At 40.5% G+C, this 144,179-nt stretch overlaps 2 protein-coding genes across 5 annotated transcripts; one reads left to right on the top strand and one right to left on the bottom strand.

The window, feature by feature from the left end:
- The first annotated feature begins 28,914 nt into the window (after positions 1-28,914).
- Positions 28,915-70,020, top strand: NXPH2 (neurexophilin 2). Of its 2 annotated transcripts, none has more exons than XR_012995713.1 (2): positions 28,915-29,111; positions 49,096-49,176. XR_012995713.1 is itself a non-coding variant. In XM_076343114.1 (2 exons), exons 1-2 carry the CDS (start codon positions 29,058-29,060, stop codon positions 67,968-67,970), a joined length of 798 nt encoding a protein of 265 aa, XP_076199229.1. In that variant the 5' UTR covers positions 28,915-29,057; the 3' UTR covers positions 67,971-70,020. The 2 variants fall into 2 exon arrangements, 1 of the variants encoding a protein (XP_076199229.1); XM_076343114.1 differs by lacking the exon at positions 49,096-49,176 and adding an exon at positions 67,227-70,020.
- On the bottom strand, positions 48,871-127,049 carry SPOPL (speckle type BTB/POZ protein like). Of its 3 annotated transcripts, none has more exons than XM_076343111.1 (11): positions 126,864-127,049; positions 109,001-109,135; positions 108,707-108,828; positions 108,286-108,437; positions 105,108-105,235; positions 100,438-100,615; positions 100,288-100,343; positions 98,511-98,633; positions 96,104-96,246; positions 95,966-96,019; positions 48,871-49,238 (listed from the first exon to the last, which is right to left on the bottom strand). In XM_076343111.1, the coding sequence occupies exons 2-11, from the start codon at positions 109,076-109,078 to the stop codon at positions 48,953-48,955; spliced, it is 1,320 nt and encodes a 439-aa protein (XP_076199226.1). In that variant the 5' UTR covers positions 109,079-109,135; positions 126,864-127,049; the 3' UTR covers positions 48,871-48,952. The 3 variants fall into 3 exon arrangements, with proteins under 3 accessions (XP_076199226.1, XP_076199227.1, XP_076199228.1); XM_076343112.1 differs by lacking the exon at positions 48,871-49,238 and adding an exon at positions 92,955-93,807 and having other exon boundaries at positions 126,864-127,047; XM_076343113.1 differs by lacking the exon at positions 48,871-49,238 and adding an exon at positions 95,699-95,732 and having other exon boundaries at positions 126,864-127,046.
- Positions 127,050-144,179: the final 17,130 nt, after the last annotated feature.

The raw sequence follows: 144,179 nt of genomic DNA, 5'->3' as shown, positions 1-144,179 counted from the left end.
TCCAAAAGTGGCCATAATGTAAATAAGAATTACCGACCTTATTTTCACTGGCAGTATTTATAGTTAGTGATCTTCTCATGGTGACTTAATTATCATCTGATTCCAAAAGACTAATAATTTCACTCCATTACTCTCCAGATCTGGTTCTCTTTCATAAGTAGTTTAACAGATGCCAAAAATAAAAAAAAAAAAAAAGAAAAAGACAGCTTAAGAGTCTAAGTAATGCAGAAGATGAAGGCTGTTAAAAGACAAGGTAAAAGGCAATTCCTGCACCAGTGATTTGGAGTTAGTTGCCCACCACCTCCATGTGCTGAAAGTTACTGTCTGTACCAGCAGAAAACAGATAAATCTTGGAGGTACCACTGTTACTGGACTGATATAATAGCTTAAACTAGATCAATAACAGCTTCAAAGGACACGTTAGACTGTTAGCTGTGGTGGTTAAAGATCCGGTTACTTTTGCCAGCTCTGCTAGCCACTTACTAACCTCTGCCACAGGAAAGGACGTACAGTTGGGACTATAGCTTCTAAAACTGTACAGTCAGGAATTGCCGGAACTTACCTGTCAATACCCAAATCCATTTGAATTTCAACAAGACTTGGGTCTTTGAAAATGAAATTGAGGTTTTATGGAAAAAATTGCCAGTATTCAGATGCTGATTAAAAATGACAATGCAAAAGACATGACATCTACATACATCCTAACACACTTCTGTGTATGTACTTCTAGACCAACCGATACCTGAACTGCACTAAAATTGACCAGCGTTGAAATGAGCAGGAACACAAGAGGCCATCTTTGTGTATTCCAAATTGAGAAAATGATCGTACTAATGCAGAATAACTTATAGGGGTGAACATCAGCTAAGAAGTGATCAACAGTGTGTATGTCCTCTACGTGGTTGCTACCAGGTTACTTCCATAAAGATACTGAGGGAGGTATGATCTGTCCCTGCTGAACAGGACAAGCCATGCAGCCAGGTCTCAGAGAGGAGGAGTCAGGAAACAAGATGCTCTGCTCAGTATTTGTTCCTTTTTACAGTCCAAAGGCATATAATTGACATACACGTTTCAGTAACTTAGCTCAAACCAGCATATTCTGCAATCTCCACCGAGAGGGTCCCTGAACAGACAACTGCTGTTCCACAACCAAATGTCAGCAGAGCAGCTGAGTGACATACAGGCCTGGAAGAAAAAGGGAGAGCTCAGTGCCGACGGGGGGACAAATAACAAAAAACCCTTCTGTGCGGCTACTTGATGACATATGGTACATGGTTTGAGCTTTCCTGTGAATCCCTGACAAGTCAATCTGCTATGCAGAATTGGAATATTACATCAGATAATGTCCAAGTCCCAATTTTTTTCAGGATTGGTACTCCATTATGCTCCCATTTTAGGCAGAAATGAAGCCTACAGAGCTCAGTTTGCCTCAACATTTAAGGATAGGTTTCAGTTTCTAATAACTCTGTGTCACCTTGGAAAATTAAAATAGTATCTCTTGTTCTGATTGTAAATGAAAGTATAGCTAAAACAAATTTCATGGCACTGATTAAGTGTCGTGTTCACTAAGCTTTAGAAATCCATTATGGATCTTTCTATATTGGTGTTTGCGTATGCTTCACGGTGAGTAAGAAAAATCAGATTTCAGGTGCTTACAAGCGTGACAAATAGGCACTGAAGTGGCCTTGAGCACTGTGATGTAGTAACGGAAAAGAAATTGAAGTATTCAATATTCTGAGGTGCCTGAGCCCTCTGCAGATGGCTCTTGGATACTTGTTAGTAATCTAGCAAAGAAAAAATGCCTCCAGTTTTGTTGGGGTTTGTTTTGTTTTTCACACTGGCAAAATAAATAATTTTAATGCATGCAATAGAATGTGAATAGTAATAATGTGGACACTAGCTTGCAGCTATTACTTTAGGTATTCATCTCTAAATGAAATTCATGCAAGATTTAGCAAGTGCCTTGTACAGTAACAAACCTCCAATTTCATGAGGTTACCATACATTTCTGTGTTAATTAGGAGCTTTGTGGAATTTAATTCGAGGCTGCTGACAGAAAGGCTTGTGATCAGGAGTATTTTAAACTTGTGACTGACAGTAACAGCAGTGCTACAGTCTATTGCCTTAGCTGGGCTGTGCATTCTGCTCATCTTCATACCCCAACATTTCATTAAATAAGTTGGTGCTTAATAACTCATTAAAAAATGTACATATATTTGTATATGTTCATCTTTGTATAAGTCTGCATTTTATAATTGGATATATAATTACAATGCAGAAATCACATTATATGCTTTTATTTTTATGCCTGTTTCCATCTGGCAGGTAGACCTGTGGAAAGAAATGCATACGCAGATGAATAGATGACCTGAAAATATTTATATATTATATAATCCATTTAGACATTCAGTGACTGAAGACAATATCAGCAGGTATCTGATAATTAGGTGCCATTAGCACGTGCAAAAAATCAATTTTAATCTGTTCTACTGCAGCGAAACTATGAAGGTTTAATATTTTTAACTTAAGAGCTTCTCTGGTTTAGATTTTCATATAGATGGAGGTGTCACAATTCTGAAATAAAGTTTCATGTTAAAAAAAGTCCCAAAAGATTAGAATAGCAATACTTCCTCTAAAGATTGTCAGCCACTTGTGAGTCATAGCAAAAAATTTTTGATTTCTTAACACAAACCTCCCTAATCTTCCAGCAAGAATAATTCTGTATCTTTGAATAAAATTAACTTAAATTAGTTGGGTTGTAGGTCCGATCAAATGTGTAGAGCACATAACAGATTAGAACAACAAATTGGCTATTTCTCAGTAACATACACAGGTGTGAGGCTGCAAAGGTCAATAGCCAAACACTTTGTTCAAGTATGGAAAGTTAAAAATAGGCTGTGCAAGTGTAGTTTATATAAACTGGTGATATACAGTAGCCTTCGAAGGCCAATAAGAGTGAAAAAGTGTATTTAATTACCTAAAATTGAATTGACCTGTACATGAGAAAAATATGAAATATGAACAACCCAGCAGTTTTATGAAAGAAATGAAGTGGTACTTTATAAGATTATTAGAATTTCTATTGATTTTGTGAATAATTGTGTCCTTGATTATTTTATCTGTCTTTCCACACATTCAGTCATCCCCTACAAATCAGATGTAATTATTGTTTAAACAGAATCCAAGCACATCCTCAAGCACAATAATATAACTAGTGATAGCACAACTATTCAGTAGCTCCCTGCAGCAGTACACAGAATCCATCCAAAATTAGATTGTGTCCCAGCGTGCTGCAAAACTACACTTTGCTGGCTCTCCTTATGCTATCAGACAAAGTGAAGTCAGCCAAGGGATGAAATCGGGTAACTATTGCTTGAATTCCTGTTTCTCCCTTAAAGCCAACACTCATGTACCTACAGTGCCTTACAAGGGCAGTGATTCCCCACGGATAGCCCGCCTGATGGCCGTCTCCTTCAGGAGCACAAAGGGAGGAAGGAGGACTGTGTTCCTCCTCACCCAGGAAGAACTGAATTAAACTGACAGAAGAAAAGTAGCACGTAGGGGATCATTGAGTCGGTAGCAACCAGGACACCCCGATATTGCAGGGTTTGTGTAATGCAGGTCACAACACTCAGTAAATGTTTCAGACTGGCTGAGGACTCAGGCAGATATCACAGCACCAGTTATGTCTGGATCTGGTCCAAAGTGGTAAAATGAACTTTTTTTCGAGCTTTATTTCATGCCTCCTTTCAGTGGAAGAAGGGTTCTTTGAAATTTAACATCAGTGTTAATACCACCAAACACCATATCCAACCATGACATTTCTGTAAAGGTTGCAGAATCACAAACAAGATCTGGACTTGGCAGCTGCCTGTCATCTATGCCAGTTGTAGAGGCCAATGTAGAAGGCTGATTTAAAATTGCATGACGTGGTATATTTAAAATGTACATCAAAAAACTGAATTTATACAGAGTGGATTCATCCCTAATTTTGTAAGTACATCTTGTCACATTTTCCATGCAGCTTAACCTTTTGAAAATACTAGCTGTTACTGGGCCAAAAACGTCTTTTAGGTTTAGAAGGTTTTTTAAATTCAAAATATACTTGGCACTTGTGTTTCAAGTAAAGATTAAAAGCTAGTAAAAAAAGAGTTTCACACTGAGCTAAAACCACCCCAGAATGGTGTTATAAATATGCAGAGGCTACAGGGAATAAAAACAAAAGAGACCATTCAGCAAAGAAAGCTGCTTCCTTTTCAGGATTGAATGTGATCTCAAGATCCAGGAGAAAAAGGTGAAAACTATCAAAAACCACACAGAATGAGAATCTGCAGCAAAATTTAGAACAGAAGTATTCTTCAGCAATATGTAAGAGAACAGGGAAATAAGCATCAGGGATGCAATAAACTGTGGTCAGGCATAAATTAAAGCTAATCTACCTGTGACTAAAAATGATATTTAGATTGTCTATTAGTTCCTGCCTCTAAATCATATAGGACAGCTATGTTCCCGGTTTAGGCTTCTAGATTGAGACACCCAAGTTAGTCTCTGTGAATACTCACCGAGAGGACTACGCTCAAGCTTTCAGTAGAGATGAGACAGCTAACTGCAATGAGGTGGAGGAACGGATGTTACTGAGTCTGAAGTAAGGGTAAAGCTTGATGTTCTCAAATTGAACAGGTCCAACAGTCACCATTAATAAAGAAAGTCTGATAGCATGATTTCTCTAATAAATCTAAGAAATTCAGGCTTGAAAAGAGAAAATACACTGTGTATGTTTTAAAAGGTTGGATGGAATAACTTGGGAACTACAAATTCATTAGTCTGTCCTCAATAGTATGTAAATCTTCAGAACACACTTTGAAGGATTTTATTTAATGCAAATAAATGGAAACAAAAGTAACAGTCCCGTACACTGACACAAATAGCTTTAGCCATGCTGGTACACTTTCTCAAGAGAGAAAATAGAAAAGAAAAAAAAAGAAAACCAGAACAAGAACTCGACACCTATTTGTAGGCAAATGAGCATATGAAGGCAAACACGGAGCCATCATGTTTTCTGTAATATTCCAGGTGCAGCTGTGAATGCTTGCGTTAATGCCAGTTAATCTGCAGAGCTATGAAGTGAGGGAAGGGAGTGTTGGCCACGGTACTGGAGTTCTCTACTACTCTTCAAACACTGTAACCGAATCCTTCACATCCTCCTGGACTCTACCAGAACTGAGCAGATGGAGCCTCACTAAGCTGCTCATTCAAACATAAATGCATAATAAAGCAATAAATGTTAAGGGTTTTACATGATACCAAAGCAGAGGAACAGGCATAGTTTTACTAAAAGTGCTTCTCACTTAAATCTTTCTGTGGTGCTTCTAGTAGAATGAAGAGTTCATGGCTTAAATCAGGACTAGCAGCATACAATTAAATCTCAGTAAGTCTGGTTTACATTAAAAAGCAATAAAATAAAACCAAAGAAAAGACCCTTTGCGACAGCACAGTCTGACTCTGCTTTTATGTGATGCATCAACTTCAAGCAGCTCTGCAGTTTTCTAAGTTTTTGCATCCTTGCAATTAAGGCAGAATTTATCCCTTACATCCTGCACTAAAAGGATGCCTTTCAGCTTGCTTTTGGGGTTTTTTTGAAAGGCCTGACACTTTTCCCTTTCATTCCTACTCCAGCTGAAATTTGGATTTTTTTTTTCCCTTTCCAGCAGTCAAAGCTTTAGAGAACAAATAAAATGAGGATGAAAACTTCTTGCTCAGCTTTTTAATTTAAAGATTTTTGTGTTCTCCTTTTCTTTTTTTTTTTTAATTCCTTGAAATCTTAGGGTCAGTAGAAAATGTGTCATTTAAGTATCTCTTTTTCCTGAAACCATAGCAGAAACCATCCATTCCTTTGGGATAAACAAGCTGAGAGAAGACTTCCCTTTGTTCTCTTTGCCATGACTGAAGCTAAATTGCTCGCACCACTGGATTATAACTTCATTTTAAAGGGGTTTTCTTAATAAATGGAAAGTAGGAGTCAGACTATATAGGAAGATAGACGGGCAGAAAAGGAGAAGAGATCTGCAAGAAGAATAAACTTCAAAAGAGTTTTCTCCTACTTTGTGGATATCATATTCTATTTCTGACATATACATCCTCCTCATAGAGTAATTCTGACTGCAAACTTTTTCATATCAGCTCTTTTGAGTTTAAGAATATTTTCACATAATTAGTGATCTTGTGCATTCCAGCCCCTTAGATGTGGCCCTATTGTTTTGTCAGGATGCATTCCTGTCTCATTTTATTAAATACCCTGCGGACAATAGTAGTTGCAACACAGGCAAGGAAGAGAATGTGAAATGGAGTCTTAATTCTGAATTCCCTGACCAATCTTGTTGTTCAAATAGAAATAAAAGAGTATGGAAGATATCCAAACAGGAGAAGGAGAACAGTTTTCTGTGCTTATTCAAAGGATAACGATGTCCTAAGGGAACCAATAAAAGAAAATGAAATTGTACAAAGGACACCTCCAGTACATCTAGTAAATCTTGTAGGAAAACACAACAACAAAAATCAATAATAAAAAACTATTCACAAGGATGCTAAATAAAGCAAGCTAGGAACAAGCCCTTTTCAAATGCTTATATTGTAAGCTGAGTTCTAAGACTTCAAAATCATTATTCATAATCCAGGTTGAAATTCAATAAAGATATTTACTCAGTGTTTACCTCTTCTTTTATGCAACCTGAGTTTATATAAATTACCAGGGAAAGAGAAAACATGGCAAACCTCTTCAGCATAGTACACACCATGTCCAGTTTTTGCTCAAAACAATTTTTGCATTTGCCCAGAAGATGTATGCACGTTTAAGGAAGGTAGTCCATGTGCTGTTTTGTTCCATTTGCATAGATGGTTACTCCTGTTAAAGCTTGTTGATTTTTATGTAAAAGGAACAGCAAAACAAAAGCATGATTTTAGAACAACAAAGTAGCATGCTGTACCACTTCACAAATATACCAACTATGCAAAGTGCAAGAGTATTCCTAAATCAGCCTGACTATTCTACATAGCAGGCATAACAGTGTATTTTTTATATTCTACTCATTTAGAAGGGATAATCAAATTGTTACCACAACTATCTGTTTTTATTGTGCTTAGTTTCAATAGAAATAGAGTCTAAATGGATAAGTCTGGAAAGAGCGAGGGGAAAGTCACTGAGAGAACTGGAATGATGCTTGATAGAATGGCAGGAATGAATCTTCAGATGTGCTATAAAATACACGTACTAAAAAAAAACCCAACGAACCAGAAAACACACATACTACTAGCCCACTACTTACGCACATAAAACAACTTATATTCATTAATGGTGACAATACACCTCTCTCTGTTTTAAGAGACAAGTTCCTACATACTTAGGCAGTGCTTTGAACTCTGCAAAGTTTTTGAATTGAATTGTTTTGAATGAGACCTGCACACTTCAGCAGTATTTATATTTTCAGGTAATCCAAAATTCATCTTAAAGTTCCAAGAGAATTCATATGTCAAGTACTGGCATTTCAAGTGGCTGACTCTTAATCTGCCAAACGACAGCAAAAGCCTGGTTTTAGTATTTTTAAGGTCTGGTCATGCATTCCAGTTTATCAATACCAATGAAGCCTAGCAAACATAGAGGCTGTGGTTGAAGTTCATATTAATATAGCACAAGGTCCCAAAGAAGACTTTCTGTCTCACTAAAAGCTTTTTTAAAGATTTAACTAGAAAAATGCTAATGATATTGTAAGATATCTCTGCACTGGACCCACATTTACCCTGGAAGAGTTTCCCGCACACTGTCACAGTTATTAAAAACAAATGCAAATACAGAATATACATCAAAAAGTCCTTTTTCAGTACTACAATAAGCATGGCATTTACATTTCAGGAACTGCTGAATGATGACAATGATAACTCTGAAATTATTTACTGCAATCAAACTTTGTGCCACTAAAATAACTCTTACTCTAAAATATGCAACACTAAAGTAAAGTACAGGAAAGGTTCAAGGAAAAAGCCCTCCGTACTTATTGTATCGTATCTTATAACTTAAAGACTAGCTGTATCCAAGTCTTAGAACGTTTAATACTTACATTTCCACCTCCTATTTTTCCCTTGAGGTGTGCTTTATTACATGGGTGCACAACTGAGTAGGGATGGTCTGACTGACCTCTCACTTCTCTTAAAAGTCCAAGATGAATTCCCACTTACTATAAATGATCAAAGTTTTATGGACTAATGACAGTTTAAAATGCTTTTTTTTCCCACTTTTACAGCAATCCTGTCATTAAGACTAACAATCTAAAGTAGCTATGAGAATGAGTAAGCAAGATGATTTACACAGATGATAGTGCAATGGTAAGAAGTGGGGAAAGAGTCTTTGAATTTTTTTGTAGCTGAACCGTTAAAAAGATTTACACCAAGGTCTTTAAGTGAAAAGAGAGCATTGCCAAAGAGGTCTGGCAAGCTCTTCTATCAATAAAATACTCTGCCCCATAAATTTAGCCAAACTCTCAGCTTAAAACCTGATTAAAAGCTAGAAGGAACTTGCTTTGTTACCAGAGATAGCCCACCAACCCAGTATCCAAAGAGACTGCCTATAAAAATCAGACAGGATAACACTTTATAAAATTATATACTATATAAAAGTAACACTTTTTATAAAATCTTCACCACCATTGCATTTCCTATACTTTTCCATGAGGCCATGTACAAAAATTGAGGAAATATTTAGCAGGAGAGAGCGCAGGTTCTAATACAGGACAAAGTTGTGTTGAAATTATTTAGGGCTGGGCGCAGCATTAAAACTTTGTATGTTTCTGTACCTGGCTGATCTGTACCTTATGGCAAGACTTACAAAAATCTTGCCATACAGAAGATTCATAAAATATGTATGTGTCCTTATAAGGTTTTGGTTTTAACTTCTTTCAGAATGTTCTTTAGTTAGAGATCGCTTTAGAGCAAGCTTGTCTCTTTTTCATATCCCACCTCCTACGATTTTTGTTCATTAGAGATAGCCTCAGGAGGCAATAATCAGGTCTGGATTCAGGTGTAGGGGAGGTTCAGAGTCAAGGCTTGATTTTATGACGGTACCAGAACATACATTTGGAATTTGAAAGCAGCAGTATCTGATACGGTTCGCAACAAAATTTCAAGACAAAACAGAAAGAAAACAGGAGGTTTTCTGTTGCTCAGTATATCAGAACATTATTATTTGTTTGGTGCTAAAAGTGGGCTTACGGTTGTAAAACACGAGTGTTTTGACAGTCCTTGCTTCAAGATCAGCTGTTCATGACATTTCCATCAACTTGGATTGCAGCCCATCCAGATCTAGAAAACAGGTGCCGTCCAATTTCACCCAAAATCAAAAGAGTAGGGATAGATACTTATATGCCCTCACCCTGAAAGTCTGAATAAAGTGATGAACTTTATACAGGGCACTCCAACAGTCCAATTCTAGTAGGAAGAAAAGCAAGGAGCCAAAGTGGTGGACAAGGAAAAGAGCCTGCTGGTTGCTTGGTCTTTTTATGCCATTAGTAGTTTGTGCATCTCTGCTGTCTGAGGGCAGCAGGTTGCCCCCATTTAGACGTCCCTGAGCCAAATTCTTTAACCTCCAAACAGAAATACATAGAAAGAAATCCACAGGGATGGTAGCCAGGTTAGTTTGCTGACTGCTGCATACGTCCTGTGCCATTTTACTCCGCCAGCTGATTCAGGACACAGCCTTGGATAACTGGTCCATCATAGTAGCCTTGAGTTTCTATGGAAATGTATAATAAGCAGCTGAGTATCATACAGGAATTGTTGTGCTCTTTTAGCCAAACAAGGATGGAAGAGAAAGACAACAAAAAGGTGAGAAACCCCCTCCCCCACCGGCTCCATAACCAACACCACCTTTTTCAGATCATTGCTGCTATTTGGCAGTCTATAGGCAGGCAGAAACGTCAGGAAATTTCAACCACTCTGGTTACACAAAGGTTACAAACACTGCTGGCAGCATTTACATACACGTCCTTGGAAAGAGGCAGATCCCAATCCTCTTTCTGCTCAACTGAACTTTGAGGTCTAGCTTCCAATTCTCAGCTTTTGCCCAGGTCTTGGACTACGTACTGGACAGTATCAACACCCAGCTGTAAATTAGTGTCACAAAATCCAGTTATCGGCATAGTAGAATAATACAAAAAATTCACAGGGAGCCAACACTGCATCAAAGGAAAGTCAGCCTACAAGTCTCATTGTCAATCTTTTATCTCATCTCCATCACAGAATAAACTCCTCTATCCAAACACAAATATTATCTATTGCTCTCTAAAATACATTCAGTGTCTCTGCTGGTATTCTGAATGAGATAGGAAAAAAACCACTGAAGATTACTCATGAAAGTGCTTGCCAATTTTTTCCTTGTTTTTTTTTGTCAGAATTCTAAGTTTTAGCAAATAAAATCACTATTTCAAATAATAAGAGAACCTGTCCCAGCATTCAAAAACATGCATTCACATGTGCCTAAGGAAAACTCTAAAGATGGATATGTCCTATAAACAAGAAACAGGACAGAATGTGAACTTCATGACGACGAAGTTTTAACTGAACACAGAGATTTTAAACTGTTTTAGGAAAACGCTTGTTTCACATTCATCAGAAAAGCCATTTATCAACCATCAACAAGGTGGACGAATCAAGCAAAGCTGGGAAATGAGAGAAGATGACTTAGGCAACAAGAGGATGAGATGTTTGGGAAGACATGATGGGAAACAAGTAGAGACACAGTTTGTACACATTCAGATAGATAAGGTCCCAGCACTGGGAACAAGGGCTCACATGAGATGCTTTGGACTGCTTATGCCATTTCGCTACTTAAGAGTCAATACTTGTTTCAAAAAGCTAAAAGACTCTAGATGTTTCTGCAGTTTGGAGAGGGATACCTTTTCTGCAAATGCAAATACATCAACTCACTAATGACAGATGGTAAACTTGGTCATAAACAGAATGATTTTACTCTCTGGTCAACATCCAGACATATGATCGAGTTGTCAGGATTTTTATATAGGTTCCTTTTTCATGGGAATGAAGGAAGAATTGCATATATTTCTTCATTCATATACAAAATACTTCGGAAAATTTAGCAGGCAACTTTCATAGAAACACGGTATCTTCACCCCCCACACACCCCCTTTTAGCGTGTTGTATAGCAGTCTGGGAAACAAAAACAGATCATGCATTGAAAAACAGTTTTCAGAACAATTAATTAAAAGCACTGAAGAATGCCTGTTGCTTACATACTCTCCCCAGATGATGTGTTGACTGCACATATACAAGCCCTCATTCCTTACAGACCTGGTCCCAAGAGATTGACTGAGAGAGTTAAAAGTGGCAAGACACATTACTCATTCAAGTATGTGAAGTTAGATAGGTTCAGAGGGGATTGCAAATGTCATTTTTGCTACTGAATCTCTTTCACGCTAAGTACTGTTTACCGCACACGTTCACACAACGTTCCCCTTTGGCTGCACAATCGTTAGCTTTCAAATTTGTAGAACTGTTTCAATCTCAAGTACCTTACTTGAGGGAAATGCTGCATATTTCTCTTGTTTTCAGCGTGTTGGGAAAGAGATGAAACTTATTTGTAAAGAAATGGCTTCTTTTCTCCCACATTTTCCCCTCTAACGTGAAATACAATTTTTACATACTGCATATTGATGACTTGCGTACTATTGTGATTTATAGCACTTGTTTCACTCATTTTCATTGCAATTTTTTGGTTCTGAACAAATTTTCTTTTTGCTCGGCTTTGTCTTTCAATTACTGGGTTGTCTTCTAGAGCATATCAATTTAAAGAAAAAGTTATGCATTAAATTTGATAGTATTTACTAGTATTTGTTCCAGAGTGCCTATTGGGCCTCTTGCCAGTAGATGGCAGCATGTTGCTGCTTAGCTCGTACTGCTCGCTGCAAAATGCCTGCAGGAGAAACAAACTTTCGACAGAAACAATTGGGTCTTTGTAAACCCACATTCCTATATATTGTCTCACAGCAAAATACTGTAGTCATGTCTCTTAGAAGTCCTTCAGGGGCTGAGTCAAAGAGTGAAGTTTTCCTTGATTATTGGTTTGGTTTTGGGGTTTGGTTGTGGGATTTTTGTTGGTTTTTTTTTTTTTTTTCAAACTAACGTTTCGCAGAAATTAAAAGATTTCTGGAAAGCAGAGATAAGCTGGACGAAGTCTCTTGGTACAGATACTCAGAAAGGTTTTTAAATTTGGAATTCCAGCCCTGTATCTGCAGTTCAGGACATCATTTCTAGCAACAAAACCTCTTCAGAATTCTTGACCACGCAAGATATTTTCCTGCTATCAAACAATATACACACATACGTAACAATTTCTCCCTTTCCTACCTGTATGAAAGGCAGCAGCAGTATATCTATGAGTATATACCTAACAAATTTAAAATAATTAATTCCAAAATTTTACTACTCTCTTAAGTGGTTTCCGTATGATAATTTTAATAGAAACAAACCCCGAGTAAGTAGCATGTACAGAATTCAGTTATTCTAAATTCCTAATTCTTTGCATTTTCAAAACCAAAATGGGCTTGAGATAATGAGCACTGCTGTTTGCACTTGCAATCTACGGATTGCTCCTATGAGTAAGCAATTATATTAAATGCTGTAGGCACATAACAGAAGTGCATTTTTCTCTCCCTTGTATGCAAGGCTTACTTCAATTCATGTGATGTGGTTCTTTCAGGTTAGGAAGTTTAGAGTGTATTTATAACAGAGTTTTCACAGTGTATAGGCAGCCTTCTCTCTCTTACCCCGATTAAAGGACTCTGGATATATCCTTTTCGCTTTCTGACAATATAGCAGCTTAACAGTATATTTGACTGGTAATTTTATAAAAGTGCAAAGAATCAACAACAAGCTCACGCATCCCCTGTGTCACGTTGATGCTACAGCCAGAATGACTTGGCCATTTCAAAATACATGTTAAGGAAGCAAGAATCTATTTTGGATTGTTAGTGGTTTTTTCCTTACCTGAAATGATCTCGTTAGCTGCCTTCTGTCCCTCAGAAGCGGCTAAAATTCCACTTTTTCCACATTGCAAATAGCAGCTGCTTCAGCACTGTAGTGGAAGAAAGCCCTTCCGTCAAACAATATAGTGCTTTTATATTACAACATATCACACACACAATTGATCGTAATAAAGCAAAGCCTCAGGAGGGCCTTCTAACATGTGAAAGCATACAGATTTTTTTAAAGCAGCAAGTCTATTTGGTTTGAGCTTGTCAGGGTAGTTTGCATGGCTCCCATGCCAGAGGTATGATAGCTGGAGTGCACAGCATTGATGGAAGCACTGGCTGTGAAGCCTATGCACCTGGTAGGCTCAAGTGTTAGAGCCACAGGGTCCTCCAACCCTCTGAGGTCTGGGCACCCAGATCAGGGCCTCTCCCTACCCAGCTCCTGCTGCCCCAGGACTCTCAGCGCCTGTCAGGAGGAGCATGTGCTCCCCCAAGCTTCTCCTTGCAGCTCCTTGGATTATTTAATCTTTAAAAGTCCATCTGTCAAGGAGCAGAAGTTGAAACCAGCTGCTCATTCATGGAGAGCATCACCAGGCAATTATTGCCAAAGACTACCTCAAAAAGTCCAAATTTCAATATGCCTTTCAAATTCAGTGTGCTTTGAGTTGAAACAGATGAACTGCAAAGAAAGATGTAAAAATCCTTTGTACTGCTAAGCAGTATTAATGGAGTAAAATGATGATGGGACTTAAAGACCCCCAAGGTAATGACAATTTGAATGGTAACAATTACTGCCGTGATGAACGGCAGTAAAAGGTCTGCATCAACCTAATACTGTAAACACAGGCTAACAAATTTTCCACTTCTCCAGCTTCTAACTCTGCCCTAATATATCCTATGTGGAACTATTGCTTCTCGGTTTCTAAGCACACCTTATATTCAGCGCAGCAACTGATGACACAATTCTTTATCTCTTTGATAAACACTCTTCTCATCCTCTGATTTCTTTTTTATGACCTCTTTTTCGTTATTACCTTACCATTAATCTCTATTTACTCCCTGACTTCTCTTTCCCAGTGTTTCCTCCCCTATTTCTTCAGGTCTTAACAAGTTTGATGTATCGTAGTATTGGGGGGAGGGAGGAATCTTCCCTGAAGTAGCATTTAACAAAGCTAAGGTTAAAAGAGGGGCAACGGGATCTAATGTCATTATATATTTAAATACTGCTAATAGTGCATGAGCAGGCATGCCAGGATTCACCAGCTGTCCCTAAAGGTACAAGCCAGCTTTCTGTCTCCTAACATTATAGCCCAGTTTAACCTCTGTTGTAACATATCTCAGCACAAAAAGATTATAATATCTGCTCCACCAGAACTGGAGCTCTAATTTATCTGCTTTCAGAAATATGTTGTTCTGTAGGGTTAGAAATGTAAAGATTACATTCAGCGTTATAGATAGCTAACATAGCAGAAGTTTGATGGTATTATAGTATTTGTTAAAGCAGAGTGGGTGAGCTTGCATAACGGGAGAAGATTCTTCACAGATATATATATAAAAGATGTACATACAGTTATATCTATCTATATAGATATATCTATATAGATATGTATATAAACATGTGTATATAATAATACTGATAATAAATAATATTTTATATATGGATGAACTATTATACTATAAAAAAAAAGCAGAATTTGGCTTAAATTTGAGCCATGCATGGGAAATAGTTCTGGACACAGAAACATGCAAGAAATTAAGCCACAATTTAGCAGAGGCAAGAAGGTAATTGCGCTGCCTCCAGCTAATAGAACAGCCATTGAGTTGCAGCTAATAATATCTGATCTAGACAGTTTCAAATGTTTAGGTTAATTGGCACCTAAATGCAGTTAGAAAACAACAGATCAAAATTTATGAGGACATTCTCACTCCCTGCCCCCACTATTAGGAAGTAAAAATAGGGTCTACAAATTAGAAAGAGAATTAATAAGTAATTAATAAGTAAGTGTGTGGATACAAAGAATCTGGATACTTCATTTTGGCTATGTTCATCTGGGGGTGCAACTTCTAGTGTTTGCCTTTGGCTCTTCCAGGCTAGCGCATGTACCATTTTTCTTGATTAATTCAGTGTCTGAAAAGGATTTAGTCTTGTCTTGGATACCGATCTGTGACAAAATGCTCTCTGGCAGCCTGCTATGCCTGTATCTCCCAGTCTTCCTTCAGACCTTCAGCAAAAGCAGTTTTACATCGTAAAAAAGTTCTCTGAAATTCTTCTCAGACAAGCTGGTATTTTGTTAGGGCTTTTTTCACCCAAGAGAGATTATGTGACTGCTCACTTATAAGCATCCTTTAGCTCCACTGTCCTTATAATTTGTCTAGGTTAATAACATATACTGGGTACCACATCTTCAGCGAGCTTCCACAGCTCTCAAATGCCATCAGTGGAAGATTATGGCAATGAAGTAGGCTTCAGTTCAGCAATCCAAACAGATTCAGTAGTGAGTTCTGTTCTGATGAAGTCTCCATTACAAACACAGAAGCCCCTGGCAACAATTAACTTTGGCAAATTTTTGGAAATCTGGTTTATGTGGCTGGCTGCTGGAGGTAGAAACATATTTCACACATTATGCAATATATAACCAACTTCACCACAGCTAAAAGTTTAGAACTGCTCCACATTAAGAAGAAAATACTTCACTCTTTCATTTAATCCTTCATAATTTAAATAAAATGTCTCAGATTGCATCCAGTCTTTCATAGTGTATTTTCTAATAGTGCCTGCATTAAGCAACCCTTGTCCTTATGTAAGTTCCTGTACCTACAAAACTATTTCACTTAACTGTTTCTAAAACAACTTTTCAGTTCTAACACTGCCAGAAAAGTTTCAGATAAAGTATCTGTCCCTCTCGTTCTTTTCTTGTATGCACCAATGCTTTGAAAATGAAGCCAGGTCTCAAAAATCAGACCTAGATTGAGAAGAGGCAGTACAGCTACAGAAGCCAGCTGTGATGCACGAGTGAAGCTCTGACTGCTGAAACTACAGCTGAAGTTCAAAAGCCTAAGCACAAAAGGTCTGAAGATTTTTTTAATAACCTGGCCTCATTCTGAAGGAGAATTAGGAATTAGAAAGGAAAAAGAAAGGTGTGGGCACACGATCAGCTGAGGATGTAAGCCGCGCTCAGCAAACCAAAGTCATGATTTGACGTGGTTTCCTCTGCAGGCAGATTCTTGGGTATGTAATGCTCCTGCTCTGGGTCACTTCAGGGAACTTCTACCATGCACAAAGAGATTCTGGAAGTAGGGTGCACACCATGTAAAAGTACAAACCAATTCATTATTGTCCAATACACAAAAAATGATTAGTAGGATTAATGAGCTACCAATCCGATGGTTGAGAAGTTCACTGCTCCAGAGAGTTTACCAACATTTGCCAGCCAGGCAAATCATGTGAGGAGGCTTTTTCTCTGTTTGTCCTTGGGACAGGCTGATCCTCAGTACTGCAGAGTTGCCATCTTCGGTCTCCTTGTTTTCTCCTTAGGATTGTATATCTTTCCATGTTTGTTTTTTTCTTTTGAATCCTTGAGCTGCCAACTATACCCTCTCACTATCCTTCTCTCTGCAGTTTCACCTTTCTTGTTTTTGCACGGCTCTATTCTATGTAGGCTTTTACAGCCCTTTCTGTCAGTTTAACAGGTTTCTCAGAAGTCTAAGCCGAGGTTACACAAGCATGCTGTGTGCAGGCCGAGTCTTGGATCATAGACAGCTGAACCGCTGGGAGGAGGGTTACAGGTATGACAGGCTATTCTGGAAAAAACTACTGACATTATCTTATGAAGAGCCATCTCTTTTATTGTCAGATCACGTTGCTGCGAGGGAGCAGAGAGCAACAACACACACTTACTAAAATAAAAGAACCTCTTTGCATCTCATCCAACTCTGACACAGCAGTGATAGCAGCAGAGGATTCATTGTTTAGGAGCACTGATCACACAAAAGCAGATAGAAGTACGTAACAGACCTCTTCATTTGTACTAAGAAGTTAAGCAACAATAAGCCTACTTATGCCTGCAGATGGTTCAGTGCCTGTAATGTTTGGCTTGGGTTTTAATGCAGAAATATCAAAAGCTGTTAGTGGCAATGCTGAATGACCTCCTGCCTACAGTCAGTGATTTTCTTTTAATACTGAACACATACTACAGAGTGACTGATCATATTTTGAGTTTCATTAGGCAGTCACAAATGGAAGGAAAAGAGGCACTAGCTAACTGTCTCTGCCCTGGCGAGCAATTGCAGGATAAACCACTGTCAGCCCTCATGGATAAGAGCCTGCACACTCTGGGAATGCATCAGCATAGGAAAGGTTGCGGTGTATAACCAGCCTCTGCAACACGTGCCAGATGTGACACTGCAGGAAAAACACAGGAAGAAACAAAAAGGCGTAACGGATATAATGGCCTTACATGTGGCACTCAGTCTCTCTTGTGAGATGAATAAAGTTCCATATCTTACCACGTAATCACATCTAACTGCATAAACCCACTGCTTTATTAAGTTGAATACCTAAATCAGTGTTTCTATCTTTTCTCAGTTGGCAGGCCCTTAAAATTGTTCCAATATTCCAATACTGAAAATGTAAACCAACTTAAAATTAGCATGTTTTCCCAGTTATTCTTCTTGATCCCTGAAAAGAAAGACATTAACCTCAGGACAACAGGTCGGAAGCCACTGAACTAGACCATTTGGCATAAGCACAGGTCTGCGCTTGGACCATTCCCAGTCACACATACACAGGGCTGCTGAAAGAAGCTTGCAGTAGAAGTAGTTAAGCATTTTCAAAGCCCCTCCAACCGCCGTGAAGAGACGGAAAAATGACAAATACAGCAGACATAAGCCACCTCACTATAACGCTTGTTCTTTTTTAATGTCCCAGCGTCCTTCCACTCCTTGCAGTAAGGTTTGTCTTGCCAAACACATTGTATTAAGCACTAATATCAATAGATTTCATCTTGAATGCTTGAATGTCTAGAAAATTAACTATGGTAAGTGTTTCTAGAAAACTGTTACAAATGCTGTAAGCTTGTGGAAATTGCAATTACTAAACAAAAATTCCTGGTAACTTGAAAGCTTTCTGAAGTAACTTTGAAGGAGTCTGTATATGTCAGATTCCACCTGCCTAAACTTACGTCCACTGTTGCTTTGAAATGACTGGAAGCATCGCTTCTGATGACAAAGCAAGGAGTATTATCTGTTTATACCAATGGTTTTGACTCCTAAAATGAATTTTGAGCTGTAGGCCTTTCAATAGTGAACACACTATTGAAGATTTCTACTTGCTACACTTAAGTATTCACAATCTGGCTACAACGAGCCTTACTTGATCTGAGAATAAGGAGGGAACTGCATGATTGCACGAAATCCCAAGCTATCTTTTATGAATTATTTAATCCTACAAAGCATACTTCCCTCGATTCATTACTTTATTGATGATATTTGCTGATTGAAAATTTACAGTAGTACTTGCCTCCACTAATCATCAGATCAAAGAAGGCTGTTAGGGTTTTAATTTCAGTAACACTTTTTAAGAATGTCTTCTGATTTGAGAAAACTAACTTTTCTCATCCACCTGGGCATTTTCTTTTCTTCCTCCCTCCTGATTCTACCCTCAAAAGAAAAGAAAAGTTAATCTGTCAAATCTTTCTTTCTCTAATTCTGAGACTTTTAAAGATGGCAGAGGCTTTCATGGGTCTTTTCAACTTAGTCTTACAACCATAAAAAATTGACAGACCTCTGCAAGCAAGAAAAAGGAGAACGTGATAGATCTGTCAAAGACTAGGTGGATAAAAATGAATGTAACAGGACATATATATGCCTTTTTCTGCTGTAAGTGAAAGAAAACCTCTTCAGTCACCAGCAGGAACACTCTGTTCCTCATCTTCCACTCACACCAGGTTTACGGCTTTGTCCCCCTGTGAGCAGAGGGATGATGTCTCCTATTCAGTCCAGCAGTATCGGACCTGATGATATTGATGATACCCGATGATGCAATTTTAGAATCCTGTAACCTCAAGGCCATTGTAGACGAATTGCTACCACACTTTCCAGAACAGGGGAATCTTAGTCTGTTCCAGATCTCTCAAAAGTAATGTAACTTTTCACTGCTGTATTTCAACTTTCATACAGGTATCTATCCCCTGAGCTGTATGGTAGAGTAAAATCTGAGGTCAACACAGAACAAACTGCAGTGTGATCTTATATAGGAAATGTTAATAGGTCACTCATAAATTATTGCTGCTCTCGTTAAATAAGCCAGCTGGTCTCAATATACCATTTTTAGACAGCTTGCCCTTATTGAGACAGGTTTTTCAGAGCAAGAGGCAAAGCTAAATAGCATTGACTGGAATATGTGGCAAACTTAATTGCAAATCCATGGCTGTGCCCCTGGGCTTCTGGTCCAACAAACAAACAATTTCTCCCAGCCAGGCTTCTTTTTCCCCACATTTGTTTGAATTTCAAGCACCTGGTCTCCAGACATCACAGATTTTTCAGAGAAAATCCCAGCAAATGAAAAACAAAAAACAATAAAATAAACTACCTTGTTACAGGAAAGACTCCTTAGGCCCTCTGATTTATTCCAGTGCTGAGCAAACCGAGCACCTTTGCAGCAGGCTTTGCCAGTTTTCCAAAATAACTGCTGGAAATTAGAGTCTGCTTTTCATACTCTCCTCATCCATAGAGGGAAGCTGTTTCTCCAGAGGGTCAAAGCATAGCTTCATCCAAAGTTCTACAGTGGTTCCGGTCTGGATTCTAAACAAAAATAAGAGGCTTGTGTTGGTTTCTCCACTCCTGAACTACCCTTCCCAAGGTACTTCCCTCCTCCCCCAGCAGCTGTGAACCCAGCTGGGCCACAATTTAAAAGTGAATGTAGCAGGCCGATGCTTGCTCCAGGGGCTACTGTGCCTGAAAAAGGAGTAGATATTTAAAACAACATGGGAAAGGAACTATGGGGAAAAATAAAAATAAAAAAAAAAAGAGGGAGGCTGTTGTCAGTGCTGAAAATAAGGTGCTGAAGTACACAATTACCTGTACAGTGAAAAATAATTTCCATTTTAGATGATAAGGACGTTAAATGGGTTTTTTTGCCTTATCATTTAAATTGCAAAATTTTATATTGAATGTCAAAGGAAACTTTTTATTTATGAAGCAGAAAAAAGGTATATTTAGAAGTTTGAACTCACAGATGAATGAGTAACTAACTACAGGCTGCAATGGTCTGCAACACCTATACCACATTTAGCAGCAGCAGAGCTTGCATTACAGGCTGTAATTCTTTGATCTCATAACCGTGGCACCGAGTATAGGAAATCAGTGGAAGGAATTGTGTTTACTCTCCACCTCAGCTGCCTAATGACAAGCTTACAGACAGGATCTGGGAAACACAAACCCTTTCATAGTGGTATGACATGAGGAAAGCTCGAAAAATTCCTGATTTCCCTGGGATATAAAAGTCTTGTGAATAATTGCCTGGCATTGTGGAAGATGATAAAGAAAACAAAGAATTTGTGCTAATTTTCAAAAACAACCGATTATGTACTTAGCCTAAGAGCTTGCATTATTTGTCAACCTGCTATAATTGTTCTGATAACATAACGCATGTTTTATCTCATGAGGTACCAAAGGCCACATGTGCTGCTGACTAGCCTGGGTAGATTTAGAATAATTAAAAAAGAGACTAATACAATCTGACAATTGCTGATAAACAATGTGAAAATAGATGCAGAGCACACTGTCTTAATCAGTGATTCAAGTCACTGTTTATGTTGGAAATGATGTAAATAAATAGATACCCATTTTGGTCAATTTGGCCAGAAAAATTATCTTTTTAAAAACCACATGTGACCTCTTTAAGGAAGAAAAAGATACGTTTTTCTCTATCTTTGAAAAAGTTCACTTGGGCATGTTATCATCTCTTTAAGCTATTTATATCCCTGACTTACTAAAACTCTAAAAAACATTAAAAATATTATATTTGTGTTGTCTTTTAGAACTAGCCAGAGTTCACCTTGATACTTAGTAATCGTGCATGTTCTATACAGATTTTTTCTTATCACTTCTCATATGAAAGTTGACAGTAGAAAAATTGCATCTTTTTATAGACGAGATTATGACTTAGAAGTGTAATAAAAGAGAAAGTGCAGTGGATTTGGAAGCATTCACTGAACATTATTTTTTTCAATAATAAATGAATGCAATAGCAAATTCTAATCTCTCGAGTCACGGTCATCATTTTAGCACGGCTCTGTGACTTTTTTTTTTCCCCATAATATTAAGTTGGAATTTTTTTAGCAGAATTACACAGCAAATATTTTTGTCATAATGCAGATTTGCTTATTTTGTCTCCTGGATCAAATATAAGCCACATGGTACAGGTGTGCTGATATGGTTTATTCGTATTCTATGGAAAAAAAATAGTTAAAAAATTAAAACTCTGAAAAAAAAAAATCTTCAGAAATAAAACAATTTTAGAACTTAGGACCTTAGAGCTAAAGTAAACAGGGTAGCCACAGCATAAATGAATCTCACACAAGGGTCCATTCTAAATGATAGAATATTCCTTTGCAAGAAATTAACTGATGAAATAACACATCCATTTATGACGAGGAAAACATATCAAAAATTCTGAAGGTGGGAAAAAAAAAACCCTGAGAGTATTAATGCAGGGACACTCTGCCCTCAAATGCTATGATTGCTCTATGTGAATATTAGTATTGCAATAACTCTAGCTAGTATGATTTCTAAAACCAATTTTATTTAATAGCTCTTTTTGCCCAGTTACGGATAACTCATTTTCCTTTGAAGCAGAATTTTCATTATTACTTTTTCTCATTATTATATCTTCCAAAATCTTTTCCATGTTCCTGTTTTGACACGTCTAGCCATAGTTTATAAACTTTGGAAGTTTAACTATTCTAGTAAATTATAATACATCTAGTAGACTTTAAAATAAAAAATGTGGATAATTTGAGCAATCTTAACTTTCTACCAAGTGTAAAGCACTATCTTAAATCAAAATTAATCTGTGCCTAGAGTATCCCCTGCACTCTGACATAAGAACATGTAAAAATATTGTGAGTGATACAGTAGATTAAATAGATAACTTGTTTCACCTGACACAGTTACTGATACGGCTCCAGTTCAAGAAAGTTTCTGTGTTGAAGATGTTTATAGGTGGCTAAAGTCAATGAAGTTGGGCAGATGCTGAAATGCTTTCTTGAAAAGGACTTCAATACAGGCTGCAGCGCTTCCCTGAATGGGAACTACTTGTCATCAAAACCCATTTGATTCACAAAACCAAATACATAAATAAATACATAATTAAAAAAAAAAAACCCACCACACAAATAACATACATTTCTTGTGACTATTACAGCTGAAATCCTGCAAATTCTTCCTCACATAATAAAATATTATTGTTAATGGGAATAGCTGTAATCAGAAAAAAAAATGCTGGAATGTTAAATTTGGTCTAGTCTCTGTAAAAGCAGGAAGATCAGTCACCAGATTGTCTTCTAGGTCCTGGTGTATCAATTCCTTTAATATTTGCTCAGGTATTTTGCCCGGCATTAGACTTTGACTAACGATTACTGATTTCCAGATTTTACTCCTTTTTATTCATTCATCCATGCTTATGAAAATGTTTAAAATGTATTGATTACCACTACTGCGTACTTCTCAGTTTTAATTGGTGACCTGTTCTCACCGATCGTCTTCTGGTATCGTCAGGATGTCTACTAAAAGCTTTGCTTTATCGAAAGGCTCCGTTTGTCCATAGAATGTGGATTTTGCTTTTGTATTTACTCACAGATCTGTGCTCATTGGTAAACTGTGTTATACTTCACTTGCTTGGATTTTTAAACTTCTTTGAATATATGTAAACTCTAGGAACTCAAAAGGAGTTAGTAAGTACTGGTGACTCATCTCTCTTTCTTTCAAATGGTTTTCAAGATCAAAAATCAAGTTAAAGGGTACAGAAGAAAAACAGCTCAATACAGTGGTCCCTCATAGCCTTCTAAAACGAAGCTTTAAATCTAAATGTGTAACCAACTCCTCTGAGGATCTGAACTAGTTTGCCAGTGCTACAGCACAGATCCATTACCTGAGTTAAAGCAGGAGTAGTAAATAGCAGTAGCAGACTATTATTCTCTATTTAGACTAGTCACTACGGAGAAACCCAGTGCACCGGCTGCACTGAGAAAAAGACTTTGTGTGTAACCCAAATTAACCGATGTGATAGAAAATTCCAGTGGAGAGGCAATCTCTGTTTCAAGCTGAGCTTACAGGTCAACTTAAAGACAACTGAGCACCTCAGATAAATGAGGGAACAATGAATAAAGAACAATGAGAAGGTAAGAGGATGGATAGCAAAGAGACAGAAAGTGCTGCTGTGAATGCAGCTGTAGAGAACAAAGTGATAAAATTAAGATTTAAAAATTATATGAAAGTCATTACATATAGCGAGAGAACAAACTAAAATATTCTGGCAGCGATGCATGGAGAACGGGAGGACCCAAGAGTACTGACGCAGAATATGTCAGCTTGCCAAGTCTCGCTTGGGGAAACAATGCTACTAATATTCCTGCATGGACTGGAGGAAAACAATTAGGTATTGGAATACAAAAAAATGGGAAGCTGAAACAGGCTTATTTGCTTAGTGTGTAGCTAGGATATTTAGAGAAACCAATCATAGAAAAATCAACTTCTAATGATTTTAAAAAACTTCACACAGTTCAAATTAAATTAATGGATAAATAAAAATAGGCTTGCAATTCAGGTTCCTAATGTCTCAGCATCAAGTGTGCTAGGCCTAACTAGATAAGAAAATAACAATATTTAAAGATAAGCACAGACCAAAAAAATGGCAAAATATTGATAATCAAAGCTAATGTGTTTATTAGAGGTCAGAAAGTGTCATAAAGTGAGAATCAAAACAATTCACGTGAAAAAGTAGCCGAGATTCTTCAGCCTCATACAAAACTGTATGGCAAGAAAAAAACCCAAGGCATTCTCTTTTTAGGATGAAGAAGGAACTAAAGATAGTCTACGTGTGCCCTCAAATGAGTCTCCTCCTTTAGTTTTCCATGTGAATGAAGACTCTGAATATTAGGGCAAAAATAGCTAATACAAATGGCAGGAGAAAATGGAAGTGGATGTTATAACATCCATGGTAAAATCGAAGTCCAACAGTTGATACGTTCAGACATCCGCGTGGATGCGGATGCGATGGCAGGCAATCTTCACTCCAGAATTCTGAAATAACCGACATGGGAAACTGCAAGTTTGTAATAAATCTATAAAATCAGGAATGGTATATATGTGGAACAGCAAATGCGATTCTTATCCATAAGAACATGGAAAGGAAGAGAAACACAGTATCAGCAAACATGAACTTTAGAAATATGCAAAGCTGCTGAAAGCAATCTGAAGGAGGAAAAAAAAGGCTTGGAAACATGGGTAAATAGAAAAGGGGATAAATTTGTTTGGTTTTTGGTTTGGTTTGGGGTTTTGGGGGTTTGGAGTTTTTTTTTCAGAAAGGGAGATTATTCTAGGATGATGAATATTCCATTACCTGCCTTTGATTAGGTTACTAATTTTCTAGAGAAATTAAATAGAGTCATCTATCAGGACTTCAATCAAAATGTGAGTGGATGTCATGTGGGAAAAAATTAGATAGGCTGGAGAAGGTGATTAGGAAAAAGCTGTGAAGAGGGTAAGGTATGGTTTAACAGGTTGTGTTCAAGGTCTGGAAGGAAATAACTAATAGGGTTCATCAAAGATTGATCTTGGGACCACTACTATTCAATAAATTAATTAGCGATTCCAGCATAAAATTTAGGACCTTGCTATTGAAACATGCTGCTGACACAGAACCGGTAGGCAGTCAGTAGCGTGAAGGATCTGGGTAACATATTGGAACAACTGGAACAAAAGAGAGAAAATATAATTGTGATGTATTCTTGAAAAGGAAAATACAGTAACACCATGTATCAGAGAATGTATTTCCAACAGAGATAGATTAGGCATTAATGGTGTTCCACAAGACTACTAACATCTAAATTTGGATGTTCACCCACATTCAAAAAAGATTAATTCCAATGGGAATAGACAAAAGAAAAGTTTTACTAGACTAACACGGGAAATGGAGTGCTATTGCCTGAGAGAGACTGCCTGGCTCACATAATTAATAAAATTTGAGAGGGAATCTGTACCTTATAAATTTTTGGGGGCTACACATTGTCAGAAGGAGGAAGAGGAGTTCATTAAGATGAATCAGTGACTGTAAAAGGACAAGTGTGTATAAAACCAGATATCAAATACAGTAAATCTGGAAACTAGAAGTTAGAAGAAGGTTTTCAAATGCCAGAGGAGCGAATTTTTGGAACAGCTTCCTAATGCAGAACAGGACTCCCCCCACTCCTAACTAGCTAATTTAAAGACGGATCTTGAAGTTTCCAAAAAGAACCTACACTTCACAGTCTGCAGCCAAGGGAGATGGACTGAATGACACAGGCAGCTCTTTCCAGTCCAGTGTTCCTAATATTTGGAAACACAGTGAGGAATCTTAGGAGTAAGAAGAGCAAAGGTTGATGGCAGCATTTTAAATTAACTCAGAGGAATGAGATTTGAGAATTGAATTGAGGTTGAATGACAGATGGGTTTGACGCTAACTACAGGTTTCACTTGTTTGTCCTTATAAACTACTTGATAAAGGAATAAAAATTGCTATTGACTTTGTGCACAAGCATTAGAGATTATGTGTTAATCAGATATTTTTCACTGTCTTGTAGCAGCCAAGATGGTTTAGTAGGACCCTGAGCTCTTAGTTTAGTTTTTCCACAGCTGGCTCATCAATCCATTTCTAGAGAGATTAGGATTACTTCCTGCAGTATACAACCGTTATTTCCTGAGATGAACCAACTATTTGTTATTGTGCCTTAAAATTAGACCAGAAAATTTTCCCTTCCCCATTTAAATGACGTTTGAAGATCGTGCTAACATGCCAAAGCAAGGGAATGCAAAGCTCAGGCCTTACATTCTGTTCTTAACCAACACTACCGTGACTCTTCTGGGAAGTAATACAAATAACAATAATACTTATCACTTACTGTGCACGGTGCTTTTCATCTTCAAAGCGCTTTACAAATATTTACTGCTAGTTAATCTGGAAAAAGTATGATTTAAGGCCAGCTTCTGATAGCTTGTGTGAAAAAGTTAATGTCATTTAAATCGAGTCTGTTTGTATTTAATAGGATAGAACTACAGTACTTTAGTTTAAACACTATTGTTCCATTAAAAGCCAATTACAGAAATTCAGCTTTCCCTGAATTCGTAGAGCACAGCTTTTCATTTTAAAAAAAGATCTATCTAAATACTTCATCCGAATTTAGTCTTTGTAATTCCAACTAATTGCATAACAGCCTTTTCACCCAGCTGCACAATGCAATTCGTCATGAGGCAAGAAAAATCCTCGCGCGGCACTTGCAGGCAGTACCGCCTGCGAGCAGTAGATAGCGCTCAAGATGTTTCCATTTATTAGAAGGACCCGCGACGGGCCCACCGCCGCCGTGGGAGCCCGGCACAGGGCCAGCTCCTACCTACCTGCCTCATCCCTGCCCAGGGTGCCCAACACGGGAGCCCTGGTCGGCTCAACGGTGCGCTTCCTTACGATTAAGCCAATAACTGGTTCATCTGCACGTGCAAAAATACAGTTTCAGTACCACAGAAAATACCATTTTCCAATACTAAACACACGCACAGCAGCATTTAACTATTTTCCATCCAGGATGCGAATACAAACTTTTGGCTTGAAATTCTAATAGGTAAATCCTAACATATTTTATGCTGATCATTCTATATTAAAAATAAAATCAAATGGTAGCACAACAGGTTGAAGACCACTAAAATAAACACTTTAAAAAGAACTGCTAAATATTGGTACAAAAAGTAACCACATGAATTACATTGACATATTGACTCACTGCTTCAGTTTTTTCCTCCGAATCTTTGAATCTGCTGCAAATGAACCCATTTTAGGGTTGTTCAGTTTGTATGTATTTTCCTTTGCTATAGATCGAGCATCTTTTCTGAACCCAAATGAGAGAAAGCAATTTGTGGCTCGATCGCGTCCACATAATACATTTTATGAGACACCTAGCAGCAGAGCTAGAAAAGGAACCACTAAGATATAACAACTAAATAACCACAGTCATTATCTGGTAAAATCATGGCTGCTCTCAAGTGCAATGGAAGGGCTTGCAAAGCTGTTTCCACTGGCAAGGATTTTAGCGGGTGAAAATACAAAGGTAGTCAAAATGTTACCTGAACACAGACCTAGTGAGAAGATGAGACAGGGCAGCTGAGAATTAAGAGGAAACTAATCCACAAACGACAGGCAGGGTTTGGAAACTGAAACCACCACCTCCACTTCAGCCCAGATGGCAGAGAGCTTGCGTATCACACCGCGTGTGAATTACCGACTAGTAAACGCTGGCACTGCCAGACTTGACGCAGGCATATCTGTTATGGGTAGCGGTGCCACCGCTCCAGTCCCAGGCCACGTGGGAGGCACGTGTGCCGAACGTGGCCGGGGTTTCCATCCGACCCCAGCCTCCCACACTCAAAACTTTATTTCCCCTTTCAAGGTTGCCGCGTTATAAGGTTGTCGCTCCTGCAGCTCGAAAGCACAGGAACAAAAGTTTCAGGTCGCTCATGCCTATCTCAAAAACAGGTCCGGAGTGTATTCATTAATTTATGTTATTAAATGGATATTACCTCAGAGTGACTTCTTTGGAGACGGATTCTCCAGCCCTCTGGGCTCCCAGCATGCTCAGGCGCCATTACCCAGGCCCCGCTTGCCCCGTGGTGCCAGCAGCACCGCCCTTCCCCGCTCCCCTGCGCAGCTCAAGCCCTACGCAAGGAGCCCACTTGAACTTGACCCTGTCCCCGCACCCACTCGAGGGTACGCGCCGTCCTCAGTTGACAGTCATATGGTGTCCCCAGGGCAGGCTGAGGGCCCTAGCCAGGCGGGCGGTTGCCAGGGCAGGCTGCAGGGCCCAACCATCCCACCATGTCTCCTCACAGCTGGGGAGAAGAAACACGTTGAGTTTCCCCAAAGGACCACGGCTGCCCACCCCTGTGTGGGTGCCAGGGGGGCAGATCCACCTGAGAGAAATGGAGCTGTGACAGTGGGTTTCCTATAAAAATGGGACCGGGGGTGAATGTTAAGTCAAACCCTTCACCTGTCTCTCCTTTTACACCAGAGTCGGAGGCCAACGGCAGGGCTGGGCAGCAGAGCCTCCCTGAGGGAAGGCAGCGCCGGGGTGGCTTCCCCCGCGGCAAAGCCAGGCTCTGGCCCCGAGGGCTGCCATTCCCCTCCGGGCAGGGCGGCGGGCGGTGGCTGGGGGCGGAGGAGGGGCCGCCGTGGCTTTAAACTTGCCGGCGGCGGCCGCCCCGCCCGAGGCACCGGGATCTCCTCAGCGTCCGGCGGGGACGCGCCGCCCGCCCTCCCCCCACCCCCCCTCCATCTCCCGCAACGGCTCTCCTCAACTTCGGCCCGGCCGGGCGGCTCCTTCGCCCCGGCAGCACTATGTCAGGCAGCGGGGCGGCGGGCTCCGGCCGCCGGCATGCCGCCGCGCCGCCGGTCCGCGGCGGGCTGTGAGGGGTCCCCCCTCCGCCCCGCGGGGGGTGCCGCGGCCGCCCGGCCCGGCAGCGCCGCCACAGCCGCCTCCCGCCTTCCCGCCTTCTTCTTCCCGCCTTCCCGCCTCCCGCCCGCGATGGCCGCCCGCGGAGCCGAGCGGCGCGGCGCGGAGCGGCGCGGCAGTGCCGGGGTCTGGTCGCTGCCTGCCAGCGCCCCGTGAGGGGGGACAAGCGGGGCGGTGTGTCCCTGCGCTCAGTCCTGCCCCCCCCCCCTCCTCCCCGGAGCGGAGATGTGCGAGACCCGCGCGAGGGGAGTCGCCTCCTAGACCGGCAGCCAGGATGGTGCACCTGCAGCCCCTGCCCCTCGTCGTGGTCCAGGGCGTCCTCCAGCTCGTAAGTCTCCTTCCCCGCGCCCCCCCACCCCCCCCACCCCGGCCCCTGCCGCAAGACTTTGGGGGAACCGGCGCCCTTCTCGTCGGGGAGGGCGGCAGGCGCGGTCTCCTCTGGAGGCAAAGGCAGGGCTGGCTCCGAGCAGCCCGCACCACACCAGCGGGCAGCCCCCCACAGCTCGACACCTATTTTTATTTCTTTTTCTTTTTCTTTTTTTTTTTTTTTTAAGCGGGTCTGTGCTTTTCCGCGCCTTTGCCGCCCGGCGGGCTTGTTTGGGATCGTGGGGCACTCGGGTGCCCGAGCGAAACAGCGGCCCCGGGAGCCGGGGATGCGCCGGGAGCCGCCGCGGAGGCGGCTACCGCGGGCCGGTGGGTGGGTGCCGAGTAACACCCGAAACTGTCCGTTCCCGAAAAGTTTTCCGCTGCCCTCAAGTGCCTCTTTCCGTGCGCACGACACAGCGGGTTGCGCAGGCAGAGTCACCTGCGCTTTGAACGCTCCCTCGTTAGTTTCGGCTTGCCGCGGCGCACGCGAGGGTTTTTGTTAGTTTTTAGTATAAACTGTCGCACATGCCTGCGTTACGCTACATATTCCTTTGCACGCAGTGAGGGAATCTGGGGACTGACGTGGCGACACGCAGGCTTCGGACCTCGGAGCTGTGTAGGGGAGGGACGCAAAGCGGGGTGCGCGGCTGGGGACGGGCGCGCGGGCAGCGCAACTTCCCCCTGCGCCCGCAGCTCGCCCTGTCCGGGGGGCGTCGGTGGCGGGAAACAAACGGTCCTCGCCTTCACGTTATTACGGCGGGAGAGGTTAAAAAGAGAAGAACTGTGTTTGCAAAAGAGTTTGGCAGTCTTCACTGTAACAAGTGTTTATCATAACGTTGAAATTATTATTTTTTTTTTTCGGGGGGGGTGTTAACTACTCCCATAATTATCCCTGATTCGTGCTGCAAAAGTTATGCCTCTCTCCCCCAGCCGCCTTGTATCTGAAAGTTTGTCGCTGTAGTCAATAGGGAGTGTGTAACAAACCTTGAAGGGATTAAACACCCTCCTTAAGAACTGGAGTCTAATATTACAGCGTGAGTTGATTGATTAGTTTTTGAGGAAGCTTATGTCAAATTCTAATCCGGTTTTGGATTGTGCTTGTCGTGTAATGTTTTTTGCTCCGGCACTTTATCATAGCAATGAAGTAGCGAGCTGCAGTCCTGCGATAAGGCACACGTTTCTTTCACACTCCTATCCTTTTGGACAAGAAAAGGCCGTTTACATTCTTCACGTTCTTGCAGCCCAGTTTCCAGCTAAACAGCGCGCAGGGGTGAGAGATGGGAAAGGAAAGCAGTAAATGGATTACAAAGTTGCTGAGCAGAAGGGAACTAAACAAAAATGCTCCTTCCTCACACCTACAACCTCTCTCACTCACTCACACCCTCCTTTTTATTTTTTTTTAAACAGATACCAAAGGGATTGATTGAAACTCGTATCAACGGGGATTGGGTTTGTTACTCGATGTTTTATGGATGATGTTGGGAAGTTGCTTGCTGTGGTCTTGCATGCCTTGAGTGAAGGCTGACTAAAGAAGCAAAGTTGCTGTCTTGAATCAAACAGAAATCACACGTAGTCAGTGCAGGTTTTCAGGTGGATGTGGCACTCGGCTCACCCAGGAGTATTCATTTTTTCTGCATTCTTTATATACAGACCAGCGAAGTTTTGGAGTCAATTAGTTTTATAGCTTACATAAATTAGTTTAAATAATAAATTAAAGCAAAATGAGAATGTGTGAGGTCTTTGAGGCATTTTAGGTATAACTATTAATGCATTTTAGGTATAACTATTAATGCTAATCTATTACTAAAAAAATTGTGTAAATACATTTTTGGCATACTGTTACCAGAACTTCTGGTTAACATCTGGTTAAAGTTACAGCTTATTATAAATTGAGTTTGGAAATATTTGATGCCGGTGGTAATGCATTGAATACAAGTCTCTGTACTATTCTTTGTTCTCTGGCCAGTATTTGGAGTGACTGGTGGCTTCCTGGAATCTAATTAGCAGGCAGGTATTGGTGGTACTAATTCTTGACTTTTTTTTTTTTAACCAAAGATCAACGTGGTTAATATTAATACAATGCTAAAGGCTCAGCATTTCAGCCAAGAAAGAAAAAATTGTGGGTTTCAGTGTTGCAATACAGCAGCATTCTAGTAACCCAGAAATGCTACCATCAAACCCTTCCTGACAAGGCAATCTTAATTTTTAATGAAAGCAGAGATGTTACAATGCAGAATATTTTGGCACTACATTTTAGTGAAGGTAGAAGTACTTTTTTTTAATTAGATTTTACTTCAAACGCTTGCTTGGCTTTCAAATACAAAAGTGTGTTATCTACTTACCTACTTTTTAAAGATGAACAAATGTAGGAAAAACCCCAGGTAAAGCTTCACAAATTTGAGGAGATGCTAAAGATTATGGCAGACAATATCACTGGATTTCTGAAAGCAGTGTTAGCCAGGTGATTGTTTTTATGTTGTACCTAATATTGTTCAATCAAAAGTTCATGTTCAGTACTTCCTTAATAGAGTACGGATGTATTTTTGTAGCATATTCTTGGATTATTATTTTGATTAATAGATGGTGTACCAGTATGCATGCAGTATGAGCACACATACATTTCTTAAACTTTAAACAGTAAGGAAGCCTGCTGTTGAGTCAGGTTAAGGTGCTAACTTGCTTCCCTATAAATGCGTTTATTTTAAAAGTCAGGTTTACCTCATATTGTCAATATAGATCAAAACAGTAATTTGCAATGCACAGTCAGTACGTGTCTGGGCTGTTATTGATAAGAAGACCAAAAATTGTTGTGTTGTATTATTAGTAGGTAGTTTTGCTTTACTATAAATTTTCAGTAAGCTTTTCCAATTGTCATCTAATTGCTGAATGCCCTGTTAGTTATCTCTTTATAAATAGTAGAGTTCTACATGTTGGAAATTGAAAAGACTGAGGTATTAGTATTATATGGTTTATAGTATGCCTGCTAGTGTTTTGTTAAGTTAGTTTTAAATGCCTTAAAGGAGGGGGACTTCTGCCACTTCCCTGGGAATATTACTTGTCATTTTAAAGAAATCTTGTCTTTTTAAAAAAAGAAAGTCAGGATTCAGTATTTTCTTTACATTTTATTTATTTGCACCTTTAAAATGTCGTGTTTCATTACATTGTTTAAAATAGCTTATATGGGGTCTTTAAAATGTATGAAATTTACCCCTTTAAGAAAGAAAGAGGAAAAAAAAAAGGGCTGTATATAGGCTTTGAATCAAGGAGTAGAGTTTGCTTTAGCTATAGATGGCTAGTATAGCCACTACTTTCCTTTTGTCATGGCAAGGTATAGTTACAGACAAACACTTAGACAGGACAGGGTAATCGGGCACCTTAACTATTTGTTTATTCCTACATCTTTGCAGTCTGAAGTTAAAGGATTACAGCAGTATTTTCTAGTGCCTATAGTTAAAGTTGCATCAGCATTCCTATCAAGAAACTGTCTTCTAACATTATCATTGGGCAGAGTTGTCACCATGTTATAAACCTAGGAATCAATTATTTTACAAACCCTTAAAAGCAGTTAATTTTTTCCCAGCGGTGTTTGTATAGATGAGAAATAATTAGTAAAAGACAAAGTATGTTGTTCTATGATTTTTTTTTTTCTCCACCAAGATTGAAGTATAGCATTTGATATGAGTGAAATTCAATGACAGATTATGTTCGTCTTGGACTTTTCAAGGGCTGAAATTTTACCTATAATGAAAAGCAATTTGTCAGACAATTAAGCCAAAATTTTTACAGTTTTTTTTAAAACAGAGTTCAACAACTTGACCTGAAAAGAACACTTATAACTTGCTATAGTACAAGACATTGCTTCATATGCAGAAATAGCTTGAAAACTGAGATAAAGCTGCATTTCCATTTAAAATACGTATACCATGTGAGGCGTAGAAACACAGAGATACGTTCCTCCTGGCTACTTTAATTTTGTCTCCGTAGCCTTGCAAACGCAGTCTGCATAACATGCCCTTGCAGTGAGAATCAGAAATAGGCACCATGCAAAACTCTCAACTCTGTTTGGGAAAGGTAAACGCTTCCCTCCAGTCACCTTGAAGCACACAGATCAAATTCCATCCTCCTTAATTTCAGGAGGATCTTTGTCATGAAATACACTGGGCCCAACATTGCATTTGGATTGTTTTGGTATTTTTCTCGATGCTGTAGGCGTTGTAAGCCTACATCTCATTCTTGTGTAATAAAGTAATAGAAGTAACCCAAGGAATGCGGGCGGTTTGAAGTTGAAGACAGCTCAACAAATGCTGGTTTCAGCAGTTTGAGAATTTATTATCCTGAATGAGGAGTTACTGTATTAAGGTGGATGGGGCTAGGTTTAGTTTACATAGGAGGTTAACATGCAACGCTAAACTCAACTTGTTCCTACGTCACATCTTTTGACCTAGTTCTGTGGAATTGGCAGCTGATATTTTTCAGTTTATTTGTAGGTTGATTGGGGCACAGAAAGGTTATAGATCCTATTTAAAATCTGTACAGCAAGTCTGTTTGACTGATGTCCGCTAGACCGCAAGATACCCCAGGCTTCCCTAGCAGAAGGCACGTAAAATCCAAGTCTCGATCTTTCCATCTGTAACATGGAAAGTATTTTTCTGCCATTGTAAAGCACTTTGAGAGCTACATGTCAGAGATGTGCTGTAAGTGCTTCTCATTACTGGTATCGCAGTGTAACCGACAGGGAAGTGAAACAAAGGTCGGTGGAGCCCAAACGCTAAACTGGGATGCGCTAATCGGTCTCACCTTTCTGTTTTGCTTCCTGAGCCTTGGTTTCTGCAAGAAGGGAACTCGGGCATGGGAGTCGAAGGGGTGCAACAACAGAAACCACTCACTGGTCTGGACTTCCAGGGCATCAAGACCCAGAGAGGTGCAGCCCCGCTCTAGGCGCACCAAATTCCTCCTACAGTGTTGAAAATTTTACCCTTCGTCAACACTTCACAAACAAAAACGGACGAGGAGAAGCGAGAGTTGCTAAGCATGGCACGGCATGGGAAATGAGCACTGGGCAGTAACCCGTCATTGGGGTGCCAGCCGTTTGTAGCCTGTGATCTGTGGGTGACATGTTAACCTGTATTTGGCTCGAGTATTGAATAAGACGTGGTAATTCTTGGGCACTTCTGGTAAATAGCTGCAATAAGGAAAGATCAGCGCTAGTCTATGCTGAATGGTTTTAAGACAAAAGCTGTAATTCCTTGCATCTTCGTCAGAAACAGAGCGAGCTGTTCTGGTGCTCAGGGAAGACTGTCGCTTTGAGTCTTTCACACGTACTTGTCAATGTATCAAAATCAAACGCAGCGAGGAAAAAGGAAGAATTTTTTGCCTTTATCACAAAATTGCTGTGATAAGTGACTATTTAAAAGCATGTGTACTTCACAGGACAGTGCATTTGCTCTGTTAATCTGTCTTCTGGCCCTGATTTTTATCCACCTCTTTAACTTACCACTTTGCTATACCCATTATAAAGCAAAAATACTGGCCTTGAACTCTTTACTAGATCAAATCTTGCAGAACTGGAAAAGAGGAAGGTGAAAGTTCCCATTCACATGACTATTATAAATTCATCCTGAAGTTGATTTCCAGACATCCTATTTTGGGGCAGCTTTGGCATTTCACTTCAGATCTTAAATATGCTTGTATATATTTCCACAAGCCCGTTCATTGTTCACACTCCATTTTCATTCTCTCAATTTCCAACCATGTTTGTAGCTGTAGTTTATTTAGTTTGTTTAGGTAGTTAAAGAATCAGTCAGAGTTAAAGAAAATAATGGGTGGACCTCCTAGGTGGGGTCTGCTTCCAGCAGAGCATCGCTACTGTTAAGTAAGTCCATGAGAGTCACCTTTCACCCTCTCAGTCCCTTTCCCCCGATTTAGCACTTTTCACACTTGCAGGTTTTCTCTGATATTCTATCTATATTCATCCCATTTATTAGTTGTTTCCTTGTGGCTCATACTTCAGAAGCTATTACTGTACCATTGTAGCGCTGAAAATGTGCTAGCATCTGTGCAGAGTCATGCAACACGGTCATGCCCGCACGTCGAGTCACGGACTTGGGATACACCCTGCATTAAATGAACCGATGGAGGAGCCTCAATATAAGGCTGCAGCCCAGGAGTCTGCACCGTGCGGCAGGACTCCTCGCAGCATGGAGCACGGGCTGGAGCACTGATGTTCACCTGCTTCCAGATTCCACATTACCAGGCACTTGGGATGCTGGAAAAGCTATGGGTCCTGTGCAGAAATATGGGTGTTTTCAGCACTCTGCCAGGTGAGCAAGAGATGGGACCAGGGGTGGATAAGTTTCTGGATGAATCTCACACAAAACCTATGAGGTCTGCAGGTCAGGACTTGGAAAACAATGTTAATTCCTTTCCTGTAGGGAATCTCCTTGTGGGCTGGTGTTCAGTGTCAGCTATAAGGTCAGTCACAGTTAACAAAGAGGTTCAAGGAAACAAATTAAGAGTGGAGAGGAAATAAAGGGCTATGAAGATGGGTCCACAGTTAAAACTAAGTAGTTTTGTCCTTGCAGCAGAGATTTCAGTGCTGGTTTGATGCTCTACTCTCCCTGGAATGGCAGCACTTACTGTAAATACAGAATTTGAACAACTTGACTGTAATTTAAGGTAGAATTAAAGAGCTTTAAGAGCTGTAGTTCTTGAGATAGGTTTTCTCTTTGTTCCAAACGATTGGCAGTAATAGAAGCTATTATTAGCAGGGAAGTGAAAATGAAAGAATAGGGAGAAATAAAAATAAAACTAAGAATCTAATGTTTCTAAAATCAGTTTTTATGTGCATTGGGACCAATTACGGTTATTGTGTCATTACAGTGCAGAGTTGAGGCTACTTCGAATGCCCTAATTCTGCTTCTCCAGATCCAGCATGTTTGGTTTATGTTTATGATCAGTTGAGAATTTTCTGGCTTTATAGTACTTGGTTTTGGTGATGACCAGGTATTTCTAATACCATGAATCACCAGTATAAACACAACCTTAATTACCCATTACCTAGGAAAATAAAACACTGTGCATAGAAGTGCTTCTATATTTGTTCTGTTATTATGTAGATATAATGGCTTTTTATAGTTTTGATGGAGAAGGAGCTGGCTGTGCTTGAGGCTGACCTGAAGAAAAAGAGTACTGGGACTTGGCTGAGGGAGTAAGAGGTGAATATGAGAGAGGAAGAAGATGGAAATAAAACAGGTCCCTGGGCAGGTGGAGTGAGCCTGAGCAGTTACTGCAGGAGGAGAGGGACAGACAGACCGACAGTAACAAGGAATATTCCCACGGTAACACCAAGTTCTGCATGTGAGAGGCCACGGTGAGTCCTTTCTGCTGTTATTCTTACCACTGGAGAGAATTTGAAAGTGGGATTTTTCCAACCAGCTCCTCAGTAGGGGAAAGCAAAGAAGGAAGATTGAGCTCTCTGACTTAGTCCCATCTCTTTGATTGTACAAGTGCAAGAGTATGGTGATTGGCATGAGCAGTTCTGGGTACTGTTGCTGTTTTCATCCCATGAAAAGGCGTGGGGAACCATGAAACTTAGCACCCCAGGAGGGTAAAATACGGGACCTTGAAGTTTTTTTCCGCTGAGGCTGCCTGGCTCTTTTCCTTGCAAACACCTGCTGATTGCTTCTGTTGTTCATTGCGTGTGTTTGGAAAGTTGGAACTGCTGTTCCCCATGGGGCTTAGAGGCTCATGGCCTGTGATTTGTTCTCAAGCCTTCAGCTGTAGCTATTACTAGTGAGTGTGTTCCTTCACCATTGGCAGTCTTAACCATACAAAGTATTCCCAAGTTGAATTTTCTTCTTACTCCAAGCAGTTGGGTGGTTCTTAGAAGAAGAAACTAGCTTTATAGTACTCTGTAGCTGGACCTCATGGTACCTTATAGTCAAGATATGCTACACGTGTGCCATCATTATTCTGGGAAGCTGAGGGAACAAAGGCTGGCTCAGCATAACAAAATAGAGCCCCAGAGTATGTTTCTCAGCTTTACCTCCAGTGGACCAGAAGGATATTCTGCGTAGCAGAATAGACCCTCTCCTTCACTGGCCCTCTCGATGCAAAGACAGAGGCAAGGATGAACTTTGTCAGAGGAGAAGCTGACTTCTGTGATGTGTTTGCATCCGTGGTGAGTGACCATATATTGATTAATGTGACTTATTGCTTAGGATTTTTAACCCATTATTATTAAAGTGACACTGCACGTATTTTTCCAAGTTGGATTTTAGTGCTGTACCACATGCTTTCCTCAGATAAAATTCTAATATAGCTACATTTTTAATAAAATAACACAATAGTTTGGGTTTTTGCCTCCAAAAGACAAGAAAATGTATAACTATGAGTATGTATTTAAAGTACAATAAACGGTATGTTGGTTATAGTCATCTCAGAGCCATGTATCTGGAAACTGAGCAAATTCGGGGTTCGTACTAAAGAGAATATGTGAATGACATAAAGAAATAGCTTTATCCCTACCCTAACTGACAATTTGAGGAGAAAAACATAAAACATAGAAAAACCTCCTGAATATCTTTACAATATAGTTTAATATGATTTCAGGGCAAGGTATAATTGTAATATATTTATTTCATATACTATGGGGCAGAGGTTGCATTAAGAGGTCGTGGTCTACGTGAGTACATGGAAATTCCCCTGTACTCCCTTGGTTCATGGGGTTCAACCCAATTCCAGTCTGGAAGTCAAAGGTGGGAGTACAAGTCAGTGCTTGTAAAGTAAATCTTGCTGAGAGACCAGAGCGGCAAGGTTTAAACCTAAATATGTCTAAGCAACCTCCAGATATAAATGCAGATTTAAATACAGGAGAAACAACTGTATGACTGCTGGTTGTAGGCCACGTAGACATGTGTTCCCATGTGTCAGGAAGGTTAGTATTGCATGTGAGAAACTAAACTCCTTATTTCACAGATTTTTAATGTTTAATTTGGGGATAATTACAAAATCCTCCTCTTGTACTTTTATTCTGTTATGTATTCTTAAAATACGCTTTTAGTTTGGAGCCTCTTTGGTTTAAAAGCCAATAAAAATCTCTAAGATATTCAGAAACAATAAAAAAGAAAAAGTTGGGAAGCACTATCTTAAATAAGTTGAAGATGAAACTTCAACCTTCAAACTTTTTTTTTTGTTTTAAGATTAAAGCACTGTAGCAGCTGAAAAGAGCTACTGAATCTGATCTTAATTGGCCAGCGACAGGGACAGTTTCGGAGTGACATGTGGAACAAGGGAGGAGCAAAGCCCAGTCTTTCAGTTTCTTGAGCAAACAGCGTGCCAGGGAGAAAGCTAAAGCCTGTGTTGTTTTCCACTCATTAAACTAACAAAATGCTAATCAGCTTTGTGGAAAGATTCGTAGTAGATAATGCTACCTCTGTCACTGTGGCACCAGTGAAGAGTTATCGGGTGTGTTAGCCTGGGCCACTTTAAATAAGATGATTGAAACACTTTTATATGACAATCACTAACTAAATTGCACCTTGGTTTCTTTTAAAACAGATTAAATTTTGTCCATTGGCTAATTTCAATTCTGTGGCCATTCAAGGCAAGGAAAAGGCTGATGTTATACTCCTTATCGTGTTGGGACAAATCCTGTGATACAGCTGCAGTTGTATGCCAGACTCTGCTTCATCCCGCTGCTGAGTCGCTGTGTAGTTTACAGTCATCGAATTAATCCTCCAGTACTGAAAACATCCATTTTTGAGTTACTTTTGAATCAAACTGCATGGTCTTCTGTGCTGAATGACAAAAAACATCAGTCTTCTCTGTGTTCCCCTGGCTTGGGTCTGCTCTTTGCTGTGAGGAAGTCTCTGGCCCTCCGGGGAGCTTTTGCAAGCTGTACTCTGCTGTGAGCTGCCTGCTTGCTACCTCTTTGTCTCCCTCCCTCCCCGTTCCATCCTCCTGAAGTTTCTTCCAAGTGGAGAATGCTCAATTCCTCTGGGAGAAGCAGCGGCTTCCTCACTTTCCTCCTCTTCCTGGAGATGCGTGCGTGATCCAAAGTATGGTAGCCAGGACCAGGTAGAAAGACTATCTTCCTTTCTACTGCTCGGTAGAAAAAGTACTTCAACTTTGTTTTTTAAAGTAAAACATACTTCATTTGTACAGTACATTTCCAGAATCGATGAGCAGTCATTGGTTCACCCCTTGCTGACAGCTGTCTGTCCAAACTCTCTGGTAGCAGATCAATCCAAAGGCTTTATCGGCTTTGAGTCCTAGGTGGTATAATGTAGTTCTAGAGTGTTTCCATTTAAAATGGTCCATTTTTTAACTCAGTTGTTACAAGGCAAAAAACTGAGTGGATAGCCACTATTAAAGCAAAAGACTGGAACATGCTGTGGGAGCTGTCATACTTCTTTTTTTTGAGAAGCAAGTTTTACAGAACTGCAGATGCTATAGATACTGCACTATTTCCCTAAAAAGCGTATTTTTCCCTTATGACACCCTCTCCCTACCAAGGTCTTGCTGTGGCAGTGAGCTCTGGTGTGTAAAATTGAGATCAAGACCAAGCGATACAACAAACTGCATTTCTACCACGTTAGTACTGTGGGGGCACAGAAGGGTTTTGTTTCTTTATGCTTTCTCTCCTGCCCTTTAGAACCCAAAATCCCAGATTTTTTTTTTTTCTACAGCAGTTCTGGTGAAATCCCAGCTGATGTTTTTCCTTAAAGTTTTTAAAAAAATAGGAGAGCCATTCTCATCTGTCTCACTCTTCGAGCCTCTTCTTATTTTTCTTCTCGCTAAAACTCAGTATCCAGTTCCTGGCACCTAACTGAGGCTAGCTTAGAATAATACCAAGGTAGTTGAGTTTCTGACAGGAGAATAAATTCATTGTTGAGTTAGGACCTAGTTGATTTAAGATAAATGAAACTTCTCTAAATGTAAGAATGAAAAAACACTGCATACCTCATATTCAGATCCATTTTATGGTATTCACCCCATAATCCCTTTATTCAGATATGCATGACCTATGCATTATCAGCAGTGGACAGCCTAACACTGCTGTGACTAGGGAATTTAAACTCCACATTTTGTTTAACAAAACCTTTTTGTGGATATTGGATGGGATCTGTTACTCTGCTTGCTTAGACTGAAGGTTCAGTGTTGCTGTTTTTAATACATAATGTTGAACAATGGGTGAAGGAATGAATTTAAAATAGCTAACTTTGTATTTATGATGACTAGGAATACCATTCTGCAGAAATTTGCCTTCTGGTGAGTTTGCAATATTCTTTCAATGGACAGCACAGTTGTATTTCTGGTGGAATAACAAGATTAATATGGTGAAAAATACAAATATAATAGGTATTGTATCTTCCTTGGGTTTTGATGGATTGGATTGTCTTGTCCAGTTCAGATTAACTACTAGATTTACTTTTAATTGATGTCAATAAAGCTGGTAACTGTAAAGGAGATTCAACTTTATGTTCTAGTTAGATACTAAAACTGTAGTCCTGATAAGTCACTACTGGTTTGTGTTAACTGACTTGTCCTGTACCAGTGATATTAATATCCTTCTGTGCATTCAGGGCATATTGAGATAAACTGGTCTGTGAGCGGGTATTAGTAAAGCCTGCTCTACTGTGAATGTGTCCTATGTCCCGATTTCTGTCTTAGTACGATTATTTAATAGAAATCTAATTATCCTTGAGACCACCAGCTGTGTCAGATCCGATTGAAGTGCACAGAATGGTTGAACAGTTACTTGAGTGGGACTGACATACAGCTGATGGGCAACAGCATCATAGGAAGCTTGATTTTCTTAGGAAATGGGCTAAAATAATATTTGAAACAGAAATGAGTCTGAAAGCCAAAACACACCTGCATCCCAATCAGAAGTTCACTGGGATTTCCTGGGGTGGCCATATCTCAGGGTTTTGGTTGTTATTATACAGACATGTAAAGGCTACAAAAGACACGTTAATCTTTCCTTGGCTGTAATGAAAACGTGGGCTACTGTATAATTCATTTGGTTCAGGCTCCCTTCAAAATACTCAACTGGAAAAGTAGTAATCAATTTTAGTGGGGCAACAAAACCTATACAAATAAAGGGGTGTTTTTTTCCTCATTTCTCCAGTTTGAGAATAACATCTTAACTAAATGTGGTCAGGAATTTTATTACATTTCTGGAAAATTCAAAGTCATTAAAAAGGTAGTACAGAAGTTATCTCTGTCACAGCTTTGAATTAAACACCTGCAGTTTGCACATGGTGCCTGAGAATGGGATTCCGCAAGCTCCCCACACAGAAGGAAGGGAGATACCTAGCAAGGTCCTGAGAAGAAAGGAGCAGTAGCTTAAAATGTATCCCTCTTAGAAACTTCAGAGCCTTCCTCTGGGTTGCAAGGATGCCTTCTTTCACTTAGACTAGCAGGCTTTTTAAGGGAAGCTGGTTAGCCTAAGGTAAAACAGCTTTTAATGACTAATTAATAAATAGGTGATAGTATATCCATTCTCTTTGTGCAGATAAGTCAGTGCTTATCCCCTAATTAGGGTAGCAGAAGGGAAAGTGAGCCTGTGTCTCTCAAGACAGTATCATATTTATCAAGGTAGACAGTATTCTACAGGACAGTGCTCAGTCTCTGCCCTCAAAGGGGCTGAGAGCTGCTTGGATCTACCTTTTGGAGGAAGAGAGAGAATGAGTACAAATTTGTTCATTTTTTTGGAGGTGGGATATGTATGTTCAAATTCAGTGAGAGTAGGAAAGTGGCTTTCCTCTCACAGCTACCAGAAGATGTACTTGCTCCTGCAAGGAGACATTGGATTAAAAAAAACTAAAAAATAAAATAAAAAGTGTTGGAGGCATCATTGCAAGCATTTTTTCCCTCTTTCTTTGACCTTAGTCAAAGATGTGTTAAAAAAAAAAAAAAGAAAAAAACAAAAAACCCCCACATCCTGGATTGGATCCTTCATCAGAAATAGATGAAGGAATGCCTAGATTTGTATCCCGAGAGAGCCCATAAATGGATTAGGAGCTCAGGTGCTCAGCAAAGCATGCTCCAAAACAAACTAAAGAGAATTTGCTTTCTTAAAGCATAAGGACTACTTGGGTCACGTGCCTTAGAGCGTGGTTTTCCAGGTTATAGATTTAGGACCTAGGCATCCATTATGAACCTGTGGAAAAACTGTACTTGCTGTCTCTCAAGCTCTCCCTGCTCTTTTGTTGTTTACTTTAGCAGATGAATACCAGGACAAGCTATCCAATATCTTCCTGTGATGTAGGATTGCTCATACTGAACACTTCCTAGTATTCTTCCTTAGTTTTTTTCAGAAGGTCCCATGATAATCCTTAGGACGTTTCACAGCTGACGGTATCAGATTGTTTAGTAAGTTTTTCCTAATACTATACACAAAGTTTTCCTAATTCCTTCCTGTTATGCTTAGCTATCTTCTTTTCTATCACTCTTGAGATACTTTGCTTTAGGCTGCATTATTTGCCTGTTCCTGGGGACCTCTTCCTAAAAGAACTACAATGTTAGCATCGTGAGTCACAGCAAGTTTTGCCTCTTTATTGATCTTCTCGACTGATCATGCATGTTTGGAGTGACTTCTGTCTTTTTTTTCTTCCCTCTTTCCTGTTGGTTTTCACCGAAGATCTTAATGGAAAGATATCCGCAGTGCTGATCCAACTTGTCAGGGTTAAAAGATACCATCTAAGCATATAGGACTCTTGCAGACTTTGGCAATTTTGCAGATGAAGAAAATGGGCTAGGTTCAGGAGGAAGGCCTTGTATTCTGAAAAATTCTCTTGGAATATTTTTTTCCTACTCCAAACTGCAATGCGTTCACTACCAGATTTTTTTATCCATCTCTGGGCACACTATCTAGGCAGTTTGGTTTTTTTCCGGACATCAGCAGTCGGCCCATGAGGATGGGACACTATGCGTGCTATGTGTACATTCTGAAGATGTGAACTATGTGACTACATAAGCACTATGCACAAGTTAAGCACAACACCAAAAGGTAGGATGAGTACAGTTACGCGGTTTTGATCAGCTCAGAGCTCGGGGTAACATTCTTTTATCTAGCCAGAGACATTACCAATCTCCCCAACGTATTACTTCTATTGCAAGCTCTTCAGGGGTGCCTTCTGCTTTGTGTACAGGGCTGATGTCCTGGTTTCGGCAGGGATAGAGTTAATTTCTTTTCTAGTAGCTGGTACAGTGTTTTGGATTTAGGATGAGAACAAAGTTGATAACGCCCGGATGTTTTAGTTGTTGCTAGGTAATGCTTACAATAGCCAAGGACTTCTCAGCTTCCCATGCTCTACCGACTGAGAAGGCTGGAGGTGCACAAGAAGCTGGGAGGGGGCACAGCCAAACTGGCCAAAGGGACATTCCATACCATGGGACGTCATGCTCAGTACATAAACTGGGGAAAGCTGGCCGGGGGGGCAGCTGCTCGGGGACTGTCTGGGCATCGGTCGGTGGGTGGTGGGCAATTGTACTGTGCATCACTTGCTTTGTGTATTATTATTATTATTATCATTATCATTTTATTTCAATTATTAAACTGTTTTTATCTCAACCCACGAGTTTTTCTAACTTGTGCTCTTCCAATTCTCTCCCCCATCCCACCGGGTGGGGGGGAGTGAGCGAGCGGCTGCGTGGTGCTTAGTTGCCGACTGAAATTAAACCGCGACAGCTGAGCACACATCAGTGCTCTGAGTAAATACAGTAGTGGCTGAAAAGAAAAATAACAGCAGGAATAACACATAAACAGATTGTATACCTGAATATTTTGCGCAGTCTCTAATTTCTGATTAAAGAAATAGCCCATGAATTCTCGAGGGATGCACTTCTTTGCAAGCAGTGACAACCTTTGTAACTGTCAATGCATAAGAAAAATTTCTGTTGAAAGGTGCTGTAAAAAAGCATCAGATGTTCTGTTGCTATAAACCTTATATTGCTTCAGATTTCCTGTTCCTGCAAGAGAGACTACTCCAAACGTATTTAAAATAGTCTTCTTACCTGGAACCACCACCTGTTTCTCACACAAGTCATCATCTTTAATAGATAAACTTTCTGTTAAGAGCTAGACAAGGTGCTAGATTTTCTTGCAGGAGTCAGAAATAAGAACAATAAATGTGTGAGAGAAATTAATCAATTTGGTTAGGAACATCAAGGTGCATGCCTATCTGAAATATAGACTGTATGGAAACACAAATAGGTTCAGAGAAGGCTCCAAGTATAGAATTATTGACCCTGGATGATAAGACGCAGAATAACCTTCCTAGGCCGTACTTTGTCAATTTTAAGTAGTATTTGCAAGGTGAGTAGTTTAACAGTTTCATCCCCCTCAGCAAAGATTTAGTAGTAGATGCATCAAAGTTTTTCCTAATTTTTTTTCCTTTTATAAATTACACTACTATAAAAGTATATTAATGTTCTATGCATTTACTAATGTTCTGTAAGACAGTATAAATAAATACAACTGATTGATGTAACTCACAAAAGTACATAAATGTCTCTGTTTTTCCAATGTGGTTGCTCATTTTCTGATTGCGGTCTCAATTCTGGGACCAAGTGGTTGAGCTCTCTCTATGGTGTGTCACAATCCTGGAAGCGATGGGGTCTACAATACCAGATCCCTGTGTAGGATGAAAGATTAAGTGAGTAGATCACAATGAATCTTTTTTTTATCTTTGTAAAATACAAATACAATTATCAAAAGATAACTTTTAATTCTTCTTTCACATGGTGCTAATCGTGTGTCTGCACTGGGGTATTTTTAAGTCCATCAGGCAAAATAAATTTCTGTTTTCTTCAAAATGTTTTTGAGCATTCACCCTAGCCATCTATTCAAGAACTGTACTGTCTTCCAGACAACTCAAATATGAAGCAGTCCGTGTCTAGCTATATTACCAAGCAAGGAAGAACATCTCATCCTATGACACATTCAGTGTGTGTATATATATACGTAGTGTCCTGGGAAATTAGCAGACGAAAGCTGTCCTTTAAGTCTGCCACACAACAGAAATATGACTTCTGTTTCCAGGAATGTGTACATTTGAAACAAGGAAGAAAAATTGCTAAATTCATTTACATGCTGCCATTCAAAGCCTATGTTGAGTTGAGATAATCAACTCTGAGTCATCGTGTTTAAAAAATAAAGCTGCTAGGAATTTTTTTTTTGAATATCCAGCATTTTGGCACAAGCATTTCTCTGATGAAGGAAAGACAGTGTACTGGAAGAGTGGGAGGAAGGCAGCGGCAGTGCCTTTTCTGGTAGCCGTGCTTGCTTAACCTGGTGAAGGAAGTCCACCCTCACAGTGGTGGTATAAATATGCTGGTATAAATAAGGGCCTTGAGGGGTAAAAGCATACTACTGATACTGAGAGGAAGAAGCTAACTTAAATACTCAGCACCCATCAGTGTCTGTTGAATTGAAAGTTACATTTTCACTAATATGGAAATTCTGCATGTTTAATAACACCCCTCCTTCAGATTCTTCAAACCCAATAGCAACAACTTTCAACGATATATTTTGAAAATAACTTTATAATGAAATTTGAAGCAAACAAGATTGTTTAAATCTTCTTTGGGTAGATTAGTTTTCAGGGGGTTTATTTGTTTATACTGTGTTTTCCAGCAAACTACATCAAAACTTTTCAGTAATGATAGTGATTATGAAAATTTAAGCCTGCAACATCCCTCTGTGAATTCAGTCTATAGTCTTACAGAAGAATGGGACTCCATTTGTTACTGACCTCCAATTAGAGTACGACTCATTAACCACTACCTCCTGAGCCTGAGTCAGGCTGCTTTTTCACTCAAACAATAGTCCACTCGTCAAGGCAGTAACATCCCAACTTGGAGACAGAGATGCTTGGGAGACTCTGTCAAAAACCTTGATAAAGTAGATTACATTGCTCTCTCCTCATCTACAGATCTAGTCTTTTGATAAATATTTCATAAATATTAGTTTAGTCAAGCATGGTAAATTTAGTAAATCCATGCTAAATCTTTGCTGGCTATTCCCAGTCATCATCTTCCCCTTCATGTGCCCAGATATGAATTTAGAAAGGATTTGCTCCATGATTTCCCCAGGGGATGAAGTGAGTCTGAACAGCTGGTAATCTCCTGGATTGTTTTTAGCCTTTTTTGAAAACGGTCACTACATTTGGGTTTTTCCTGGTCATCAGGGACCGCCCCCAATCTCCAAAACCTTTCAAACTTGATAGTGAACAGCCTCATAATAACATCACCCAGCTCTTTCAGCACACTTGAGTGATACCCATCCATTGCCTGTGGACTATGTATGGGTTTAGATTGCTCAGGGGATCCCTGACTCAATTCTCTTCTGCGACTGATAGTAAGTATTGTGTAGGGAATAGAATCAAAACTTCAGAGGACTTGAATTAATTGCACTTAGTAGTGCAAGAGTTAAAAGCATCCCTTGGAGTTCAATACTGTATCACTGAGATAGGCACCACTGTTTTTGTTTAGTGATGGATGCTAAATGATCATTAAGCCAAAAGTTAAATAATCATCTGCAAAGGAATAGTTGTCATTCACAATTTTTTCTCTAAATTAACTAGAAGGACATGATGGTTCCCTTCAAGTCTCTTTAGGAGATCTAAGCTTTACTTACAAGGATAGGTCTTGAGTTTGGTCTTCCAATATTGCAACAGGGAATGGCCTTGTAGAGGCAGAAGGAAATGTGCTTCTGGGGCACTGGAAATGTTCCTTGTGGACGAGGATGCTCTGGGGGGGAGCAGCGTATGTGCACTCTCTTGGTGACTCTGGAGCACCAGTCTTGTACGAACTGCTTCATTCTCCTGTCTTTCTCTATCCCTGTATAGTTTGGACATGGTATACTTTTCCCTGAAGTCTTCATCAGCAGTGTATAAGATCCAGCAAAAATTTCAAGAACAGCATTAGTGTGGGTTAGCCCATTTTTAGAGTAAAAACTCAAGACCAGCTTGCTTAAAATACTGGTTATTATATTCTTTTCTGTGTTACATTTTAGCAATACCCACAGATACAGAAATAATATATGCTTAAGGCAGACAGAGGAAGATGATTTGTAATTCTTTGTAAATCTCATCTTTCTGAATTCAGCCAGTGTTTTATGGATAGCAAGCGCAGAGGTAAAACTGCCAGCCTATGCTTCAAGTCAGACTAACAACTTTTGCTCCTGCAAAAACAATTTGCATTTTTAATCATCTGTTGGTTTGTGTCCTACATATTAAGGGTTTGTAGGTAGATTATTGAATTGAGAAAATCTAGATAGGCAAATGAACCTCAAAGCAATTATAACACCTCAAAATTTATCAAGTGTAGTGATATTTTTCAGCTGTGGAAAGAAATTATCGTTAACCATTATCAAGCACTTGCAGTTTTCTACCGTATGGGAACTTCCTCCTCCCCTCAGTTTGTTAGCTGATGTAGTGACAAGCTGTGGAGAAATGACAGATTTAGCTAAGGATTTGGAGTCTGAACACCTGTGCAGTGTCATGCATTTAAAAATAGAATGTGACAGCAAAACACATCAACCCTCTAATGTCCAAATGGAAACCACAGGGGTTTTTCCTTCAACTTTTATCCAGAGAAATAGCTGTCCAAGTAAAAATACAAAGCAAAAGCTGTTTTGTTGAGGTCCAAAATAAACAGGAACAAATCAAAGTGGTAGGCACAGGTGCACCAAAAATATTCAGTAATTACCATTTCTTTCTTCTCAATGATGTTCTGATGGCCTGCATCTTTGAGCGGTGCAGATTATTAATGTTCTGTAGCAATTTCTTCAGGAATCACTTGCTGGCGGGTTAGAAGAGGACTGTCGACTGAAGCTACTTTGCTTACCTTGACTTCTGTATGACTCATTCAACCCCCCCAGTGAAGCTAACAAAAAACAACCAAAACAGGTTTTCTTTTGTATAATCTTCTCTATGGGAGAAAAAAGCATAAACCAAGGGCAGAAAGATAAAAACAATCTTGCTTGATTACGGGGTTAGATTTGAGCATTATGCTCTCCTCTGAAGGAGCCGATGTCATTGACAGTATTTGAAGGGAACATCTCTACTTCCCATCTCCCTTAATCGTATCCTTGAAACGTTAATCAAAACTAAAGCACGTAATCTTTTTTTTTTTTTACAGAGGGGACAAGGTTTCCCAGTCTGTCTGAGATGCTAAGCCTGCTGCAGTCCCCGCTGGCTGCCAGCGTGCTCTGCTTTCCTCCAGGGCTGAGCACAATTACTGGGCAGCACCGTGGGCTGGCAATGAACCCGGTCCATCCTCCTTTTCCCATTAGAGAGTGCTAACCTTCCAGCACGTGCTCTTTCTTCAGCAAAACCTTTGTTTTCAAAGGTCATATGTTTTTTCTTCATATTGGGTGCGATAATTTTGAGAGGGGGTTTTGGCCTCTTTTCTATTGCAATCCTATTAATTGTGTTAAAAAGGATGTTTATTCAGTGTTTTGGGACAACAGTTTTATGTGATTGTGTGATGGGGAATTAAGGAAGGTCCATATTTAGCTCTTCTGCGCTCTCATTTATGTATGAGAAAGACAGAAATCTACTTTAAGCTCAGAGAAGAATTAGCATAAGAATTAGCATTTTGGATGATAAAAGCTATCACACATGAATGGGTTGCTTCTTAAAATCAATGAAATAAATTAGACTCCCTGTTTAGGAGCATCTGGCACCCTTAGAACCTAGTTCATATAATGATATCTCTGTTTATTAAAAAGAATTATGTAACAATACGGTTGATTTATTTCAAGATGATTGGCTTAGCAACTTAATTGGACTATGCAGTATACCAGAGCAAAAAAAATAATTTAATTAGCTCATTCATTTGTGGATAACTGGAAGCACTGTGCATCACGCTCGGCTTTAAAGGTGTGCAGCCGTTAGATCCTGCACGGAACCAAACCTTTTCAACTTCCACAGAGACCGTCTTCGCACCTACAGGACCATCAGCACCACGCTGATGTTCAGGCATTGGGCCCCAGTCAAAGCTCACAGAAACCAGCAAGATGTTTCCTTTGAATCCAAAGAGCACCCGATGACTCCTTGCAGATGAAGGAACCTTCCTGGAGAAACAGCAAGACAAAAATGTGCCTTGAAGAATAAAGCTCGTTTTCCCCCACTGTGGTCTCTCTTTTTCCTTGAGCTGAAACTCCCACCTTCCAACACCTAAACAGTATTAACATACCAGAAAATTAGCATGCTGTATCCAAGTTTTGTATTCATCCTGGTGCAAAGTTTTATTTCCTCTATTTCCAGGGTGACTACTTATACATGAAAAACACGCTCTTGCAACCCCATTTGACTGCTTTACGAAGTTACCACCTCTCAGCTGAGACAGAACAGTATTTTTTTTAATTATTATTATCAGTGAACCTCTTAGTAACACAAAAATAACAGGGTTATTTATTGAAATGTGTTCAAATTACTTAATATCCAAATAGTATTTTCAGAATAGCATTTGACAGGGGTTCAGATAACTTTTAAGATCTCTCCACTTTATTTCAGTTCCAAATGCAGCTTGTTGTGTCAGCCAAGAGACTGCTGTCTTGGGGGCAAATTCCACTTAAGTGGAGTTAATCACATCAGCATAAGTTGTTTCTATACTCTAGTTTTACACCAATTTAAAGAAAATTAGAGGTTTGGATGTTGATTTCTCCTGTGTTGTTAACTTAAGATACTCTGAGTCCCAGATGATTTCTTTTTCCATTTCTATAATTGAACGCCAAACTCCTCAATTCTCTCCCCCCCCCCCCCAAGCACACAGAAAACAAGACAACAACCTAAATTAAAATCAGAGTAAGGATTTGACTTAAAACATAAAACAGAAATATGGATGAAATTCCATACTTATCGTGCCCTGTTGTACCTAGATACTGCTGCACATCTGGTACGTGAGATAATGCACCGTTTAGAGACCATGGTACGAACACAGAAAATTGGAAATGAGTTTCAAGTCTTAACGCTACATTTCTTTACTACTGGGAGCAAGTAAGGCCCTGTTTTTCACTCTTTTGTAGGTTGTGTGATTTGATTCCCTCTGTTTGTTTGCTCTGTAAATAATGTAGGCATGAAGGAAATCAGAAAAGGAATGGTTCTGTAAGAAATATTTTATGCGGCACAGCTGAGGTTTTTTTTATAAATTCCCAGATTGTATACCAAGGTTTAATTATAATATTAGCCACAGCAAAAAATAAGAGATGCTCAGCTGAACCACGGGTGGAGCAATAAAAAACACATGTATCATGTTAATTCATTTATCACGTCATATAAATAATTAAAACCAAAGGCAGTGGTTAGCCATTCTTGACCTGCAACAGAGTATATTCTCTCAGGACTACCTAGTGTTATAGTTCGCTTTTGTCACGATCACATGTATCAGTTATTTGCATGAGTCTAGCCTGTAGCTGTCAGACAGAAGTTAAATCTGCAGCCAACGTGCTTTCCAGCTACTTCTTACTGAAACTCGTGATGGCTGCATGGGTCTGACTTCTGGTAGGGAATGTTTTCCTCATACGTTCATGCAAAATGCAAGACTTTTATTACAAAAAAATGACCCAGGTGTAGTACATTTAGCTTTGGGCTTAACGTACAGGAAATCAAGTACATCTCTAAATGTAGAATATCAGACTTTATCTGACCTTTTAGTGCTCACATTCTTCCAAATTAAATGCTTTCTCTCAGTTTTGTGCGTGCATGCCTGAATGCCCGTTCACCGATAGTGGGGAATGAGAGGGTTTCCATGACAAGCCAAGACACAGAAGAAGAGACTGGCTGTCTTTAATGCAAAGCCTGGTATTAGTGACGTCCTCCCAGCGTACAGCACCAGGCGGGATGGCACTGGGCAGGAATACCACCAGCAGGGAAGCTGCTGGCGCATGGCCGACCCCCCGTTCCTGAATCCAGACCTGAGCGGGAGCAGCTCTCGTACCTTGAGAAGAGAGGAGCAGTGGTGGGAACATCATGGTCTGGCTACGAAGCCAGGAAAGCAGCATCCTAAACCAGAGAGAGGAGCAAACCAGCAGCATAGCGACCTCTCCTCCTCCCTCCAATCTGTGCTACGTTTATCCTGTGTATTGACCATGAAGACCAGGGGAGAAAAAGCAGCAAAAAGTGAAGCATGCTGTTGGCCCCCCGGAGAAAACATCTCCTCCTGAGTATTGAGCAGCAATGAAGTGCACATCAAAATTGTTTAGACATTTTGATCCATATTCAGCTATCAGAATTTTGGCTGAAATTCAGCTAAGCCCTAAGCAAAGTCAAACAGGAGCCACATGCATCTTAGCTACACCAATGAGGTGTTGTCCTTTGCTGACTGGAAGGAGATCGGCCAAGATTTTCTTTTCTGGAGCATGATTTGGAAATACCAATTCTCTGTTCAGTGAAATAATGTATTCAAGCTTCTTGTTCTCTGAATGTAGGTGATAATAGTCCTTGTTTCTCACTGCTCTCCTCTGCGCATGGCTTGTGGATGGCAAGAAGCTGCTACACCTCAAACAGAAGCTGGAAGATTCCTTGCTTCAACCCCAGCCAAGATGAACAGGGAAGCCAGATTATTTACAAATTTCTGAACCAAAATCTGTAGCACACTAGCATGCCTATACTCTGGCTAATTTGGTGGTCATGCCTGGTCCAGACTAAGTTTGTACTGGTGGGTGATCCAGGCACACGGGGAGCTGGCACGGGGCTGTGCTCCCTTCATCCTTATCCCTGCAGCATTGCAGGCGGGTAGGACAGACAAACAAGCCCTTCCTGAAATGGCTCATCACAAGCAGCTGGCACTTTGATAGGTATCAGAAGTTGTAATGTTATTTGATGTAGCACAGTTTATTGGCCTGATCATGGAGACTCGGAGTGTATAAAATCACATTTTTATTACTGATTCAGTCATGCACATACATATTTATGGACTAAAGAAAATCTTTGTAATTGACCACATAGGGCAGCACATTCAATTTTAATACAAAGGATTACTGGCTGTCCCTGTAGAACCACCTTTTGTATCCACAGGAGGCAGTTTAAAACATTTACAACAGGGTTGCTTTTTTGTCCGTTGTATGCTTATTACCAGCTTTGGTCTGGGCAGCAGCTACATTTGGATTTGTTTCCTTCTTTGATCGCCACAATCTGTATAAAAACATGCATTAGAAACAAGGAGGAATGTGTGACTTTTTAAGCCTGACTTCACTTACACTTCACCAGTTCTTGTACCTTCTGCTTACCCGCTCGCATCTCATCTCTCTTGCTTTAAAAACCTGCTCTTCCTAACCCCAAATTGTTTGGGTTTTGAGATTACTCATGCCACTTGTTAGTATTCAGTCCCAAACCCATTCATAAATTGTGGTTAGTTTTTTTATACAAGCTCAGAATTTGGCTACTTAATTAGAAAGACCTTATTTCGTATTAAACCCTTTCAGACACAGACAGTGCGTGAATTAAGCAGTGACCGGTAAGTCTTATTTGCAATTATGGATTCTTCAGAACTGGCTCGTTCTGCTTTTTAAAAAGCGGTGAAAACTGATTACTGCAGAGTGGCTATTTTCAGAGTAAATCTTAAATTATCAAACTCCATTTTGGAAGCAAATTCATTACCTGCCAGAGAGCTCAAGACTATGGTCAACTGAAAAAGAAAAATCCCAAAAGAAATTTGAACATTGAGGTGCAGAAGGAACACTTTGGTTTTGTTATTGTGCATGGTCAAGGCCAGGAGCAGGGAAGAGAGTCAAAGGGGTTGTTAACAGAGCAATGTGGATAATGTAGGCATTATCTGAAGTTTTTGGGGAAAAAAGTCTGCTGTGAGTGAAGCCAACAGAGCCGAGATTTCTCACTGAATGCTTATCCAAACTGACCTCATATTTAGGCCTTCAGAGGTTTTGCAGTCAAAGGTTTGGGATACCATTTGCTGTTCCAACACATGGATCCACTGAAATTTGCATTCCAATTTGCATTATTCATGGTAACACAGGGAAGACTTTTTAAGGTTATGCTTTTATATAGCCTTTCCTCTAAAACACCTTTTTTAGTATGCATCCGAAGAGAGCGCTTCCCGCTGTCGTGTTTCTAGGATCGTACATTATCGAGGGTGTATGTTTTAGACGTGTGTGCCTTGAAAGCAATGTACTAAAGTCCCATTTCCCCCGCCCACAGTCCTCCAACGGGTGATTTATCTGCCTTTAGTGCTTGTTTCACCAACTGCAAGCACCCTGCTAGTACAGTTCTTTCATACAACCTGAAAATGTTATTCTTTATATGCCAATTGAAATACATCAAATGCATCGTGGGATGAGACCAAATTAATACTTGGGGTTATGTGCATAGTAATTCACAATAAAAGAAGGATTGAAAGATGTAAAGATGTGTTGAATGTATTCCCTTTTTGTTTGATACAGATACAGCATATGTGGAGTAAATAGGTTTGAAATTATATTTTTATATGCAAATGACAGCAATTTGTATTAACTCCTATTGTGCTAGAACATAACATTTTCATCTGATGTAAGCCTTTCTTTCTTCAGATCCTATTTCTTTTCTTCCAGTGCATGTACAAAGATCCTAGATATTAAACATCTCTGTGAATTACTGAAAGGGAACAAGCCAGGCACGTGTTGTGACATTATTCCAGTCGAACTGGATATCAAACTCATCTCTTCTCCCTTTTTTAAACCCAAGTCATGGATTTATTATATGAGGGCAGATGACTAACCAACTTCTAATTAAACCCTGTTAAAACTTACACGGTGACTGGACTTCAAACTTGGACCTCATAATTTTTTAAGTGTCTCAAACCTATCATTTAATTTTGGAATTAACATTTCATGTACCTAGCACTAGTCTTGAATGGGACTAATTATGGTTTGTTTGTTTGTTTGCTTTAAAAAATTAATGAAAAAAGCCGAGTTTTTAAATGGGTAAGTAGCTAAAAAAAGGTTAAGGAAAATGTTTCCTTTTTGGGAAGCTTTTAATTTAGAAAGGATTTGACCAACTGATTTCAAACTGTTCCCCAAATCCTCGAAGCACAAACAAATTCAGGCTGAAAGGAATTCTGTTTTTCCTTTTCTGGAGGACATAAAAGATGGCTGAATAAATGAAAAAGGATTAAAATTGGATTTCAATAGGACCTTACAGTATGAAGTCACTGTTACCATACCATTACGCAGCGCACAATGGCTTCAGGCGTGGCTGGCTGCTACTAGGCAAAGGCTAATATTGTTTCACCTTAAAACTTAATAATAAGGCAGCTTCAGTCAATGATTTTCTCTTCTTTAAGAAAGTAATTCATTTAGGAAAGCAGCATGCATGCATGTGTGTAGGCAGCAATAAAATATCTGAAAGTGCCCCAATGCGCTACCTCATGCTAAGTGGTTTGAAAAGGAAAAAGATTTTAATTTAATTTAGAAAACTACCGTGGTCTTTCACACAAGCTGTGAGGAGGAGAGAAGCTGTGAGCCAGCACACCACTGCTCCCCCGGCAGGCGTGAGGACAGGCAGCTCCCAGCCCAACCCCAGCTTCCACACCTGGCTGCATGGAGGGGAGGAAGGCAAACCTCGGCCCTGCCTTCATCCCGAATCAGTGCGACGGAGTCATCTCTGCCAGAGCAGGCAGGGAAAGGCAGCGAGAAGGGGCTGCTCGGTACCCCCCAGCAAGGGACTGGTGTTCGGCGCAGTCCTGGGAAGGCTACACCCCTGTGCTAGCCAGGCTTTTCCCAAAGGGCCTCCACTTTATTGAAAAGACGTAAGTGGAGGAGCTTCTCCCCGACGCGCGACCCTCATATCTGCCTACCGCGCTTCTGAAGCAGCCTCGGCCCCGGCGTTTGTACCCCTTCCCTCCCCAGGCAGCCTAACTCGCAACACACAGCATGTCTTGTTGAGCGGTAGGTCATCTTTTTCCTCCGTATTGGTAGCAATCCAGCGTACTCTTGTTAATTCCCACGTGTTTCTATCATAAAGCTTTTAAGCAGAAATATTTTTCTTAGGGACATGCCAAGAATGTATGGAGTAGCGCCCACAGCTAGCAGTGGCTTGGGTCTGACTGCCCCCCTCCCTGTGCATTAACAAAAGCGCACAGGGGAAGCAGGATTTCCAGGAAGGTACATCATGCTTGAAGTAAACAAAGAAATGTGTTTTCTGGAAGAAAGCTTTGAACTTGAGTTTACTAGTCATTCCCCCCCATCCCTGCCCAGCTGATGGACTCTTGTACATCCGCGCATTCTTCAAATAGCAGGAGGATTCAGGAGGAATCACCAAGAGTCACTGAATAACCCCAGTTAACAGGTTCTTTAGCAGAGGGGTATCGCCCAGGGACTTGGGGTGGCCACAGCTTTCCCAAGATGTCGGAGCAGAAAGCACTTGTGGCAGCTCTTTTCAACTCCCAGCTTTGCACGCTGAGCTCTGTGGTGTCCCTAAGCTGTGCTTAAACCGCGGTGTGAAAGTGATGCGAGTTGCGCTCGGCCAGGGACGCGGCAGCTCTCCGCGGGTACCACCTCGAGCCAGCTTGGCACCGCACGGCACTGCAGCCACGCAGCGTGTCCTACCATCCCTCCCGCAGGACCCTGTCTGAGCCAGGAGTGGTGCCAGGAAAATATCTGCATTTTTTTATTCTTTAAACTGAGCATTTCCTCCCTAACCCGACAGAGAGTTGTGCACCCTCTGACAACATGCGCTTAATGAAAGCGGAGATAAAGTTCAGAAACTTGGAATTTGTTTCAGCTCGCTCTCCCCTCGCTACAGTCGTCTCCCATTACAGGCAGCAGAGTTTGCAAGCGCACGGTATCTTCCAGGAGTGGGTTCTTTATCTCTATCACGTCAGTGACAGGTTGTTAGGAAATGCAGCCTGCAGTGAAGCAACGCAGAAATCTTATGCCTTATTTAAATAATGGTGTTCATTGCCTATTAAAATGTAACTTCTTGCTTTAAAATAGGATTAATTAAAATGTACAAGAATGCAATTCAGTTACATTTTATGCTTCAGCCCAGTGCATACTTTTCATAACTCATTCCCAGAAGTAATATTCAGGGCAGCACGGCAGTCTCAGTTCTGCCATTAAAAGCACAAATGACTATAAAACCTCTTCTTTTCAAAAACTTGGCTCAAGTATTGCCATTGTTAGATTTTTCATAACATATTACTTTGGTCATTACTGTTTTGCAAGATAATTGTATCGGTGATCTAACTTTTGACAGTATCCAAAGTGGCTGAAAATAGTTTGCTGCAGCACCTTTGTCTTTTAAAGGCCATTTGGGGCTTGTTATTTTAATCTTTGTGCAGCCTGATTTATCACTTCAAACATCTGTCAGCTGTGCTTTGTCTTGAAATTGATAGTGATAGTGTTACTGATTTTTCAACAGCAGCTGTTAGAGGTTCATTAGTTAGACTCTCAAAGGGAGTAGATAACTGTAATATTTTTCTTTGTTAATCATCTCTTACACGTTGTAATAATACAGAGCTTGAAATCTGCTAGAAATGCCCAGCTTCTCTCTGTTTCTAACTTGTCAGAAGCATCCTTTTATTCATTTAATCTGGCTCAATTATTAAAACTTTCTTCCTCATAATGCGGTAAAAAATTGAATAATGGCACGTGAGTAGTGAGATAGAAAATCAGCCTTTGCTGCATCGTACTTAGCCTGGAGGGAGGTCACTCAGGGTCTCAGAGTTCGCATCCAAATATGAATCAACTCCGAAGATGAAATTAAGGGCTGCTCCGTAACTGATTTTTAATTTAAAATTTACAAGGCATACAAAACCTCGGTGACAATGTCAGTAAAATCAGGTTCATTTCTAACAGATACAGCAGTTTTCTGTTAATGCATTTTCCCTACCACATAAAATAGTCTTAATGGTTAACTATGATTCTTAAAACATTTCCCCAAAAAAAATCCTTGCCTCTAGCTGAGTGCCACAGTGACTCCTGCTAGGAGCTTCGAGGGAGCCGAGCATCTGTGAACGCTCCTGCAGCTAAGAGCGTATCAGTGCTACCGCTGGTTCAATCGACAGTGCTCACCAACAGATAATTACAGTTTGAAATTAGTATTTTAATGAACTGATCTCAGCAAATGTAAAGCAAAATCTCCCAGGCATTAAAGAAATAAGCAGGAGGGAAAATTATTAACTGTAAAGTTCGACAGACGGATGGTCAGCAGGTGCTGTCTTGGCAGAGGAGTTGAGCGTTCCCCTTCCAATTTGCGGTAAGAGGAGGCTTGTTCAGGTTTTGGTCCTGCAAGCTGCAGAGCAGTGTCTGCAAGTGGCACGGTGACTTCAGGGGAGATTGAAAACATCTGGGGCACCTCTCAAGCTTTCCAGGTGAATAGAAATGTCTTCTAAAAATAACTAAATCCCAAATCTTCATCCTAAAAGCACAAGTCTCAGTCCCGTAAGACAATACATGTGTCCACAGCACCAGTGAAGCTCACTGCAAAATAGATTGCAAGAGTGCAGCCTGAACTTCAAGGAAATGTACGCAGTGACTCAAAAAGCACCTGAAAATCAGTTCCTTTTTATATGTTGTCAGAGCATGAATTGTGTTTTCTTCTTAAAGATGGACAAATACCTTGATCTGGTTTGCATCAGGCACCACGGTCATGCCAGGTCTAGGGAGAGGGTTGTGTAGAGAGCAGAAACAGCCAGCTAGAGGTACCTGCTTGAAGACCCCTGCCAAAAGAAGTGTCCCCCACACCACAGCCTTGACATGCACTCGGACGGCCAGAAGACACAGGCCATCACCAAACGGGAACCCACACGCTCAGCTCAGGTTTCATCTTCTCCCTTCCAGGTACCAGGATTAGAAACTGTTCTTGAAATAAATGCACATTGATTTTTGAAGTCAGAGTTTCAGCTTTTAGCCGTCTATCTTCAGAAGTCCCACCTAGCTAGATTATTCCGTTAGTATTTCATAGACTCGGTGACCTTTTTATTTTATTTGCTGAAGGACAGTCAATCTCTAACACAGTTCAAGACACTGTGCAGCCAGTTAGGGGGATCACTGACCCACTCCGTGACAGCATTCCCTTGTCTGTCCTGTTGTGAACCAAACATTCTTCTTGAATATTCAATATATTTTTATATGTGTGTGTATATATATATAAAAACTAAGATTTCTATGCCTATCATAACTGAATTAGATATTTTTGTACAAGACTTTTTTTCAGATCATTCACAGAACGGTTTACATTTATGTTACCTCTCCACATTTCAAAAAGAGCTGGATGCCTCATATATAGCAAAGAGAAAAACTACTTAGTAATATCAGACCAAATTATAAGAGTCGTTCCTTTACAAACATACAAATAGATATTTTCTATCTCAGAGATGTCTGTTTTAGATTTAGGGGGAAAAAAACCAAACAAGTAGAAAGAGGTGAAGTCTTCAAGAGTAGAATTTGTGCACATTTTTTGGCAAGAAGCGTTTCTCAGAACAAATTTTCTGTTCTCTCAGCAAAAAGGTAGATCAATTCAATGCGTGGATATCATTTAAAAGATATCTATGCTCTAAGCAGTTTGTCCAGTTGAGGCTGGAGGGAACACTTCAGATAACCTAAAACTACTCGTCAGGGTTGCGGGAAAGACGGCACATACTTTCCACAAATACATTTTCGAAAAAGGAAATCCTTGCGGGCTTTATTTTTCATTTTCATTCTTTTTTCTTCTGCTGCTTCTTCCTCCCAATTTTGTTTCTTTACTGAAGTGCTGTTTTAGTAAAACACTATTTTGTTTTCTCACAAAAATTGGAGAATTTTAAAGTGATTTTTTTTCTGTAAAGTATGATACTGAGTTTGAAGTATCTGTTTCGGTTAAAAATATGCAATGAAATCGTAGCCTGAACTGGAACTTCTCCCAACATACCCCTTTGGTTTAGATTTGTATTTTTGTCTGTGGGTTATTCGGATATTATAATCTCGCACTCTCATTAAAGTAAAGATTTCTACCTGTTACCTTCCCTAGCCTTTAGGTATGTACAGACGTAGCTGGAGATCTTTGTCTCTCAGATCTTTTTGAGGAAAAATGGCAAAGCACCTTTCAGCAGTGCGCCATGAACCGCACTTCATTAGCTTCCCGTACGCCTGCCGTGAGAGCAGAAGAGGAACTTGCCATATTATAGGATGGAAAAATAGTGCTGAGTCGCACGTTGGCTTTCATGTTTCCAATTTATGTTTTCTGATTTACCTTCGGTGACAATTTGAAACTCCTGAAAGGCAAAAGGCTAAAAAGTGAAAGCAAGCTTCAGGCTTACCCTTATTGTCGTGTCTCTTTCAGGTATTTAAGTGTGTACTTGTGTTTAGCAGTATTAGTTGACTTTCAGACAACGATACGTCAGAAAGTATTAATATTCACAATTAATATACTGATACATAGTTTTATTCTGTCATTCCTCATTTTCTTTCTGTCACTTTCCTATTACGCTGCTCCGACACTTTCCCGGCAATGCTGAAGACCGATGCCTTTGGAGGAAGCCCCATCACCACTCACTGATAGCAGGACGCGGTACAGCAACGATCGGCTTCCCTTCTGTCGGCGGGGATGCTAGTACAGCATCCCTCTGCAGGGGGGAATTTCTTTGTAGGATTAATTTACAAGCAGAAAATTTAATGGGCTGCAAGGTTCGATCACGAAGGCTTTTTTTTGTGCTGAAGCAGCTTGTCATTTTAGTTTTAACTACAGGAGACAGGACAACATTGTTAAGGCAATCCAATTATATTAGCTATTGAACAGGGGATTTCTGTCCACCTTTTCCAAGTGAAAGAAAGTAGCAATAGCTGCACTAGCCTGTAAAATTTTCGAAATTGCAACCCCCCCCTAACATGACCTTTGTTGGGGGGGTTTGAGAAGTCTGGGTATTCTGCCACCGTCCAGCTACAGTTCAGCGCTTCTGACAATCCACTCCCTGCTCTGCAGTTTCCCCCCGTAAGGGCTATCTTTGCTGAAATTAGCACGGTGAACCCCGTAGTCCCTCTTTTTGATCCATTTTAAAATGAGACAGAAATCAAGCAGGTGAACTCTGAATTTCCGACTTGATTTTATCTTTGCACCAGAGCATTTCAAAGAGTCTGTCATTGCCCAAAGGAGAGAGAAAGCCAGTCACAACAACTAGCTGGTATTTATTTATTTACAGTTTAGCAAGGGAGAGGTGGTACAAGCGTAGGAAAGCGTTTCAGGTGCCTGGAGAGCAAGGGCATCCTCAGTTACAAGGTTCAGCCTCTCTTCTGAATATTCACACCCCACCACCCCCATTAGCATGGGTGAATGGCGACAGCAATTTCTGTGGTCTCTTCATTTACGTGGGGAAATAATTAATTCCCAGCTTTTGACAAATGTAACGAAACTGGGATAGTTGCTCAACTAATCAAGCTAATGGGCAGGACCTTTGGTATTATTTGGGTCCCGCTTTTGCCAGCATACAGCTCGCACCTCTCCTCTTTCCTAGGCTGCAAACTGCCAGCACTGCTTCCAGAGCTGCATAGGACACAAAGACCCTGCTCTCAGCCTCCAGTTGAGATGTCTTTTGTCATTTCTTTTGTTTTCTGAAGTTCTGACAAAAGTACGTCCCTGCTCACTCTGTTCCTTCCCACCTGCCCGGTGCTCGGAAGACTATATGCAACACGGACGGCACACGGGCTCCTCATGGGTCAGACCAGGTACCTGCAGGTACCTAACTACCATGCAGGTAGTTAGCATCACCAGGACCTGGGGAGCACCATCGGCAGCCTGCAGCCCCTCGGGCTGGCTGCCCGTCGGCCACCCGCCGGGGAGGGGACGGTCACCCTGAGCACCTCGGGGTCCCTCACCAACGGCACCATAACCACGGCAGAAGAATTTGTCTCAGGAAGTAAAGCAAGCAGCCAAATATGCGGCCATGTTTTAGCAGTCCCTTAATCTCAAATATTTCAAGTAATTTTTGTACTTTCTTCACAACTGAAATAAAATACAGAAGTTAGTTGTATTTCTTTGGAGCTCTCTTGTTATTTTCCCAGTATGAGAGCTACACACCCTGCTGTCAGGCCCTCAGGTATTCACATACTCTTTTTAACTTACAAAAACAATTTCTAATAAGTAGCTTATATCAACTCCTCCATACTTATCTAATTTAAAACACACCTTCTGAGAAAAAACACAAACTCCAAACCGTGGCAGGATGTTACATGCTGCCTACAAAGCAGTGTGCACGCTCCATTTTCACCTGCTGCAGCTACTGTTGTCTAATTCCCGTTGGCACGGGGGCTAGTTGGCTGGGAGCTGCAGCTGATTGCAAAGTCAGGAGGAGGAGGAGGAATCAGTGCAAATCTTAGGACCTGCCTGGAAATGAAAGATTTTTGGTTCAGTGCAAAACAACTCCTTGTTTCTTGGGGCAGGCTGACCTGCACAGTTTTGTTTTCTCAAGGGAAATCCAAAAGCTTCCCAGCAGAATTTTTGGGAGAAGGGATCAGAAATCAAAAATTTCCAAGCAAAAACCTGAGCATGCATTTGGGCAGCTGAAGATCGAGGCATCCTTAAGGATTTTTTCTGTATGGTAAGCCACCTTGTTAATTCACAGTTTTCATTCCTAGCAAAAGCTGCAGTGGTAAATGAAAGTTAGTCCACCTTACAATTATGAAAGCACATGGGCTTATAACATCCTGCAAAATAAGGCTGTGACTAGATGGAACAAACATGGCTCTTTTATACAGCACCGCTAAAAGAAGATGTTGCTTAATTCCTGAATTCCTTGAAGCATTCCTGACAGCAATCACATCTGCTGCCATAAAACCCATCACGGCCTCTGCCTTTGGGAGAAACGTATTTAATAATCAGTAAAGTTCAAGCTCAGCTTGTTGTGATGAATTATTAGAACCCGTCATCATTTTCTTGCAAAAAAAAAAAAGGGCTATAATGGAACACAATTTTATGTTTTTCCATTTAATTGATGACGGGCTGAGTTTTTATTAATCTTTCTGGGCTCCAGTGTAAGATGCTGAAAAAGCTAATATGAGATCATTGTATCTGGTTAATGTGTGTGCTTTGCAAAATTGATAAGGCCTGTCAAGACATAAATTATTTAAAATTTGATAAATGTGTTGAAATCATTGAATTTTCAAACAGACAAAGCAGAGCTATTTCTTTTCCCCCCACCCCCTTCAAACGGAGGTTTTTGTACAGCCGCTCAATGATGCTGCGTTATCCTTGCAGCGCACGGCTTGTAAGGTACTGAAATTAGCACGAGGAAGCCAGAGAAATATCCTATGCTGCTGCAGTGGCGACACGAATATAAACCCACGAGATAACAGCCTCAGGGATGGAAGCAGCAGAGAGTGCGGAGGCCACTGGAAGCCTCCCAGTATGAGTTTTTCACTGGTGGAACTGGGGGCGGGAGGAGGTTACTGAGTACCACCTCCCTCCTACCACCCCTTCCTCTCCCTCGGTGGGATGAAAAGCTCACAGCAGCACCAGCGAGCAGCCGAATGGTGCTTCAGAGCTGTTTATCCCAACAGACCTGTTTATTTCAGCTAATTGCCGAGAGTTTTTAAATGATTCCTGGCAGAGGTGAAGCTATAGAAATGATTGCTGGTGATTGATGAATAACCTGGATAAAATTCCCAAAGCATCAAAACGATTAACTCTTGCATGGGTACACCTGCTTGTGTTTAGTGCCTTGCCCACAGAGAAAGGTGTGGGAGCAAGTTCAAGATGAGCCCAAATTTATTTGGGCAAATAGAGAAAACACAGCATTTACTGATACCAGTGTCTCGTTAGCGCAGGCTCGCTTCTCAAAAATAATTCACAGGGAATGTTCTTTAACCCTGTGCTGCTCTACCATGGTCAGGATCATTCATGGAAGAGAAAGGTTTTGAAGAGCAATCACAATCTTTCAGAGAAGCGCATGGGAAGAACCAATGGTTTGAAGTTTAAAACTACATAAATAAACCCCATCATACGTTGGTTTGAGCTGTTCTTGTGGTTAACGTAGCAAAAGAAAACAGCAAGGCATGCTGTGGATTCTGTACATCTCAATGGGTCCAAGATTATGTCACTTACTGGAAAATATCTACAGTCTAATGGAAATTTTTGGGTAACCGGGTGACATTTTACAGCTTCTGTAATACGGAAAAAGATTAGGTGATTTCTTCTGTTTGGAAATTGATGATTTGGAGGGAATGGGAAAATGCAGGTGCAGCAGAGGAGAACTACAGCAATAGCCATCTATTTAAATGTATACACTAACTTCCCTAAGCTAGTATTTTTCAAATACCCTACTAGCAATATTTTCCACTATAGAGAAGCATTATATTGAAATGGGAAGATGCTGAGGAAGTAATTTTTTCCAGCATGTGCTGCATTCTTTTAATACAGGTTTTTTTATTTCCCAGAAATTGCTAACCAACATGACTAAACAGCTGAACAAAGAGCATCAGCCCATCCTTGCTAATAGCAAAAAGCTGTCATCAAGCGAAGGGCCTTTGCGATGTATGGAGGAAAACGATGCGTTAGAGTTCGGTTCTCTTGTATTGCAGAAAGCTTTATTCAAAACAGAAAAAAAACCTGCACACGCACAAAGAAGGTTTTACATTAAAAAAGCACAAATATTATTCACATTTCTGAACAATGCACCCTCGTTCCTGCCTCTGCGCTGGGCACTGAGCAGAGCCAGGCGGTTCTTTGTTAGGCACCTTTTTACTGAACATTTGCAAAACACAACAAATGTACTACCCAGAGCCTGCAAAGTCCCCTTCCCTGCAACCGACTGAGCTGACAACTCCGTCAGCCTCTGAATCTCGTTCCTATAATGAAATCAGTGAAACAAGACGGCAGTAGGATGAAGCAGAGTCAAGAAGTAAGGCTGTGCGAGACGGGAGAGTCCTACAGTCTGCAAGCTATTTCAAAGAGGAGGAAAAAAATGACTCGCATTAAGTGTAAGGTACAGTTTTCAACAGTGGCTAGTGATTGCTATCTAGGCCTTAAAGAGGAATATTACATGCTTATAGTTCAACATATTAATAATTTCGTGTTCCCATATTGTGAAAGCTGTTTCGTTGCCACATGAAATAGTCCACGTCACTGTAGCTCCGGGGACACGTTTCATTATCTTATGAGTACACCTCATTCAGTGTAACGCATAAATAATTAAAAGTAGTAGTAGCTTAGCACCATGCAACTCTGCAATTCCACCATCATGGTTTTGAAAGAATCATGGCCTAATACCTTATCGATGTGACAATCGCGCCTGGTTTTAGCATGCATTAATGTTTCCCACCCTTCAGCCATCCCGAACCTTATACCTACACATTTGTTCTTTTTATATCAGAGCCTTCTGAAAAAAGCAGTTCAGAAAGCAATGCTCTGCTATCTCATTTGGAGTGAGAGCCCCCTGAAGAGACATACATTGAGTATTACCAGTAACACATGACTCAATGCCCCCTAGATCTCTTCATAAAAGGAGAGGGTAGAAAACCAAAAGAGCCATTGCATGGATTTCAATAAACATTGCGAAAGAACAGTAGCCCAGAAGGACAATTACATGTGTTCCTGTGCCCTTGCCAGAGGATAGTCAGAGCTGGGTGCAGACACGAGCGAAGTTGGAACCTCCTGTGAACCAGGCAGCTTTGTTTCTATGTATTTCTCCTTAAAATTTCCAACCACAATTCCCTCCGGCTCAGTTGCTAACAGCAATACCAACTATAGGTGTCCATGGTTTTGAGTGGTCATTAGCATTTTAAGTAGCAGATCATTTAGCTGTGCAGACCCGGAGAAAAGTTTCTGGTATTTCAGCACTGCCAGGCCCCTGGTCCCAGCTGGCATCTAGAAATGCAGCAGAAAAGCCTTTTTTGTGCTTCTAAAGGCCTTGGGTCAGTTTTGGGGTGAAGGATGGGTGAACGTGTGCATCAATTCTTGTTTCATCTGAACGGAGTCACTTCTCCGCAGCAGGGGAGTTATTTCCCTGGCAGTGGGGATGGCCAGCTGTTCTCAGCAACACCCGACTGATTTTGAGCTTGCAAGCAGGCTTAAAAGTGGCTGAAGAACCATGCATAAACATGACATCGCTTCACCAGGAGCTTTCCATCACAGTGGAAACGATGCTTCCCCCAGCACCGTTATGACAGCGCTATTTGTGCTGGTACAGATAAGCATCTGTCACTGTTTCCATTAGAATCTCCTATTTTCCTGGGTTCATAGCTCAGCCATAAAAAAAATGTAGCGTAGAGGCAGAAAGTTGACATACAAGGTCTCAGGCTGAGAGTGATCATTGTTGTCTTTTTTTCCCCCTTTTCTAATCTGAAGAAGAAAATAACATATTTCTGCAGAGACACACCTGACCACTACATTTCGATCCAGCCGTAGATTTATTTAGCAATAGCGATGGCTGCCTTTCACCATTCAATCTTAATTACCGCATTAGGGATGATCAAGAAGAACATGCGGTAAGTGGGTTTGGGCTCTGGTTCAGAGCCTATTGCGAGAGAACAGGCCCCAGTGAAGATTAAGGGCTTTGAAGTTTCTGATCTTTGCCAGATGATGAAATGAAAAATTGAAGATTATAGAAATAACAGTTGAAAAATATATAAACTGAATACTGCTAGGAACTAAAGGCGTAGAAGACCCCTTTGGGCTCAGGAGCAGAGGGAAAAGCAAGCCCGGCACTGCAGTTTCCCTAGTGAGACAAGCAGCACAAAATCCCACCCCATGAATTCAGCATCGACTGCTTTAGGGGAAGCTTCCACCCCGTAATCTTGCTGTAGTTGCCTACTGGATAGCTGGATAGTGAAAACCCCATCCTGTGCTGTAGTAATACTGGGAGCCCACCATCCCGATCCTGGCACTGCAGGATCGGTGATGAAGTGAGAGCAGCGTTCTGCTGGGAGGAGGAGGAGGCGGCAGCAGTTTGGGGATGAGGACAGTGCAACACTGTTCCTTCCCCTTTTAAGCGCCTTCTCTTTCTGTTCACGCATTTTGTAAGAATAATTGCAGCTGGAAAAGTTTTTCTTTGTACATTAGGATGATGGTGTAAGACAGTCCTGAAGAGAATAAACCCTGAAAACACATTCTCCAAAACTTATATTCAAGCTTTAAAAGACCTAAAAAGAAAAAGTTAGATGATCATTTCTAGCCTGTTGAAACACAGATCCTGCTTCTGACCTCTTGAGCATATGCATTTTCAACAGGCCTTCTCTCTCACGGTGTACAAGAGGAACGTACACGGGCAATGTGTTTCTACATTAAATTGGAAATCTGCTATTTACTGAGGCCTGCGTGTTTGACTCTGAAATCTAACTCCATTCTGTCGCTACCAGAAGTAGTTATTTGCTTTCCGACTGCAAACAATTTTGCATTAGACTTAGCTTGGCCTGGTCACGTTTCTGAAAAACGATGAGATGTGCTCTGCACTTCTTGAAGGTTAGGCCTTGATAAATACAGGCATCTTAGCACCTGAAACCAATGCACCAAAAATACGGTTATTTTTGCAGTCTATCTCAAATTAAGAGCACAAATGGGCATGCTAAGTTTGGAAAAAATGGAAGAAGCAACACAAGAAAAGACAAATGTATAATAAACATTATATGTATAATATATATATAAATGTATATATATAAATATAAAATGTATAATAAACATTTGTAGTACGCAATTACAACACCAGAAGCAGCTGAATAAGAGAGGACTTTAAGCTTATAGCAGTTGGGATGTTAAGTGGGGAGAAAAAACCAAAGGGGAATGGAAAATTCTGCTTTTCTATTTCTCTCCATCTTTTAGCAGAGGTGCCACTTGCTCTTCAGGTCCTCCAGCATCCTTAGACATGTCCTTACCTAACAAATCTGTGAGGAAAGGGTGTCTGTCCCCAGTGCTCAACCTGTCCAGAGATTTATCCGTTTGTCCCAGTGGATGGCTCCCATTGAGCTTTTTGCATCCTCCGTAAGCTATTTTGAGTAAAATCCTTGAGCTTTCATGGGGTAACAAAAATTACTCATTACAGTAGCCCACGTGACTGGGCTGTTTCAGACCCTGTTGGTGTAAAAAGAACTATTAATGGCTCCTTTTGTATCTTGGCAGTTATATTTTCACGTTTTGTACAATTCTTTCCTTCTGTTTTGAAACAGGTATTTTGTGATGCTAATCAAGTCGTACAAGCCACAGACGTGCTGGACTGGGAAGACAAGGATGCTGCAGAGACGCTGGTCGACAATGTTGTCCATTCCAGGATCATCAATCCTTTACGCCTGTTTGTTAAGCCATCTCCAGTACTGAAACACGGCCAGGTGTCCTACTCGGACAGCATAGAAAACTTTTGGGATTGGTTGTCCAACATCACGGAGGTTCAGGAATCTCTCGCACGAACTAAACGCAGACCTATAGTAAAAACTGGGAAATTCAAGAAAATGTTTGGATGGGGCGACTTCCACTCTAACATCAAAACTGTTAAGCTGAACCTCCTGATCACAGGGAAAATCGTCGATCACGGCAATGGGACCTTCAGTGTTTATTTCCGACATAACTCCACAGGTCTAGGAAATGTTTCTGTAAGCCTGGTGCCACCTTCCAAGGTGGTTGAGTTTGAATCGTCTCCACAGTCAACACTGGAGACCAAGGAATCCAAGTCCTTCAACTGCCGAATTGAGTACGAAAAAACAGACCGCGCGAAAAAAACTGCCTTGTGCAATTTCGACCCTTCAAAGATCTGCTATCAAGAGCAGACTCAAAGCCATGTCTCCTGGTTGTGTTCCAAACCATTTAAAGTCATCTGCATTTACATCGCTTTTTACAGCGTAGATTACAAACTGGTGCAAAAGGTCTGTCCCGATTATAATTACCATAGTGAGACTCCCTACTTGTCCTCTGGCTGATACCATCGTGGGTAACTGTAGAGATGCAGCATCAGTCGTCAAAATAAGCATTTCCATTAACCTTTTGGAGAAGAATATGTTTTCCTATCAGGTTAAGAAGTCTTTAAAAACTGTAGCTGTGTTTGTGCTGTATCGTAAATAATCAAACTATTTATGTAACAAACATTTTCATTTGAGACCACTGCATTTTAGCTCTCGTCATTAATAAGGGAACTACCAGGCAGACACATGACAAAAATCAAACAAAATTATGTCGGTAATGAACACTGAGCTTGAAAAACAGGTTTTTTTAAACCAGACTCGATGACAGAGAGGTGGTCTTGTACTTGAATTGGACAGCACTTAGCAGGATCCTATTTCTCATTGGGAACTTTAGAAGATGACAATATAAAGAACAAAAGATGAAGCAGACTCCCAGCTGTTTATATACAAAATCCAAATAAACAGCTCTCCCATCAATTTCATAAAGAATGTTACACTCGCGGGGCTCAAGGAATCAAGTCCAAATACTGAGAGAAAGTGCTATTTCTAGGACAAAAAAAAAAAAGGAAAGGAATCTGCATTTCTATGAGTTGTAGCAGTTGTACGTATTCATTGAAGTGAAGAGTGAGTGGTTCTTCCTTCAGACTTCTTACCCATAGATATGCAATGATGTAATTAGACATGGATGAGCTTTAGTGTAACAATCTAGACCCCCCCAGGTGTGCAGGTTTGGTGTACATTTCTTCCTTCCATGGTCACCATTGGTTTTGATCCTTCTCAAATGTTTTCATACACACCAGTACTAGTTTTACAGTGATAGAGAATATCCATACCTTGGAAAAAGATAATCTCTGTTTAAGTCTGAGAACAACAGGGGCAGGCTTCCACTTAAGGGAAGCAATTATCTTGCCATCTAGCCCTCTTAGCACTGCACTGTAGCAAGGAAAACACATCACAGCATTAGGACGATACCTGAACAACACAAGCTTTCTGCTTAATGGCACCCGGTTGTCTTCCTTAGCATTGCATTGCATACCTTACGTCAAAATATTAAGCAATGACAAATAAAGAGGACAACAACAACAAAAAAAAAAAATCTATGCATCTTCGCCTCATAAAGCAGATTTCAAGCAATTGCTATCGATACAAAAATACTCAGCCCGACTTTCCCCTAGTACAGAATAGCATCACCCCACCGTAGTTAGTGACGAGAACGGAGGGTCCGGCTGTGGTTTGGCTTCAACAGGACAGAAGCTGCTCCCACTGCAGTCAACAGCAGCTAGCTCCAGCGCTGCAGCTTCAACCGTCAGTCCCCTGCGCTTTCGTTGGGTATTGATTTTGCTGCTGCTGCCAATTTGCTATCGTAGTCCTTTGTGATGGTTCGATGTCACAGATCCCCTGGAAGAAGCTGGCTGAGGAAGTGCTTTTTATTGCCTACAGTCAAACTTACATGCAGGGTCCAAGAAGTTACATGCAGCTTAAATAAAGTACTATTAAAATACTCTGTTCAAGTGGCATGCACCCAGACAAATGACTATGACAGCTCAGAAAGACTCGCTCATGAGATTAATTCTGATTCCCTTGGTGAAGTCTCATACAAAAAAATTACTGTTAAAAATATATTACAAGTAACTGGCTAATTTGCTTTTCTCTTTAGGTGACAAATTTAAATGTGTGGTTTAGTTTGATCAATAATCTAACGTTTTCCTTCATCTTATTTCATACAGAGCCTCTCTTGGTCTAAATGATGTTTTTTAGTTTGTCTATTACTGTTGATTCCTACAAGATGGTCTACTTTGTATTCTGTATAGCGTGTCCTCGTTCTGGCTGTATATAAGCTCGGATTTATTGCTATGAGTTCCGTGGTTGGTGCTTTTGTAACTTAGCTGTAAGCCATGATTTTATTGCCATGTATTTTTACTCAGCACTGTAGGCAATTAAAAGAAAACCCTACATGCTATTTATTGTAGAGTATGTGGAAATCATGTATGTATATACACTTAAATATGTGTACATATACAGAATATATGTGTACATGTATTTGTATGTAAATAAAGAGAGTTTGCTAAATCTGGCAAGCACTTGCTTGTGGCATATTTGATTTTTTTTTTTTTTAATGTTGTATATAGAAAGACACAAAGTAAAACTAAGACACTGCAACACATCACTGAACTATTTTCCCCAGCTGGAATTTGTTTTTCTAGGAGATATTTAAGTATGCGCTGCAGTGAACTGTGCTACAAGCCTAGGCAGACTAAGTTCAATAGCGTTTCATGATATTCAAGAAATGAAGTGCATGTTTTGATGAAGACAGTCGTGAACTGTTTAATAATTGCGCAAGGTACATCAGAAGTAAAGGGGTTAGTCTAAATTAGGAAACACGCATCAGCTCCTCCCCAGCAGGAACGCGCCGGGAGGTGCGGCAACCCGCTGCTGATTCAGCCCTTGCTCAGTTTCTCATGGAAAGGGGAGCTGGATTCTCCCCCTGCACAGACGTCCTCTCGCTGCCACACATCCCAGGCTGAGGTTTCCAGACCTCAGGAAGACAAACCAGGGCCTTGAGCAAACAAACATCGCTCTGGAAACACCCGGAACGCCTGGGCCACGTGGGGATTCACACGGAAAGGCTATTGTGAATCAAGAGACAAAGTATTTTAATAGGTTTAACACCCGAGCTTCTTGAGCACTGAGAAGACATGCACCCAAAACCCAGCTTCTGACTCAAAACAACTCTCGAGCTCTCCAAGCAAGGCCCAGGCTGGCGCCACGCCATCGGAGCAGCGCTGGGTAGAGGGAGCGGCAGGGAAACGGAGCCCGTGACAGCAGGAGGAGAGGGTTAAGCCAGACCCTGTCAGCCTCGCCACCCGGGGACCCAGCTGCAACCGCCTGCAGCCTGTTCTCCAGCAGAGCACTGGGAAGAGCTGTTGTCTCTCACCTGTAAGTCCCCCCAAGGAGCTTTCCCGCCCCCAAACCTCCTAATGATAGAGGAGCGACCGTCATCAAACCCGCTCGGCTCCCTCCGCACCCAGAGAACACAAAACAGTTCAGCGAAAGCCAAAGTTCCCTCAAAGGCAAAGGCAACGGCACGGAGGGCCCGCGCGCCCAGGAGAGGCTGCCTTTGGGGACGCAGCGTTTGCTTTAACACAGCCCGAACGTTTTCCCCGGGAGAAGCGAACCCTCAGCAGCAGCGTCTGACCAGCGCTCTGATGCTTTGATGCTGGGGCGACGGGAGAAGCTTGCGCCGCCGTCCTCCCACCAAGCCCTGGCACAAGGCGGCAGCTGGAGCAGGAGGAGAGGGAGGGAGCCTTGGTACCAAAACCCATCATGCCGGAGGACTCCCCACCACGCATTTTCCAATCACAATACTTTAAAAATCGACTTAAAAGCATTACGGTTTTTTCAGATGAATTGTGAGAAAGTCACTGCAAAAAAGCACTTACAATCTTACCGCAGTCAAAATGAGATTAAGAAGGAATTATTTACACCTAGCAAGGTAAGCAAAATACAATCCAATGAACCAAAGGAAGTGACAGACTTCATTAGGTCAAGTTTCACACTGCCCCTGTAAACAGAACTAAATTGGATTTAATTTCACACGGAACAAGCCATATTTAAAAACAAACAAACAAACATTTTCCTGTATAACAGGTGACTATTTTAGACAAGTTTCAAATTTCAGTGATTGTTCCTCTCCATGACTCTTATTCAAAGGATTTTAAAATAAAAATTTGGAAGACTAAATACCATTTTTAGAAAGTGTCCCACGTGGGCAATAATAACTTATGACCACGGCAACGTAACCTAAAAAGTTTTTAATATACGTACTTTAATTTCATCCAAATCTCAACAGTACGGTTTTGCATGCATTTATATCAACGCAAATAGGTATTTAAACTCCTTACTAAATACACTTCCTATTGTTCTCCCCATCCCGTGGATATACATATAAAAATCCCAGTAGAAAGCTAATTCATGATACACACATAAGCATCAGCTTTTTGTCTTTAGACGGCCCACCGTACAGCGCTGCGGGAGCCAGGCGCTTTCAGTATTTTCTTTTTTAATCATTTCAACTTGAACAGGGAAGTAACTTAGTTTGGTTTTCCCTTTCCCCTCAAGAATTTCACCCTTTGGATCCTCAGCCTTTCCATCTCCTTGTAACCCTAGCCGGTGGTCGGATCCTGCCCCGAGCTCCTCGGCTTCTCAGTCATCGCAGCGCCGGCGATACTGCGCTGGGACCCGGGGCTCTCTGCCCGCCTCGCCGCCTGCGCGCCGATTCATCGAGCGGCCACGCTGTGCTACAGCGGCGAGCAAGACAGGAAAAAAAAGCAAAAAGCCAGGCGTTGTTTGCCGCGAGCTCCCTGGGGCTGCTACGTTTTCTTTTCAGGGAGAATTTACTAGGCGGTGCTGAAAGAGCAAACCCCTGAATAATCCTGATGCAACTGGAAAAAACTCTCATAGCAACTAGGCGAAGGTGTTCAGTACACATCAGCATCCTCTGCTGCTTTTTGGGTTTTTTCCCTTTAATTGTAATTCAAGGACATCAGAATTTGCTATTTGTTTTATGCTCTGTTGACCAGCATAATCTGGATAATGTTTTATTTATAGTATAATAATGATTCGTCATTACCACTGTCCCTATACAAATATGCACAGTTGAAAAGACAATAACAAGTTGCATGTACTAAGTAGCTCAACGAAATACACATCAATCAAGTAGATTTTTAGCTGTAGGGTGTCTCGTTTGAAAAACTAGACTTTGCCTTTCCCACCTCTGACTCTTGTGAACACGCACCTACCAGAAGCAGCTGCCACCTTTGTTTTAAAACTAGCAAATAAAATGACATTTCTCACGTATCGGCAACTAGCACCGTACTGTACTTAGAGGATATTGCCTGTACTGTATTAGGCAAAAACCTAGGAGTTAGCGTAACCCCCTCAACAGCTTTACAAAAACAAAAATCACGAATTTATATCACGGTCCCTGCTGGATTCAGGTCTCTGGAGTCCGTGAACAGAAGCTAAACCACGCGTCAGCAGACAGCTCCCTATTGCCTACGTAGCCCAGCTTGCTGCACGTGCAAGGAACACACCGGCTCCACAAAAGAGGGATCCGAGGGACTGGTTTTACAGAAGAAGAGTTGAATTGTCATGAAACATCCCACTTTTAGTCAAACCACACCTCACTTGGAGGGTCGCTGAGCACAGGTCCGCAAAATCTGTTCGGATCTGCAGCGAGAAGTGATGGAAACTGAACGGAGTCTGCTGGACACCGCCGGCAGCACGGCACAGCGGCATCTTCCTGCCGAGACTGCTGCGACCGACCGCGTCACGCAGCGCTCCAGCCCAAAATACCTGGGGGTTTTCAGTCAGGAGCAAGCATCCAGCTGTTGGTACTCTCAAGCAAGAACCCCAGTCATCTAGACTAAATTTTGAAGGGGGGGGGGGGGGGGAATCACAAAAAATGCTTTTCCAAAGATGTAATTCAGTCTCCAACTCAGCATAAACCCAGCATCAGCTGCAGCCCAATTAAAAAGCAATTACGTTCCTAAGAAAACAGTTTACTCAGGGATAGGAAAAAAGAAAAATCTACCTACATGAACATTGGTGGGACTCTAAAACAAGACTCCAAAAGAAATATCAGCACCTTCCTATTCAACAGTAATGAAACAGCCAAGCAGGTCAAACAGACAGTATTTCTTGCACTGCTCTCTGCTTTTGTCCTAAAGTCATAGAATCATAGAATCACTGAGGTTGGAAAAGACCTCTAAGATCATCGAGTCCAACCGTCGACCCAACACCACCATGTCCACTAAACCATGTCCCTAAGCGCCTCATTTACTCATCTTTTAAATACCTCCAGGGATGGGGACTCCACCACTTCCCTGGGCAGCCTGTTCCAATGTTTCACCACTCTTTCAGTAAAGACTTTTTTTTTTTCATGTCCAATCTAAACCTCCCCTGCCGCAACTTGAGGCCATTTCCTCTCGTCCTATCGCTTGTTACTTGGGAGAAGAGACCAACCCCCACCTCGCTACAACCTCCTTTCAGGTAGTTGTAGAGAGCGATGAGGTCTCCCCTCAGCCTCCTTTTCTCCAGGCTAAACAACCCCAGTTCCCTCAGCCGCTCCTCATCAGACTTGTTCTCCAGACCCCTCACCAGCCTCGTTGCCCTTCTCAGTCAAGAACGGAGTCTTAATGGACTCTGACAAGTCAGAACGGAGGAAAAAAAATCCACTAGTTCAGGGACTTTTTAATATATTTTCTTCATCTTATGAGAAACACATATCTGTAATTCCTCACCCAGACACGGGGAGCTAAATTATACTGAGGGTTCAGAGATGACGAGTGTTTCTCTGCTTAAGTCAAAAGGCTCAACTACCTTTCTTAACTACAAGGAAAGGAGCCATGTGGGAAGCACAGAGCTGGCACGCGGCGAGACCGCGATCCCTTTCGGCTTGTCAGTAGGCAGCACGGGGGGGTCTCACCCAGAGCCGGGCCGTCGGCGCAGGGCACAGGACACCGCGGGACACAGCCTGACTGCAGCAGTCGAGCACGGCCGCGACGTGCAAAATCTGCTTCTGAAACATTTCCTCAGACATCCCACCGCTCACCTTGCCCCTCTCACTAACTGTTGTCGGAAAACAAGACGGTTTTATCACCAGCCTGATCCCAGACTAGCATGTCGCACGTTTCAGTCACCATCCTGCTCATCTGCCCTTGGCAGCTCTACGCTTTAGCCACCTCAGACGCAAATCCCATTTCTCTGTTCTCTTGCCTCATTCCCAGACAGTACGTGCCTCTTTCATCATTATGCAGTCAATTAAGCTTTGGCTACCTTATCTTAACAGCTCCAAATAAGCTGGTGATCTTCCTGAAAGGTGATACGTTATAATTGGTTCCAAATTGGCAAGAAAGAGAAGAGTGAAATATGAGACTTTGGAGGTTATTTGAATTAGCCCTGGAGTTAAAAATGGCCAAAAAAAAAAAAAAAGCACCTAAAGTTGTTGGGGTGTTTGCTTAGATCTTCTAGTGTCGGTCAGGTTTGTATCACCTGTTACAGCCGGTGTTACTTCCCAGGACGCAAGACTGGGGATCTTTTGTTCTAGAGATCCTACAGGTAACAGTGATGCTGCCAGCTCCCAAATGCAGGCGATGAAGTGGATCCACGGTGCTCACTAGCACAGAGCCACACCGGGGGAAAGGGTAATGGGTGCAGAAGCCTGGCACAGGGCACACTTCAGGTGCCCAGACCCTGTAGGGGTCCCTGTTATATATACACCTCGACAATTTTTCCAGAGTCTACAGCTCAGACGGTCCCAGGCAAGCTCAAAGCAAACAACTCTCACTTCCTCCCAGCTGGGACTCGGGAACATCGCAGTAGGTTTCTTGCATTCCTGTGGTCCTCGTTTTCATCCCTGTGACGAGGGTGATAAACACATAAGCAGCCATGAGAGCCGGGGCTGGATAAATGTCCCAATTGTGAGGTTTTTAGATGGGCGGGCAGCGATTACACCCCCTTCCATCCACATTTCAAAAGCCCCTGAAGAAATGCAACTCCCTCCGAGGTCTTCTAGAGAATGACAAAGGTGCAGGAAAGGATTTGGGGCTCTGCATCCCAGGACAAAACGCCCCTGCTCAGAAGCGGGGTGGATGCCAGGCTGCCGCTCCCCGCAGCACAGGCTGACCCCCATGGGCGCAGGGAGCGGGCGGTGGTGCAGACCAGGAGACCCCGCTGCAGGAGCCAGCACGGCTCCCACCACCGGGTACCAGCACCCTGCGCCACTGCCGGCTCTAGAAGGTCAAGCTCTGGGCATTCCCCCAGGGCCGTGGCAACGGCAGCGTTATCTACTACAGTTACTTGCCTAACAATTCACATTATTTCCTTCTAGTCTGTTCTAAAAAAAAAAAAAGTAGTAAAAAAAATCACTTCAGGTTTTCAAAACGCATCAGGCTGATATTCTTGAACATGAGCCTGTGCGTTTCGGCCGAGTACGAGAACTGATCAGCGAGGAGCCTTCAGTCTACTCTAAGCCTTCTAAGTCTCTAAGTACTTCCACTCTTCCACCACCTTTTCTCTTAGGAAGCATCTGAAGCACGTGCCGCAGTGGCAGGCGATGCTGAGCAGACTTGCACTGCTATCCCGGGAACCCAGTACAGAATATTTAACACAGATACTGAGCAGGTAAACCAAAGGATTAAAAATATTTCAAGTTGCCATATTGAAGATAAGGAAGCCTATTTATTATATAGTACTTAAGACTACTTAATTCCAATCCACTTGTCCTGTCTGATATATTTAACCGTAGCATTTCTGGCATCAATCATTGAAGATTTGGATTAGCCAAAGTACTCTGGGAAAACAAGATGCCTGCTCACCCGAGGCGATGCCATACAGGGCGATCGCTCTGTCCTGAGGGAATACCCTCTCCCTCGCGCTTCCTTCTCCTGGTTTTAAAGTAGATATACCATAAATACCAGAGCCACAGTGTTTTGCCACAGCCAAGCATGACCTGACTGCTCAAAGTAAAAACGGCACCACAGACAAAGCGTGCAAGGCAGTCCAGACCCAACAGGTCAGCCAAGCTCCTCGGTGTGTCAAGGCATTAAGGGATACTTATTTTATTTGGCAAAAGGAGCGGAGAGAGAAATATGTTTTGATTCACCACACCAGTTATCTTTAAAACAAGCAGAGGCCCTTATTTAAAATACGAGTATTGAATTGTGTCGCCAGCAGCAGATTAATTGCGGCTTCCAGGAAAAACTCCGAGCTTATTTCACATTGACTTTTATTCCCACTTGAATTAAGTTCCTTATGTTACACCGACTCATTTGAATTTTTTGAATTGGTTTTGCATAGTATCATTTACTGATGTACTATCTTTAATTACATAACACACATACACTCTCCAACTGCATTATTAATGAGAGTGTTTTTAATTAAATGGCTCTCAGCATAATATTCAGTCATTAATTTCACATGCTCAGGATGCGGAGAGATTCTATCCTGATGGTCTGGGGAAACTTTGTACTTTAGATGAGGGATACTTCCAAAGTGATAGTTCTAGAGTGAAGTTGAAAATCATTATGAGCACTGAATTACCCTCTCAGCAGCTGGTACCGCAGTTCTGCTCTACTGGGTATTATCTATTCTTCAGCTCAAGTGCTCCTTTTGCTCTGCCATGCTTCACCACTGGTAATTTTCAAATGCCTCTCGCTGGATTCACATATATTCCACAGTGAATAATATCAGAGTTACCTTTTAGGAACAATTCATACTTAGACAATGGCACTAAGGCTGCACCCTCCACAAGAAAAAGCTCTGCACCCTCCTTTCCAATGATGTCGCCGACCCGCCTCCACCCTTAAACTTTCAGGGCTCTTTGAAGCGACGAAGAGCATTCGTGCCCTTGGGGATTGGCCTTTTTTTGCCCATCCACCAGACAGAGGCACAGACACACACCGATAAATCACGCAGGCTTTGCTGTAAGCATCCTTAACATTCACCTGCTGCGAAGATTGCCAATTATGGCCAAGAGACAAAAGAACAGCATTAAAACATTTTTTTTTTTCCCCATACTAGCACAAATTTACCATTGCCTTACTCAAGGCAAGCAGACCTCTTCTCCAGCCCAGCTTGGGGAAGAAGCCCACCCAAGCAGTCCTGTGCAAGCTTTTCCCTTCCACAGTGTCTCCAGAAAGGATTCATTTTCACCTCAGTTTATGCCTTCTATTTATTGATTAAAAAGAAATCCCTACTTTTTAAAGAAAGTTCTAGGACAGCATTTTCCAGGGAGACTTTGGAAGTCTTGGAAGTAATCTTTCTGTCTTTCTAGAAGAGCTCAAAGGAACTTGAGAGTAACGAGGTTGCACGCTACTGTACATGAATTTTGCGGTAAGTTTGTCCATCTTCCCCAAAGGCAACTGCATATAAAACAATAATTCTGGTAGGACTGTTCCTGGGACTCTTGTCATCTAACTAGTCTCTAATCTCTAGACAATTAAGTCCTAGCAACACAGTCCCGGCCTTTCAGCTTTGAGTAACGAAGTCCTTCCCAAAAACCTGTCCTCTCATTTCTTAGGCTTAAAAGCCCTCTCCCCAGCGCTAACGCACACGAGGAGAGGAGCGGGTCTTGCCCATCCCATTCTCCGGAAAGCACAGCATCCTTACATCTTACCTACCGGTCCCTCTCTGCTTCAGCTCAATTTCCTGCTGCAACGCTCACGCTTTTGGATTCCTCTCTGCTACGCTGCCCTACAGCCGCTGTCCTCTTCGAGCTCAAGGGTGGCCCTTCTAGCTCTGCTCCTGTAGCCTAACTGCAGCGAGATACCTGCCACGAGCTCTCGCAGTCTCCACCTCACTCCAAGCGAGCAAAGAATCACAGTCATAGAATCATTAAGGTTGGAAAAGACCTCTAAGATCATCGAGTCCAACCGTCGACCTAACACCACCATGCCCACTAAGCCATGTCCTTAAGTGCCTCATCTACACGTCTTTTAAATACCTCCAGGGATGGGGACTCAACCACTTCCCTGGACAGCCTGTTCCAATGTTTCACCACTCTTTCAGTAAAGACATTTTTCCTCACGTCCAATCTAAACCTCCCCTGGCACAACTTGAGGCCATTTCCTCTCGTCCTATCACTTGTTACTTCGGAGAAGAGACCGACACCCCCCTCGCTACAACCTCCTTTCAGGTAGTTGTAGAGAGCGATGAGGTTTCCCCTCAGCCTCCTCTTCTTTCACAACAAGAAAACGTTGTGAAGAAGGAGAAGACAGACAGGGAGGGTATAAATTAGAATAAATGCTCAGAAACCTTCTGTCAGTAAGATGAAATAGATCCCTTACTTCCTTGAGAACCAAAAGGACTTTACCTAGTAAGTTCAAAACCTCGCTAGAAGTCATAGCAAGACTCGCCTCGGACTCACCACGTTTTAGTGTGCTGACTGGAGAAAAGGCACGGGGGCAGGCCACAGCCAGCTATGGGCTCGCAGCGGCAGAACCTGCATTTACAAAGCCTCACCTTTAAAGACGATTGCTCCGCGGGGTTTTTAATGGAAGGGGAAGGAAAAAGGGTGAACACAAAAAAATTTAATAAAAATTTACTGTGTCAAAAAGATACTATACACGGACCTCCAGTGCCTTTACAATGGATTTTAGAGAAGAGAAATTTTTAGTAGTATTTTTATACGACAAGACTAATAATAACATATGCCCACATTCCCAGCATTTCAGGTCTACATAAAACATTGCACCATAATGAAGATAATCAAAAGTATGACTTTCATCAATATTTAATTAGCATTTGCTGCTAACTCATTATTTCGGTACAATTAGTTTGACATCTTGCTGTACGGCCTGCACAGATTTCCTTCTAGAGGGTTGTTTTATTGGTGGGACATAAGTAACACTAGACATGTGCGCCTTCCCTGAGGGTTCTAGAGGACTGTGAAAAATGGAGAATATGACTGACATTTTAATCTACTGCAGGATACAAAAGCATAATATTGAAGCTCAAAACATGCACGTGTATTTGGCTAATGCATTTTTGTAATAAGGGAAATATTCCACTAAACTAACGTTTTCAGAAAACAAGTTGTACCATCATCACACCTGCCTTTTCCTCACTGAATTCCCCTGGCTTGTGTACCCAGCGGTAATTCAGCACACCAAACCAGCAGTGCCTTACGTCAGCAGTCTGAAACCTCCGTAACTAACAATTTTAAGATGATTCCCCATAAACGTGTAGAAACCTCTACAAACAAAAGTGGATCTTCAGATGATCACAGAATACGAGATGACTCCCGATGACCAAGATATACTTTGCAAAGGCAGTCGACAAAGGGCAAAAGACGGTCCACAGTCATTTTGTCACTCAGTCCAACTCATAGACTTACTTTAGAGAGATCTTAGCAGCAGATATAATGCGAAGTGCAGAGTTTTCCTTCGACATCCTGCGAGCAGTGCTCCCCACCCAGAGGATACTACGGTTAGTGAATGGGGTATTGCTGCCACAAAGGACGAGATGCAAGGAAGAAAGTAGCCTAACGGTCTCGACTGAAGGAAGTTGCAACTGCACTGCTTATATTCCCAGATGGTAAAGGAAGTGCTTGACTAGATCCTGAGCATGCTGCACGCAGGGATTTTCTGAACTACCCTGAGTCGACACGGAGCCCATTTCCAGAAACGGAGAGCAGCCATATACATGCTTGGTTAACACATAATCATAGAATCATTAAGGTTGGAAAAGACCTCTAAGATCGAGTCCAACCGTCAACCCAACACCACCATGCCCACTAAACCACATCCCTAAGTGCCTCATCTACACGTCTTTTAAATACCTCCAGGGATGGGGACTCAACCACTTCCCTGGGCAGCCTGTTCCAATGTTTAACCACTCTTTCAGTAAAGACATTTTTCCTCATGTCCAATCTAAATCTCCCTGAGCTCTCCTGACTTGTAGAGCGCAATAAGGTCTCCCCTCAGCCTCCTTTTCTCCAGGCTAAACAACCCCCGTTCCCTCAGCCACTCCTCATAAGACTTGTGCTCCAGACCCCTCACCAGCCTCGTTGCCCTTCTCTGGACATGCTCCAGCACCTCAACGTCCTTCTTGTAGTGAGGGGCCCAAAACTGAACACAGTATTCGAGGTGCGGCCTCACCAGGGCCGAGTACAGGGGCACGATCACTTCCCTGCTCCTGCTGGCCACACCATTTCTGATACAGGCCAGGATGCCATTGGCCTTCTTGGCCACCTGGGCACACTGCTGGCTCATGGTCAGCCGGCTGTCGACCAACACCCCCAGGTCCTTCTCTGCCAGGCAGCTTTCCAGCCACTCTTCCCCAAGCCTGTAGCGCTGCATGGGGTTGTTGTGGCCGAAGTGCAGGATCCGGCACTTGGCCTTGTTGAACCTCATAACCCAGCATTTTCCAAAGACCAGGGACTACAGTTGGCAAAACCTATGATTGGACTTCCAAAACCGTTGCAACACATTCACAGTTGTCATTCATTGGAAATTCGACCAATTTTAAGTGTTTAGAAGTTGGACGCACCCGCAAAATTTTGAGATTGCTCAAATCATTCTTTTCCTGCACTTCAGACACTTTAGTGAAATGTTTCACAAAGCTTTAGTAAGTGTTACAAATTATGAACCGGTACTAACAGCGGTGAGGAGGTTTAAGATCTGCTCCAAGAGCTGCTTTCCTTCACTGTGCACATACTCACTTTTTTTATTAAACATACTCCCCTCCAGCTGATTGAGTTTTGCAGTTTTCCTCACTTCTACATTTTCAAATATGTACTACTTGCATTTTTTAAGGAAAAATGGTTCTTTTTTAATGATTTTCAAGTAAAGGCAAATCTAATGAACAGATTGTATAACTTTGTTACTTTTGAAAACTAAGACGACAATAATATTCATGTCTAGCATGCTGATATAGCAACATACGTAAAGAACAACAAGTAAGCGCTCTTCAACATTGAAAAATGTTTCTCAGCCATTTTGGCAAATATAATTTTTGACACGCAGGCTCTTGCACGTGTTTTTTCAAATCCCTTCACCGGGCTCCAGAAGGGCACGCATCATGTCAGCACAGCTCCTGGGCAAGGACCAAAGAAAGATCCCGTTCCCCTCCGAATTCTTCCCGCAGATCTTCCCAAGTGCAAAAGAAAACAGGCTGTTGAGCACGGCGCTCACAACAGAGCCGGAATCTATTTCTTAGTGTCATTTCTCTTCACCTTCTCCCTTAGCAGCTGTTACCCAGCAGAGTAGGAGAAAAAATTTTGCAAGGTGCCAATGGGAAAGAAGAGTATTTGGACACCACCTTCACAGTGCGGGCAAGTCCTCCCAGCTCAAACTCACTGGAAATAAAAGCACTCCTCACCCGTGCACACTCTTGCTTATCAATTATTCGATGAATCCCATTTCGAATATTTGACACACACAAAAGAAAAAAAAAAATCCACAGCATAAGCGAGCTGCAGTTGCCCCTTTCACTTTCCTGTTTACAGAAGACATTCCCACCTACGACTGCTCATACACGAGAATTAGGTGTGAACAACCTCTTAACAAACCCTAGCGGACGCTGCTGCCGGGTGTAGGCATGTGCGCATGCACTCCCAGTTAAGTGTCCTTCAGGGAAGTTGATCCTGAACGCATGGCGCTTGTCGTCAAGCCGGGACCGCATTCAGCTGCAAACTCCAGTGATGCAGCATGCTCAAATAGGTTTATACTGCACGTTTAGAGAACTGGTTAGAAAAAACCCAAGTGTTTCCACCAGTGGAAAAGAGCACTGATGTGACAGCTGAAGAAGCTGAAGACTAGATCCAAGACGTATACTCATCGTGAAAATAGCCAGAGGGATCAGGGCTCCGGTACCGTTTTTACTGCTCAGCTGCTAGTTCCTACCGCCCCGCTGGAAAGCACTGGTGTGGACAACACAAACGTCCTTCACTTCACCCTCAACTTCACTATTTAAGTTAAAATTGCTGAATAAATAGCTTTGACAACCCCGTACAACAACATTAACTGTTAGCAGATGAGCAGCGATACCTCAGCTCTACCCAGCCAGCCATGCCCTTTGCTCTCCTCCCAGGCAGCACCGTTCCTCTGGGGGAACTGGCATTTCCCTTCCAGACGTTTAAACCCAGTTTGTCTGCAGGAACAGAAGCCAGTTCTGACACTCAGGGTTTAGCCTTATAAGCAGCAAGTAAAGATTACAAAACTACACCAGCACTATCGATGGTTATGCGATAGGAATCTCTACATACAGCTAAATAAGCTTCGTATTTCTATTACTGATGCGGTCTCCGTGGCACTGAACGTTGCTGAGCCAGCCCTGGGGTTTGCGTTTGTTTTTAAAGAATGAAATGAGAAGAAAAACATTCACGTCAGGAAAAATTTCCATCTTGGTAACTCATGCTAAAACACAAACAAGGATTATCGTTAAAGACAGTCTCAGTGCAACAGCACCTTCCTCTACACGTTTTTATCTGGAGGAGTTGGGAACAAATGCTTAGTTTGCTCTCTGCAGACAAGCAACAAGGGAAGATTATGGACTTGCCGATAGCACTGACTTAACGTAAATACAATGACTGTTCACAGAATGACTGTGACCAAGAGTGCAGAGATGATTATTAGAAAAAATGAGCCCGACTTAGGAATGCTCTTGGTTTTATACCACGTGGCGTATCCTCAACAGCTGATTATTTTATATACTTTAAAAAAACCCCAAAAAACAGACCTTTAACATTCCTCCTCTTAACATAAAGTCATAGAACACCTGTACTTTTTGACCTCCGTTTCTTTTTCTAACTGCCCAGAATATCACCTTATTGGAAAACTGCAGCCACCTGCTAAGCGCGTACTTCGGTTGCTCAGCCCCCATCTCAACACTTCCTGAACTAATATTCATACTAACATTTTTTTTCAGGCTAGTTCTTCCAGAGAGCCAGCTTCACTATTCTGCTTGAGTACTTTGATTAAAATTTGTACAGAATATTCGCAGAGGTGAACATAACCAGGGCACGGTGCCCCAGTAAACACCATATAATTAACTAAACAAGTGGCAAGACAACTAGAATAAAATATTTGTGATTAAAAAAAAAAAGTAGTTGAAATTGCAAGCACTCCATTTCTTTGATAAAGTATTTCTAAAACAGTAGCCTTTTTGTAGCTATCCAAAGAGATGCTAATTTCAGACATAGAGACCCTGCAACTCTTGCAGGCTCCCAGAGCTCGGACAGACCAATTCCTCCGCTCCTGCCAATTCCTGCGGTCACCTTAATCAGCACCAGAGAAATACCACCAGTTTGGGAGTCCTGAACCAGTTACAGGCAGAACCCAGCCTAGTACCTATACCCAAAAGCTTTTACAAGTTCTACCAACCATGAATTATCCGAATAAGCATCTGAAATATCCGTCCTCCAGACTGCAGGCAAGAGAGCCGCAGTCGGGGCAGTCCCCTTACGCGGAGGCAGGGCAGCTTTAGCCTCAGCTTCTGATACCGGGGCAGCACGACTCCCAGGAAAGGCACACCGACAGTTTATAACGAACGCTCTCCTGCATTTTGGCATCTTTAACACCGAGTCCAGCACCCCGCTCCCTAAGCCACTGAAATGAGGCGGGCTAGGGGAGCCCTTTGTTTTATCTGCCTTCTGGTGCTGTACCCCTGACAGTTTAAATCCACACGTTTTTTCCTCAACCCCGTGAAAGATGACAAACATTCTGCAGAGGCCACGTCTTCCATTTTCACCCCCCTGAATCTTTACGCTGCCTGTCCCCGTGTTCTCCCAGACGTGGAAGAACGCTGACATGATCTAGAACCAAATGGTACTTTGGGCAAGATCAAAAGCTGCATATAAACATGTAACATTTGTCCTCGGACTTTAGCATGACTGTTATGGACAGTAAGGTATCATGCTGACTTGTTTGGTTTTGGAAGGTCCCATCTTGCATGGTGTTCATTATAGCTTCAAGGTATTTTTCTGCTTTAGTAGCTTTAAAGCATCTCCTTTGCACAAAATCTGTTTCAGCTGATTATCCTGCCAAATATTAGTGTTCTATACCTTCCAGTCGAACCTTTCTTTCCTACCAATCTATTATGAAGTTTTATCCTCCTGCCCTTTTTTCAACTACTGAGAAAATACTTTTGTTTGATCTCAGTTCTTTCCTCTGGATGAGCATTTGTATCAGAAGAGGAAAGACTAAGCAGAAATCAAAGTTGTTTGGGGTTTTTTTTTGTTTGTTTGTTTTAAGAGTCAAAGGTTAGATACCTGCAGAGCAGCATGGAAAGCTTGAGCTCCTATGCAGACAAAAAAACAATCGCTTTCAAAACCTCACACTACTGATTTTCAACACCAAAATCGTATGATGATATATTTGGATAAGTCCCTCCGCGTGTGCATGTTAGGAGTAGGACAAAACTGAATGGCAACATAAAGGAGGCACGTAGAGACTCTAAAAATAAAGAAACCTCTGAAGAGCAGATGCCCCACACATCAGGATTTACCCGGTTTTGCCATCTTGCAGATCTCAATGTTTTCCAAAGCTGATGTGGACTCAAGGATGAGTTAAGGCTCCTGACTATGCATTTGCATCCCTACATTCCCTACCCATCCACTAAGGAGTAGCTGGGAAGAAACTGCTTTACAGAAGAGATCCAAGACCTGGGTTACGCCCAAATTACTTCTTATGGAAAAAGCCTATTAAACTATCTACCATATTCTCCCTGTTCAACTGAAAATACAAACCTGAAAATCTGAAAAAAACCACCCCAACACCCCAAGAAATAACAGACAAACCTGGCTCGCCCACATACACAAATCTACATTTTTTTTTTTTTGGAAACACTGGAGCCTGAATATGCAAATTATAAGAATGTATTAATTATCATTAATCATTCCTTCACAAAGACTAGAACTAATTGGAGAAATAATTTGAGAAAATTGAAGTACATGACAGAAAGCATTAAGATTCATTAAGTTTCAATTCTCTGGTCTGTCAGCTTGTCAGAAGTAGATGCCTAGTATTCAGGCATTACTGGTAAAACACTTCAGATTTTCCTAACCTAGTACACAATTTAACACTTCTTATAGTTTGTTCTGAGATTAACTACATCTGACATGACATTTTTTTGTTAAAAGGCACCGTTACAAAGAAAAGTTTTATCTCCATTTCTTTTAATCGAGGAAATTGAACTTGCTGAAATTCCATTATAAAGCACTTGCTAGATATTTTGTGTTTATTTATATTATTTGAGAGGTGCCAGCACACATTCTAAAAAACAAAACAGAAAAAACCCAAGACATTTGAAGGGAAAGCCACATTCAAAAAGATAACCCCACTGCTCCGTGTCTAGCCTTCGTAAATTCACCAGCCAATAAATACGCAACCAGTTCTAGGCAGCGTTTCTCCTAGTGGTAACAGCCAAGAGCACTTTTTTTGTATTTATAGATTAACAGCAAAGAGGTACCTTAGGAGCTTGTCTGTACATCGACACAGATGCCCCAGCAATCAAAATCAAACAGCTTTGGTTACGTTCAGCTGCGCTTTCAGCAGCCGACCAGGCAGGCAGCCTCAGGGAGCACACCCCGCACGTGCTTCCCCCATACCGGCCCTTACAACAGCAGCAGAGAAAAAAAGGCAAACACGTTTTCTGTCCCTCTATTCCTTGCCCCGGGATAAATCCTCCCCGGGCGAGTTGTACTGGTGTAGGCTCTTTTGATCCAGCGTAACAACACACAGTCCTGCTCTAAGGGAGCAACAAAGCCTTGGTAGCCTAAGAGCTCCCACGTGTGTGTGTGTCTGAAAGGAACAGCCCACCTGCAAGACCTGACAGGGACAAGATACAAAATTTAATAGACTTTTTTTCCTCTTCCCTTTTAAAACGCATGGTGTGGGCTTCACGGAGAACATCACAGCTCTTCCTCTGGGGATGGCGCAACTGCCCGAGCAAGATTTCGTCTTTGCTGACCGCGGTAAGTAAACATTTTAGTTGCATACTTCAGCAGCAAGTAGGTGGTTTGTTTTAAAATGTCAAGACTTTATAAACTTAACGCAGCTGGGTTAGAAAATTATGTGTACATAATACATAAAATTAACTTTGAAGCTTACAGAAAGTTACCAACTTAAAAATGAAAAATTTAAATAGTTTACTTGGCAATTAAGGTTAAAATAGGAGGTTAACCTCCACTTAAAGCTTCCATGCTTTAAGAAGCCACCCTATTAGAATTTTTTGCATACGCTTCAAAATTTACCTTTATTAACTGAAATGGCTCAGTCGTCCACGCAGTGAGAAATGTGGGAAGTCAAACACCGTAACTGCTTAAAACGCAGCACAAATCGCCTCCGTTCTGATCGGCAGCGCCAAGTTTGACATAGCGCAATTTATTTTCTACATGACTATCACTGCCAACACATGCAACATGCATAAGTTTGGCAACGCACGGATTTTCACTCATTATACACAAACCCTTGATTGAAATACAGCACCTGCACAAAAATATTGTAATGCTCCAAACTCTACTAAGGACGCAAGACAAAAAAAAACCGTTGGTGTCAGGTAACGGTTTCAAAGGAAGCGAAATCCACTCTCTGCTTTACAGGATGATCACCACATACTGCTACTGCTGTAAGTCTCCTTCAAAATACTTTAACGGAGAACTCAAAACGCTCTCGGTAGTTTCTCTGTAAGCCAAGGCCAAGCAAACTCTGCAAAAACACTTTTTTCCTCCCGAGTCTCGAATCACAAGCTCATTTCTGTTACTTATACTTGACTTATGAGAAACCCAATTTTTACACTTAAAGCATCAGCTCCACACACTGCTTAAAATATAACTTCTTTGGCAACCACTGGAATGCCATCTCTATTCCAAAGCACTCGTGAATTGTCACAGCTGAGTCTGGGTTTGGGTTTTTTTTTGCCTAGATGCTTTTTCCACTACAAGCACCGCAAGCCCCTTTGCATCACACATCTGAAATGCTTCGTCCGCCTTCTGCGCTTGTACTTCTTCCCGCTTTCTCTGAGAGAACAAAGACGGAATCTTCAAAATAGACGACAATGAAAACATGTTCCTCTAGTGGAAAATTACCAAGAAGTTTGCAGGAAGATAAACTGTTCAAGACTACTCTAATTTTCACAGCAATTAACAGCGTTTCCTCTATGACCGTACTATCACAATGTTAAGCGCAAAGTTATTTGGGTATAATGGAAGTAGTTTGGTCATTAATATAGTTTACTTAATAAACGTGGCAAGTAAAATTTGTAGTGGAATGGGTAATGCTCTAACAAATAGTAATTGTAACAGAAGTCATCTAAAACATAGAAAAACATCAATATTAAAAGGTTATATTTTTCCACATAGAACGTGGCTAAACTGACTGAACTCTTTATTAAATAAAACAGTAAGTTAGGCAAGATCCCAGAATAAATCAGAACTCCTCACGGTGGAGTTAAGATGCAAGCTGTCACGATTAGTCAGTGACGACTATGAAGCCTGGAGAAGCGGCACAAAGACAGGCCCTCACGGGTATTTCTCCCCTGCGACTGCTCAGGCTGCGCTTGGAAACGCTTTCCTTCCAGCGGCAGTAGCGGGGACGGCGTAAGCCGGCACCACCCCGCAGGACATCAGACCGTGCCTCAGCGTACGGCAGGGCTGGCAATGCTGTATGGCGAGAGATGCTTTCTACTCCAACGGCGTATCTTGCCAATTCATGCTCTGAGCTTTCCCCTTTTAAAGAGAGAGAAGGACGTACGCCGGCCTTCAGATGAGAATTCTCAGAAAGCTGCTAAAAGTTACTGGTAATGTTTTAGTTAAACCAAGATTCAGACAGATTGATGCCGTAAAATACTTTAACGGAAGCATTCAACTAAAAGGAGGAGAAGCTTTATCTATGTGCCCGGTTTCCACACAAAAGACCATTAGAATTCATTTTAGAAAGAAAATAGGTGCTTTTTTAAAATCAATGTTAATTGAATCTGTTTTGCTGAATAACAAAGAAAACTTTTGTATGATGACAAGGTAAACGGCTCAGAAGAAAAATTACTTTGGAATGACTAAGGATAAAAATACAGCCTTCTAAAAAAAAGAAATACTGAAGTTTAATATTGTTTACCTGAAAATTGAAGCTCACTTCAAAAATTTGGACTTGCACAAATAGTTTTGATTCCCATTCACAGTGGCAACCAGTCACGTTTACCTTGGAGGAGACTGAAACTGCCTGTGAAGGTGCAAGTTATGCCATTGTTGGTACGAGCCCCACGAAGAACTTTAAGTTGCTCCGCAGCGATTCAGCTTAAGGGATGTATGTTTTAAGCAAAGATGGGAGAATTTTGCATGTACCTACACACAAAACAGCGATGTGCTACGCCGAGACACCCAAGACAGCCCTGTGATGACAGCTCTGTACCCTTATTTGTTACCCAAGTCAGCTTAGGGAGAACTGCAACGGTCAACGGTGCCACATTCTTGCCGTAGCCTAGATAACACAAGACAGGTAACTGTGCTTGTTCAAATGGCCTGTCACTCTTCATAAAGTAACTTACCTTGACGTCATTGTTTTCCGGAGTTCAGTGCGCCCAAAGTCAAATACATAGAGCAGCATATCAACAGTCCTACGTATCTTTGCAAAATCTCTATAAACATATTAAATGCCATGAACTACCCATATAGATTATTCTCACATACCACTTCTCCCGTAACGAATGCAAGCAACGTTCCTGCTGTATGTATGTGGTCATTACAAGCCTACTCCTTGACGGGGGGGGGGAAGACTGTTTTCGATGGTAGGTGGACAAAAGAAACCAAATCTCTTCGAAACCATGAAGCCCATCTTCATTACCACAGGATCAACTCTTCTTCCCAACGAGAATCGGTTCTGACAGTCTGTGTAAAGGCAGTCATTTCTCAGGTAGGCAAGTTATAAGCTGTTTGGAGCTCTAAGTTATTTGAAAGTGTCAAAATGGAAAAATAACTAAGTCAGCAGTATATTTTACACTAGACTGACAGACAGCGCTGGTAAAATACCTTTCTCGAAGGAGAGAAGCAAAGGTAGCCTTTGTGAACACATACAGGAAAAAAAACAAACACAAGCCACACAGACACATTCTGTATAAGTAACAACTTTATTGTAACTTGATGTGCTGAAATGCAAAAATATTTTCAGCAACAAGGTACAAAAAGTATTTCACCATTAACATCAGCTGATAAAAAAAGGCCGGATGGTTTGATACAACTGTTTACATATCTGAATTCTTTTAATCATTTCCACCCCAAAACAGGTCTAAGTCATTTCACTGGTTTAATTTCTAAAATAGGACTCGTTGATCTTAAGCCTTCAAAAACCAGGTTACAAATACGGTGAAGTTCCTTGCCAAACACTTGAAATAGTGAATTCCCTTTACAAACGTAGTCCATTTACTGTAAGCAGAAGCCAAGTTATGAGACTAAGTCAGTGTCTTGCTAGCTAAGGAGCTAAGCTCTGCACTAAATATGCTATCAACACCAGACAAAGAGGACAGTTAACATTCCATTTGTCAATTACAAAAAAAATAAATCAGTTAAGCTTAGGAATTTTAACCAACTGTAAAATTCAACGAAATGCAACAATATTTCAGGTAGCAATTCCTCACAATTGCAATTCACTGTCTTTTATGAAACACAGTTTCAAATACTGCACATCATTTTATTCTCCCAAGGGAGAAACCTTTCCATGAGGATTTAAAAGGAAGATAATCTCCACGTAGGTCTTCTACTGACCTTCTGTGCAAAGGTGAATTTTATACTAAATACTCAATGTTTAGAAAAACATCAGAACTAGAGCAACTTGTAAAACTAACTTTGTGTCCATGATTATCACATTTTGACACACACTTATCTTGTAACAGCAAATATTTTCACATTTTCACAAAAATATACCATTACTCAACTTGTATCTGTAATACTTCACTTTTTTGTGTTGTTTCTACCTCAGTGAAACTGAATTTAGGAAGCAAGAATCAACATGCAACAGAGCTCAAACGGGCAATTTGTAACTTTTCCGTCTCAATCGTGTATCAAATAGCATTCTCCTTCACCTTTAAAAATACCTTTTAAAAAGATCTCGTATCCTGCTAAATCTTCCCTTCGTCACAACAGTTTCCTAAAAAAGGCACAATGTGTTCATACTTCTGCATGCAGTAAATGGACTAGGAAATAAGGATTATTTATTGAAGCATCTTCCACCCAAAGCATCTCCTTAGGAGAGGTTCAAATGGAAAAAAAATATATATAATACATAATAGCATTTTAACAGCAAATTGAGTCCTTATTTTTAGAAAGTCATTCTTGACAAAAAACACCGCACAGTCATACACACACGCACACACAGGACACATGCAGGGTTCTCCCCAGAAAAGTGTGGAAGCGATGGTTCACATGTATCTGAGGGAGTAGTGTTGGCAAGCCAAAACATGGCACCTTCATACATTTTATTCCTAATCTGTATATAAAACTAAGAAAAAACCCCTAAGAGTTCAGCCTGAAAAAACTGTCCATTGTACTAGATAGTTTTGTATCTGCTGCACTTAGAACTGACAACTGAGGTTTTGAAGGGCAAGCTCTTGAGATGTGGGCAATAAAAACAAGCTACTGAATCCGAGGGAGAAGGCTGTAACTACCAGCTATCCTGTTCCAGTGAGAACACTGCATGTAGTTAATTAAAGAATACAAGAGGCGAATAATTAGCGCGCTCACTTAAGAATACAGCAACTGGTTTACCTTTTTCTTAAGAGCTGACAAAACTTGAAAACATACATAATAAATAAAATCAAATCTAAACAGATCAATTATCACGTGGGGTTTTTTTTTCCTGTTAGTGTAATGTATGGTATACACTGCCTGACTTGAAAAGTGGACACTCTACGATAATATTACAGCACAGTGTCTGACATTTTTTGGTACAAAGTGTATTAAGCTTCCAAAAAAAAAAAGTCTTCATAAGAGTCCTTAAGCTTTCCATTAGATTACTGTACGTTGTTACTTTAGAACAAGCTGAACTGGACAATCGTTACAGCATTAAATATTCAAGTCACTTTGTATGTTAGAGCTGCAAGTTTTACCAGTGATGAGTATGAGGATATATAGTCCTAACGCATTACACAGTGCAGCAAAAACATCGCTATTTTGGAGGGAACAATTGCCTTTAGGTTTGACTGTGAAGAATGCTTATGAGATCTTATTTTAGATAAATATTTAAAAATTGATAAAAGGATAAATCTCTAAATATATAATTTGATGCCTTACGTACTATTAAAGTTTCTGATTTTACACTTTATCCGTCATAAAGATTTAGTTAGAAGGTAAGAAGAAAATGCATGTTTAGAGGTTAATTTATTCTTCAAAATTGGACCGGGCATTTTTTCCAATTTACCTTTGCTAATGGTTTACTAGATGCCAAAGTATAAAACTATATACTCTTTCCTCTAAAAATTTCGTTCAGAGCAATTCAAATGAATCTCAGTGAAACGAGGATGGAGATAGATTTTAAGATTGTAAACAATCTGAAATTCTTCCTCTCTCCTCCCTGCATAACTTTTTTTTTTTAATAGGCAAACTAAAACCTTTATGCAAGTATGTTTATAAATTAGGTGAGATCTCCTCCCATTCCCCACTGCTAAACCCAAGTCTTCCCAAAAAAGAAATATAGCATATTATCACTATTACAGTAAACTCAATGCAATAACTCAGGAAACATTTAGAGTGTGCACTACTGCAGACTTTTCCTCCCAATTGTAAACAAAGCTATCAAACACCGAGGATGTTGGTATTAAAGCTAAGGTTCATATCATAAAGAACTGGCCCATGACAAGCAGTTTACAAATGTTTCATCCTTTTCACATTATGCAGAATTTCAATACCATCCACAATGCTAGTACAGTAACTGAAATGCAAGACTGAGCAAGTCTCTGCTTGCAAATACCATCTGACACTTCAGGGAAATATTCCTCTTGATGTGTACACAACCCCCTTAGGTGTTAATGGAAGCTGTGCACGTACGTCAAGACGGGAAAAATCCCTTCCAAATTTTAGCATTCACATGCCTTTTTCAAATAAGCGAAAATATTCTGTTACTTAAATATGAAAGCTTGCAATAGCCACCTTCAGTTGAGTCTTAAAAAGACATGCCTTTCTTTTCTAACAAAACTAAATCCCATGTGGCTGTGGGCATCTTAAAAGGTATCCAAAAAGTTAAGCCACAATTACCTGTACCTCATTAATTCATCAAAAGCAAAATATATATGTACCACACAACATACAAAAGTTACACATTAAAAGTGCATATTCAGAATCCATTTGGCCCATTTCTTCAATTTACATTTGGTCATTCTATGCATCCTTTACTTTTCTATGTAACCATACACGTGGGATATGTTTTTTCCGTATACAATACTATTCTGTTTTCACATTGAACTCTTTACCTCTCGTTCAGTTCTGCATTAAATGTAAACTAATGATGGACCGTAAAGAAACACAAGCAAGAGGTTTATTCTGTGTTTCTTTTTACCATTTGGACAGCTTTGACACACACACAATAAGCATTACAAACTGTAATGAAAATACATTTTTGGGCCAAACCATTGCATATTTGCCCCCACAATGAAAAATAAATTATGTTCAAAGCAGTATATTGCCATAAATAGCCTGTAGGCATTCGCTGAAGGTAAACAGGCTCTCCCTATATTTAGCACTTGTCTAGGGTACATTACGTGCCGCTGGTTCAAGCGCTTTTAATGAGAGGCTAGTTAAAACCTTCCAGTTAGCACAGGACCAAACTATAATCTTTTTTTTTTTCTTCTGAAAATAATGGAAGATCCCTTTCAAAAATTAATCTTCAGTTATCAACTTTACTGCATTATGGAGCTAGTGCAATCCTGCAGAGCCTAGTCAAAAAGACAAGGCACATTAAAAAATAATAATAAAAAAATCAAGATACATTAGACTATATGGACTAGAGAGTCATTGAAGATAATTTAAGGCCTTTCAGTGAATTAATCAGTCTAATTTAAAGCTGAGGATTAAACCATAAATTATCCATCTGAAAAGCAAACAATAGGCTTTTTCAGCTTCTGTTCTGTGGACAAGGATAACAAAAACTCTTTGTTATGGTTTGTGAAAACACCTCTGGACATGGAGGAGTAGAGTCAATTCAATTTCTCTAAAGTTCATGGAAGATTTCATGACTGTTTTAGCCGTTTGCGTGGAATGCCAAACTGTGGACACTGTGCAGATGCTAGTGCGCGAAAGGCCTCTGCTACTAAGTGAGGGTGGGAGTGGATCATGGACTTCCAGCCTGCTGTTTCCATTATGTCTGTTGCTTGGCTGAAAACAGAAGTATTAAGAATAGTCACACAATTTTACAAACCAAACGCACAAATGCACAGTGGAGAAGAGCAGGCAAGGCAGAACTATTGCAGGAGAGCAGTTGAGAATTATGAGACAAACTTTATGAATGCCAGTAACGATGCCATCGGAAAGCAGCAGCAAATTGTAGTTCGGGTATATTAGTATCATCACATGTAGGACATAGGGTACTTATTCCACTCCACTCAGTACCAGCAAGACCTCAGCTGGAGGAGAGCTGTGTCCAATACTGGGCACCGTGTAAGATAACCGCCTTGAAATTGCTCAGGAAAAACAATGAAAATAAGAGGAAAACTAGAAGAAAATGAGGTCTAGTGTAGAGAAGAAAAGCAAGGGAAGACATGATAATCTCATTACATAGAAGGGCATGCTCAATTTGGGGAGAGAGAAGGATGACAGGATGAATCAGCTGAAACTGCAGCAAAAATGATGTAGTTCATGTACTAGAAAAAGCCACGAAGACAGATTAGCTGGCTGACTACAGAACCCTTCACTGAGAGCTCACAGTTTGAGTACCAGCGAAGCATGCTTGAGATCATTCACTCTTTCTTCAGTACAAGATCACGGACTACGTTCAGAATGGCTTTCAATGGCCACTGTCGATTTTTAACTAATACAGAAGCAGCAACAGATTTCAGCAAGTATCACGACATCCAGGAGATTAAAAACAATGTATTTACTCAATGTATGTATTTACTTTTTTGTGAAATAATATAAACCAAAAGCATAAAACTCACTCTGCACATGAAGAATATTACACTGGTTGGGATGCATGCCACACTGACACAGGACAAATTTGTAATTTGGAACCAACAGTTCATGCATCAATCCCAAGTTTCCATTGCCCTGCGTTTTCAAAAGCCTTTCACGAGCACCCTCATGCTGTTTCAGGAACACTGTCAAGCATAAAGTTGGCAGCTGACCTCTACACTATACGATCTCTCAAAAACCTTTTGCAGATTTCTAATGCACACCTTTAATCTTCTGCTGCGAGTCAGTAAAGGTAGGTGCCTTGAGAAACAATATCAAAGTTCAGACTCCCTGGTGCCCAGAGTCAGTAAATTAAGCCCGGCCCTCTCACATTATTTCCCTGATTTATTGTAGATGCTTTATTTGAAGCAAAGATGACCAGCATCTTTACTAGCAATTATCCAAGACAGAATCCAGCTCAGTTAAGTTCCAAATCACTTGAGAAGGAACACATCAACTAGTTTACATTGTTATGTATTCTGACTTTATTAGTTTTTCTACTGGTATTTTACTATTTCCCTTCTACCACCCCCTTCCTCTTCCACATAAGGCTCAATCATTAGGCCTGTAAAGATTTTTTATTTTTTTAAAAAAGGAGAAACACTCTAATTTTAAAGTAACTGGTACAACACAGCTTTTAACTTCTCTGGAGATTCTGACGGTAAGAAGTAAGTCCTCTGCTGTCCTTTTACTGTTTCAGCCTACCACTGGCTATTCTGAAGCTGGCTGTCTTTTCTATTCCATGATTCACTTGTGCTGTTTTAAGTACACGCTGCAATCAGTCCTACTGTCTGAGCCACGTATTCTCAACCGATTTCCAGTGCAGGCATGAGCACTTACAGAGTCAGCCAGATCAGAGGGACCTGACTGACGAGTTTTGTGGCCTTAAGAGTACTAGGGCTGGCATGTGGGAAGGTGCACAAACATGTCGCTGAAGGCAAAAAGAGCAACTGCCCTCCTTTCTTTGGAAATACTGCAGGCTCAGGCAACACTGCAGGCTCCGATTGACCTAGGCAAGTCTTGAAACCACACTGGGGTTGCCACTCCTCCAGGCACAAACCTCGTTAGTCAAGAGAATGGCTTCCTTTCTCTTGTGGTGGCTGCTGCCACCGTCTCATAGCACTGATATGTCCCTAGGAGAGGAATGAAAACCAGCTATTGTTACGGTCTCACACTGGAGGGCAGTTAACTCTCCCTATCATTTAAAGGGGAAGTCAGAGTCATAACTGGGGTAGCATCTGCTGAATCCTACTTTACTTCCAGTCAGTGACTGGCCTCAGTAGTGTGGCAATGAAGCAACAGTTCTTAAGATTTGCAGTCTATTTAGCAGTGTTTGTACAGAACATCGTGAGGCAGGGAAACTTACTTGCTATTCCAGTTTTTCCCATCTTTACACCCAAGTTGTCTAAGAACACTGCACCTGTAAGAAAGAACTGTGCTAATGTTGAAAAGGTACACAAAGCATAAATGCAAATATATTTAAAGTACCATAAATATTACTTGCCTGTTAATAAAGTCTATTGCTTGTGCTTTTAACTGTTCAGCGCTGTGCAAATCTGCGAGGATAAGAATGTCAGCAACATTTTCTACCGAGAGGTTACTACAGAGTGCTTCCTCACACATGACCTTCAGCCGTTCCAGTGCATACTGATAAAAGAAAAAACTACACTAATCATTCTTCAAACTCATTCTTTCTACCATTACCTCTACAGTCTTTAAGATAGCTCCAGTCATGAAAATGCTTGGTGCCTCCCAAGCTTAAGATCAAACCGCTTCCAAACAAGTAATTCAAAATTCAATACACTGCATTGAAGAGTCCTCAAATGTAAGACATGCATTAGGTTTGACACAAACCGATCAAATGCTTTACTGGGAGAACTTTTATTAAAACAACAAAAATAACTCATTTAGAAGTTTTCGTTTTCCTTCAGGTTGGTAAGGGAGAAGAGCAAGGAACAGACACGGGCTCTTTATCAAAGTCATCATTAGACAGGTTTACATCTCAAAGCAAGGGGCAAGAAATTATACGATGGAAAGTTTCATGAAACTGTCCAAGGGAAAATACATTAGCCTGTTTGAAACTAGCTTGTTCCAAGTTTACCCCCACCCCTATCTCTGAATTTCTTAATTTCTTCCATACCTTTGACACAGCCTACCAGAAAACTGATGTAAAATAATTACATTCCCATATTATATTTCGCATGAATAAACTGGGCTTCTTTTTTGAAGGAAGTCATAGTCTGAACAGGTTTCATTCATCTGTATACATTTCTACTGAGATCTTACCCATCCCATTTAGTTTAGCACCCTTCAGATACAGTTTTCAAGTCTAAAAAGAATTTTAGATGTGCAAGCGGCATATATTCAAGTCGCCACTCATACATTTGTATTAGCAACTGTTCTATGCAATGAAGAAACGCCATTGAATAAAAGTCAAATTATTGGGCTAACTTCTATGTTTCTAGACCTATGCATTTTTACTTCCATTTTATTACTATACTACTCCTCAGGATACCTCTGTTTAGAGTAAATAAACATCTATTATAACAAATCCGTACCCACCCAAGTCATACAGCAGTGTAATGCCTTTGGTAATATGCAGAACACTCATTTTTAGATTATTTCACATTCAGAAGGAATAGCAGAAAGTTTCTAGCAGTTTTTAACTGTTACAAAAAGCTATTGGGACCTCCTAGCTCACCGTTACTATTTCCTGCTATTGCAGACAATCATACAACTGTACCTTATAATACTCTCTGCATCTATCAATTATGCCCTAAATAAAAGCCAGCATTCATAAAACACCACAATTTCACCTTCCCACTTGGGCGTACTGAAACTTGACAAAACACAACCAGTTTATCAGTTTTGGAAGATGAGACGCTGGCAATGAGAGGCAAAAAGAATAAGACTGGTAAGTCACCAAAGCCAGGGCAGTGCCAGGTCAAGAGATCTTGAAAAAACAGAACACATGAAGTTGCCAGGAAAAAAAAAAATTGTTTCTTGACATTAACTACTGGGATGACTTTTATTATCTTAAATGACTTCTATTAGGATTGATTATGAGAACAGGCAGTTTTCACCACTAATGTTTTACGGATATGATTGCATAACCAATTCGGAAATTGCAAAGGTAGTTTAAGAAATTGCCATACTCAGCTGAGAGTGAAAAAGTTTCAGATTACACACACTAAAGTGAGTATTTTCTGGATTCTAAACTACTTAAGCCTCCTCAGGGAAAGACAGCTATCTTCAGAGGACACACAGTTAACTAAAATTTCAACTCAAGCTGTAAAGCAGTGAAGAAAAAACAAGGTATTTGGTCAAGTTTTTAAAAAGTTAGAAAACTGTAAATTATTATATGAAGGGGAATAATCTCACCTGAATTGCTGTGCTAAGTCCCCTCATCTCAAAAATCATAGTAGAAAAAGTATTTCACAGAGCGACAATTTAAAGAGAATACAAGATCCCAACAAAGAAGAGATGAATGATTAGAACTATTACGTTTGTAGGGAAGAAAAAAAAAAGTTCTGAAGTAGCAGTACTTTTGGGGAGCACAGTTAATTCAAACACTTGTATAAATCCCCTTCAAGAATACAAAGATATAGGATACATTTTATTCAAGACCAATTTTCTAAACCATATTAATAGTCCCCAATTTCTAAAAAAAATTTGATAGTAAATATAATTAATATCTGAAACACTTCTGGTCAAGAAAGATTTATCAGCCTTCTACTGCTAAAAAAAGTCTATTCTTTCCCATCTTTCTCCATTTCTGATGAGATCTGCTGCTCATATTTTAAAAAAAATCAAAACATATATCAATCTGAAAAAAAGATTTTTTTTTTTTTTTTAGAAGAACATTCCACAAGCAAACATCAGGTTTGAGAACTCAGGAGTCTATTACTTACTTTGTCTGCAGCTGCCAACAAATTGTCAGCCATTTTTTCAAGGTTTGGTGCTTTTCCTGTGTAAATGAATCTCATCATTTCTTTAAAAACTTCAGGGTCTACATCATTGATTTCTACACGATTCTGGTAAAGAAGAAAAATCAATAAAAGCCTCTGGAAGTTAGCTACAACTTCAACGTGAACATATCAAATATCATCTGCATGCGTGCTACAAGTTTTCATTTGCCATCCATCATACAAAATCCTTACAAATTTAAGTTAACATTCAACAGTATTAAGCAGAAAGTAATTAAGATCGGTAGCTCTTAAAGTCAGGTAGAAATCAGTTGGAAAAGCTTAGGCAATAAAAAGTAATTGCAACTTTTTTCTAGAAATGTCTAAGACTGGAGACTACTGCACAGGCTGTACATAAAAATCAAGGCACAGTTTCAGGAATATTTAAAAGCGCTGCTGAGTTTCCAACCCTACAATGATGTGCTTGGAATATCAGAAATCAGAGCAGCAGACAGAACAAAGCGAGCCATTTTTGGCTCGACTTAAATTGAGTCAACACAGCCTACGTTTGATTCTCAGAATCCAAAAAGCAAACAAAGCAAATCTAATTGACATCATGTAGCTAAAGGCCTTCCTAATAAGTCTGTGGTATTGCATGCTTGACCCCATCCTCTCATAGTATCCCCCCTATAAGCAACCAACGAAGTAGGAAATTATGTCAAATATGTAGAAGCACCAGACTTTTGAATGGGGTACAAAAATCACAGGCTACCAGCACGAGATGTACACGTTCTGGTCTCCTGTCCACTGAACCATATACAGCATTTAGAAGTAGGGCTGCACTGGAGATTTACTGCTAACATGAAGGTGAAGGGCCCCAACATGGCACATTACTGAAGCTGGGACATGTCTGGGTTTCTTTCAGTCCAGAAATCCCAATAAAATGCTTCCAATATTCCAATTCTACCTGTGAAAGTTTCCAGATTGGAGAAGTGCAGGGAAGAAAGATGCCGTGTTTGTGAAACTCAGTTGCACTACAGCACCATATTAATCTGATGTTTTTGTCCCCACAAGTGGCACCATTGCAGCCTCCAAGACTAAGTGACCATCATCTATTACAAACCTTCAGTAAGCTGATCCGTTCCTTGCCTACAACCAACCCATTTTAGATATTCTTCTTCATGAAAGACACAAACAACTCCTCGCTGTGGGAGATATCAAGTGCATAAAAGCAGAAGCGGCTCTCTGCGCTGATTAAGCAACTATCCATCCAAAACACTTAAACAGGTCAAGTGCCAGCAGAAACTGAATGAAAAGGAGTGCTTCACTGCCTCAGGGCTTAATTTGAGTCATAATTCACCTGTTGTTTCTTTGTGTCCTAGCTACCATATAAAAAGTTTTAATATACTATAGCAAAACCTTAGTCAAGTCACTCGGCTTCTGTGAAGGTATAAACTGAAGCAAAAAGGGGCAGAGATTACTAGGTCAATTACATCAGTAGCTAATGTTAAAAAAAAAAAAACAAACTGATCTAGGGTAGGTGCAAGTATTTGAAAGAACAAATCCTCCAGAACCTCTCCACAGTCAGCCCTACCTGCTCTTTCTATGCAAAGAAACTCCCGCAGAATTCTCCGGGAAAGCGTTCAGGAGTAGTAGCTTCTCCACTCATGCAGCATCATGCAGTACTCATCTTACTCAACTTGCAATGCTTCAAGTTTTCTGCAACTTTTCCCTTTTTCACAAGGTACACATATTTACGTGTAAAGTTTTCAGTAAGGCTTACCTTTTTGCTTTCCTCCATTTCATGTTCAAACATTGCATTAAAAACTGGAGATCGTGCTGTAGCGAGAAGAGTAAATATTAAATATAATCAGATTTTAAACTTTTAGCGATTTTAGTTACAAAATAATAGCAATACAAAAATAGAAAGTACCTGCAAGGACAGATTTATGAGCTTTGAATTCTTGTCCTCCTACATAAAAACTGCAATCTGTAAATCTTGTTGTTTCCCAGAGATTCCCTAAATCTTCTGCTAGTCGACATTCAGGTACCTTCAAAGTGTTTGTATTAGACTGTCCTGATATATTTACTGAGTCTTGGACCACGCTTACCTAACAGAAAATCACAGCAAGACAACTCCTTCATAACTGAATGCCAATAATAATTAAATTACAGTACCTATTGCTAGAATTTCAGCAATTCCAAAGCAAAGCAAAAAACAGTGCTGTTTCTGGCATTAGGCCGGTACCGTAAACCAATGCTTTACAGTTTACTTTTAAGTAACATAAAACAAATAGGGCTTTACTTAGAGACTCTAATATCGTGTATTTATCCAACCAAAACAAAAAGAAAGAGCACAATACCACATGCCACCTGACAAATGCCAAAGTAAATAAGTCAAGGACAGATACAGTTCTTGGGAAACCAGTGGGATCAAAACAAAGTTAACGCTACCTTCAGAGATAAATTAACAGTTCAACACTCTTCACGCATTTAAGTAAAATATATACAATACAAAATTCTAAACAGACCATCAGGATCACAAGGTCACAGAAAAGTCTCATAAGAATAATCCATAGAAATTTTGAATAGTATGACATTCCTAATTTTAATTACAGTAAGTTCATACTTAACCTGCAACGTGATAATGCAAACTAAGTGCAAGTAACATAGCTCCTTCATTACTTCATTTTACTGTGCCCAGCTGAGGCAGGAATCACAAGTGATTGTCTTCCAAACAAGATTAAAAGCCATTATTTTAGAAATCTAAGTCAATGAAATATAAGATGTAATAGTGAAATGCATGCTCACAGGACGTAATTTTTGTATGGAACTAGTTAAGAAAACTGTGAAATATGCGCATCTGAAGTGAATATATTGCCATTATTCCTCTTGTTTAAGTCTTCCACATAAGAAGTAAACAGGACAGTAGCATTCTTACTTGCTTTCTTCAAGTATCTTTACATACTAAGCCCTTTTAATCAGTATGTTGGGAAAACAGAAGAGCTCAGCAGGTTTTACTTCTGTTGTCTGAGAGCACACCCCTGAGAATAAAACCTTCGTAAAGAAGAAGAGAGTCATACTACGAGATCTTGATCATTGCATCTCCCAAATACAGAAAATTAGGATTATATATTAAGAGAAAACGCTGACACTGTTAAGATCAGTGCTTTGTTTGATTTCCACAGGCACAGCATCTGGAATTAATCTGGCATAAAGCAAAAATAGCACAGCTAAGCTTCACAGAAAGTCAGAGCACTGCAAACCAAACTCCAGATCAGAAGAGGAAGATGATCCAATTAAGACAGCAGCTTGGGGATTTGAATCATTGCCTAATTCCCTGTTTCATCCCATACCCCCTCGTGATTATAAGAAATTCCTTTATATTCTTCCACCTTTTAAAAGGAAAAAAAAAAATACCCCAAAGCACTGCAAAATTCCACTTTCACAGTAAGACTATACATTTATAACGTTGAAAGATCTATAGAGCTATTGTGTACTCTATTTCACAGTTTTCATACGCACAGAGTGATTTCAGGAGATATACATACACACAAATGGAGTTTTAGCTTAGCAAAGCTAGTCTTCTGTTGCCAAAGGAGAGTTCTGCTTCTCCAGAGACTTGACTCAAAGTTCATGATCCGAGTTGTCCGCACAGCCTCCTCTTGTTAGCTATAGACAGTGCCTAGGAAGGTCATCTACACATTCTTTATGTGTACTTAAACTGATCTCTGATGTTCCAAGCTTCTGCTATTTTAGAATGGTTTCTAATATATATCGATAGTTGTGCAACACAACAATTTGCTACGACCCATCCTTTTAAGATATAACCTGAGCAAAATTTTAATTCAAGTCTCCTACATCTGAATGGCCTGGCATGTATTGTCTATAGGTTGTAACAACTTTTAAAGATCCTAAATACAAACACTTACGGGGGTCTGATATTTCATATCTCACTTGTCCAGATGGCATGCTTAAAATCAAGTGCTTTCTCTTTTTTTTTTTAATTTATTTAAATCAAGCTGAAATCCAATCAAGTCAATCGCACATAACTATTGAAAACTCATCTGAGGCTAAAAGTGACTGTTTTATGATTGTCTCAACACCTGATACCAAATGCTTGCTTCAGGCACCTTAGAGTTGTGTTTATACAAGTCACTCGCACGAGTGAAGGTCCTTCTTCACTACACTGCAGGACAATGGGGAGATGCTAGAACTAATAGCGAACAACCTATCTCAAAGAGCAGTAGCAACCTAGCTGGGATTTCCAGGTACTCTACAAGGCCTGACTTTACTTCTTAGGAAGCTATCCAACACGCGGCTTTTGCATGGCATGCATACTTTGGGGCACAGGTCCTGTTTGCATTGCATACCCTCATGTGTAAGGGTATACAAAAATGTATAAACTAGGACTTGAACAAGTTCTGTGTGTGAGATGACAGTTAACATGGATAATGTGTATCATTTTCTTGGTTTTGAATCTGTGGTGATCTAATAGTAAAGATGACGTAAGTGATACCCTAGACTACTCTCTCAACCTAAACTAGGTAAGAGACCTGTGAAAGCACTCACTAGGAAAAACGTCCCTGAAGAGAATTTACTATTCTATTAGCAAATGAAAATACTTGCAAGGCTTGAGTAATTTCAGATTATATGGAAAGTGAGAACTGTGTGAAAAAAAAAAAAAGTATTTAATCAATAGGTCACTTGTCAGTGCCAACACCAGACTTTGCAAAGTATTTTACTTAACAACCCTTCAGTTTCCAATCCAAGGACATATCCAGCTGATCATAAGAACATTCGGCAACACAGAAGGAATACCAAATAATCCTTCCGCAACCCAACAGGGAGAAAAGAAGAGCCAACCAGCACAGTTGGTACTCAGTGACCTTTACTAAATACCTGCTATATCTGGTAAGTTTTATCAAGCCAAGTGCAATATAGTTTTAAGAAGCGGTAAGTCAGTCTTCCAACTAGGATACAAGTAGGAAGGCAAACACAGAAATTAGAACTTACAGTTAAGTTTTAAAAGGACAAAAACTTCAGACTTGTCTATAGAAACAGGTCCTTCAAACACCACCTATTATTTCTAATGACAGCTGAAGAGCTAGAAGAACACATCTGAATAAACAAATTTTAAAAATATTTGGATTTCCAATTTTTTTTGTTTTAGCCTGAAACAAGCCAGAAGTTACTTTAACATGCTCACTGTGCACAACTAAATGTTGTACTTCCTTCAGCATTTATAATCAGGGTAGGTCAAACACTTCACAAAAGCCACTCACATTAAAACATCGAGAAGTTTTGTAGGGAAACACAGTTATATTTAAAGATTAGCATAAAAATTTAAATAACTATTTCTCTCTGGAAAATTCAGTATTTGTTCAATTTAAAAAAAAAAAACCAACTTTATCTCTAAAATTAGATAGTGACCTATTTCCAAAACCAAACACTATTTTTAAAAGCTGTTCATTTACATCAAAGTATCCATTACCAGGAAAACTTAAAATGAGAAAATACTCAAAAGTATCTTTACAGAACCATAAAACACTTGTTACATCTGCTTTTATCACCCAATAATTGTATTCATAACAAATTTATCATGCAGCTAATTTAACTTGTCTAAGTGAAAATAAGATGCACTATATTTGCAATATCTAGTCTCAGGGGCCACATTTCAATTATTCTTCCTACACAGCATAATGACACATAATTAAAATGTAATCTTGCCAAGACAATTTTACACATTTCCTGTAAATACACAGATCAAAGCAAACTTATTAGCAGTTAGAGCATCTATCATCCTCCTAAGCCACTAATCACTTTATGGCAGCAAAGATAACTTGCCAATGTATATTTAACATACACTGTACTTACATTGCAACTTTCTCCAGTTTCCATTTTTAACATTGAGTAAGCTTTTTACTGAATTTTAATATGATAATTTAGGTTACCAACATAACTGATATTATAAAAGTGACCCGTAATACACCATGAAGTTAATATCGAGAGCTGTGGTATAAATTTAATTCTCAGTATTAAGCAGTCCTTCTACAGGATACTTGCACTTGTTCAAAAAACAAAATGTAACGTTTAATTTACTTGAAAGACCTGTTCATTGGTTAAAGCCATCAATTATGACATCACAGGAATACAGATTCTGACAGTTGTTTGATTTTTTTTTTTAATAATGCGTACCAGCATGCAGACATTTCCTTTTGCTTATCCAGTGAAAAACAATCCTATAATTCCAAGTACAACTTCTTTAAGTAAAAGTGACCTCAGTAAAGTACTACTTCTACAGACAGCGCATATCAGTCACCTTTTGCATAAGTAATTCTATAGTCGATTCTAACGTTATCCTGGCAGATTCATGAAGACCACCAACAGTTTACAAGTGCTCAATTCAGACTTATTCTACACTTCAGTGTACACGTATCAAAAAAGAAAATACGATGCAGACAAAGCAAGTAAATGTGTATCTTATTTATAGTTTACAGAAATCAACTTTTATAGCGTATTACTGTTTAAATCAACATAAACCTCTATTTATTAGAGCAGAAAATATTTTATTTAAAAGCTTACCACTTAAACTATACCCACCTCACAAAACAATGTAAGCTTGTCATCTGGTAGAAGACCATTAGCTTCATCTAGTAAAAAATCTCTTCGGATAAATTTCTTAAAACCCCAGTCCTTGCCTTGCACAAATCGATACGCTCTTTGGCTTTCTGATAAAAACAGTTATGTACAAATAAGGCAAATTAAATAAAAATATTAACAAACAATAACACCTACACCTTCTGTATTAAGGCTAAGTGTTAATCCAAAAATGAATCGATTTAACACATTTGGATTGTATGTGTCACATTTTTAGGAAACCCACAACTGATTAAAACTTTTTTTAATGTTTTAATAGTGGTATTTTATAAAACACTTGATAGAACTTTTTGCAGAACTTTTGATAGAACTTAGAGCAGAATTTGCAAGTCAAACCATATCATCTCCTTAGATGTTATCTTAGGCACCATCCAGCAAGAGAGGAGTTTTCCAGTTAATGTTTAAGAACACCAATGTGTCAAAATAGAAACTGTTCACAGGGAAGTACCATTACAAAAAATTTGTCAACACAAATGCATTCTGACAACATTTCTGCAGTTGTCATAACAATCTGTTTTGACTTCTTCCTGAAATGAAAAAATCTTGCTTCACAGGTTGAAATTATTTTGAAATACAGTAAAAGCATTAAAATCAAAACAGAAATAAAAGCTTTCAAGTAACAAACTACTTCTTTGGTCATAAAAAGATATTATGTATATTTACCTTTTAGCCATAGCTATGAGAGGGTTGGGTTTTTTTAATCCATCAGATGTGCTAATTATATAGATAGATAGATTCTTCTACAACATCCAAAATAAAGACATCAGGAAAGTGACTTCTCTACACTACAGTTAACTTGGTAGCTTTTACTGTTATCAGCAAGAACCAGTGTTAACCCTCTGAAATTAAATGATCAGTAGCAATTTAAGTATACAAAACTACAAAAATAAAACCACATGAAAGTGTAAATGTATTTTTCTTCTTTCTAATCAAGTTAAAATGTTAGTTCATTACCTATTTTATACACAGCTTCATCACTTGAAGCAGCAGTCTATGCATGAATTATCAATTTACAAAGGACATCTACAGCCGGGCATCATTATACTGTATAAATGAAAACAGAGCATCTCCAGAAGCAGATGGTAAATGGCTGGAAAGTCCAAGAAATAAGATTTCTGTTGGTAATTTTCCAAAATTAAAAGATGTTTATAATTCCTGTAGTGCCAAATACAGGATAGCTACTATTGCAGAAACTGAAGACACAGCTACTCAGAGGGTTTTTGGGTTTTAGCACCTTGTGATTTTTAGCATTTAAAGTACCACTTGGCATATAATCTTCAGATTCTCAAAATCCTTCCATCCTACATTGCGTGTCCCTCATTTAGGACAGCATTACGAAGAAAGCCCTCATACATTTCCTGGGAAATCAGCACAACTGAGTGCCTCTCTGAAGTGCCCGTAAACTCATGTACACAGCATGGGGAAGAAAGAGGAGGAATTAGAGGTCTGGGCGCAGTTGCAGGGCTACGATCTCCTTGGCCTCAGAGACATGGTGGGATAGCTCACGCAATGGGAATGCTGCAGCGGACAGGTACGGGCTTTTTAGGGAGGCTAGGCCAGGAAGGTGAGGCAAGGGAGCTGCCCTTTACATGAGAACTGCAGGAACACATGGAGCTCTGCCTTGCGATGGACGATGAGCCAGCTGAGAGTTTATGGGTCAGGATGAGAGGGCAGGCCAATGTGAGCCATGTTGTGCTCAGTGTCTGCTACAAACTTACTGATCAGGAAGAAATAGTTGACCAGCGATTGGGGTCCTGGTGGACAAAAAATGAACAAGAGCCAGCAGTGAACCCTCAAGGCAAAAAAGGACCAGCAATATCTAGTTAAACACTAGAACGGGTTGCCCAGATAAGTTGTGGAGTCTCCATCCTTGGAGGTATTCAAAGTACGACAGGTCCCAAGCAAACTGCTCTAGCTGACCCTGCTTTCAGCAGGGGGTTTGGTCTAGACAACCTCCAGAGGTCCCTTGCAACCTCAACAATTCTGTGATTCTGTTATTATCTCAAAATATTTTTTGATGCACACACTGCAGTTTCATTTAATTACATACACCAATCCACTACTGGACTGGAAGACTGACTCAAGCCAAAAGTCATGATCCACCAAATGTATAAAAGTGTAGCTTTGTTCATGTAAGCTCCAGGACCAGGAGTCTTGCAGGGATTGAAGCAACCAACTCCATAGGAAGATGATAAATAGAGTGAAATATATACATTTACTTTCCTTCCAAAAAGTCCAACCATTTAATTTTTAGATCTGAACTCAGTTTTGTGGATTTACTTTAAAGATTACAAGTGGGCCTAGTTACATAAGGAAAAAGTAGCATGAACTTTGGGTACGGGTACTGGAGAACTATAGATTTTTCCAAGAAATTCAGAACTTGCAACAGAACACACCCTACAAGATCTCTTAAGTCCTGGAGTAGGATGAGGGAAGAAAAGTAGACAGATTCTTCATATACAGGACTAGCAACAGCACAAACTCGGTGCAGACCAGCATTAAACTACATGTTTTCATCAGAATTCCAGCTTTCCCAAAAAGCGTTTCCAGTGAAGGCTGTGCTTGTAAGTTTGAAACTAAGAGCCATACATTTTTCATATCAAGAAGGCAATTAAATCAAATCACCAATTATTTCAAAGTCTTCTAAACCCTTGGGTACGTGGCTCATGTTTTTAAACTGATTACAGTGTAAATCAGATGAAGTAGACCAAAACATTGTAAAGGAGTGTCTAAAAAAAAAAAAAACCATGCATGCTTCTCCTAATTAACAATGGAAATCAAACACTTTCTTCCACTGTAGCTAGAAACAAGCAAATATACCCCTACTAACAGGAAGCAAGAATAATCTGCTAGAAAAGCTGAGTGACAAGAGTCTGGAGTGATGGCAGTTAGTAACGCGTAGTAATTTATACTGTTCAGGACAGAATTAACATAGCTTAGTGATCAGAAATGCGTGAAACATGAACAAGGTTTTTAATTAAATTTCTAAAGGGATATGAAAAAAGGTATTTACAAGTTTAGCTCAATATTAAATTCTGTTCTTAACTGAAAAAAATTACAACTCTGATTTTCTTTGGGATGTTCTTACAAATCCACATGCAATACATTAAGATTCCCTTACCCATTGCTTTTGTTTCTTCTCTTTTAGCATTCAGCAGGGAAAATTTGAATTTTGCTCTGACTTCACTTTTTGGACAACTGACTAAAAGCAAATATAATGACAGGTAGTCTTTGCTTTCATCGTCTAATCCCTTTGGATTCACTCTCAGGCACCTGAAAGAAATGCAGAAATTGTACATTTTTAAATCATACCCAGAATAAATTCAGAAATATTTTTATAAGATACAATGATACATGCTACCGAAACAAATGTTTCCCTTATGAATGTTGAAATTTTGAAATTAGAACCAATCCGTACCTATAGTAAAACTTCAAATAAATATTAAAACTCGTACATTTCTTGCACTTTAACTTTGCAACTTTTGCAAGTGGAAAAAAACCCAGACAAAAAACCAAAGCAGTTGCTAGAATAAAGACCTTACCACTTCATTTTGTCATTTGGCCCTGATGAAAAGGTAGAACTCTTTAAAACTTCACCCATTTCTTCTCGGCAAAAACTGAAGTTATTAATGGTCCACATGTAGGAAAATTTTACTACTTTAACCTGAACAAAAGATGTAGAAAATGTCAGTAACATACAATTACGTATCAAGCATTAACTATGATAACTAGTTCGACTGTCAGCACAACTCAGTATTTCTAGTTTTGGTTTTGTTTGGTCTTTTTTTTTAAAATTACAACTAGAAAATAAAGCCATTGGAATTTATATAGATTACCTGTGTGTAACACCAGCTTTCAGCCACAGGTCCACTGGACATCTCCCCAGGAGGAGGTGGGGTGGGAACCCTTGACATTGCCACTTATTGCAGGTTTATAGTATCAAGATAGCAATCCAAACTTCAGTAATTCTCCTAAAAAAAGTAATTCATATATTTTGTTCACCCTTTTTAAGTGTGAAAAAAAAATCCATATTACTGTGTTTACTAAACGATACACCTGAAATTAAACTTGAAAAGAGGACAATGGCTTTGGTATTTAGACAAGCTAGGTGTCACACATTAATGACCACTTGTACTCAAAATCTGCCGGCTGAATCCTCATGCAGTACTTTATAAAAGCAAGTGCCTATGCATCATATAATAACACTAACGACATTATTTCAACATCACCTTTGCAAATTACCACCTTGATCACTCCAGTCATGTTATAACTTTCTTCAGGATCTTCTCCTTTGATTTGGAGAGTAACTAGGGCCCTGGGAGCACTCAGTTGTTAGTACAAATGCGTTAGTTGTCCACACAGGCATCATTCAGTCCTGAAAGAGCACCTAGCCACCTGGGAGTAGAACAGGTTCAAACAATCCTGGGATTTCTCAAGGGAGGGTAAGATACTAAACTTGCATTTAAAGTAGTATTTTCTTCACACATCTTTCATGGTTGCCTTGTGTCTTTAATGCCAACAGATTCGACTAAAGAACTATAATCACCACAACCATAAGCTCGTTCCCTATCGAAGCACAAAGATGGAAAACAGTTTAAGTCAACTCACCAACTCTGAAGAACTTTCTAATAGCAAATAAAGCAATTTTGTTATGGATTATCACCTAACAGAGCACTGCAATTTCTCCTGCCCATCAGAAATTGAGTCACGTGCCCAGATTCGCCATATCTAGCTACAGACACATAATTAGTCAGCCTACTTGCACTAGCCTTTGTACATAGCTAATGAAAGAAGGCGGGCCTGTCAGAGGGTAGCTCTGGGTTACTGGGCTGACTCTCATTTAAGTAGGGTTTGCTGTCATCTTGAGACAGGTTCCTGCCAGAAGCACAGCTTCTCACTTAAGCAGCTCCATTAAGTTGCTAAAAGGAAATGAAATGAACCCTGATCAAACCAGATGAAAGTCACAATTGCTTCTGCCACACTACATTTTCTCTTAGTACAGAAAGCTTCTTTAAACATATCCTGCTATCACTAAAGCAACATCAGAAGCCTACAATCTTCCTGCGAGGTTTGAGTGCTTCACCATATAGGTCTTTTTTACTTGTGATAGAACAGCATTAATTGTCTTACTGAAAAGACGCGATTGCACACCACTAATCATGTTGTAACTCTTCCTCCAGGGATGGGCAACACACTGAGAAACAAGTTTTATGCAAACATTGGTAAGAAGACACTGCAAGACCACACACAATTCAGTCACGATGTGAACGAGTTTATTATTCCTACGGGAAGGGGAATTCTCTGCGAATCGCTATGATACTCAGTGGATTCTTTCCCTCCTGCCTTTCTGGCACCTCTTCTCACTCACTTGCGGTATCAATGCTACTCACTTGCCCTTCCACGTTAAAGCCTGCTGACACGAGAATCGCTCTGAATCACGAACGTATAAAACCTTGAAAACAAAACTAATTCTCAGTTTTTATCAGATAAGGAAGGAGATGCTATATAATCAGATCCCTTAACGGATCTCTACTAAGAGATCTATTACGACAAGATGAAAAAAAATCATTGAGTAGCTCTCCTGCAACATTGGATCATTGAGACATTCAAGCGTAATCACAAATACAATTCAGCTGCCTCTCATAAGTGACTTTTCTTTCCAAATAAAATTTGTATTTATTTATGGCAATCTTCAGTACTTCATTAGTACTTTCCATAAATGAAAACTAGTGACAAACAGCCACCCTAAATTTAAGATAATGGCACTTGTTTGCCCCATTTTTTTTTTTAAGCAGAAATCACAGGTATTGCAGAAGCTGTGTTTACCTAGATCTTGTTTACAGGTTTACAATTTGTTTTGATTCTCTGTACAGAACCACCCAGCATAAAATTCCTGGGAAGGACACATGTGAACATCCCTCTTTCGTGAAGCAAATTTTAGTACTTACATTACCATTATTTCTGGAAGCACATCCTATTCAATGGTAACAACTGAAGCTGTTACCCAAATACATGATGGATTTTATATAGAACCATATCCTGAAAGTGTTAGAACAGTTTACCTCAGCCTTATTGAACCTGTTTGCTCTTCTTCAATTCCGCAAAGCTAAAAACAAGAAGAAATACAGCCCATTCCTTATTTTGTCATTTGCATGAGATGCACAGGACTGTCTCATCTCTGATCTGTTCCTCAATTCTTTCAGTCCATTGGACCAGTCAGCTCCTAGTAACCACGAAGGAGCAGCACATCTGAGCCAAGTTTGCTCCAAAGGGGTCTCTAAATTGAAAAAGGCTGAAAATAACTGCTATATAGTATACTCTTCAGAAAGTGTCCAGTGACCTTATGCCAGCTACCAGTAGTTATCTGCCCCCTCCTGTCTCACAGCTAAATCAGCTTGATTCACTGAGAATTTAACTCTAAGCAAAGGTGGTTATTTTCAATTATTTACAGGTTGGTCTGCTGCCTTGTCTCTGCACCTGTTCTACCCAGGGCATTTGTACTTCAGAGGCTGCTTCCACCTGCTGTGTGGTGTTTATTATTTATTTCAGGTTCTGACAGAAGCCATGATTTTACACAAGTACACTTTTCAGATCCTTCTGAATAGCTTCAGCTTTTTGTAAAGTTTCTCATTACAGCATTAGGACCAGACAACTGATTTTCCTGAGCTCCTGATACATTTTTGAGGAACAGATTTGTATCTCACTTTTTTTGGCATCCATTTATTAAGCCAATCACATTTTTAGATTGAGAAAACTGGGAGAAAGCAAGAACTTTGAATAGTTTGATATCATACTGGGAGCCTGCGTTGAGAAGCAGTCTTTTTTATTTTTTAATATGCTTGGATGCATGATTTTAAAAAAATTAAAACCAACCAACAGCAAACTGAACAATGGAGAATAAATAAACAGAGCATCAGATGCTCTGTTAAGACATACCGAAAGACTGCCAGAGAACAGCAGGGAAACAGTTTAGCAGCACTGCTGATCTGCCCTTCACTTTACTTAAACCGTTAATCAGGATTCGGGTGCGGGCATGGGGGTATTTACCAAAACTACAAGGTGAAAGAACACAAGCTTCAAAGATGTTACCGTGACATGTAGAGGTGTTTGGGGAAGGAAGGAAAGAAGGGTTTTTTCAGTCCTCAGGCTGACACCCAGACCAACTGGGCCACCATGTGCCTTACCCGCTTTGTGCGGCCACCGATGGTTACCAGGGCAAAGCGGACCTCGCATGGGCAGACTGAAGGTGAGAAGAAAGATGCACCTACACACTTACCCTTTATTCTATGTACTGTACTCTGCTTGGGGAGAAGACTAAACACTACTTTGAAGAAAGTGTTTATGAATCATTGATTAGCCACTGTCATCAGCTCCAACAAAAAGGTTTTTCAAGTACCAAACCCTCATCACAGCCTATTAGATCAAACGGTTGGGAACAGACAGAGCTGCAGTTCACAAAACCAGCTGGAGAATGACTGGGCAGAATTAAATCAATGAAGTGAAGGAAGACAGGCCTGTTGTCTGCAAGACAAACAACTTAGAGGGACAATTTTCATGCTAGAACCTGCATTTATTCCTCTGCAGGCTATCACGAACAAAGCACCAGAGGTGACAGGACATTATCAGGTAATACCTCCAAGAGTTTTCAGACAATGCCATGCCTGTCTGGACACAGCTTAACAAACCAGTCAGTGTGGCCATTTTGCCAGGCAGAAGTCTCTGACCATCAGATGGATGAGGGCAAAAGAAGTTTCTGGCTTCCAAATTGGAAATTAGAGATGTACTTTTAAAGTGTATCAAGTACCTTTGTTGTTTGTTTGGATTTTTTAACGAAGTGATAAATCCATACTGAATGGAGTGCAGCAGTCGGTGACAATTCTACCCTGAGAGTTTGCCTTCATTGTCTTTCTTCAAAAGAGGAAGGAAAAGCTCAAAAGGTATTTTACTTAACCTGTACTCCCGGACCCCAAACACGATGGGCTTATCACTTCTACTGGTCTCTTAAAGTAGGTTTCACCTACTAATCGCTCTGCCAAATAGACCAGTCTCTGTTAAATCAGGATCTTCATGGAGCTGAGTACTACTTCCAGAGCAGTAGTGGGCAAGTAGGTAGAGATAACATGAAAAACAGTGATTTCTCAAAGCACATTTTATTTACAAATCGACTGAAGTACTTTCCTATTCAAACTAATACTTGTGTTACACTTCAAGCCATCTGAAGTTGATTATGTCCAATTAATTACCTGCACATAGAGTGTAAAGAAAGCATGGGCTACCCTCCATAAAACATATTTAAACTAAATTTCATCAAAAGCTTTATCAGCTCTCTATTTTCCTAACTTTTAAGAGATCTTAAGATTCAAAACTACTTCACATACCAATATGACATGAATTTCATCAGACAAACATTATCTTGTTTCCCCTTCCCAGAAATCGAGTATTTGTCATCATTATTCTAAATAAAGTTACTTTTCAACCTCTTAGAGCTAGACAAGAACACATTCCCAGTCTCTTACATGTTGTGTTGGAATGATCTCAACAACTTTTTCACTGAAAAAATGTCTAGCTCATTAAAAAAGTACCACATGCATATAAACACACAAAGAGGGATTTTCTACTCCCCCAATAATAAACCCACAAAACACTTCATAAACCTATTTGAAGAATTGCCCTAGGTGTTAACATGATCTTTTGCCAGCTCTCCTGTCTAAGAGCAGAAGCTCAGCATAACAACTGTATCCTAACAGTTCTTTCAGAGTAATAATAGCGTAACAGGTGCATACAAGCAGGTAGGTGTGCCTGTTAACCAGTGAGCATAGCAATGTTTTATCTTTGTATTTCAATAAGGTATTACAGTCAACAACCTACTGGCAGGAATGGCTAGATAAACTGCCTTCTGCAGGGTATCCAACACACCCCAAAAATCAAATCCAGCCTGCCAGAACCTAACCCACAGATCGGTTCAAGCAAATCAGTGACCCCGTCCTGCTGCCTCAAGAGCGAGAAGGAAAGTGCTTTGTGAAGCAGACCATCAGTTCCTGCTGACCTCCTTCTCTCTGCTATCCCTTCTTTCCAGGGCTTGAGCCCCCAGGATCGAAGCGTTTCCCTCCTGGGCTGTCCGTATTTTGGCACATCATAGGACTTCCAACATCTCATCACATGATATAACTGAACACGAGTGAGTCTGGCACAGTGTGGGCTTATTCTTGAGTCCCGTCCAGAAACTGAGTGAGACAAAGCAACATTTAACAGCAATGTCACGGTGCGCTTCCAAACCATGATGGCACAGTCTCCGCAATGCCCCAGAAAGAGGCTATGGAGCCTGTCCTGCCTGAAACATCAAACATCTCTACCCAACAAACTACTTCAAGCATTTAACAGATCATGTAAAAGTTAGAGTAACTTACTGTCTAAGAGTGACCGACATTAATACCATTCAGCAGTCTAAGGAAAGCCTAATAAATGACTATACCAACAAATCGCACGTACTGCATATTCCATTTGAATGGTGACAGTCTTTCCCTGAACAGGGCTGAACATTTCACGAAATGCAAAGCTGTTATGAATTGACTTCCCCCCCCCCCCTTGGAAATATTGATATTTCATCACTGGCTGAAAAAAAAAAAAAAGATCACCTTCTGAAGGTTAACTGGCAAATAACACCCTGTTCCTCCAACTTTTTCTACCTAGTAAATCCATAATTCAGAAACCAAATACAGTTTGTGTAACTGTACAGTCAAAACTTTGGGTTTTAAAAAAATATAAAGTAAATAGGCCTTCCATTCAATAAAATCAGTTTCCAAAAACCCATTCAAAATAAACATGCTTTAGCTACAGAGATACCGATTTTTCCTCTTATTAAACTATCACCAGTGAATAAAGTATAATACAGTACTATATAAGTAACATATACGTTATACATAATACTATCTATCAGTATTTGTTATTCAAGAAATCAGTTTTGTTTTTTAAATTATTTTAAAATTATTAATTTTAAATTATTGAGGAGGCAAATTCTTGGGAAAAATATTGAATTAAGGTTCATATCTTATCAGTTCTTGGGCGAGAGAGAGAACACATATGAAGCTAACGATGGAGGAAACAAACCAACCAGATCAAAATGGTAAGGTCTGAAGTGAAAGACATTTTAAGGCCCGAGATTAAGTTACTTTTGCATCCCCCCATCTGAAGCAATGCCCCAGTTGACTTGTGCAGTTCTAGGTAGCATCAACTTATGAAGGCGAAACTGTTTAAGAGCCAAGACAGCCATGCCCCTTTCTCCTTGGTCACAGAAGGACTTCTGTAATAGCCACCCATCACCTGGGTCATGCTTATCCAGCAGCATGAAAATCCTGTAGCTGATTAAACTGGCTTGAATGCTGCTCAAATCCACACAAGAGAGATTATCTTTCCCACCAAATCTCAGAGACTTAAAAAAATATCCAGCTGAAGAGAGAAATTTACCATTTTTTCTGTTTAAGAGTTTGTCTTGTAAGCCGATTATGCTTACAAAAATTCATAAGACATTAATAGTAGAAAAAAAATCTGAACTTTGTAAAAGATAGGATTGTTTCTTAATTAGCAGGATTTGCATCTCTTCACAATTGATCTTTTTGAAAGAATTGCTGCGCATTTCCTATATAGCTAACTATTAAAATAAATTTTCTGCTGGATGATACACGACACAATAATAGACATTTGAAAGGTCTATTAAGCTTAGGCAGTTTTCCAATTTGTTCAATATCATCATTTGCTTCTCTGAAAACAGACTCAAGATATACCTAGAAAATTTAAATACAGTGTTTAGTATTTATTGAATTTAATCCCTATCTATCACTGCAACATTTGAGTGAACAGTACTACTAATACTTAAACAATTGCAGTCATATATATCCATCCCACTAAGTTAGAAAACCTGTAAGTTGAGGATCTACTACATTTCACATTATTTGTAATACTTTTAACATACAAAATGTTTCCTTTTCAGGGCAAGCGGAAGGGAATAGCAGTTGGGCTACACACAGGAAAACCCTATGACACTGAAGTGAGAGGTCTATAATAGTTAAAAGGAAGGTTTTGGGTTTGGTTTTTTTAACATAATATTAAAAAATGCTTATTTAAGTATATGTTTGCTTTGGAACCACACAATAGCAACCAAGTTTACACAAACCTAAACCAGCTTCAGGGCTTAAATCATAAGCTCTGGCTGCTCCTACGTGCTTCAAGCTTAAGATCTTACCCTTGCCATCCACCAGCTCTGCTGGAAGCTACCGCCCAGCCAGGAGAAACACACGCTCCAGCACCCACACCACAAGCCAACTCATAACCCTCTCCACAGTTCTCCAGTGAGGAAAAAAAAAAATACTACTGGACCATGACAGCTGAGAAACTACGTATACATCCCCTGCCACCCCTGCTCCAGAGACAGTAAACTGCAGCAGAGATAGGGCAGGCAGCTGGGCTCAGGGATATCTTAAAATAGCTGCAACTAAGACTCCAGAATTTAAAAGCACATCCTCGAGGTGGTTCCAGCAGGAAGGCAAAACCCAGCACGTGTGAAATGCCTGACTTTTCAGGAGGATGGTGGTGTAGCTATAACTGATAACACTAAAGTCAGCAGCTCAAAACTAGCAAGATTATGATATTGGTTTTAAAAACTGTAAAGCTGAGTACATGTAATTTTCAGGCTCTTCTCTGAATTTTCTTTCCTATCCTAAGCCTTTGAAAAATAAAGTTGAATTTTACCTCAGCTGAGAGAAAACCTAGTGCCCAGCAGAGCTTGAACTGTAACTGTCTAGTTTACATCATCCAAGCTTATTAATAAAAATCCCTCAGCATTAGCCTTGCATTATTGTTCTGTAATATAAGAAACCCATTGCGCTCCTTTATTAGATAACCTAGACCATTCCCTACAGGAGTCATCCATGCATTTCCCTGGAGAAGGAATGCAAGATTATTTCTTACAGCATATTTCAATTTCATTGCTCAGTCTAGTTTTATGGGACTCAAAAGATGGGTACTTCCACCACGATTCCTCTTGGGAAGCTATTCTATTCAAATAATCTATTACTATTGGGTTTTTTTCCCTGGTATACAGCCAAAGCGATCTTTTCCCCTCCTTAGTTTCACTCCATTACTCTTACTCAAACAAATCATTGGCACATGAAAGTATATTAAACGAAGACATTTTTTCCCTAAATACTTCAATTACACACAATCAAGAGTTCACCAAATTGAAAATGCTAATCTTGACTTTTGTTTTTGCACGTGAAAGAAATATCCGTATTAGCCAACGGAAAGTTGACTTCAATTGTAACAAAAAGATATCTTTCTCCAGCAGATTCACAGTTAGTTTGGGGTGTTTTGTTTTGTTTCCCTTGTCTTTTTAAATTCATAAGATTTGTGAAAAGCACTGGACTATACTCTCTGGAGACAGGTGCTTTCACTTGCTGCAGAGAAGCTGTACAGAGCAACAGCAGCATAATGCTCTCCTCATTAACCTCTGCAGATTGTTATCACCTGGAAAGTTCACACTACAACTGCTTTCAGCAGCCAAAAGGTCATGCTCACAGATGTTATCAGGAGAGGTTTTTGATCATTCATTTGTTGCCTTATTACCTGTCATAGCAAACAGTGGACAAATTTGTGCACACAGCTGCACCTTCATGGAAACGTTGAGAGGTACAGCTCATCTCAGGCCTGTTCTATGGGACTGGTTTGGTAAGAGGCAGAGAGTACTACACTTTGTGCAAAAAACAACTGACACTTACATGCTAGGAAACAAAAACACCTACACATGACTTCCAAACCCCAAAACTCAATTCTGCCAGAGGACCAAACTGCACTTGATGCTAGTTCTCCCCAAGACTTGAAACTGGACTAATTTCAATGGACTGGGTATTAAGTTTCATCCACGACAGTTGGTTAGGCAACATCCTAGGAAAGACAGGTAGGTCAAGAGGTAGAGCTGCACACTCACTTGCTTTGGTGAATATGAAGTAGGAGTCTCCAAAAGCATAGCTATGTGAAGACCTGGTGAAAGCCATCAAGACAAGCAAAACTTCACATCTCAGTCTTGGACTGCAACTAAACAGGTTCACACACAGAGGTAAAAAAGAAAATCCTAAAAGCTCAGTCTAATAGAGACTGGTTTATAGAATCATAGAATCGTTTAGGTCGGAAAAGACGTTTGAGATCATCAAGTCCAACTTCTGAAGTTCAAAGACAAGTACACAATTTCTCCTGTTCTATTGTTTCAAAAACATCCAGATACCAGTTGTTTTGCTTATATTTTTGGATTTAAGAACAATTCCAAAATAATCTGCTTAAGCTCCATTTTTCCACAACAAAAGTGATTCAAACCTTTGCAGCTTCCTACAACTTTTCCCACTTTCAGCACAGTCTTACTTGCTCAAGACAGAAGAAAATTTTTGAAGTACCTCTTAACTCTCTAGACAGACAAGTTGAGCAAACTCAGCAGCCATAAGCTTTTAGAATTATGCATTAGAAAGAGTAAGTCCAGAGACCAAAAGTAGTATTCACATTTTTTCCTCACAAGGGTTATTTCTTTAGAATTAGTTTGAGCGTTAAAAGATTTCTGTAGCTTTCAATTTCCATGGAACCATTTGACGCCTCACAAGAAGAGGCTACTCAGCAATAACCACTTCTTGCTTTGCAACACCAAGCCCTGCTGTTTCGCCAGCAGCTGAGACTGCTGAACTCACTACTCCGATTTGCAATCTCAGACCGCTTCCCCGGGGTGAGAGGGAAAGGGAGCAGGGGATGGTGCAGTTTACTCCACATCAGGCTCCTCTGCTACAGGTCTTTCTCCAAAAGGCTAACATGTCACCTGCTCACTTGACAAAACCCGTGCAAAATCTTTGAGGGTTAAATTGAGGCCTAGGACAATATTCAAAACTATAGGAAAAATGCTGTCTTGCAAAAAGCAGTAGCTACCAAGGTGTGAATGCGTAAAATCTTACTCAGACCTTGTTGAATAGGATGTTTGCTCACTCCCCCCCACCCCCAGCGCAGTCTCCTTATGCCATCAGTTTGTTCCTCTACAGGTAGATTGTTTTACTAAAATTTAAAAACAGCAGCAAGGTAAACACAACGCTACAGGCTGGCGTAGGGCTATTGGGGTGGCCCAGCTAATCCAGGCACAGTTAAGCAGATTTCAGCTTGACAAAAGCAACACGGTTGATAAAAGGCAGTAAGTTCTATCAGACCAAACTCTCTTTTCATAAGCTGCTTCAGCTGCCTTCGAGAGGCTCTTGCCAGCAACATACCCCACAAACCACTACGCCGTGAACTACTATGCAACCAGCTGCCTCATTACCAGAAGCAGTGCCTCCAGAAAGTGTGTTGCATGGGCTGCAGGCCGCCCAGGCAATCGCCCACTGACATCTACGCTTGAATAAGCCAAATATCCCTCCTTGCTTTGCTGATGCCCTAGCACAGTTGGGCTTGAAAAGTCCTCCACTGTCTATGGCAAGTAAATAGATTTGATTTCATCTTCGGTGCTGTCAAATATGGCAGACCAAAAGTGGACGCACGTCCGCTGCTTTTTGCCTCTGTCCACGTGAGATGTAACCCCGCTGTGAATCATCCTGATGAGGTCGCCTCGTTAAACGTAGCGCTGTGCAATGCCTGTGGTGCAGCCACAGAAAATTGCTTTCATGAAAAAGAAAAACAAACAGAAGGAAAAAAATGCAATTTAATATCAGGAAATCAAGAAGTCAGCTAACACCAAGTGACAAGTCCATCTTTAAAAGTGACGCTGAAAACCTCTGTGAAGGCTTAGACACTATAATTTATTAGTAACCTGGACTAACATTTGATGATGCTACTGCCATATATTTTTCCTCTCACCACTCAGGGAGCAGAGTCTCACAACTGTCAGAGGGGACGGCACATTTCCAAACACAACTGGTATTTAAATTATTAAAAGTGATGCTTGGCCTGTAAAACAATATTCAAAACTACTGACTACAGAATAAAGGTTGATTTTGCTTGATAATCCTATTAATATAGCTAATCATAGCATCTAACTCTGGATACAAAGTTTACCACGTACAAATTTTGAGCAGGCTACTACCTATGTAAGCTTTTTTTCCACCTCTACTCATATCATGCTTTCTCCCCCGCCCCCCCCCCCCCCTTTTTTTAAGAGAACAACCACACTTTAGGAGAACATTATTAATAAGGCATCTTTTGCCATAAGCAAGACAGGAACTCCCCTAATCAGAAGTCTCTCGAGATATAATAGTACTAGTTCAAGTGTTCCAGATGTATTTACTGTATTTTTTTTCCTCAGATCAGCCACCTGCCCAGTGTATTTTGCAAAACTTGCAAAACTGTATTTATGCAAACTTCTTCAGCATAAGAAGTTTCAGTTTCTTATAAACTATATCACCCACTGCAACACAACTATTCTTCTGCTGCCATTTTTAATTTAAAAAGTTTGTTTGCTATACGCACATAAGTAACAAGAAAAATCTACCTTGAGCTATTCTGCAGGGAGATAAAAAAACATCGAAACTAGATTTCATGCATTCTATTCCTCCGAAACCACCATATGCCAAACACAGAACCAGACCTAAGAGTAAGATCGCACCAACTTTGACAGTCAGTGCAGCAATGTATTATATTAACCTACAATTACACAAAGAAGTTAGAGATTTCAGACAATTTGGTTTCTAGTATAACATTTCCAGAACTGAAATAGTATGACTCAAGTCTTTAAATGAGTTCATACAGACTGTACGCAGAACTTTCCGAATGCGTGAAAAAACACCTAAAAATAGGTACAAACCCAAATGTATGCAAATAATTGCTGCAATTAACTTCATACACACCACAGACAGAACACATTAGTTGAAATGACTGCATTTCGTCCTTTGTTACAAGAACAGTTACTCAATTTGATATGTAAATATCAGTGTGACCACCGGTACCTACGATGTTCATAAAAAGGAGTTAAAGTTTGATATTATCATTATATGTTGCTCCATCCCAGAAGCTGAAGCAAACTATATTAAGCACTTGTTATCTAAATTTGTTACAAAACAGTTCTGATTTTATCTTCAAGAGTTTTGATTACAAACAAACCAGTGACTCTGAAATTAAACTCAGTTAACAGGGAATCCATCTGTTTCAAAATTTAAGAAAAATTGCCACCAAAGAGTGCTGTTTTATTGCTGAGGTAACGTCTACAGATTAAGTAATTCAGAGCCCTAAGGTGTTAAATGCTGCAGACAGTAAACGAGTGCCTCCTCTAAAGAATTTTAAGACATTATTAGCTAACTAATCTGAATCATTAGATGAATACAGTAAGCACTCAAAGCAACAAATGACTTGTATTCAGATTTTATGTCAACTTAAACCAGTGGTTTTTTACTTAAACTCCGTATATTGAAAACAGCTGTCCTTCACAGGCTACAGGCCATGCTGTGATGGAGAAAACAGATCCATCCATTAGAAACTGAATATGAATAAAGAAAGCCAGGAAAATTAAAACTTTTGGGAGAAGTAGTTTTCCAAAGAAAAAGTCAACATGGTACAGAGAACTAGAAAGTATGACACCAGAGGAGAAAGTTATACCAGCTGTTCCTCAGGCCAGAATGAGTTCTGCACCTACACATAATTTCAGTTGTTCAGGAAGCCACGGCTGATGCAACTAACCCCAAACCCTTTTAGAGACACCCAAGTCTAACTAATTTTCCAAACATTTAATACACAAGAAAACGTCTTCATTTGAAAGAAATCAAGTGCCAGTCATCGCTCCCCCCCATTCCTTTCATCTCCATTCATAACCCTACTTATGAATTGATTTTGCAAGTGACTTGACCAACTGGTAAGTGAGCTCTTGGGAGGGGATAAATGTTAAAGGAACAATCGGGAAGGAGGCCGAGAGAAAGCCTGGCTCCCAAGTTTCACCCAGTGATCCTCTCCACTGCACAACAGAGGCAGGTACCACAACAAGAGGTTCCCACCCCATGAACTTTGGAAGTTTCCCAACTGCTGGAGACATTTACTCCATAAGCAGAAGCACTGCCTACGCCAAGAGCTACTCTGTTGCATTCTCTCTGGCACACAATTGCTTTGTCATTCTATAAAGCAGCCAGTTAAATTACAGGTCAAATGATAATTCACCTTTCAACTACTTAAGAAGTCAAGTCACAATATAGTGCAAAGAGCAAATGTCACACGAACAAAGGCGGATGGAACTGTCACAGACGGTTCACTACTCAATTGACAAAGCACCACTAATTAAAGGCTAAGCAGCTGTCTATTCCAAAGCAATCCTACAGCAAGAGTACAATCAAACTAGAGCTTCAAATAATGCTTATCAGCTAAGTGAGCCCAGATCCAAAGTTGGGTTTTTTTGAGACAATTGTTTTAAATTGAACATTCACAGACACACAAGAAGTAAATTACTACCTTGCAAGCGCTCACAAAACCCACCAGCTTCATTCCATATATTTAGCAATGAAATCAAGGGAGAGCACACTTGACATTTCTAATGCTTAAAAAAAAAAGGGTTACAAGTACGTACAGCAGCCTCTTTTGTAGAGGTGAGAAGTCAACACAGAAGTTCTTCTCTCCATTCACCTAGCATTCAACTTTACGTGAAAGTCTACTTTGAAATCACTTAGTCCATCTTTAATCTCTGAACAAGCACCACGGAAAAGAAACTATTTTTTTCCCCTAAAGCAACTGTCAAATTCTGGAAAAAACACATTACAATTGTTTTACGTCACTTATTTTTGATGATTTCTATGGAAAGAAAAAGACAAGCAACCAATGAAAACTGGCAAGTGTAACACTTTTCACAAAAATCAAATGATAAATGGCTTTTGGGAGATACAGGGCATTATCAAGGATAAGTAATCTAATTCAGGGAATTTGTACATGTGAGCTCTCTAGATTATTCCATGCCAATGAGTTTCTGAAATCAGCTGAAAGAGCATCTCACTTTCCACTACATTTCCTAAATGCTATATGCAAACACCGATCACAGGAACGTTGACAGATACATGCATGCTTGCAAAGTGATTCCTTGTAAAGAACATAAAAAAACCCTTTAGAGCTGACAAAGAGTAACTTTAAACCAGGTTACCAAAAACCACATCGGAAAGCTATTAAACTCTGGTAAAATGGAAGCAAGAGAGTTGAGGGTTTTTTCTGTTTAAGCTCGCGCCAATACTGAACGTATACTCCTGCCAAAATTCAGCCCCACCACACAAGTTGAACAGCTGAAACATTACCAAAAAAATGAAACATTTATGCAACACCATACACACTCTATAACATAGCATACACATTACTGCAGAAACCCACTGAACTAGGGCAAGTGACCATCTTCTCTCAGTAACAACTACTACAACATCTAAGTTGCCACTATGAAAATACTTCCACCCCTCAACCCAGTTGCAACAATTCTCCCCTAAGCACAAACTGAAGGAGGTTTCCTACTTCCATTTGAAGGGACAGTTCCAACAGGAGTCCTTTTGATATGGGTGGGACAAGAAGAAATAGAAACAAAGTGCCGTAAGGACATAAACCAGAAAGTTTCTCAAGACATCAAAGCAAGGAAGAGGTCTCTTGTGAATATGCATGCGTTTTGCAGAGGGAGGAAAGGGAACCAAGAGCTTAGGCATGAAAGCCTCTCGGAGAGGACGTCTCTGACATGATGGAGCAGGCATTAGACAACCACTGAGGCAAGAGCCTTCTATTTTATCCTAAAAAATGCAGGGCCCAGGACACACATGACAAAACACAGAGCCTGTCTGGCCACCCAACTGCTCTTCGTCCTCAGTCTGATGATCTCTGCAGAGTCAGGATAGGGCCGTGTGTCCCTCCAACTTCACCGTGCTTCTGAAACCATGTTATTCACACAAGTTAATATATCATCAGGACATCGTTTTGCTGCCCTATCATTAGTTGACTGTGTGTAGCAAATTAGCTGATTTGATGGAGATTGCTAAGGAAGCACTAACTGTGACTCTTAAGAAGGCAAAGTGTTTTAACATAAATAGTGAGGGAAAACCTAAAAAAAAAAGTGGGAAGGGAATGACACTGACACTTTTCAAAGCAGTAATGTTTTGATCCAGGGCACGGTATTTTGAAGATCACAGGATTTTATGACTACAAGTATCAGGTTACTGCTTTTCACGAGTGTAACAATCTCATTTAGATTTCCTTACTCTTAACCATCTTTTGCGAAATACACAGGAAGCAAAAAGGGCAGCATGTTGTAGACTGCTTTTTACAAAGAGACAGAAATGCCTATAAGGAGCATATGAGCCTGTTGCAAAACACTGTCAGAAAAAAATACCACAAACATCCACTTGCCATCAACAGAAAGAAAAAAAAAAAAAAACAAAACAAAATGGGATGGGGTAGTTTTGTAACACAAGGCACACGGAAGCCTACTTCTGAGCATACCCCAGAACCTGGAAACAAATTCAACAGGACAAATTTCTAACTACAATCATTTCTACAAGGGCATAAGATGTAAAGAGAAAAAAGTGAACAGTTAAGATAGAGATGTGAAGAGACTGTATGTGAAAGAGTAGGAAAACCACAAACACAGACAGAAAACCAAGGAAGAATGAATAAAAAGAGAAGTCTATGAGATCTATGTGCAAATCTTAACTACATTACCTATTACTGCCTCAGCGATTTCTTTTCCACTTTAAGTTGTGCTGTTAATGACAACTGGTTTCATTCTCTCTCCTCTATATTTACGTTTAGGTGCTTTCAAAGGCTCAAAAATTAGCAGATAAACACAACATACGGGGAAAAAAAAAAGAGAGAAAAGTAGTTTTATAACACATGATTTCAGCTGAACATCCAAGAACTGTAAGCAGTATGCACTGACAGTTGAAATCAGTGATTAGGCTAGAAAAAACTTGGTGGCTTTTCAAATTCTTTTTATATCTGTCTATAGCATATACAAGTTTTTAATAGCAACAAGTAGCTCACAACGCCTATGCAAGTTCAGAATGTAATTCTTTATTTTCAGTGACAGTTTAAAAGCAGGCTGCAAAGTACCGAAGTTAAAAGTTTGGCAGAAAGCTGTTTCAAGGCAATGTAACACCAAGGATATTTCTGGATATTTAAAATCTCAGGTTTCCAGAAGAGAGTTAAAAGTAGCTTCTGGTGATGCACCAAACCCTGCCATGTTTGCAGCTTTATATACAAGAGGCATATTGTTTAAAAATTATTTTCCCTTTCCTGAGCAAATGTCCACTTACAGAGTGGGGGGGAAATACTATGGAGTAGACACACACTGGAAATCCTTCACAAACATTTACCTTTGTCCTAGCCACGCATCCCAGAAGGCCCAGTTAGAGAAGCCAGGTAAAATACTTTCAGAAGTGACACTGACTGCTAAGTGTCCCTCCAAGAAGGGATTTTTATTTCCAGAAATAATGAAGTTTTTAGTTAAAACAGAAGAAGGAACAAAACCTTTTTTTTTTTTTTAAACAGTTAAACAAAATGCCTTGGCAGTCGTACAAATGGCTCAGCTTCAGCAGCACTGTGGTACAAATTCCTCTAACCATATGGGATACCTATCAAAACGCTGCGTGCTGCAGAACTGATAAGTATAAGGAATGACCCAGCTTGACTCTCGCAGATTGTTCTTCCTGGCAGGAGGCTAGAAACAATACTTTTTGTTCAAATACTATTTTTATAACTCTTAACACCATTTTAGAAAAGAAGTTAAGAACATCTTCACAAAGCAAAGCTACATTTTAAAAGAAACCGTTCATTTTAGTATATTGCAGTTTATAAAGGTATTGTGAACTCATCGATAGCACTCGTGTTGTTTTCTTTGGTTTTTTCCATTCTTCGTGCCCCTTCCCAGCTACTCCTGCTCTCAAACAGCCTTAACGTGATGCAAATTTCACCGGACTCCAGTGAATTTCAGTAGATGACATCATCAGGTGAAAACCAGCCTTAGTCAACTCCACTTCCTGACCACGTATAAAATGGTGCACGCAGCACAGATGAATCAAGCACAAGCTCCTAAACATTATTCACTTGCTGCTACAGCGTCCCCGAAAGTTTGCCACGGCCCCGAGAAGGGACCCAAAACCCCAGGGGTTTGGGGGTTTGGTTTGTTGGGTGGTGGTTTTTTTTTTCCTTACAAGGTGAGAACTTCCCAGAACCAGCTGTCACGTCGCAGTTTAGGACAGCCGGAGCACACGCGGAAAAGAGAACGTTAAGGGCTGTTTCGCAGGAATGCCTTCCTGCCGAAAGCACTCATGCCAGGGCCTGCACGAGCCCATTACGAAGCGCGTCCTGCCCAAGGTATGGATTACATACGTGGAAACAACACCGGTCACAAGCCTCTTCGGGGCGTGCGCGCCGGGCCAGCGCCGGCTCCGAGGGCGAGGAGGCTTCGCCAGAGCGAAGGCGACGCGCTGAGCGGGCGCGGGAGCGGCCCTGAGGGCAGCGGGGCGGCCCCGCCGCTCGCAGCCGGCCTCCCCGCCGCTCCCGCGGCCCGAGGGAAAGGCCCCGCAGGCCGCTGCCCCGGGCAGGGGGACCCGGGCCCGCCCCGCCCCGCCGGCACGGGCGACGGGCAGGGGAGAGCACAACAAAGGCCTCCCCCCGCCCCGCGCAACCCCGCCCGCCGGCAGCGCCCCCCACCGCCCCCCGGCCCCGGCCCCTGCCCGGGGCGGTACGTACCGGAGCGCGGCGCTGGCTGGGCGGCGCGGCGGGTCTCATACTGCCGGGGCGGGGGAAGGTGTGGCGGTCACCGGTGCCCGGCGGGAGGCGGGAGCGGCGAGGCCGGGCGGTGGCGGAGCCGCATCGCTGCCCGCGCCGAGACCCGCTGCCGCCCCTCCCGCGCGCTCGGCACCTCGCGGCTCCCGTACGGCCCCGCTACCGCCGCTCGCTGCCGCCGCCGCCGCCGCACTTCCGGGCAGGGAGGGGTCACGCCGCCCCGCGCCGCGCCGCTTCCATCCGGGCCCTCGCGCGCGGCCCCGCCCCCTCCCCCGCCGCGCCCGGGGCGGGGCGCGAGGCCGGCCGTTGGGCGGCCCGGGGAGCGGAGGGCCCGGGCGGCTGAGGGGGTGAGGCGGCGGCCGGAGCGCCGGGGAGGGCGGCCGGCACCCCTCCTTCCCTCCACCCCCCCCCGTCACTGTTTGGGGACCGGGGCGGGGGCGAGCGGCTGCCGGCAGGCGCGGGGCGCCCGGAGGAGGCGGCGGGGCGCCTCTGGGAAGGCTCCGGGTGAGGAAGGGGCCAGGCGGTGCCGGGGCGGGGGAGCCCAGGGGTTTGTCGCTTGAGGTTTCGGTGGGGTCGGGCGGGAGGAGCTCCTCGGAAGCAAGTGCCTGGTCGTCACCCCCGCTTACCGACCGGTTCGCGCTGCGGGACGCACCTGGGGCTTCTGAGGAGTCCTTCGCTATTTTTTATTCTTTTTCGGATGAAGTTAACCCGAAAATGGCACTCGCGAGCTCCACCTGCTACCGGGTATTGGGACCTGACAAGGACCAGCCCTAGGTACCTGCCCCCCCACGCACGGTGCTGATGCCGGGTCCTCGGCAGCCTGCCTGGCGCGCAGAGCTGCTCCTCGCTGGCGCAGGCCTGGCCTTCGAGGCCTTCGCGGAACAGCTCCCTGCGTGGGGCACTTCGGTTCCCTCCCACCTATGTTCACCTCCCAGCGGTTTTGGGAGCTGTCGGTCAGATCTGTTTCCTTTAGCCCAGGTGGAATGAATTTCTCTAAATCGTTGACGTACCTTCCTAGTTGCTTCTAAAAATCGTAATTGTAAATTCCGTATGCAGTACTGCAAACTTCTTTGTGGAGGGCTGGAAATAAGCAATTTGGTTTGGTTTGTTTTTCTAAGGGCCAGAGCTTTAAGGAAAATATTGTCTATGGAGACAATTAAGACTCCGTGACACCTTAATTGCCTCCCTTGAGAACGAGTGCTGAGAATACCCATACACAGCATTGTGCTGCCTACGGATAGCCAAGCTAGCACGGTCTCCGAATCAATACAACTGCATTAGTGAAGCACAGTGCCCTGGATAATTCATCCTGCAGAGAAAAACTGTGCTGACAGGGCCATACTGCTTTTTGTATTACTAGTTCACGCAGAACTACTTCAGGAACCTGTCCAACACTGCACTGTATTTTCAGATGGCTCAGCGCTTTTCGTTTGTGTGGAGTCTTTTTCATACCGGTCCTTGTAGGAAATAGCTTTACGGCCACAGGCAGGACTTACTCCGTTTAGCTGAACAGGATGCTCGGAGGAGGACCGGTCTGTTAGCTTTTATATGGCCCATTACTTAGAAGAAAACACAGTATACCTTTGTCTGTTGTATGAGACACAAGTAGAACATGGACTATCAGGATTCTTGGTATCGCGAGCTGAGTAGTTCAGTGCTTGGAGACGCTGTTGCAAATGGGAAGTGAAAAATACCCACTTTTTCAGAAGCCAGAATTCAGTGTCTGCTACTGGAAATCAGGGGTGCGTTCCCAGTTCTAACGGAAGAGTCTGTAATGGGAATCTTACAGTTCACATAGAGTGACTTAGCACGTAGGAGAAGCAGTGAGCCAAGTCAATCTTTGTATATAGTAACTGCCGTCTCCCTTAAATCCCGCTCTAGAGAAGGTCTGCAAAGACGGATCGTTAACAGAAGTTGTGATGAAAACATGCATATTTGTCAGCAGACAAAAGATGAGATTACAGCTCATGCATCCCTTGGGCTGAAAAGTTCTTTTGCTCGCCCTCAGACATATAATATTCTAGGGGGCGGGGGGGGGGGGGGGGGGCAAATGCCACAGAAGGGCGTGTAAATGGTTGCCAAGTAAAGCAACTAGCGCTTTCCAGATCTGGAGTCTCCAGTTGGTTTTAACAGAAGTTTAACTTACTTTCCTGTACTTTTCATCCACTGCTGAGTCCTAGTCCCTGCTATTCCCCTTTAGTATCCCATTTTTGTACCCTGAGTTTGTTTCTCCTCTCAGTGCTGAATTAAAGTGCACCATATAGTACCAGCCTCTGGTGTCACATTAAGGTGAAATACTGTCACGTCGGGACACATCAGTATTATTTGCATTATGGCAGCACTTAGTGGTCAATTGAGATAAGTGGCCCTTTATGCCAGACATTTTACAAAACATATGAGACAAACACAGAGTTTGTAATCTAATTAGACAGGGCAGAAAATGGTAGAGAAAAACAAGACAGGGTGAAAGGATTAAGCACACTTACAGAACAAAGGTTCTGGCAGAGACCAGAGGGAGGACCAGACTTCCCTGGGTCCAGAGTGAATGCCCTAGATCGTACTTTCTCAAACCAGGCAGGAGGCCCCACAGGAATATGCACTTACAAGATACGCTACTTTCTGGCAGAAACGGGGGGGTATTTATACTTTTCAGAGCTTTTCAGGGCAAGGTGCTATGTTACTTTATTGTCTAAAAAGAGATTCAAGCCAAAAGAAGAACAACACTGTTGTAGACCTTCTTTCATCCCAGCTTCCACTGGGACAGATTAATGTTTCCACTGCACTGTGGTGGTGCCATCCCTCATTGGGAAGTCCTCATATGAGAATAGAATAGAAAACGGAATATTTCAGTTGGAAGGGACCTACAACGATCATCTAGTCCAACTGATGATATTCCTCTACTACAGTCAATCTAGATCCCTTCCTGAGGGCTGACTTTTTCAAACAGCTTACCTAACAATTCTTAGGAGTTTCTTTATAGAATAATTTTACTTAAGAATGCTCCTAGAAAGAATAAGGAAGCATATTAACATACACTTATAAAAGGATTGGTATTTGGAGATTTTAAGTGTTCCAGTCTGGGCAGGCAGCACAGTCTTTCCTCTTTCCAGGGTGATCAAGTTTCAGGCTGTTGGGACTTTCACCTTAGATAAACCCTTCAGAATACAAATTCTGTCTGCTGTATATTAAACATCAGATTTTCTGTGCTTCTGTTTGAAAGAGAGAATTTATTCTAGGTTATTGGCCAGATTTCCTCACCCTTGTTTTGTGATATGAGGTGAACTGTCTGAACCCGGCTGCTGTACATGATGATGTTAACTCTCAGAGCATGTAAAATAGATTGTTTTCGGTATTAGGCATATGAGCAGTCCCACAGATTTAAGGGAAGTGGTTGCATATGTAAACATGCACTTAAATGATTTGCAAGATGAAGTTACAAGTAGAAGTCATTCTCTACCCAATGGTGAAATTCTATATCTAATTACAGATTCATTATAACCTCTTTGAGATCTTTTTGGTGAAAGGAAGCGTTATACACACAGACGCATGCGCGTAAGCACATTGCTGCAGTATGTTTTCAAGATTCACAACAGGATTATATCACTAAAATAGCTTTTTGAAAGAAATTCAAGACAAGAATATTAATTTCATCTATTTTTTAATCAAGTTAATTATTTTTGTTAAATTATGCTAGAAAAATCAATGGCAAACCCAAGATAGTGTTAGTGTCACATGCTTTCTGTTTTCCTTTCCTGTCTGTTGTCCAAATGAGAGCACTTTCTGGAGGAATCATGATAGATCCGTAATATCTTATCTTATTCTACCCTATTTACTTTTAAAAGAGCAAGCAGACACCATTGCAAATGTACTGCCAAGATGTATGGGTGATTTTGCATTAAGTAAACGCAAAGCCTGATCTAGCTGATACGAGTCGCAATTTTATGGACAGTTTTAAAACTGTATAAAATTTCAGCAGGGAAGTTTTTAGTCTTTTTATAATATAGTGGCTTCGGAATTTGAATTGTTTTTTGGAATTTGAAATTCCAGGGTATTAAGGCATTACCCAATTTAGATTGACTTTTCCACGTTAACTTTTTTTTATATTTTCCTTCTAGATTTTCTTCCTGAAAAGGAAAATAATCAAACCTGTTAAGCTGCAACAAACAACTCATTTCTTACAAGTTAGTGATACAGTTCTAAAATTACTCAGTAATGTTTCAACAGAATGGGTCTTCACTTGAAAAGGTCAATGTTTTGAAACCAGCACTTTTCACTGTAAAATATATGCTAGTTTTGGCAGAAAGGTTTTAGCAAAGATGCAATTTCTTGTGAGGGAGGAGGGTGAGATTGTCTGAATAAGCAGTGTTCCAGTGGCTATAGCAAAGAGTCTACCGGTGTTGGGGAGTCAGATTCAAGTCTGTTTTTCCTGATTCAGTGAGAGTTTTGATCTCCCGTCTTTCATATCACAGAAAAAACCTTAACCACCAAGCTGCTGGCTGAAATGCAATAGGAATCTTCCCCGTTCTTCCCTGTTTATACTTTGTATAAACAAACATTAATTTTAGCAGAGACTTGAACTTGGGACTTCCAATCCTTGCCTGAGTTCAGCAGCTGTTCCATGTGAGCTTCCCTTTCTTCTTTCATTAAAAACAAATAAATAAACACTTAAAAGATTTTCATGCAAAATAATGTGAAAACATTTGAGTTTTCTTACTTTCACAAGACTGGCAAATGTTTCCCACACAGTTTTAGTCAGCTTTGCAACACGTTTTAGTTCAAGGGAAGCTTATATGTTAATAGCATTAAAAAAGAATTATTAAATAGAATTTGCTTTGTATTGTCGTATTCCTTTCCCTCAGTTTCTCTTTCTATGTTTGCTCTATTCACTGCTGCATCTTAAAATAGATAGTAAGGACTTCAGAGCAGGCATCGTATCTTCCTATGGATACTTCTTTAATGCATAATGGCAGAAAACTCACTGGAGACTGGTTGCAGTGCTATATGACATTAATTGTTCTGCAGAATGGCAGGCTGCAAATTGCTGACCATCTTTGGTTAGTTCCTCCTCAGTATTCTCTAACACGTTATCACCGGTTTCTTGTCCAAAAAATTCCCAGATTCCTTTCAGTCATCCACCCCTACAAATCTTCCACTTTTTTCCCCTTCATGCACGTAGAAGTTGTTGAACTCATTCATATTTGCCAGAACTCCACAACTATGACTGTATAGCTGTGCGCTGTGTCCCAGGTTCTTTCTACTTCACCCTCTCTTCGCTGCCATTGCAGTGCCATTACAGATCACAAATAAGATGGCAAACCAGTGGTATTATTTGATACGCTCGATAAGACACATACCTGACAGCTACTACTGCTTCCGAGTTCATGTTCCCTGCTGCAACCATGACATGTTTACAGGTCTTTCAAATTAAACAACCCTTTCCTCACCCCCACGCACATGTGTACAAGAGATTTTTTTTCCATAATGAGCAGTGATAGGCAGTCTAAATAGAGGAATCGGTACTGCTGGCTGGGTATACAATTAAAAACAAGAGCTACAACAGCCCTTGTGCTTTGTTCAGATTTCTTTAGAAATATAGTTTCCCAGGCTGTAACTTGGAAACTAAATACATTCCTGGATGTGGTAAAATTTTTATAATAGTCTCTAGTGGGAAAGATGATTTTTTTGGTGAATTTAATAATTCTTTTCAGATCTTGCTAAAGGATGAGAAAGCCTCTTTTAAGTTCTTTGCAAATTAGCATTCCTCTCCTCTCCGAAAGAAAAGTAAAATCAAACCCTATATTTTTAAATGTAATGCCAACTCTTTCCTCCTCTACTCCCTTCTGCTCTCCAAAAAGAATGAATCACAAAGGGCATACCCTTCTACACACTTTCTGTTTCAGAGAGTGTGGAAACTTCTTTTTATATCAGAAAGCAACAATAAAGAGCAAATTTTGCTTTGTGGCTTATACTCATAAATTTGATAACGAAGCCAAATGCATAGCCTTTTCCTCATTTCAATACCAAGTAACTTTTAAAATGCCTTTAAAAGCCACTTTCATAGAGGGAAGAACACGCATGAAGTTCTGAATTTTATGTGGGCCCCAACCATCATCATTTATAAATTCAGATAAAACCAGCATCTGAACATAATTCAGTTGGCTCAGAGAGAATACAAATAGATTCACAGAAGAATCATAGATTCTTCACTGAATGAAGATCCTGTTGCTAAGGCACATTTAGAGGGGAAAAACCACACCTCAATTCAGAATGTGAGGAAGACAAGTTGTTTTGAACTTTATTACCCTTTTTGTTTTTGAGAATTCTGTGGTATTGCCTCTTGAAATGGCCTCCTGCTTCCTAGCTGATAAACAAAATCCTTAGTTATACTACTCACGAGTAATTTTCAACATCAATATTCCCCAAATTCTCTTGAGCTTCATTGCAGGACTTGGCTCAGTTGTCTCTACGCATAGTAAAAGCCCAATATTCCTTCTAACTTAGTGTTTTGTAGGACTGAGCTCTTCTGTCATACTTTGCAAACCTAACATTTTTAGCGTGGAGCACTAAATATATAACTTTTAATAATGACTAAAATAAACCAGCACTGTTGTTTCAGTAAATGCCTATTTTTACACCTGCCAAATGTACGGGACAGGTAACGGGATATTTACTGATTTTTGCACAATTGATATAATTTACACATGGATTTATGAAGTACACATGCAGTTGCCTATTTTGTTCAATTTTACATATTTTATAGAAAAAAATTATTGTAAATTTCTTATTCTCTTTTTTTTCCTATTGTGCAAATTTTTGTAGGAAATAATACATATGGAAAAAACAGATTTTGGGAGCAATATGTAATTTTTAAATTGAAAGCTCATGTTTTCACGTTTTATACCTAAGCTGACCTCTATTCATTCAGTAGGTTAATTAACCCCAAAATGAAACATGCTTTTACTGTATATCAAACAGCACTTTTGTTTGACCATAATTTTTTTTTTTCATAATTTTTCTGAGAAATGCAAGCATTCTACTGGCTGTTTTTTCTAATTTTTCAATTTCACTCTCCCCCCCAAATCATAATTTACACAACTTTATTCACCACCATGAGCTAGAATTGATCTGGTCTTTATAAAATTTAAGTAGTTAAAATGTAAGGGTGCGGCTATCCTCCAAATCAAGTTAATTTAAAAGTGTGCTGGACCAAGTACACTAGATAAGCAATACTTAGATATATATATTTATATAATAGTATATGTTTGTAATAGTAGTCAAAAAAACATAACCTGTGCAATAAGTATGAGTTTCTATTCTTCTAAGCAGAATGGTTCCTGAGTTGCTGAAAAGATGAGGGCTCACTGAATTTCATCTCCAAGAAATACTGGAGATTTGTATAATAAGTGATTCACTGTTCATTATGAATAGAAGTGTGGATATATAGCATATCCTGAATGCCAGAAAAAAGAAAAAAATCAAACACCTTTCAGGATTATTGGAAGGATACCAATACAAATGCTAAATACCAAGCTGAGAACACAGAACAGCCCCATGATGAGTTATGCTTGATATTTGAAATTTTGGCGTCGCCAACTTTTTCATTTTAAGACAATACAGGGCTTTCTCATCTATTTTTATTTATTTTGGCACCTATTTAGATTTAACACCTTTTTACATATCAGTGTGTGCTTTAAGTACTGTGGTTCTCATTAGCACAGATTTTGCACTGTTGATGTTTTCATCTGGTTCATTTCTCCTTGCTGGCAAGCATTTTCTGTCTCAAGACACATTATGATTCATAAGCTGAATAGCTTCCTTTTGCTCTGGGATTTGAGAGACCATCATGGAAGTATCCTATTCCTAGAGCAAAAGCTCAGATGAATAATGTAGTATGACTAGAGTGTATCATTCAGTGATGGAGATACTCTGTCTGTGTAGATAGCTTAAAGCTGCTGGTCAGGAAAAGGTAGATTAAGGCACATAATGGTCTTCTGAGTCAGGTTTTCTCTGGCATAAGAAATATATGGTGATAAAACTGTTAGAATCATTTTTCAATACTGTAATTGGATGCAAACTTCATTTGAGATTTTAGCTTTCAACTGCTTTACCAGATTTGCATAACACAAGTGCTAATTGGTGAAGAAAATTATACAGTAAACTCTCATGCACATTACGCTTAGGCAAGGTCAAATCCCACTTTTATCAAAAGGTGAAAGTAGCTTCTTTTTTTTGAAACAGTCTATTGACACCATTGATTTGGAAAGATGTGATATTTTCAGTAATTTTATATCATGGTACGGCATATTTGCATGCAGGTTTCATTCTGTATCTATTCATTAAAAAAGAATTTTCCATAGTTTTCCAAACATATATTAAAAGCCCAATTTTCTTGCAGCTCAGAGTTGAGTTGCTTAATTTCTTTTGACTCTTTCTTGTTTTATACTTTGACTACTTTACATTAAATACTTGAAGTTTAGAATCTGATCTTTTCATGTGGCTGTTTTATGCCTGAATACCTCTATTGATTTCAACAGAATTATCCATAGTGGTATAGAAGCCAGTTCGGTAATGGTCATATCCAAAAAGCAGGAATTCACCGTGGAACAAATGCAACATACTGTATTTAAATTCAGAAAATGTAAATAATAGTTCCCTAGTGAGTCCTGGTGATAAAGACCAGATAGTCACCAGACCGGACGGATATCTTGCACTTCAGTTGTTGCATAATTAAGAACTGGAATGTTATATGTCCTTTGAATTTTAGTATTTTAAGGTGTTTTTCCAAGCATATAAGGCAGTTAATTAAAAAGAAAAAAGTTAAATATGTTCATCCTGGATAACTACTTTGAATTGCCTTTAAGTGCCAACAAAAACTTGAAGATGCAGTGTGTTATCTCAAAGTCATTGGCAATCATGGCTGAAACTCTAAAAACTGCCTTCTAAGAACACAGTCAAAGATCAGATTTGTCACCTAAAACATCTGTTTGATCCTGCAAGTTTTAAGATAATAGAAGATGACAACAGCATCTCCTCAAAATGAAGAGATTCAAAGGAAGCCATGATCTCATAAACATAGAATAGCTTGAGGCTATCCAAGGTTCTCTGAGTCATATCTCCCTAATGATAATTGTAAGGTCACTGCTGAATACAGTCAGTTTATTTTAAGAGGCAAGAAACAATACCTGGCAAGAAAGAAACAGAGATCGATTGGCACAATACATAACTCTAGTTCAGTTAATCAAAGTGCCTTTGAAATACTTTTGATTTGTAGCTTTGGTATTCTGTTGTTCTAGAAACCTGTTCTAATTTTTCATCCAGTAGTCTATGAAGAGGTCTATGAATTCCATAACGTCTGGATAGAGAATGATTTAGTTTTAGTACTCTGATCAGTCTTTGTTGACAAAGCTTCATCAACCATTACTGAGATTAATTTTTTCTGCATACTACCGTCAGTGTGGCTTCTCTGAAACCTCTTTTGAGCACCTGTATGCAGGTGGTTAGTTTGCATCAACAGGGGGAAAAAAACCAAAACAAAAAGCTCAAAACACACTGGAGGAGAACCTCCCATCTACAATTTCAAAGAGAACATGTCTGTCACCTATGCTGAAAACAGTTTATGGTGGCATGTTTTGATTAATATAAAGAAACCTGTACAAGTAGATGCTTTCCAAAGTGTTGTCTCTGGTCCTGAGAAAAGAACTTGTCTATCCAAGTTAAGAAAAGAAGAAATAAATAGGATTAACCTGCAGAATGCAGGCTACAGGATTTCATTAGATAATTCTCATGTCAAGCCTAGTAACACTTCACCAAAATCGCGTATTGCTAATAAGTAGATCAGTTTTTATTTCAAAGATTTTATGCAAGGAAAAGACCTTTCACATATGTTAATACCTTGGAGTTACAGGCTAACGCAAAGCCTAGAACAGCAGGGGAAATTTTGTGTTGGTATGATATCTTTGCCAGAACAGCCGCATAGAAAGTGAGGGAAAATAAATCTTTGTCTATAGAAATAACTTCCATGGATGTGTCTGAGAAAGCAGAAAGCCTAAAGAAAACCTAAAGCTAATGACAAGACTTTTTCACCAGGTGTACTATACATGTACACACATGCAGATAAAGGACATTTTTAGGCAGTGAAGGCAAACCATTGATCTAGGAGGAAGTTCAATATCAAGAGAAATTTGAGCTGGTACCAGAATGAATACTGTAATGCTTTTTAATGTGTTCTAAATAAAGGTTTGCCCACACTGTTTTAAGAAATGCGTACGTATCCATCTGCAAAAAGCCAGCTCTCTAGGAAGCAGTTCTATTGTGAAGAATATACTCCTGCCTTTAATGGAAATATGTAAGTTCTCACCGTCTGATGTGGGACAGAAGGATCCCCACCCTCTGAATACTTCCAACTACTACTTTTCTAGACCTGTCGTCCTATCTAAACTCGCTGTATGGCATCCCTAGCTTCTACCCTTGTGAGCTCAGGACCGCCTTCCTTTAGTCCAAGGAAGGACTGCTAACACTGAGCCCTGCAGTTAACAGAGAACTAACTGTGCTGTTACTCCATTGGTACTATCTGTTCCAGGTAAATTGACTTGCAAAATGTCTGATGTGAAATCTCATTCTAGGCAAACTTTAAATAATCATCCAAGATATGGTGAAGATATAAATAATTTCAAAGACTTGATTTCAGTAGTGAATCCCAGCTATTAACAGCATGATCTCTTTTCTGGTGAAGGGAAAGAATTCCCTCGTACTTGCCAACTGTTTATCTCAGTCAATATAAGCTTTCACTTGCTTCTAGTTCCTTGACTGCTCATGTGCACAGAGATGGATAGCTCTTATCTCATAACCATGTGCACCTTGTCTCAAATGCTTTTACCCGAGCTTGGGAATTTGGCTCTTTCGCCTAAACGAACAATCACAAGAGGAACTTAAAAAACAACTAGTTCATGAGAGTTCCTTGTCAGTGGCAAATACATTTACTTATGAAAAAGGTGGATGGTGACATTGTGTTTCTGTTGGCTTATTTAAAAAGATAAGTCTATCAATATTTTTCTTTGAAATAAATAGAAAACTGTTTTACATTCAGTTAGCCTCTTTATCAAAGTATTTCAGTTACTGAAACGTCAATATTACTTGTTCTCTCTGTGCACTGAATAATAGAGTACAGATATGCAACAGGACTTTCAGAAAAAGTATACAAGAAGAGTGGAGGTTTGTGCAAACACATTTGTACAGATAAGGGATGCCTCCAAGGACTTGACCCCAGGACTTCAGAGTATAGAACTGCCAGAGCGGTTCCCGGGAGCAGTGAGCGGCAATACTGAAAGAGAAAAATCTGTGCTCCTGATCATACGACATTTTAGTTCATAGCAAAGTTGCAGTTATATAGTACGGCATGCTGGTTAATAAAGCCTTGATTAGCTCTTTGTAGACCCAGGCAACCTTAGAAGCGTAGGGCCTGTTTGTACGCTATTGCTGACGGTTGTGTCTTACCTGAAACAAAGCAAATTAAGAATGGTGTTAGTGCTAGCCATGAAGATAAGGCTCAAGCTGAGCAGCAATAATGGCTGGAAACCTGCAGCATTTGAAGCTTTTCTAATTCCTATGCTATAAGGAGTCTTTCATGCAAGTAATAAATTGGATGGCGCTTAGATGGGAAGTACGAGTTGCAAGAGAGAAGACTGTAGATGAGACAGCACAAATCTATATGCACATGACTCAGACATTTGCCACAGTTCTAGGATTTCTGTAAGTAGTAGATAAAGAAGAATTAGATTGTAAAGCTTGAGCTGTTACTATTCGGCATTCCCTAGATGAAACTTTACGTCGTCGAGCAGATTCATGACACCCACAACGTGGCAGGAAATGCATTTAACAGGACAAAAATGCGACACCTACAGACAGGCCATCTGGTCACCTGGGTATCCAGACCAAAAAGAACTTGCATGGTATCAGAAACAAGAATTAAGTCTTGCCATAAAGTGACCTGACCATGAAAACGATGATTAAAAAATGAAGATAAAATTGGGGTTTTCTTTTTTTTTCTTTTTTCCTCTTTTTTTTTTTTTCCTTTTTTTCTTTCTGTACTTTCCCATTGGGAAGCAAGGACATAATATGATTGACACTGTTACTAGGAATAACTCCTGAAATACTGGAATGGGTACTAAGTGTCTGATGAGAACTGTGACCTGAGGCAGAATGAGGCTGTAGAGTGAAAAGGATCAAAACATTAATAGCCATTAGTGCAGAACAGATACAAAAGTTCAAGGTAAAAGAACTGGGAAGCAGAATAGGCTGACACTATCTGAGAAAGCAGACATTGCGGTTCAATGTAGAGAAGACAGACAAAAGGCAGGAAGTCAAATGCTTAGCCTAAAACGTTACTGAGAGTTCTGTGGGCAAAGAACGTATCCCAGCGTTTGCTCCCTTAAAGGAAATGAAAGTTGAAGCATGTGCGAGCACATACAGAGACTACCAAGAAAGAACACAAGTTGTGTGACAAGGTTGTCTCCAAGGCTCTCCATATGCACGCTTGCTATCCAGAAAAAGCTGACTGCTATTTTTCCAACTCTACTATAAGACCAGACCCAGACTTGGGTTCTGGCTGACTGTCAGAGCTGCAATCTTATTCCAGCAACACTGATAAGCAACTGATATGTGACCATGAGAAGAGAACTTCAGCGTTGCGAGACCAGTGGACTGGCTATTAAAAAAATTCCTCACAAGATGATATATTGTTGCCTGAATTTTTTAACAACTGGCACAAAAATACCCTACCTTCCAAGAAAACTGTGTCCCAAAACAGCTGAGTAAATCTCAGAGGAGCCATCAGCTTGACCCGCCATAGAAATGTTTCACTTTCTTCTAAAATCAAGTTACATGATTTCATCTTTTTATCCTATTTTTTTCTTTTATTTTAAAGTGACATAAAATGTTTCCTAATGAAAAGCCAAAACTAAACAATTGCATATCATAGACACAGAATGTTTCTACTATTCCAAAACGTGTTGACTTTTCTCATTATCTGCCGTTTTTTTAGACATACCTAGACAAAATTTGACTTGAAATCACAAATAACTTTGGTTCTGTTCAGTATTTTGGAAAATAAATAAGTATTTGGCCAAGGGAATCAAGGAACATGTGCCACAGTAATGAAAAAATGTGCCTTGATAGTGACTAGCGGGCAGAATTCACTGCTCTGGAATAAGGAACTGGTTCCACTTTCCACGTGAGAGACAGGACAAAGCCTGAGTTTACAAAGCTGCCTAGGAGAACGAGCGAGCTTGCAAGTCCTCTGTTTTTGAATGTTTATGAAAACAAAGCTCTCTGTGAATCACTGTGTTACTTTCACATCTCACATTTTTACAAACCCCGGTCTCTGTTCTAACAAAATCTCACAGGTGACACAATTATAAAAGTAGACTGACAAACATTAAAACTGACAGGATAGAAAATGTTCTCACTTCAGTAGCTTGGATATAAACTAAAAGCTAAGCAGACAGCACGTTTCTGCACTTGAAAAACTTCCCCCAGAATCTTCTTTCAGGGACAGCTTGAAAAGACAAATTGTACTGGAGTTTTTCAATCTGTCACAGTAGAGGACAGCTTCTGAGCTGTAGAGAGATGCCTTCAAATGAATCATATATCATTTTATCTGAGAATTTATAAACCTTTCTACTTCAGTTGTTTTTTTTCCTCTCTCTTCGAGTATCAGAAATACGCCATCCAACTCTAATCCAAGTACATACTACCAAAACAACTGTATTAATCCAAACCAAATGTTGGAGTACCTCATTAGTTGAATTTTGTATATTCTTTTATACTACTTCTCTCTTCAAAATTAAAATGTCAATGTAGAGCAAAGTGAGGAAGCATCCATGCTTTAATGGGAACTCCAGGCTGAAGATGATAGCCTGTACTGCATGAAGCTGGAATCCAGGCTCAGTGGATCTCATTAGAAAAAAAATACAATACAGGTTATTGTTTCTCTTGTGAGAAGAGAGACTAGGTATAAGACCCTACACAACAGGTTAGTTTTAAGGCTAATTAAAAACTCTACCAACCTCTGACTTAAAATACGTGAATTTAGCCTGGGAGTTTTTCCTGTTTATGAGAAATCTGCATCAGTGCACAAGAACTGATAGAATCTCATCATGCTCTGACACGATGCACATAAAATTGAAAAAGAACGCAGTGTTTTCTGATCGAATGATTCAGTATAAACATAACTTCCTTGGTGGCTGCCTATTCAGTACGCGTCAAGATCATCTGCAGGGTTGTACTTTCATATGAACTCTGTTCTAGCATGCTGTCATGGGTGATAGCCTTTACAGTTTGGTAAAGTTCTTAAAAATTACCATTTTACAACTCATTTTCTTCTTGTGATTCCTTTTGTCAGGAACTATGCTAACTGCAGGTTTTATTTTTTCCTTGAGGAAGGTTCGTATATAGTTTTTTTCAGTTAAGCATTTTGATTAACTGAATTACTAAGACTTTCTGTGAAGTAAGTGAATAAAAATATTCATGTTTTATAAACGGGGAAGCTGAAGAACAGAGAAGGAAAGTGACTTTCATGGTGAGTAGTACTGCCAGTGGCAAGGCCGGGAATAGAAACCAGAGATCTTTACTGCCAGTTCCACTCTAATCGATGGAGACCACTGTTCCACGGGTGACATTCCCACATCCCCATACAGAGCTACAGAAAAACAACTTCAGCAGAGCAAAAACAAGCATTCACAAGATAGGAAATGACAAACTAAGGACGGCTATGTAACTTCCAGTTCCAGCCTATAGGCGCCTGTTCTAGTCTATATCTTTCCTACCACCCTATTTTTCCCCCTACTCCAGTCATTGTTGAGCATCATCTTTTTCCACAGATACCGAGTACTATATCTTTGCCCGATTCCAGTTCAGCTGCATGAGCCTGTCCTATCCCATCCCAGAGCACTACAGCCCATTCAGACTAGCTGTAATAAGAAAGTCTAAATAGATTTCTTTAAAAGCACTGGCTGATGCAGGGTCCCATCATAACCCTTCCCTACTAGTCCTTATTTTTCAGTAACTTACTTTTATTTTTAAAGTCACTGTCCTTGTGGTTTTGCACAGGTAGTATGATAAGCGATGCATTAAGTCACCTTTAGCAGTCTCATGCAATTTTATTGCAAAATAGTAGAAGGTGATACTTTGGCAGTCTTTTGGAGAAAATAAAAAAAAATGCAGATCTTAATTGTGTTTCTTTTGAATTTTCAAAAATTAGAGAGTTCAAGAAAGGGACACGTACAGAATTCAGCAAATTATCAAAAATATTCAGAGAAACTGTTATTAAAGTGAGAGGGTAGAAAGCCTGTAATGCCTTAAGGGAAAGGAAATGTGTGGTGGAGTTGTTGTGATGGTATGTAACACACCACCTTTCCTTTGGGATGATGATTTGATGGTGTAGTAAATTAGGGTTTTGAACTCCTAATGCCAGATCAGAAAAAAGTCTTGTGTTCCAGCTGCAAACCACCGTCTTGCGTAAACTGCATTTGCTAGTTAAGATGCTGTCTGTCTTCATGGCGTAGTAGAAAACCATCATAAGCGTTATCATTGGTCTGGATAACTCAACAGAAGTGCAGTTTGCATCCATGGCTGATGGGGACCAGGTTTATATGGCAAAGTGATTTGATACTGCACAGATCTGGTGTTGGTGTTTGCGGGGTCACGGTTTGAGTCAGAACTGGAAATGACCAGTCTGGAAAGAATCCCAATGTCATCACTTCTTTTACCATGGTAAAAGTCTCATCCAGACACGGTTCTGCTTCCATTCCCTTTCTGGCCCGTTTCTCTGACCTGTCCATGAACAGTTTTTTTAATATGGCCCTTGGTTATCTCTTAGGCCATCTAGGTGGCTGTCTGTTCCCAGTTGTTGGTCTGTTCCTGCTCCTCTGTTCTCAGTCTCATTCTCAATGGACATGCTATGCTTGTGCCTTCTGTCTCCAGTGTAAGACCATTCCCTCTCCAAAACCTGTATGCCAACAGGATCCTTATTCAAGGTGACAGGAAGATTCAAATTTCTTATATTGGTGATAGGCAAATAAGAAGTCAGAAAATTGCTAGGGACATTCTCTGATTGTATTTAAAGTTTTAGTTAGAAGAGCTACTTCCTGAGCTCCTACCCCATCTGCTCTTGGACAGACCTAGGTGTTTCTTTTAAAAATATACTCTTGCAAACTTGACACCAGACGGCAAGCAGAGCCTGCTGACCCCTTACCAGCACGCTAGGTTGAGGAACCCCACGTAGCAGCTTCTGTTACTGTTTGGAGGCGGGAGGTGAGCTGGGTCGTGCAGAAAAGCTGCATGAAATGAGCTAAGACATTAAATAACAAGTTTCAGCCCAGAGTAAGATTTTAATGCCTGAATTATAAACCTCCTGTAATAGAAACTGTAAGGGAAATTCAAACAGGCTATTAATTGTAGCAGTGCCAATATACTAAGATGAATAAGATTTTCTAAAGTTATATACTAAGCAATTTCAGTTCCTTTTAGTTGCTTCATTAGAACTGAATTCTTCATAGATGCATTTTCAATAAACGTGTGTGCTGATTTAAGTGCTCCTGCACTGGAGTCGGTCACCTCTGCCAAGGCTCAGAAAGCACTACGTTCCTAATGCTGCCAGGGTTATACTGCCGTTACATGCTCCACTATGCCTTTGGCTTTCTATAATCTTCATCTGACCTGTGGTAAATCTATGCTGACTGTTCTCACCCTCAAGGAAATGAAGTGAGATTAAGGCTTCGAAGGGTATAAAGTTTTGAAAATGAATCTCATAGTCCTGAAGCCTCTTGGCTGTTTTAGAAAATGGTACAAGTCCGCTGGTCATGATGTTTTATTCAGTTGACAAAACTGTTTTGAGGAAATGCTGAAACTTCTCCTTTGAGAAGGGTGGTTCCAGTTGTTCTTGGTCAACGAAGGCTTCCCTGAAATCCCACCTAAAATTTCAAACACAGAGAGAGAGAATGAATCCAGTATTATCCATGGCATGGTGGCTCTGTCACACAGTGAGGGAAGAAAGCTGATTTAAATTCCTTCTCTGCCTGGTTCAGATCAAGGATGTGAGTCTCAGTTGAGACTCTTTTATCATAGCATTCACTTCACCTGGCCCGATTTTTTTTATTGTTTAGGTAAACTAGAACAGTTCTTAGAAAAGACACTGAAAAAAGGAAATGAGGATTGACTCTTAATGTAAAAAAATTGTTTGAGTGGGAACTCTTTTACCCAGTCTCATTCTGCAGGAATAGATTG

Source organism: Aptenodytes patagonicus, chromosome 6, assembly GCF_965638725.1.
Source record: "Aptenodytes patagonicus chromosome 6, bAptPat1.pri.cur, whole genome shotgun sequence".
Classification (NCBI taxonomy): Eukaryota; Metazoa; Chordata; class Aves; order Sphenisciformes; family Spheniscidae; genus Aptenodytes; species Aptenodytes patagonicus.
This window is presented reverse-complemented; position numbering and strand designations above follow the sequence as displayed.

Coding starts and splice junctions, on each gene's coding strand:
- NXPH2 (XM_076343114.1), top strand. CDS start 29,058: ATGGTGCACCTGCAGCCCCTGCCCCTCGTCGTGGTCCAGGGCGTCCTC. Junction 29,112..67,226: donor TCCAGGGCGTCCTCCAGCTC/GTAAGTCTCCTT, acceptor GTTTTGAAACAG/GTATTTTGTGATGCTAATCA.
- SPOPL (XM_076343111.1), bottom strand. CDS start 109,078: ATGTCAAGGGTTCCCACCCCACCTCCTCCTGGGGAGATGTCCAGTGGA. Junction 100,344..100,437: donor TCATAAATCTGTCCTTGCAG/GTACTTTCTATT, acceptor TTCTCGCTACAG/CACGATCTCCAGTTTTTAAT. Junction 98,634..100,287: donor AAATGGAGGAAAGCAAAAAG/GTAAGCCTTACT, acceptor CTTCTTTACCAG/AATCGTGTAGAAATCAATGA.